A 113,618-nucleotide genomic window follows, 5' to 3' on the forward strand; every position below is an offset into this window, starting at 1 on the left:
GCTGCCTAGGCAATGTTCCTTCAGGGTTAACAGAAAAGGTACCTGTCACTCAAAACAACTCCCCTGTCTATAGACTGACTTCTGATGTCTTTTCATTCTCTCTAAAAAGAGGACTTTTAAGTGAAGATACTCTGTGCAATATAAGGAGTTGGTTTACATTTGCTTGAAGGTATAAATGAATGAGGTTGATTCAGTCATGCCAGTCTCATGAATACTCACTTTTGATCTAATGAGATAATTTGACCACATATCACAGCTCTCTTTGCCCAGGGTAAGTTTGCATAGTATATCTTTATACTCTGTACAGTGTGGAATAGTAGTAAACACTCTGGATCACTTATTTACTTTTCTAAATAACTTATTGAAGATACATTAGCAAATGCAGCTTCAGATTTTCCTACCACCCAAAACAACAGAATCTGTGTTTTGAGTAAAATTTAAATTGTAACCCAATGCCTTCAAACTTAAAAAAAAAAAAAATTTCCAATTGTAAAGAGTATAGTCTCTGATCTTTAATAAGCACTATTTCTTAGATATCAAGGACTTTGTGCTATTTTAGGAAGAGAAAATGTCATATGAGAAAGAATCTAAAATGGATTTACTTTTAGATTCTATGTCTATTGCTGCAAAAGACAGTTACAGTTGGCATCTAAAAACCACACAGCTTTCAAACAGATACCATCTGGAACTGTGAGTAGTCTCCTCCAGGCAAAAGAAATGAGGGGATAATTCAACAGAAACAGCAGAATGAGGACATGGGAAGTTATTAAAACAATAACATGTGCATGTCCATCAATTTGGCAACGATCTTAGTATCTTGTTACAACACAAATCTAGTGTATATTTTATGAGCAACACCTGTACTTTAAGTATTACAGGTTGCAAACATGAGTTTCTGTTTTTAAAATTGAAGTAAACGCACCCAGAAATTACAGAAATGAGACAAACATGATCATGCACTGCTGGTGGAAGAGTAAATTGGTCTAACCTTTCTAGAAAACAAATTGGAATCAAATATCAAATGCCTTTAAAACTTATTCATGACATTTTAACACTTCTAGCAATCTATCTAAGGAATTTGTCAGTGATCTTTTAAAAAGGGAATATGACGTTTTGCACAGTACTCTTAAGAGCAAAAATTAACTCTACAACAAGGGAATGGTTAAACAAATCATGCCATTTCCACATTATGTAATATTGTGGAGCCCATAACCATGTTTTGAAAACTTAGTATTATTTTTAAAGGTTTATGATTTAATGTTAATTTTTTGCAATTTCATGAGTAAAATTTTAAATATGTGACCATTAAAGTTTGTAAAAAAGAAAGTAACTCAAATGAAAATATTTCAGTTCTTTATATTTTCCACTGCCAGACAACAATAGCTGTAATATTCAATGAGGGATCAGTCTTAATCCTGCTCATTTAAGTCACGTAAAACAAATCTATTTCAACTTCTTCACCTTTCAAATATTCAAAACTAGGTAAAGAGAGCTGTCAGATGATCTGTCTACTCCTTCCCAATCCTGACAAAATGTCACAGCTTCTCCAAGTTAAACATTCCTGATACCATCAGCGATTTCCTACATGATATTTTCTATTTATTTACTTAATTCTATTTATATACAATGCCTTCTATCTGCTGGTTACTGTTCTGTGTGCTTTACAATGGTGAGTTAAAGTGGCCTTCAGGGTATTTTCTGATCTAGGTTATCTGGAGGTTTGTGTTCTAATTGTGTTCTAAATTCAGGAGCGGGGTAGGGGTGGGGGGAAGAAATAAGACCTTGGGACCATTCCAGGTGGAGAGTTAAACTGAGTCCTGCCCTCCCACCCCTGCACAAGGTTGTGATCTTTGAAGGGCTGTGCCTTCTGAAAAATGATAAATGAGGCAAAATCTATACAACCAGAAAATGGGTCTGACTTCACTTGAGCTATGAGTGAGGAAAGAAATCTCCCTTGAGAATTTGTATGGCATGGTTCAGGCGGTCTTAGGGTTTTATTTTAAATCTCCTGGGTGGTTAAGTGCCAAGCTGAGAAATATACTCACACTGGTCCTCGTTGGCAGAGCCCTGGGTGTCTGGCAGAACACACTCCCTAAGGGCATAAATTTAATCCAGATTTGTGGATTAAACCTTGGATTCTCAGAAGTTCAAAAGTCAAGCAGATAAAGTCAGGGTAACAAGACCTCACACCTCATAATTACAAAACTCTCAAAGTTAAAACAGTTTTTAAAAAAAATTTTTTTAAATTGGGGTATAGTTGCTTTTACAATTTTGTTTTAGTTTCTGCCGTACAATAAAGTGAATCAGCTATATGTATACATATATCCCCTTCCTCTTTGACCGCCCTCCCCCACCCATCCCACCCATCTAGGTCATCACAGAACACTGAGCTGAGTTCCCTGTGCTATACAGCAGGTTCCCACTAGCTGCCTATTTTACACATGGTAGTGTATTTATGTCAAACTTAATCTCCCAATTCATCCTACCTTCCCCTTCCCCCCTTGTGTCCACATGTCCATTCTCTACCTCTGCACCTTTATTCCTGCCCGACAAATAAGTTCATCTGTACCATTTTTCTAGATTCCATATATGTGTGTTAGCATACAGTATTTGTTTTTCTCTTTCTGACTTACTTCACTCTGTATGACAGACTCTAGGTCTATCCACATCTCTACAAATGACCCAATTTTGTTCCTTTTTATGGCTGAGTAATATTCCATTATATATATGTACCACATCTTCTTTATCCATTCATCTGTCGTTGGACATTTAGGTTGTTTTCATGTGCTGGCTATTGTAAATAGTGCTGCAATGAACATTGCGGTACATGTGACTTTTTGAATTATGGTTTTCTCAGGGTATATGCCCTGTAGTGGGATTGCTGGGTGATATGGTAGTTCTATTTTTAGTTTTTTAAGGAATCTCCATACTGTTCTCCACAGTAGCTATATCAATTTACATTCCCACCACCAGTGCAAGAGGGTTCCCTTTTCTCCACATCCTCTCCAGCATTTATTGTTTGTAGATTTTTTAATGATGGCCATTCTTACTGGTGTGAGGTGATATAAAAGTGTTTTAAATGCTTGAAGAAGTAGTAAGAAATGAAAACTGAGCAATTAACCAGGTATTATGCTTCTAACTATGGGCAGATGTGAAAAGTAAACAAATAGAAGTTATAGAAAAAAATTTAATATGTATGTATATAGTGTTCCAGAAGAAAGGAACAAATAGACAAAAAAGGGCAATATTTGAAGAGATAATAGTCAATAAATTTTTATAATTGATGAAAGACAAATCCACATAATTAGAATAAATAAAGAAAAATTCTTCCATAACTTATCACAGTAAAAATAAAGAACAGCAAAGACAAAGAGATGATCTTTAAAGCAGTCAGAGGAAAAAGATTGCCTACAAAGAAATAACAATTAGACTCAATGCAGACTTCTCAGTCTCAACAATGGAAAACAGAAGTGTTTCAAAATACTGATACAGATTAATTTCAGCCTGTAATTATATACACAGATGAATTATTATTCAAGAATGTGAAAAAATATAAACATTTCAGAACAACAACCAAAAATAGGTTCATTCTCCTCCAACAAAGGAAATTCCAAACTATATTTCAGAAAAAAGTAAAATGATTCCAGATAAGAGAAGGAATAATGATCAAGAAACTGATAAAAATAAAAAAGTGGTAAATCTTTCTTAAAGGACTGAATAAAATAATAATATTATCAATGTCTAACTCCAGGAACGAAAAAAGAAAATATTAAAAAATAGTGGACAATTACATAGTAAGATAGAGTTCATCAGAGCTATATATTATATTTATTATAATTTTCAAAGAAAAAACCAAGATAAATAGAATTTATAATTTACAAGTCAGTGGGAGAAAAAAAAAAAAAAAAACCACAACAGTAGAAGTTTTTTAAAAAACTCCAGTAACCCAAAAGAAATTCAGAAGAAGAGGAGAACCTAAAAATCATGATATACAGAAAGCTTAAAATAAAAATTTAATATGAAAACCAGTGAAGGACAGAATAAGAAAGAAAATCTGTCTTTTCCCAAGTCATAGATACAAAAACTGTTGTAGTAGTATCAGGAAACTGAATTAACAGTGTATTTAAAAATAATACATCATGATCAAATTGGATTGATCCCAGGCAAGAATGCAAGGATACTTTAGCATTTGAAAGCCTATTAATAGAGTTCATCACATTAATATATTGAAGGGAAAAAATTATCTGATCATCTCATTAAATGGAGAAAAAAACATTAATAATAAAATTCATAATTTCTATCACAACAATTCATAGGAAATTAGGAATAGAAGAAAACTTCTTTCCTGATAAACAGAACCTATCATAAACTTGCAGAAACTTACTATACCTGATGGTGAAATGTCAGGTCAATGCACATTAAAATTGAGACAACAATGCTCATATCATCAACATATTGAATGTCATAAAGAAAGCTGGACCAGTACAGTTAGAAAAGGAAAAGAAAAAAGAGAAACTAATCAAGTAGTCATTATTTTAAAATGTGTTTGTAAAAAAATGTATAGAAAAGTATCTGATTTAATAAGATTAAAAACAGCAGCTGGATATAAGAAGATATATATATATATATATCCAAAAAAAAGACAGCTAGAAAAGATAATTTTAAAGATAGCATTTGTAACAGCAACAAAACAAAAAAATAGCAAGGAGGAATAAACCTAATAATATACATGTATAACCTTAGTGGAGAAAATATGAACAATTTGCTGGAAGATATTAAAAAGATAAATCAAGTACCTGAAGGAAAGACTCCTATATAGCAAAGCTGTTTATAATCATATCTTAACCTGTAAATTTAATGTGAACTCCTTTCAAAATCCCACACAAGTTTGTTATGCAATTTGACAAACTGGTTTGAAAATGCAGATATATCAGCTAATGGCCATGAACAGGCCAGACAGTTTTGAAAAAGAAGAACAGGATAGAAGGATTTGCCTAGTTATATACCAATGCTTATTACAAAGCAATAATAATTGAGACAATACTGTGTTGGCTCAGAAGCAAACAAAAGATCAAAGGAACAAAACAGTAAGCCTAGAAATGGAACCACACACAAACAAACTTCATATATGACAAGTGGCATTGCTAATCAGTAGTGAAAATGTGGACAGTTCAATAAATGGTGTTAAATAATTGGTTATAACCATGGAAAATAAATTATATCTATAAGTCACACCATACACAAAACTCAATATCAAATTAAAGTCTTAAAGATGGTAAGCAGGGGCTTCCCTGGTGGCGCAGTGGTTGAGAATCTGCCTGCTAATGCAGGGAACGCGGGTTCGAGCCCTGGTCTGGGAAGTTCCCACATGCCACGGAGCAACTAGGCCCGTGAGCCACAACTACTGAGCCTGCGCGTCTGGAGCCTGTGCTCCGCAGCAAGAGAGGCCGCGACAGTGAGAGGCCCGCGCACCGCGATGAAGAGTGGCCCCCGCTCGCCGCAACTAGAGAAAGCCCTCGCACAGAAACGAAGACCCAACACAGCCAAAAATAAATAAATAAATTAATTAATTTAAAAAAAAAAAAAAAGATGGTAAGCAGAAGCATAAGACTTTTGAATGATAAGGGAGCACTGTATGACTTTGGGACAGACAAGAATCAATAAAGAAGTTTAACGCCCTTAAGGAGTTGAAAATTAACCCTAATACAGGAGGAAGACTTGCAGCATAAGAGGAGTCCGGCTCCCGGGTAAAACGCTTTGTGTGATGTTTCAGGCCTGACCAAAGGCCGCTTGGAGACAGCTGCCCTCCCCACCCCGGATCTGGCACACAGCCCTCCCTCTGCAGCTTCTGAAGGGGGTTGCAGTCAACGACTCAGGCTCCTCTGGCAGGCGGTGCTCTCCGCACAAGCCTTCATCCCCAAGCCTCTTTATCTGAGGCTTTGGGTGGGCTCTTCTTCAGGCACCTCTGCTGGGACCTCATTATCGGGGGGGGGGGGGGGGGAGCGGAAGCGTTGAACACACTTTCCGCCAGCCTGACTCAGTTACTCTGTACATTTCCACTCCTAGCCCTTCACCCTTGCTCTCTCCTCATCCCAAGTTTCGTAAAACTGCCAGAGCCTTTTGCTGGGAATATTTAAATATTCCCAATTATCTTAAATTTTGGTTGATGAAATATGGGCATGATATTTGGAGATAGTAAAAGTGGGACTATTCTAATCAGCTTTCATTTGCCTCAGTGTTATAGAAAATGAGACACTAAAATTTCAGCCTAAAGTGCCAAGTAATAGGTTGATACGGTGTTTCAAAGATTCAGCTACTCAGTTGTGAATGATGTTATTTTCAAATTTTGAATCCTTCATAATGTGTGAATGATTATGGCAAAAAAGTTATTCAATTACATGGAGTTTTGATTCCTTCACAGCAATATTAACAAAGTTCTATGAAAGAATGGATATTTTTAGAAAATATATTCTGTGGAAAAATATAAGAAGAATGAGAACAAAGTAAAAGAAAGAAAGCAAAGAAAATAAGTCTGATGAGAAAGTATAAAACAAGATAATCTAAATACAATGAAAACCTCAGGAATAACAATAAATGTCAATACATTAAGCCTTTCCCCAGCAAAAATTGTGCTATCAGTTTAAATTTATACACACCCTAACAGAAATAATATCATAGATGGATATGATTTTTAAAACAGATGTGATATTACAATTAGCAAGGAGAAAGGAATTCAAGGAAATTGCATTTAATGGAATTAAGCCAGTCATTTTATATTAATAAAATTCACAAGAAACTCTGTGTATGTATGTGTGTGTGCGCGCACGCGTGTGTGTTGAGAAATCTATATATACTAAAATATTGCATCAAAATATATGATATCAAAACTATCTTAGTTGAAGGGAAGAAAAATTCCCAAACATAATAGTAATAGACAATATAAATGTAGCTTTCAGTCCATGGTAAAGTAGGTAGAAATTATAATGAAGGTAATCTGATAATGTAATTAATAAAATATATTAATTTTTCTAAACTTGTGCCCTACAAACAAGACAACTTATTTCTTAAAAACCATGGAGAATTTACAAAAATTGAGTATTTATCAGGCCACAAAGGAAGCTCAAATTACAAAAAACATAAATGGCATAGGACACATTCTCTGAAAACAATGCATTGAAAACAATGCATTTAAACCAATGCAATACTAAAAGTATAAACAACAACAAAAATCAATCACTTAAAAATTTAAAACTCAGAGGATTCATCATATTTTCATCCAAGAAGAAATCAAACCTGTATTTTATTGAAACTGTAATTTTACTTAAAAATTATAGCAGCAATTTCCTTATAAACATACATACTTAAACCCCTAAATAAAAATTAAGCAAAGTGAACTGTCATATGCTAAAAGTAATAAACTCTAATCAAGAAGTACTAGAATGGTTTAATATTAGAAAATTTATTCATATACTTAATTCAATCAATAAAGCCAAAATTTTAAAATTATCTCATTAGAAGCTGAAACAAAATTCAGTAAAATTCAATATGTATTTCTCCTGAAAGAATAAAATAAAAAGATATTTTCTCCACATGTTAATTAATAATATGGTGTTCCCTCTTCGGGTATTAGCAAAGCGCTTTATTATAGACTAGGTCTCTTACTAAGAACAACTAGACAAGCTGGATAAAAATATAAAATGCTCAGATATGCACTACAATGATATTGCTGAGTGAGTTGGCTCTGGACTGTAGGGAAAATTCATTTGAGTATGCTTCTGAAAGCCACCTGGATGGATAATCAGCACAATGGCCACAAGGTTTCCTACTGAGACAGGGGGAAATGGAAGGCCTGTACTTCACTGAAATACAGCAGAGCACAACTCCCTCCATCTACTGTGCTCAAGAGAGGGGCAAGAAAAATGTTTACCCCATAATCCTAGGCCAGTTGAGGATACCAGAATAAACCCAAGCCTGCCACACAGATCAGAAATCAAGTCACAAGTCCCAGACAATGGAAATTAATATTTACTACTGTCAGGAGTATGTTTCCAAGAAACTGTCACAATATTTCAGATAGAAAGTTTCAAGTGTCCTCTAAAGTCTACACGGTATCCAAATTTTTCTTCCTTTTGCACCTTCAGGCTTTGCTACATAAACCTGTGTTATTAATGCATGTCACTCTGTTATTCTTTGCTTTACTAAATATGGGAAGATCAGAGAAGCAGGTCCTTAAGAGAAGCAAATATTAATGCTGTTGAGGGATGAAACGAACAGTTCTGCCTTTCCCTTTTCTAATGCTTAGGGGAGTGTGTACAAAAGAAAAAGGGAAAGAGAGAGAAAGTGAGGTCCATTGAATGCTCAAAAAACGATCTATAGAGCAAAAATGATTTATAGAGCAAAAATGTACTTTCCCCAAATTTTAGAAAATATTTCACCCCAGTAAAGAGCTTTCAGAGTATGCATTGATGATAGACTGAAATTTTCATACTATTCAACTGAAAATTATTTTGTCTTCCTAAACCATTTTTGTATACAGTTTTTCAGTTATTTAGGTTTTTCCTCACATCATTGTCTTTCATATCCAAACGCCGTAAATAAGCTGAAAATGACAACTGTAGATGGATTCAGAAGCTTTATATTTAGCATCCTCCCACAGACTCTCTGTCTAGTCTGTGGGTCCAAATGTTCCGTGTGCCCCCAGCCGCATCACATTATAGGCTGTCCTTGCCTCTGCTAGGGTTTCACGGGGCTCTCAGGCAAATGGGACTGGTTGCCTCTTTGTTTTCTCAGAGTAGATAGGCTTTATTCACTCCTTCCACATTTCTATCATCCTGACAAGTAGCAGCTCTTCAATTTCCTCTCTCTAAAGCAGAGTATCTTTCCCAGCTCCTTTACTTTGGCCAATGGGATGGGAGTAAATGTAAGGCAGGCAGGAACTTGAATGTGTTTGAGGAGGAAGGTTTACCCTCTTGCATTTCTGCTCTTTTGCTCTTATTATGGGGAGACCCTCCCTTGGTTAGCTGCTGCTTCTTTTGCCTGGACCCCAGAATAAGGACACAGGAAACAGAGCCGCACCATTTGACCAATGGATCCAGGAGTAAAATAAATGCTCTTTGCTTTATGCCACTGAGATTTTGTGTTTTGTTTTTTGCAATGGTGAGCTGACACATGGGGGATCGACCCATAACACCGCTTTTTGCAGCCTAATTTCAGAATCAATGAAAAGAGAGAGAGAAAGAAAGAGAAACTGAGAGAGAGAGAGAGAGAGAGAGGAAATCAGACAGATAGACCTACTTTGGAGGATGAGGCTTAGGTGTACTTGAACTCTGGCTTCATAATACCGACCACTGAATCACACAGTGTTCCTGAGCCAGCTAAAGCAGATTTGGCACACAGAAGCTTCCTTTTCCTTGAAACTCTGCCAGAAGGAGGAGAGCAGGATGGCTGTATTTGTAGGCAGATCCCAAAAGCAGAAGGATAGGAAGGGGTGAGATATGCATATCTAGCTCCCACTCTCAGGAAATGGCAAAGGGTTGGATACAAGGAGAGATGAAGAATAGGGTCAATAATTCAATCTACCACACTTTAAAGTCCTCAACAATGTAATCAAGAAAAATAGAGAAATGCAGGCAGTTTAGTAGGCATTGAGGTGTCTGTTATTATCCCCACTTTGACTATACAGCTTTATTTCCAGTTCTCTGTGTGGACAATACTGTTGCATACTTTTATATCTTTGCACATGTTTTTCCCTATCAGAAATGCCTTTCTCTCCACCATTCAGCCTAGTAAAATACTACTAATCTTTCAAGACTCAGTTCACATGATATCCCCAATTTTAAGTTTTCCATGATTTCCTACTTTGGTATAATTTGTCATTATATATCAATTTCCATTACTACACTTGTAGTTCCTTAAGGCCAAGGACTGTACAAGTAAATTATGTTGTTGCTTGGATCTAAAATAGTGCCCTTTTTAAAGAAAATAATGTTTCATCAGAATTTTTTGAAATAATTAAACATGAATTATATTCTGCTATTCATTTTGACCCTGGGTAACAAAGTTATAGTTTCAGTAGTCCTGAAACCACTGAATTTGAAACAGCCTTTTTTTTTTTAAACAATTCCATTGATCTTTTATTTGTAATTCTTTACTTTTTAAAATTTTTTATTGGAGTATAGTTGATTTACAATGTTGTGTTAGTTTCAGGTGTACAACAAAGTGATTCAGTTATACATATACATATAACCACTCTTTTTCAGATACTTTTCCCATATAAGCCATTACAGAGTATTGAGTAGCGTTCCCTGTGCTATACAGTAGGTCCTTATTAGTTACCTCTTTTATATATAGTAGTGTGTATGTGTCAGTTCCAATCTCCCAATTTATCCCTTCCCCCCCTTACCCTCTGGTAACCATAAGTTTGTTTTCTACATCTGTAACTCTATTTCTGTTTTGTAGATAAGTTCATTTGTAACCTTTTTTTAGATTTCATATATAAGCAATATCGTATGATATTTGTCTTTCTGTGTCTGACTTACTTTACTCAGTATGACAATCTCTAGGTCCATCTGTGTTGCTGCAAATGTCATTATTTCATTCTTTTGAGTAATATTCCATTGTATATATGTACCACATCCATTCCTCTGTTGATGGACTTTTAGGTTGCTTCCATCTCCTGGCTATTGTAAATAGTGCTTGAAACAGCCTTTTTATTTATGTGACAAACAGTTATTGAGCTCTCAAAATATCTAGATCTGATAGGAGAAACAGACATTAGGATACTATATGTACTTGAAGAGAGGGATGGACAAAATGTTGCACGAACTCAGAGGAGGAAACCTCCCACTGCCTAGTGGGTCGAGCAGAAATGTCACCGTTTAAAAATAAAATCTTGTCCCGCCTCCCTCTTTTCCACTCTACCCCATTACCACCACTCACCCACACACGTCCGACAACTTTCCTTGTCTCTTTCCGGCGCTAATCAGTGCCAAGTAACAGATATATGCTGTACTCAGATTCAGGAACATAGAGGTTAAACAGTTAAAGAAGTCCAAATCCTAGAGCCTAAAGGGCACTCTTCCTGGAAGACAGTATGTGGCCTGGCCTCCCCTCCCCTCTCAGGCCTCATAACACCTGGAAAGATACTCCAGTTCACAAGGCATTTTTACAGATGGTATTTCACTTCAACCTCACAAGCACTCTGTGAGGAAGTCTTAAAGGTTAAAAGGATCACAGAGATCCCAACATCTTTGATTGAGCTGTCATTTAGCTTAAAGAACCAACCAGTGAGAATTTATCCTGTAACTTATCCACTTGCCTTTGTCTGTAAGATACTCATACTTTTTATATATATATATAAATATATATATGCACGTATACATATACTAGCTAAAAAGAACCTGAATTGCAATCACCTACTGTGTTCTGGGTATTCAAAAGCTTTTTGATTACTTTGAAAGTTAAAGCAGAGCCAGCAGTTTTTACATTACTTCAACACTTTCTTTAAATCTGTTCATGTTTGTCCAGTTGAGTTACATTATGGTAAATATGTAGTGGACACTCTAAAAAATGGCAACTTAACTAATACGATATAATATGAAATTATTTATTTTTGATGGCCCTTTAATTGCCTCATCCCTCCTGTTCTAAATGGAACCACTGTAGCTATACGTGAGGGATTTTATATTGCGCTGTGCTATGGGTATGTGATTCTCTGGGCTATATGTAGCTCACCTATTTTAATTTTGTGTGGATACAGACATACCTTGGAAATATTGCAGGTTTGGTTCCAGACCACTGCGATAAAGTAAATGTAGCAATAAAGTGAGTCACATGAATTTTGGGTTTCTCAGCACATATAAAAGTTATGTTTACACTATACTGTAGTCTGTTAAGTGTGCAAAAGCATTATGTCTAAAAAAATGTACATAACAATTAAAAAATACTTGATTGCTAAAAATACTATCATCTGAGCCTTTAGTGAATTGTAATCTTTTTGCAACAGTAACATCAAAGATTCCTTATCACAGGTCACCATAACAAATATAATAATAAGTAAAAAGTTGGAAATATTGTGAGAATTACCAAAATGTGACACAGAAACCCCAAGTGTGCAAATGTTGCTTGAAAATGGTGCCTGTAGACTTGTTTAACACAGTCACAAACCTTCAATTGGTATAAAAACACAGTATTTTTGAAGTGCAACAAAAGTGAAGCACAATAAAATAAAATACACCTGTATTTTATTTTTTATTTTTTGAATTTTATTTTATTTTATTTTTAATACAGCAGGTTCCTATTAGTTATCTATTTTATACATATTAGTGTATATATGTCAATCCCAATCTCCCAGTTCATCCCACCACCACCCCTAGCTTTCCCCCTTGGTGTCCATACTTTTGATCTCTACTTCTGTGTCTCTTTCTGCCTTGCAAACCGGTTCATCTGTACCATTTTTCTAGATTCCACATATATGTGTTAATAAATGATATTTATTTTTCTCTTTCTGACTTATTTCACTCTGTATGACAGTCTCTAGGTCCATCCACGCCTCTACAAATGACCTATTTCATTCCTTTTTATGGCTAAGAAATATTCCATTGTATATATGTACCATATCTTCTTCATCCATTCATCTGTCAATGGGCATTTAGGTTGCTTCCACGACCTGGCTATTGTAAATAGTGCTGCAATGAATATTGAGGTGCATGTGTATTTTGAATTTTGGTTTTCTCTGGGTATGTGCTCAGTAGTGGGATTACTGGGTCAGATGGTAATTCTATTTTTAGTTTTTTAAGGAACCTCCACAGTGTTCTCCATAGTGGCTGTTTCAGTTTATATTGCACAAACAGTGCAAGAGCGTTCCCTTTTCTCCACACCCTCTCCAGCATTTGTTGTTTGTAGATTTTATGATGATGCCCATTCTAACTGGTGTGAGGTGATACTTCATTTTAGTTTTGATTTGCATTTCTTTAATAACTAGTGATGTTGAGCACCTTTTCATGTGCTTCTTGACCATCTGTACATCTTCGTTGGAGAAATGTCTATCTAGGTCTTCTGCCCATTTTTTGATTGGGTTGTTTGTTCTTTTAATAGTGAGCTGCATGAGCTCTTTATATATTTTGGAGATTAATCCTTTGTCTGTTGATTCGTTTGCAAATATTTTCTCCCATTCTGAGGGTTGTCTATTCTTCTTGTTTATAGTTTCCTTTGCTGTGCAAAAGCTTTTAAGTTTCATTAGGTCCCATTAGTTTATTTTTGTTTTTATTTCCATTACTCTAGGAGGTGGGTCAAAAAGAATCCTGCTGTGATTTATGTCAAAGAGTGTTTTTCCTATGTTTTCCTCTAAGAGCTTTATAGTGTCTGGTCTTACATTTAGGTCTTTAATCCATTTGGAGTTTATTTTTGTGTATGGTGTTAGGGAGTGTTCTAATTTCATTCTTTCACATGTAGCTGTCCAGTTTTCCCAGCACCACTTATTGAAGAGACTGTCTTTTCTCCATTGTAGAGCCTTGCCTCCTTTATCATAGATTAGTTGACCATAGGTGTGTGGGTTTATCTCTGGGCTTTCTATCCTGTTCCATTGATCTATATTACTGATTTTATGCCAGTACCATATTGTCTTGATTACTGTAGCTTGGTAGTATAGTCTGAAGTCAGGGAGTCTGATTCCTCCAGCTCCCTATTTTTCCCTCAAGATTGCTTTGGCTATTCAGGGTCTTTTGTGTTTCCATACAAATTTTAAGATTTTTTGTTCTAGTTCTGTAAAAAATGCCATTGGTAATTTGATAGGGATTGCATTGAATCTGTAGATTGCTGTGGATAGTACAATCATTTTCACAGTATTGATTCTTCCAATCCAAGAACATGGTATATCTCTCCATCTGTTTGTGTCATCTTTGATTTCTTTCATCAGCCTCTTATAGTTTTATGAGTACAGGCCTTTTACCACCTTAGGTAGGTTTATTCCTAGGTATTTTATTCTGTTTGTTGCAATGGTGAATGGGATTGTTTCCTTAATTTCTCTTTCTGATCTTTCGTTGTTAGTGTATAGGAATGCAAGAGATTTCTGTGCATTAATTTTGTATGCTGCGACTTTACCAAATTCATTGATTAGCTCTAGTAGTTTTCTGGTGGCATCTTTAGAATTATCTATGTGTAGTATGATGTCATCTGCAAACAGTGACAGTTTTACTTCTTCTTTTCCAATTTGTATTCCTTTTATTTCTTTTTTTTTCTCTGATTGCCATGGCTAGGACTTCCAAAACTATGTTGAATAATAGTGGCAAGAGTGGACATCCTTGTCTTGTTCCTGATCTTAGAGGAAATGCTTTCAGTTTTTCACCATTGAGAATGATGTTTGCTGTGGGTTTGTTGTATATGGTCTTTATTATGTTGAGGTAGGTTCCCTCTCTACCCACTTTCTGGAGAGATTTTTTATCATAAATGGGTGTTGAATTTTGTCAAAAGCTTTTTCTGCATCTATTGAGATGATCATATGGTTTTTATACTTCAATTTGTTAATATGGTGTATCACATTGATTGATTTGCATATATTGAAGAATCCTTGCATCCCTGGGATAAATCCCACTTGGTCATGGTGTATGATCCTTTTAAATTGCTGTTGGATTCTGTTTGCTAGTATTTTGTTGAGGATTTTTGCATCTATATTCATCAGTGATATTGGTCTGTAATTTTCTTTTTTTGTAGTATCTTTGTCTGGTTTTGGTATCAGGGTGGTGGTGGCCTTGTAGAATGAGTTTGGGAGTGATCCTTACCCTGCAATTTTTTGCAAGAGTTTGAGAAAGATAGGTGTTAGCACTTCTCTAAATGTTTGCTAGAATTCACCTGTGAAGCCACGTGGTCCTGGACTTTTGTTTGTTGGAAGATTTTTAATCACAGTTTCAATTTCATTACTTGTGATTGGTCTGTTCATATTTTCTCTTTCTTCCTGGTTCAGTCTTGGAAGGTTATACCTTTCTAAGAATTTGTCCATTTCTTCCAGGTTGTCCATTTTATTAGCATAGATTACTTGTAGTAGTCTCTTATGATGCTTTGTATTTCTGCTGTGTCAGTTACTTCTTTTTCATTTCTAATTCTGTTGATTTGAGTCTTCTCCCTTTTTTTCTTGATGAGTCTGGTTGATGGTTTGTCAATTTTGTTTACCTTCTCAAAGAACCAGCTTTTAGTTTTAAGGCTCTTTGCTATTGTTTCCTTCAATTCTTTTTCATTTATTTCTGATTTGATCTTTATGATTTCTTTCCTTCTGCTAACTTTGGGATTTTTTGTTCTTCTTTCTCTAGTTGCTTTAGGTGTACGGTTAAGTTGTTTGAGATGTCTGTTGTTTCTTGAGGTAGGATTGTATTGCTATAAACTTCCCTCTTGGAACTGCTTTTGCTGCATCCCATAGGGTTTGGGTGGTCGTGTTTTCATTGTCATTTGTTTCTAGGTATTTTTTGATTTCTTCTTTGATTTCTTTAGTGATCTCTTGGTTATTTAGTAGTGGACTGCATAGCATTCATGTGTTTGTATTTTTTACAGTTTGTTTTTCCTGTAATTGATATCTAGTCTCATAGCGTTGTGGTCAGAAAAGATACTTGATACTATTTCAATTTTCTCAAATTTACTGAGGCTTGATCTGTGACCCAAGATATGATCTCTCCTGGACAATGTTCCTCGAGCACTTAAGAAGAAAGTGTATTCTGTTGTTTTTGGATGGAATGTCCTATAAATATCAATTAAGTCCATCTTGTTTAATGTATCATTTAAAGCTTGTGTTTCCTTATTTATTTTCATTTTGGATGATCTATCCATTGGTGAAAGTGAGGTGTTAAAGTCCCCTACTATGATTGTGTTACTGTCAATTTCCCCTTTTATGGCTGTTAGCATTTGCCTTATGTATTGAGGTGCTCCTATGTTGAGTGCATAAATATTTACAATTGTTATATCTTTTTCTTGGATTGATCCCTTGACCATTATGTAGTGTCCTTCTTTGTCTCTTGTAATAGTCTTTATTTTAAAGTCATTTTGTCTGATATGAGAATTGCGACTCCAGCTTTCTTTTGATTTCCATTTGCATGGAATATCTTTTTCCATTCCCTCACTTTCAGTCTGTATGTGTTCCTAGGTCTGAAATGGATGTCTTGTAGACAGCATATATACAGGTCTTACTTTTGTGTCCATTCAGCGAGTCTATGTCTTTTGGTTGGAGCATTTAATCCATTTACATTTAAGGTAGTTATCGATATGTATGCTCCTGTTACCATTTTCTTAATTGTTTTGAGTTTGTTATTGTAGGTCTTTTCCTTCTCTTGTGTTTCCTGCCTAGAGAAGTTCCTTTAGCATTTGTTGTAAAGATGGTCTGGTGGTGCTGAATTCTCTTAGCTTTTGCTTGTCTGTAGAGGTTTTAATTTCTCCGTCCAATCTAAATGAGATCCTTGCTGGGTAGAGTAATCTTGGTGTAGTATTTTCCCTTTCATCACTTTAAATATGTCCTGCCACTCCCTTCTGGCTTGCAGTGTTTCTGCTGAAAGATCAGCTGTTAACCTTATGGGGTTTCCCTTGTATGTTATTTGTTGCTTTTCCCTTGCTGCTTTTAACATTTTTTCTTTGAATTTAATTTTTGATAGTTTAATTAATATGTGTCTTGGCATGTTTCTCCTTGGATTTATCCTGTATGGGACTCTCTGCGCTTCCTGGACTTGATTGACTATTTCCTTTGCCATGTTAGGGAAGCTTGCAACTATAATCTCTTGAAATATTTTCTCAGTCCCTTTCTTTTTCTCTTCGTCTTCTGGGACCCCTATAATTGGAATGTTGGTGTGTTTAATGTTGTCCCAGAGGTCTCTGAGACTGTCCTCAATTCTTTTCGTTCTTTTTTCTTTAGTCTGCTCTGCAGTAGTTATTTCCACTATTTTATCTTCCCAGTCACTTATCTGTTCTTCTGCCTCAGTTATTCTGCTATTGATTCCTTCTAGAGTATTTTTAATTTCATTTATTGTGTTGTTCATCATTGTTTGTTTGCTCGTTAGTTCTTCTAGGTCCTTGTTAAACGTTTCTTGTATTTTCTCCATTCTATTTCCAAGATTTTGCATCATCTTTACTATCATTACTCTGAATTCTTTTTCAGGTAGACTGCCTATGTCCTCTTCATTTGTTTGGTCTGGTGGGTTTTTACCTTACTACTTCATCTGCTGCATATTTCTCTGTCTTCTCATTTTGTTTAACTTACTGTGTTTGGGGTCTCCTTTTCGCAGGTTGCAGGTTCGTAGTTCCCGTTATTTTTGGTGTCTGCCCCCAGTAGGTGAGGTTGGTTCAGTGGCTTGTGTAGGTTTCCTTGTGGAGGGGACTGGTGCCTGTGTTCTGGTGGGTGGGGCTGTATCTTGCCCTTCTGGTGGGCAGGGCCACATCCACTGGTGTGTTTTGGAGTGTCTGTGAACTTAGTATGACTTTAGGCAGCCTCTCTGCTAATGGGTGGGGTTGTGTTCCTGTCTTGCTAGTTGTTTGGCATGTGGCATCCAGCACTGGAGCTTGCTGGTTGTTGGGTGGAGCTGGGTCTTAGTGTTGAGATGAAGTTCTCTGGGAGAGCTCTCGCCGACTGATATTACATGGGACTGGGAGGTTTCTGGTGGTCCAGTGTCCTGGACTTGGCCCTCCCACCTTGGAGTCTCAGGCCTGACACCCAGCCGGATCACCAAGACCTTGCCAGCCACACGGCTCAGAAGAAATGGAAGAGAGAGAGAAAAAAAACAAAGAAAACAAAAAAACAAACAGACAGAAACCTAGGATAAATGGTAAAAGCAAACCTATACAGACAAAATCACACAAAGAAGCATACACATACACTCTCACAAAAAGATAAAAAGGAAAAAAAATATATATATATATAAAAAAGGAAGAGAGCAACCAAACCAATAAACAAATCCACCAATGATAATAAGCACTAAATACTACACTAAGATAAACATAAAACCGGAAACAAATTAGACACAGAAAGCAAACCCCAAGTCTACAGTTGCTCCCAAAGTACACCACCTGAATTTTGGGAACATTCATTGTCTATTCAGGTGTTCTTCAGATGCAGGGTTTATCAAGTTGACGGTGGGGATTTAATCTGCTACTCCTGAGGCTGCTGGGAGAAATTTTCCTTTCTCTTCTTTGTTCGCACAGCTCCTGGGTTCAGCTTTGGTTTGGGCCCTGCCTCTGCATGTAGGCCGCCCTCAGGAGTCTGTTCCCTGCCCGGAGAGGAGGGGGTTAATTCAGCAACGATTAGGGCTCTCTTGCTCACTCAGGCCAGGGGGAGGGAGGGGATCGGTAGTCAGAATTGGAATGTGGGGAGAGCCTGAGGCGGCAGAGGCTGGTGTGACGTTGCAACAGCCTGAGGCATGTCATGTGTTTTCCCAGGGAACATGTCCCTGTATCACAGGACCCTGGCAGTGGCGTGTTGCACAGGCTCCCAGTGGGGTGTGGATAGTGACCTGCATTTGCACACAGAATTCTTGGTGGCAGCAGCAGCAGTGTTAGCAGTTCATGCCTGTCTCTGGGGTCTGAGCTGATAGCTGCAGCTCGCACCCGTCTCTGGAGCTCACTTAGGCAGTGCTCTGTCTTCTGTGGGCACACTGAGAAGGATTCCCTTCTCCTCACACATCCTGAAACAAAGGTCTCTTGCCTCTCCAGCAGGTCCAGACTTTTTCCTGGACTCCTTCCCAGCCAGCTGTGGCGCACTAGCCCCCTTCAGTCTGTCTTCATGCAGCCAACCCCTTTCCTCTCCCTGGGGACTGACCTCTGAAGCCTGAGCCTCAGCTCCCAGCCCCCACCTGCCCCAACCAGTGAGCAGACAAGCCTCTCAGGCTGGTGAGTGCTGGTTGGCACCCATCCTTTGTGTGGGAATCTCTCCACTTTGCCCTCTGCACTTCTGTTGCTGTGCTCTCCTTCATGGCTCCAAAGCTTCCCCCCCCAACCCAACCCCCATCTCCCCCAGTGAAGGGGCTTCCTAGTGTGTGGAAACCTTTCCTCCTTCACAGCTCCCTCCCAGAGGTGCAGGTTCCATCCCTATTCTTTTGTCTCTGTTTTTTCTTTTTTCTTTTGCCCTACCCAGGTACGTGGGGATTTTCTTGCCTTTTGGGAAGGCTGAGGTCTTCTGCCAGTGTTCAGTATGTGTGTAGGAGTTGTTCCACATGTAGATGTATTTTTGATGTATTTATCAGGAGGAAGGTGATCTCCACGTCTTACTCCTCCACCATCTTGAAGGTCTCTCCTCAGAAAAACGTTGTCTTCATTTCCTTTCATTCTTTTTTCTGTTCCGTGGCAGTGAATTCCACCATTCTGTCTTCCAGGTCACTTATGCATTCTTCTGCCTCAGTTATTCTGCTATTGATTCTTTCTAGTGTATTTTTCATTTCAGTTATTATATTGTTCATCTCTGTTTGCTTGTTCTTTAATTCTTCTAGGTCTTGTTTAAGCATTTCTTGCATCTTCTCGATCTTTGCCTCCATTCTTTTTCCTCGGCCCTGGATCATCTTCACTATCATTATTCTGAATTCTTTTTCTGGAAGGTTGCCTATCTCCACTTCATTTAGTTGTTTTTCTGGGGTTTTATCTTGTTCCTTCATCAGGTACATAGTCCTCTGCCTTTTCATTTTGTCTATCTTTCTGTGAATGTGGTTTTCATTCCACAGCCTGCAGGATTGTAGTTCTTCTTGCTTCTGCTGTCTGCCCTCTGGTACATGAGGCTATCTAAGAGGCTTGTGCAAGTTTCTTGATGGGAGGGACTGGTGGTGGGTAGAGCTGGGTGTTGCTCTGGTGGGCAGAGCTCAGTAAAACTTTAATCGGCTTGTTTGGTGATGGGTGGGGCTGGGTTCCCTCCCTGTTGGTTGTTTGGCCTGAGGCGACCCAGCACTGGAGCCTACAGGATCTTTGGTGGGGCTAATGGTGGACTCTGGGAGGGCTCATGCCAAGGAGCACTTCCCAGAACTTCTGCTGCCAGTGTCCTTGTCCCCACAGTGAGACGGAGCCACCCCCTGCCTCTGCAGGAGAGCCTCCAACACTAGCAGGTAGGTCTGGTTCAGTCTCCCCTGGGGTCACTGCTACTTCCCCTGGGTCCCAATGCGCACACTACTTTGTGTGTGTCCTCCAAGACTGGAGTCTCTGTTCCCCCCATTCCTGTCGAAGTCCTGCAATCAAATCCTGCTAGCCTTCAAAGTCTGATTCTCTGGGAATTCCCCCTCCCATTGCCAGACCCCCAGATTGGGAAGCCTGACGTGGGGCTCAGAACCTTCACTTCAGTGGGTGGACTTCTGTGGTATAATTGTTCTCCAGTCTGTGAGTCACCCACCCAGCAGTTATGGGATTTGATTTTATTGTGATTGCGCCCCTCCTACTGTCTCATTGCAGCTTCTCCTTTGTCTTTGGATGTGGGGTATCTTTTTTGGTGAGCTCCAGTGTCTTCCTCTCGATGAATGTTCAGCAGTTAGTTGTGATTCTGGTGCTCTCGCAAGAGGGAGTAAACGTACATACTTCTACTCTGCCATCTTGAACCACTCTCTCGATATGCCTGTATTTTAAATTTAGACAACAGTTGGAAATTCTCTTTACCTCTCCCTACGGTGAGCATAAGAACACCAAGAGTAGCATTTCAGACGTATCACTGACATAAGAGAATTTGAATTCCAGAGGGATATTTAACGTGCAATTTCTTTACACAAAGATCATTTTCAGCTCGTTGTTTTTGACATTGACCAAATGATTTTTGCTTACTTTGAGTACTGCTTCACTTTCTGCCACTTAATTTTTGCAGGAACTGGGTTACTTTCTCTAAATAATGGCAAGCAAAAGACTGACTGACAACTTCTTTCCTCCTCCCACCATGATCCCCTCCTGCTGTCCTCATAAAGAAGGAAAAGAAGGGAGGATAGAAGGTCCTCCAAAAATGTCAGGAGGATACACAGTGATCTCTGCTGAGATGAAAACAGATCTGAAAAATCCACAAGCACTGTCCAAATTGTGACTTCTGGAGAGACTACCCATGACTTTGCACTCTGACCAAGTAATACATCTTTTAAGATTTCTGAAATTTCAAAATAAATTCTCCTCTCTTTCCTACTAAATTTGGTAAAGAGTAATATCGTTTCAAACTCTTTGAATCACTGGTATGACTCATTCAAATCCAAATTATCTGACAGGTAAAAATGACAGGAAGAAACCAGTTCCATGTTAAAATAAAACCAGTGCAGTGCTCACTGGGTTTTCCTCTGGTTCTATAAAGTTACATCCTTAAGCTTTCTCTCTCTCAGCTTCTCAAGTGAGTTTCATAAAGTTTTTCCTTTGGTACATTCAAATAGTCCTCTCTTATTTTAATTATTTGGGCAGATGTTACTTGATTTTTGTGTGTGAGTTGACTTTTCTAGGTGCTTGAAAGACATGAGGAAGTGTCAGCAAGTATAGAACAAGAAGAACTTTGCTTTGTCTGTTATTTTACCTCATTTTTCCAAGGCAAGAATAAGAAATGAGGAGGTGACTGAGATGGTTTGAGGAGAGAAAACCTACTGCACATCTTATTCATCCATTCGTTCATTCAAAAATAATTATCAAGCACCTCTCCTATGGTAATCATGGCAATTCAGAGCTAAAGGCGATAGTAATGGTCTCTGTCCTCATGAAACTTAGAGCTTGGCTAAGAAGACATTTATTAAATATATATTCACAAGCACACTGAGCCTTATAATGAAGTATAAAGTATACTGGGTGTGTGTGAAGAGCTAATCATGAAAACAAAAACCACTGAGTATTTAAAACAGCAGAAATTTATTGCAAAGGAATGATGACCCAGGTGATGAAAAACTGAGAAGCCCGGGCTTCCCTGGTGGCTCAGTGGTTGAGAATCTGCCTGCTAATGCAGGGGACACGGGTTCGAGCCCTGGTCTGGGAAGATCCCACATGCCGCAGAGCAGCTAGGCCCGTGAGCCACAACTACTGAGCCTGCGCATCTGGAGCCTGTGCTCCACAACAAGACAGGCCACGATAGTGAGAGGTCCGCGCACCGCAATGAAGAGTGGCCCCCGCTTGCCGCAACTAGAGGAAGCCCTCACACAGAAACGAAGACCCAAAATAAATAAATAAATAAATAAATAAATAAATAATAATTAAAAGGTGCTAATAAAAATTCTCAGGCTCCCCTGGTGGCACAGAAAAAAAAAAAAACAAAAAAAACTGAGAAGCCCAACAGAGGACCCTGAGGACCCTGAGGCTATCTAGAGGCTGGCAACAATAGGAACCCATTATCTCCTCACTTCAGTCTGAAGGGACAAAAGGCAGAGGTGGCATTATGAGAGCACAGGGGCCAGGGTCACCTGGTGGGAACTGGAGCCATGTTAGGAAACACAACTGCCATCAATTATGACACCATGGGCCAGGAGATGTGGAAACACCGATGGCTTTCCTCTTCTTCCCACCCTTCAGTTTCTCTACAGTAGTCATCATTGGCAGTAAACAAACTGGCATGGGAGTTTATCTTTTTGCTAAATAGAGCAGACCAAGAAGGAGATTTGAGGACAAATTGACCCAGGACCTGCACAGAGAATATAGAGAATTAGAAATATCTAACGTAGTACTGGGGATATCAGCTCTGAACCCTCTACTCACTTCCTACCTCTACATCAGCCTGGCTACGTAGCCACACGGTCAGAAATGTTCACTGCCAGTCTTAAAATACTCTTCCTTCTTCTTACTCAGACACAGATCTGAGGGAAGGAGAAAAATGAGGCGGAGGAAGCTCTAAAAATGGTATAAGAGACCAAATGGAGGGGGAGTTTTATATATATGCAGCTCAGTATAGATACAAAGGAGAAACGTAGTCATTATCGAAGCACTATAAAGAAAAACCCCCGCAAGATTTGGGTTCAAATTATATCTTTTGCAATTACAAGCCATGAGCTCTTCGGCAGTTTATTTAACCAATTTGACCTCAGTTTCTTCATCTATAAAACAAAGTTAATAATATCAATACTTACCTTGAGTGGTGCTGCAAGGATTTCCATATATCAGACGTACGGGTGGCAAGCTGGTTGGGGGTGGGAGAATGAGAGCTAAACTCATGTTTGCACAGAAAATAGCAATTGCCCACTTTGGTACTGCCACCAATTAGTTAATGCCATGTTAATCGCTTGGATACATAGTAGGTGCTCAATAAAAAGTTACTTTTATTATGTTTATAAATCATTAAGTAAAACTTTGTGCGTAGTTCATTCATTTGGAATTCAGGTAGGTGTTGAAAGGAAAAGTATTTGTTTTGTCATCTCAGTGTTCGTGTTCATCTTTTTACAGCCATTTGGAATAACCGATGTAGAAACTTATGTAGAAAGAAACCCCTATTTCTTCTTTCAATGTCATCTCCTCCTCCTCCTCCTATACACCTGCAACCATGTCTATCTTGTTCGCTATTTGATCTTCAGTGCCTAGAACAAGGCCTCTTAGGACGAGAAAGGTCCTGAAATCATGTTGCTATGCAGGCTTCACTTTAGTAATTGATTGCTTAACTGGTAATTCTGAAATAATTAGGTTGTTGAAAGTGACCATTGAAATTTAAAGATCACTGCCCGACATGCCTTCATAGTTTGAAGACTGAACCTACTGTTTCCATATCGGAGCAAATGCTTTATGGGAGCCAACTATAAAATTCAAAAAGTTATTATTCCAATTAGTAAATCTTAAAATAATCGTTGAAATTAAAGAATTTATTCTTGGTTGAATTTCTTCTGTGTGAATCAGAAAGACTAATGTTGTGGGTAATACTAAATAAGACAGATTATGTCTCTGTGTCAAATGTCAAAATAATTTTGATATGTGATGCATCATTTTCTGAATCTTTTTGCAACATCTCCTGGTTATGAAACATCCCAACATCCCACATCATCTCCTTTCACACCTTTAATACTAGGCTGAGAATTTTCTTTTTCCTTTCATCTCCTGCTGTTATATATGTATATAAATGACTCATCAGAAAGTCTAGCCTCATAATTTCTCAAGCTCCATATTTCCAAAACCTTTTATCTCCACTTCATTTCAGTCAGTCTTACAGCTCTGAATTGCTCCACTTCGAAGATTAAATCTCAAGACTCCACTTCTATCTAATCCTTTCCTCCTGCTCTGTTTCCTCTCCTATTTGTTGCATTTACTCTTCAGGAAGACCTCTGGTGTCCTTTCCCCTTCTGTATCTTTTCAGTACATTAGAGCCCCTTTTGGCTTCTCTTACTTTTCTATTTGGCCTAATTCCATGCTTGCACATTTCAACTCTGCCCTTTTTTCCCAGCACTTTTGAGTCCCTAGACCCTAACCTTCCACTGACTTACAAAATCAGGTCATAAACCTTGATAACTGCTACACTCATCCCCTTCTTTTCCTTAGAACGCCTAATGTTCCTGTATGTCAAAGATGATGCTGAATCATATGAGTTCTTGCAATTTTTACCTCAATTCCAGGAATCTTTTGCTGTTCGTTTTTTTTTTTGGCCGTGTGGTGTGGCATGCAGGATCTTAGCATGTGGGATCTTAGTTGCCTGAATTCTTTGCTGGAGATCACAGCAGGCCCCAAGTGCCAGGAAAATGACTCGCTGGTGTGGGAATACATATACTCCAGCTCTCAACATTCCCTGGATGGGACAATTTTGCACACATGTTTTACACTGTCTTCTAGAGCTTCCCTGGGGATTAGGCTCCGTTTCCCCCACTGTGGTATCATGCTTAACTACACCTCCTTCACTTCTCTGTATCACCTCACCTGTGTTCCTGGCTACTTTCAATAAACTGCTTGCATGTGAATCCTTGGGTTAAGGTATGATTCTGGTGGAGGCAAAAAAAGACACTAGGAAATTCTAAAGTGCATACACTTTTGGGAATCAGTGCCTTAGCGAGAAGATCAAAGCCAGCTCTCATTAATTTATTTTATCTTTCCTGTTTTTCATCTCAAGACACATTGCCACACCACTCCCCTCATCAGAAAATATTCAGTAACGTCCCCAATTAACTTTTCCACTCTTGTTGACTTGGGAGAAAAGCTGTCTTTTCTCCTTGTCAAGCCATGTTACTTCTTATCTACTTTCAACACTAAAATCCACAGACTATTAAGAGATTGCCTTTATTTAAAAAAAAAAACAACAAAAAGAAACCTCTCCACCCTTGTACTTCTTGTCTATGATTTTATAGCTACCCTATCTTGCATCAAAACATCTAAAAGAGTAGTTGCTAGCCAGCCTTTGCCTTCACTTCATTACCATCCTTTGAGTTTTTAATCATTTGCACTGCTTCTTCCCACCTTAATTAAAGCTGGTCTCTCAAAGGTGACCAATTTCAGGAGTCCCACCTCTGGAATGGCAGCATGAGGAGTTCCACGGACCCAGTCCCCAACCAAATAAGCATAAATAGTAAAACTTATTTTTAAAAAAACATGATGTTTTAATGTATATGGAAATTGGCATAAGGACATACAACAAATAAACATTTATTCACGAAAATCTACTAAAACTCAGTAAGAACAGTGAGAATCTGGGCCATTTGAGTCACAACCTGTTCCCTCTGTCCCTTGCTCCACATCAGCATGAAATAAAGTTCATTCCAGACAAGTGCAACCAAGAACATAGGGTTCCCTCTCCTCTTAAGTGCTATGCAAGGGACAGGCTGCCAGTGTTTATCAAATACCCCAGCTACATTTTGCAGAGGTTAAATTCCAGGTGACTGCAATAGAGGTCAGAGCCTCTCTTCTTTCACCCAGCCTCAATTCATAGGCCAGAGGCTCTACCACAAGTGTGGTAGGCTGAGAAGACTGGGGCCTTGACTTCTCTCATGCTAGCTGATTTCGAGGTGGAGGTTTCATTATTGGAAAGGCAAGCCAAGAGGACCAGAGGCTACTGCCTACACTTAGCGCCTTCCTCCTGAGGGAAAGATACCATACATAGAAGTCAGAGATTTTTTTTCCTCAGGAGGACAGATAGGCCTTTAGAACAGAAATTTCTGAAGCTCTACCAGATGAACTAACTTTACATGAAACAGAGTGTGGGAAAGGTCGAACCTAAGGGTGCTCTTAGAAACAATGGAGCTGTTTGTTGGGAGTGAGAATGACAAGCTAAAAGGCTGGCCAGCAAGTTTGCTAGAGGGAAACAGGGAAAGAGATGCCTAAGAAAATCACTCCTGGCGTCAGAGCAATCTTCATACGCTGGCTTCAGACACTACCCCTAAAATGAGGCCCAAATTTAATTGCATCAAACTGTGGAGCAATTTATGCCCAAGGGCACTATAAAACAATACAGCAGATCAGCCAGCAATTGAAGGAGTCTAACATCTGGGTGTGATCAGGGAAAGAGGCAGTCAAAGAAAGCCCTGCTAAAACCCCTATCATCCCAGGAGCGTTTGCAGTACTCTCTCAGGAGCAACATCAGAGCCTTCAAACTAAGATAGCAGCACCAGTAGCTAAAGAAATAAACAAGTAAACAATGATAAGCACCAAATGGGTGGGGGAGAATCATATGCAGAGTTACTACAATATATTATCTAAAATGTAAAGTTAAAAAAAAGGAGACATGCAAGAAATTGGAAAGGGTGACACATACACAGTTTTATTTTTGTTTGTTTTTTTTTTAAAGCAGGCAATAGAAACTTTATTTGAGGGGGCCCAGATGTTGACCATAGCAGACTTCAAAGCAGCTATCACAAATATCTTCAAAGAATCAAAGGAAATCATGCTTAAAGAATTAAAGGAAGGTACAATGATAATGCCTCACCAAAGAGAGAATATCAAAAAGGAGAAAGAAATTACAAAAAAGAAACAAATAGAAATTCTAAAATTGAAAATACAATAACCAAGTAAAGAAAAATCACTACAGGGCTCAACCGTAGAATTGAACTGGCAGAAGAAAAAATTAGCAAATATAAAGAAAGGTTGATAGAGAGTATACAATCCAAAAAAACAGAGAGGACAAAAAGAATGAAGGAAAAATGAACAGAGCCTAAGAGAAACACATAACATCACTAAGCTCACCAACATACATGTAATAGGATTACCAGAGCAGAGAAAGGAGAGAGAAAGAAGCAAGCAAACAAACAAAACTGCAAAAACTTATTCAAAGAAATCATGAAAATTTCTCATATTTGATAAAAAACATTAATCTACTCATCCAAGAGGCTCAACAAATTACAAGTAGGAAAAACACAAAGAGAGCTACCCAGAAACATGACAGTTAAATGTTCAAAGACATTATTGTCTAAAGACATCGTTGTCTAAAGAGAAAAATTTGAAAGCAGCACAATGGAGCTGTAATAAAGACAATGTCAGATAAACAAAAACTGAAAAAAATTCATTGTAAGTGAACCCAACTAACAAGAAATACTACGAGAACCTCTTCAAGCTGAAAGCAAGTGACCTCAGACAGTAGTTGGAAACCATATGAAAAAAAGAAAAAAGATACTGATAAAATAATTATGTAATGATAAAACATTGAATGTGTATTGCTTCTCCTTCTCTTAGTTGATTTAAAAAGCAATTATGTAAAACAGCATGTATATAAGTAGGTCTATAACATATAGAAATGTAATATATTTGCCAATAATAGCACAGAGGAGATTGGTGGGAGCAAAGCTGTATTGGAATAAGGCTATGACACTAGATGGTAACTCAAATCTTAAAGAGAACCATAAATGATAAATAAATAAATAAATGTATATAAATATACATTTGCTCTTTTCTTCTCTCAGTTTTTTTTAGAAGATATACAACTATATAAATGAACACTTATAACAATGTACTGTGTGGTTTGTAACATTTAGAAATGCAGTATGTATAATAATAATGGAACCGAAAGGCAGAAAAAAGAACTATATAGGAGTAACATTTCTATATGTTACTGGAATTAAGTTAGTATAAATCTGAAGTAGACTCTGATAAGGTAAGATGTATATGGCAAACCCCAGAACTACCACTAAGAATATAACCCCCAAATAATGAAAAAACTGTAAAAGGAAAAAAAATGTAACAAGAGAAAACAATCATTAATGCAAAACTAAGAAGTGAAGGAAAAATAAAGGAAAGAAAGAAATGAGACAGAAAACAAAAGGTAAAATGGCAGGTGTAAATCAACTATATTAATAACAACATTAAATATGACTGAATTAAACAATCCAATAAAAAGGCAGAGATTGTGACGCTGGTTAAAAAAAGACAAGAACCAAGAATATGTTGCGAGAGTAGACAAATTTAGATTTATAGATACAAATAGGTTGAAGGTAATAAGATGGAAAAATATATATCATGTAAATAGTAACAATAAGAAAGCTGGAATGTGTATGCTGATGTAAAGCAAATTGGACTTTTAAAAAATGTTACAAGAGACAAAGAGGGACTTTAAAAATGATAACAGCGTCAACCTTAGGAAGATAAAACATTCATAACCACATGTTTACCTAAAGTTAGAGCCACAAAATACAGGAAAAATTTACAAAATTGAAGGGAGAAACAGACTTAGACAAACACAATTCAACAGTAATAGTTGAAGGTGTCATTATTCCACTTCCTTCCCCCCCCCCCCAGCTTCATGGAAGTATAATTGACAAATAAAATTGTATATACTTAATGTATACAATGTGATGCTTTAATATATGTATACATTGTGATATGATTACCACAATCAAGCTAATTAACATATCCATCACTTCACAGTTACCGTGTGTGTGTGTGTGTGTGTGTGTGTGTGTGGTGAGAACAGTTAAGATCTACTCTCTTAGCAAATTTCAAGTATACAAGACAGCATTACTAGCCATACTCATCATGCTATACACTAGATCTCCAGGATTTATTCATCCTATGTAATTTAAATTTTGTACCTTTTGACCAATATCTCCTCATTTTCCCCATCCCCCAGCCCCTTGTAACCACCTTTCTAGTCTCAGTTTCTATGACTTTGGCTTTTTTTCTATGACTTTGGCTTTTTTAGATTTCAAAAATAAGTGATATCATACAGTATCTTTCTCTAACTTATTTCACTTACTGTAATGCCCTCAAGATCCATTCATATTGTAGCAAAGGGCAGGACTTCCCTTCTTTCTTATGGCTTAATAATATTCCTTTATATATACATATATATATATATGGCCATCAGATATAGATATTGCTATAGATGGAATATATCAATTTATATTTTTAGAATATGCTCAAATATTAGCAGTTATCTCTGTGGATGGGACTAGGGAAGGTTTTTGTTGTTTTTTAAAATTTTCATATGTGCACAGTAACATTATATTCCTAAACAGAAAAAACTTATTTTTTTCTAATGCCAACAGAGAATTACACTCTTTTAAAAATAGATGGGAGGGAATATCTCTTACTATCTAGGAAGTGAGGAAGTGTCGGAAAGAGAGAGAGGGAGAGGGGGAAAGGCATGGAAGAGACAGAGGAGAGAAGAAAATCGCAAAGTAACAGAAGTTATAGTCACTTGATGCTTTTCATATTTGATAAAAATATCTACTTTTATCTCTCAATTGGGTTTTTCTTGGACATCCAAACTCTTTAGAAAGGGATGAATGGTGACCTATCCAGATATAAAGTTGGGTCATAATACTTTTTAAGGTCCCAAAAGTCTTTTAGAATTGTTATAAAAATGCAGAAAAAAAGTAATTAAGTGTGACATAGAAAATTTTATGTGCCTCAAGACTGAAAGCTATTTTGAGCCAATCTCGCAGAAGAGAAGTCTTGAAAAGTCTTGAAAAGTCTTGACTGTAGAATATGAGATGGAGTAAAAGGAAGAAACGCAGTTTAACAGTAAGTCAAGTGAAGGAGGGGAAGAATAACTGGATATATATTTTATGAAAACTCAAATGATTAAAGAAATGGCCATCCAATATTTTCAGATTGAGCCAGCAGTTAAAGGTAGACTAGGCACTGACATGCTAATATTACAGCACATTAACTTTTTAGTTTGTGGTTCGGCACAACGGTTATTGTAGTAAACGGCATTTTTACACTAAGTTGTATGTAAATGTACACTGAAATGCTATTCATACAGATGGGCAACCAGAACACTACTGGGAAACAAAAAAAATGTGAAAGACTAGGTCTTGGAATAGAAAACTTTTTCTACAGGATATGGGAAGCAAGTATCAGATATCCTGGTCTCAGCCCTCCCAGCTCCCACCTTCCTGTCCTCCCAGGACACTTAAATAAATAAATACTTTTTGTGGTTTAGCCCCAGAGTAGATTCCAATTTATCAAGGCTAATTACAAATGTACACGTGTGTGTGTGTGTAGGGGGTGTGAGGGAATTTCAACATGAAATTCAAGTAAATATCAATAGAATTCGTTATTTAGGCCCACTGCCTACCAGCACTGACACGTCATTGCAGATTCCCATTTACTCTAACTATATGCCCATAGCTGTGGGTGAAGAGGCACTTCTGTGGGTGAAGTGCAATTACAGAAAAGAAATACTGGTCTATCAGCGTATTAGTCACAGTACTGAAATGCGTAACTGTCATCTTCTGTGCTACCTTCCATGAATCTTTACTAGTTGCCAAACTTGTTCCCCTTCCTCCAAACTCCTGAGCACCTTTTCAGCTACCTTCCAAAGCACTTCGGATTGGCAAATAATTTTAAGCTTGTTGAGCGTTACAATGACGCTATTACACGCGGTGCATATGCTTTTTGGCAAAAACAAAAAACACAAAAATGCCTCTCTCCACTCAATAACACAGATGACATGTGTAAGAAGGCACAGCCTAGATAACTTCCTCTACCCTCCCCTTTCGAAATTCTCCTAAACTGGCTTCCTTCTCCTTCACTCTTTCCACGTCTACACAGGAGCCTAAAACAGCGCAGGATTTAGGGGCTTCCGGGCACCAGCCCCGGCCCTGCGTCGCGAAGCTCGGCGGATAGGAACCCGCTTTCAGGGCTCGCTCACGACACGAGGGCGGGAACCCGGGCAACAACGGGGTGCTACGCGGCGCCGGCGGCGGGGCTTCTGGGTCTGGGGTGCCCGCCCTGGCACAAGGTCGTGGAGAGAAACAGCCGACACGAAAGACAAGTAACGAACCGCGGAGGAGCGGAGTATAGCGGAAGCGGGGTCGAGGGCGGGGTCGAGGGCGGGGTCGGGGGGCGGGGAAACGGAAGAGGATCCGGGCGGAGCGGAAGGGGGGCGCGGCGGGGCGGAAGGGGAAGTTGGCGCCCGTGGGAGCTGCAGGACCTTGTGGCCGTAGGGGCTTCACTTTAAGTACCGTCTAGGAGAGGACCCTAGCTGTCGCTGCGTAACGGACTTTAGTGCTTCTCCACAGGGATTCCAGACGGCGACCCGCGGGGGTTCGGCGGTGCGGTCCGTGTGAAGCCACCCCGCAGGCCCGCTGCCCTCTGCTGGGCGTGGGGACGCAGCGCACAGCGACGCAGAGCCCTTTGCCAGGTGAGGGGAGGGTGATGGGAAAAGATGAGTCGAACTTTCCTGGGAGAGTGGAGAAACAGCTGACATAAACGTTTTCAAAAGAATAGGGAGGCATGATTTCAGTGCACTAATTTAAATGCTGAATACTTTCCAGGCCCTCTTCTCAGCAGTGTTAAAAAAAAACGACTAAAGAAAATAATTTAGGTGATACAGTTTAAGTTCACACTGACATGAAGTGGGCAGTCTCCTTTTGGAGACAGGCAAAGTAAGGTGGAAGGCATGAAGCTTTTAAGATAAAAACAAAACAGCCAGTTATTTTACCAGCAAAATGGGCTTATTTGGGAATAGCAGAGGAATTGCAATTCGAGACAAGCGAACTATAGGAAAAGTCATAGATAGGTTCAGCAAACAAAGGAGAGGCCCATTCTGTTACAGAGAAAAAGGAGGAAGTTGGGAGGGGTTGTTTTGAAGAAAGTTCCCTGGTAGAAAGTGAGAGTTTAGGTGGTGATGGTTCCTCCTAGGCTGAGTTGCTCGGTGAACAGGAAATCTTCCCTCCTAGTAGGTCTGTGAATGATGCTTTCCTGTTGGAGTATGCAGTTAACGGGAGTAGTTGATGCTTCCTGTGGTAGTGTGTGAGGGTTCCCCCTTCTGGACTCCCAACTGTTTTAAATGAGGTTTCCTCTATTCAGTTTGACATTTTCTGCTTTTCTCTGAAAGCATCGCTGATCAAAAGTCAGGTTTTCCATCTTCAGTGGCCTTTGTCCCTTGGTGCCAGGAAGGACTTTTCCTGGGTGTTGTGTCCCACCTTGAAGGGGAAGTGCACAGATTGGAAACCAACTGAGCTCATGTTCAAGTAACAAGGAGGAGTAGGAGGGAGAAATCTCAGGCACTTACCATATAAAGTCTGTATCTTCTTAAGGTCATAAGCGTTGGAGACCATTCTGATCATCTTGAAATGTTGAGCCAGCATTACCTGTTGGACACATAAGTTTTACAAAGGTGTGACAGGCAACAAAATACAGAAATTAAAATAGTTACGCAAACCGGAATTAAAAGTAACATAACTCCGAATTTTATGATGATCTAAACTAGGACCTTAGGCCTGAGGGTAGCCAACTGAACAAATCACGGAGGGTCAGGTGAGACTTGTTGGAATCAGTGCTCTTCCTCCTCAATTCTTCCATGCAGTTGAGTTTCTGCTGCTCTAATCATGTTTTCTTTGGCACTTACTTGGACCTGAGGGAAAAAAGGCCCTTCCTACAGAGGCAGACGTGGAGTCATGTATGCCTCCTGGAAGTTCCCACTCAAGGTGGCCATGAAGGTTTAGTAAAATGGATCAATGGGAGGCTTCTGTTTTGTATTGAAGAGAAAACAGAACAGTGAATACAGCAAGAGCACAAACTGAAAGAATTAACTGAGCATGTTGGGAAGACAGGGCAGGAATAAGTATGGCGCAATAGCTGACGAGCTCTTTGCAAAAACAGCAGACCTTCAAAGACATATTAAAATAGTATTGTTACCCCCAAAAGAGCTGTTTAGAACCAAATGTGTTATCCAGTAAGACAGCCTATAAGGTTGCAAATTCAAAGACCATGAATCTAGGTAAAAAATCCCAAAACAGTTAATAGTCCAGATGAAAGAAAGACTTCAGTGAATTCTGAACCTTCTAACTCTTAAAAAAAAAAAAAAAAAAGGTGAAAAGACTAATTTGTTATGGGGTCATGATGAGGTAGTTTCTGAAAGGCCATAATCAAAAGAAGAGGATTTGGGAAATACAAACAAGGGCATTGTCTTTCTGTGAGAGAGAGAGTAAAAAAAAAGCAACAATGAGGAAAAGGGTATACAGGCCTGGTCAGGTCATCTTTGGAAAGCTGTATGCCTCAGTTGTCAGCTGCTTCTCTTCCTAGTCATTTCAGTTTGGAGGTTTCCAGTGTTTGTATAGGACCACATGTCAGGTGCGGTCTTCTCTAGCTGTGAGATGTGTACTCAGGGTTCGAGTCCCTGAAGTTTGGCTGCCTTCTAGGTAGTGAGGAGGCCATGGTATAGTCCCTTCCAAGAGGATTCAAGGCAGTCTTTGTTCTTACTGATTTCAAATCAGAAAAGTGGAAGAAAATTGAAAACATTAGTCTGGAGAGGAGTAGCCAGACGTTATTGGAGACTAGAAGAATTTAGGATCCACTCCAGTGTGCAGGTATATGACAAAACCTTGAAGATAATTGATAGGACTAGAACTTAATAGCTACGTAAGTGCAAACATGATTTTTCTCTCTCTGATTGTCCTCACTTTTATCAAAGATAATCATAGTAAAACTAATTTGTTGGTATTAAACTTGGTTTGATTGTTTACCTAAATGCAGCAAGAATAATGATTGACCATATAAACTCTTTTTCAAAATTGTTTTGCTGGAATCTTGTAAGCAAGGTACCAGGCTGATTTATTTATTATTTTTGAGAAGTTCCTTAAAGCTGTCTGGTCATATCTGTCTATGTACATCTTTCTTGAATATGATAATCCAGCCAAAGCCTTGGTAATATAGCCAATATTTCCAGTTGTGTCTTGTTATGAGGAGAACAGATTCTCATTGAATTTATGCAAGTACACATATTGTCATGAAAAACATACTTAAGTTTTTGAATTCTGGAGGGATCAGGACGGGAGAAAAAAAATAAATGTTTTAACTTTTGTTACAAAGATACATTTTCTTAAAGGAGAGGAAGAAAAGGGTCCTTTAAATCTAGTTCTGTGTAATATCTTACAGTTATCTAACACCTGCGTTCTAGAGTATTTGTCAGGATCTTTTCTACGATTAAAGGTACTAGAAGTGATATTTGCAAAAGCACCAGAGTAAAACAACTGTCTATAAATGACAAAAGACTTAAAAATAGTAATGATTAAAGATCTGATGAAGGTTCATTATAATGTAGTTGACAGGTCAATTTGGTTATTTCTGTGACTACATCTTTACACTTGATCTTAGCCAAAAGGCCGAGAAGCGATTGTGACTACATCTTTAAAATCATGGCTGATAACATTATGCCAGGACACATCAGAATCATAGGACTTTTCATAGGAATCTCTAGAACATTTAATAACATTCACATATACAACATAACCTAAGAAAGTTTATCATCATTTATTTGACAAAGCTTCCCATATAATTTGACATATCAGATAAACCTGATTAACATCTCCCTTTTTATAAGAAGAGAGAACAAGTCCTTTGAGAAGTGCCAGGGGCCGTCTGGAGATTCCCAAAGTTATTTTCAGGTCAAAACGACTTAATTTAGAGTTTGATTTTTGGGAAGTGTTTCAAAAATATCAAAAGGTTTGGACATTTGACTAAATAAGATTACCCCGAAGATTACAAAACACAAAGTATCTATTTAATCAAAGTGACAAAAAGATTTCAAAAGACAAATAGAGAAGGTTACATAGCTGCAAAACAGAAACAAAAAACCAAACCAAACCCTTAGCTCTTCTTTATAAAAAAGACAGCTTTTTTATAAAAGCACAGGAAATAATTTTGATAAAATACAAAAAAGTAAGGAAAAACCTTTCACATTCTCTTATCAGGAGCAGACCAATAGCCCAAGCAAACTTTGTCCTTTTAGCAGCTGAAAGAAAATTAAGTTCCAGTTTTACGTAAGTACACTATTGATATTAAAGCTTACTTTAAAAACCCTTATAGCAAGTATATTTAATCTTATCCTACTTTATTGCATATAAAATTTCTTTCAAAAGATTCTTGTTTCACAAACCCTTCTACAGTTTTCTTTTTACATTCAGATTTTGTCTTATCCTTTCCTTTTTATTCTGGCAACTATTTTACTTTAGGACAAAACTACTTCCTTTGCATACAGCGATGTTTTCCTTATCATTTCTAGTAGCTTTAATCATATTTATTAATCAGAATACATAACCCTTAGAATCTTTGATTTCTAGTGGAAACTAAGAAATAAGCAATTTTAGACTAGTAAATTTATAAATGTATTTTCTAGTTTCCAAAGGCATATGCCATTTTAACTAGTACAGTCTTTCAGTGTGACACAAGACATGGTTACTAAAAGACAAAAATTTATCTTTGGTTTCTCTAAAATAGAAAGCCAAAAGTCAATAGATCTGTGTTCAGTAATTAATGTTTTAGTGATTTATCATGTTTGGAGAATGATCCAGGCATTCAATAAAGATTTGAGTATGCTATTTTTTTCTTAAGGACACATATCATAAAACATAATTGTTGCACCTAGAAACTCTTACCCCATTTTCATCTATCTGAATTATTTGTTCCCAACATTTCTGTTTAAATTACTCACAAAAACTTCATGAGACATTAGACAAAGTCAGCCATCAACTCAAGCAAATTTTTATTCTAACACACTTGCAACAGAGATAACATGAACTTATTTGACTAGTAAACCCAAGTAGAATAAAAGTATTATATTTTATACTGATAACTCTAAAGACATGCCTGTTTCAATTAGACTAACAAATTTAAACTAGCTTTAATGCCAGATATTTTCCCAGATCACATGAACCACAAAAGCATCTGTTTGAGTTTCTCTTATATTTCTGATAATTTAATTTATATAAGTACTTAATTTTTTTAGGCCAGTTAAATAGAACTGTTTTTATAAATTAATTTTGGCAATACCATCTGGAGGTATAAAAAGAACACATATCTATGACATACATACATGGATGCACATAACATACAGACAGACACAGAGATCTTATAGCCTGGTACAAAGCTCAAAGAGAATATTTGGATCCAAATTGTATTTCTGGCAGATGGACTAAGTTAACCTGTTTAGTTGCATACTGTAAGGATCCTCTTAGAGCTGTCTTTTCGGAGTCCTCTTGTCTTTTTAGAAATTTCTGCATACCTATTAAAGAATGCATTCCATTGTCCTTGAGATCAGATGTCCTAAATATTGAACCTGGGTTTGAGCAAACTGCAATTTTTCTTTGGAGACATTACATCCCCTTAAGGCCAAACATTTTAACAGGTGGATGCTGTCTTTCTGTGAAGAAATTTGAGAAGGAGGGGGGCAGAGAAACAGATTATCTACATAGTATAACAAAGTAGAGAATAGAAGAGTTTATCGAAAAATTTGATCGCAGTAGGAGTGGATGTCAGTAGCTTGTAGGGGTTAGGAACAATAGGGTACTGAGAGATAACAGTGTTATTTATTGTTCAGAGGTTCTGGACAAAGCTCCATCCCTGGCCTTGGGTTTTCTCACAGGTAAAATAGGGGTATTACAAGGAATGAGTTTATTGCTTTGAATGCTTATTTATCTACTGTGAAACTCTAGAATTATTATTTCCTTTTTGGAGAGAAAGAAATCCCAGCATGATACTTTTCTAAAAAGTCTTGGCCTAATAAATGAATAGGGGGCAGAGGAAGTTAAGGAGGGAAGAGTGGGTATCTCTCAAAAAAGGCCTAAAAAAAGGCCTGTTGCAGAGACTCCCACTATCTGAACCGTGTTAGTACCCGTCTTGGAGAAGGGAAGGAGGAAGCTGGCACTGGAGGCAGGGCCTGAGACAAAGAAAATTGGAGGAGGGGAAAGAGAGACCTCAAAAGACACGTCTTTCTTTCTTCGTTTGAAATGTGCATGAAGTAGGACTGCAATTTTTAAATATAATACTGTCCAGAGTCCCTGAAAGGGGAGGGGGGGAACTCTAACATGTAAATTACTGGGATCCCATTTCTCAGGTTTTTTTCCTAGAGCAAAAGAAAAATTCCTAAACAGTCTGCAGGTCAAATACCAGCACAGTTCCAATAGGAACAGCCCGATTCCAAAGGAGTTGGGCCAAATGCTAAGTGAGTGAGTGCTCACAGGAAGGATAAAGCCTTTATACAGAAAGTTATCTAATGGAGGTTGTCTAAGTTTTGGTTTGCTGATGTGGCACCCTTGGCAAGAACAGCTCCATTTTGGGCCTAGAAATTGATTTCAACAGTAGGTAATGTTCCCTAGGAACTCTGTAATTGTCCTTCTCACTACCTGTATTAAATTATCTTGCTTAAGTAAAATTTGCATCCTTTGTTTCATGCAGCCAACTTTTCAACAACAAAAATGACTAACTCATTTTTGGTAAATGTTCTTTCATTCTAGAATTCTTTTGAGACTCATTAATCCTTTTAATGCTACACACACATATAATTGCGAAATCTGCTGGGGGAGGGAGGAGCATGGTAATAAAACAGAGGATCTTTTCTTGATATTTTATTGGTCTGATCTGAAAGATGAGCAGATCTCAGTTAGCTGGGGCCCAGGCAGTGATCAGCATTCCAAGAAGAGAGACCAGCTTGCAAGGAAGAATGGAACCGAATCAGGGTGAATGGTGGGAATAATAAACAGGGTAGGTAGAGTTGGTTTGTGGACAGATTCTTAAGCCTTGTATGGCATTATGGATTCTCAAGCATTGTGTGCCAAATTATTACTGGTGAATATTATTTGTCAAGTACTGTACTAGGCACTGCAAATGCCCTCTTGCAGCTAAATCTAGTGGGAAGATTTGGTGAAAGAAGTAATTACAGGAAAGCGTGATGAGGGTTAATAAAGGATATAAATATTGTGAGAACAGATAGTAAGAGTATTTTGTATAGTTTAGAGTATTAAAGGAGATGACTTGGAGTTACTCTGAGGAAGAAAAAGTATAATGGGTGGGGGAAGCACATATTCAGAGGCTTGGAATGAAGAGAACACCTGAAGGATTTGAAAAACTGAAAGAGGTTCATTTCGGCTGAGAGGAAGAAAGGTATGTGTGGCACGTAGTGACACTTGAAAGGTAGGTTAATAAATGACAGCTTAAAACCAAACTAAAATACGAAAAACAGGTCATATACTGACAGTCTAAAGTAGAATAGTTCTGATTTTTTGTTGTTTACTCCCTGCGTTAAGCTAATTTTTTTTTTTTTAACATCTTTATTGAAGTATAATTGCCTTACAATGGTGTGTTAGCTTCTGCTTTATAACAAAGTGAATCAGTTATACATATACAATATGTTCCCATATCTCTTCCCTCTTGCATCTCCCTCCCTCCCACCCTCCCCATCCCACCCCTCTAGGTGGTCACAAAGCACCGAGCTGATCTCCCTGTGCTATGCGGCTGCTTCCCACTAGCTATCTAGTTAAATTTGGTAGTGTATATATGTCCATGACACTCTCTCACCCTGTCACATCTCACCCCTCCCCCTCCCCATATCCTCAAGTCCATTCTCTAGTAGGTCTGTGTCTTTATTCCCGTCTTGCCACTAGGTTCTTCATGGCCTTTTTTTTTTTTTTTTCCCTTAGATTCCGTATATATGTGTTAGCATACTGTATTTGTTTTTCTCTTTCTGACTTACTTCACTCTGTATGACAGACTCTAACTCCATCCACCTCATTACAAATACCTCCATTTCATTTCTTTTTATGGCTGAGTAATATTCCATTGTATATATGTGCCACATCTTCTTTATCCATTCATCTGTCGATGGACATTTAGGTTGCTTCCATGTCCTGGCTATTGTAAATAGAGCTGCAATGAACATTTTGGTACATGACTCTTTTTGAACTATGGTTTTCTCAGGGTATATGCCCAGTAGTGGGATTGCTGGGTCATATGGTAGTTCTATTTGTAGTTTTTTAAGGAACCTCCATACTGTTCTCCATAGTGGCTGTATCAATTTACATTCCCACCAACAGTGCAAGAGTGTTCCCTTTCCTCCACACCCTCTCCAGCATTTATTGTTTCTAGATTTTTTGATGATGGCCATTCTGACCGGTGTGAGATGATATCTCATTGTAGTTCTGATTTGCATTTCTCTAATGATTAATGAAGTTGAGCATTCTTTCATGTGTCTGTTGGCAATCTGTATATCTTCTTTGGAGAAATGTCTATTTAGGTCTTCTGCCCATTTTTGGATTGGGTTGTTCGTTTTTTTGTTATTGAGCTGCATGAACTGCTTGTAAATCTTGGAGATTAATCCTTTGTCAGTTGCTTCATTTGCAAATATTTTCTCCCATTCTGATGGTTGTCTTTTGGTCTTGTTTATGGTTTCCTTTGCTGTGCAAAAGCTTTTAAGTTTCATTAGGTCCCATTTGTTTATTTGTTTTCTTATTTCCATTTCTCTGGGAGCTGGGTCAAAAAGAATCTTGCTGTGATGTATGTCATAGAGTGTTCTGCCTATGCTTTCCTCTAAGAGTTTGATAGTGTCTGGCCTTACACTTAGGTCTTTAATCCATTTGGAGTTTATTTTTGTGCATGGTGTCAGGGAGTGTTCTAATTTCATACTTTTACATGTAGCTGTCCAATTTTCCCAGCACCACTTATTGAAGAGGCTGTCTTTTCTCCACTGTATATGCTTGCCTCCTTTATCAAAGATAAGGTGACCATATGTGCGTGGGTTTATCTCTGGGCTTTCTATCCTGTTCTATTGATCTATATTTCTGTTTTTGTGCCAGTACCAAACTGTCTTGATTACTGTAGCTTTGTAATATAGTCTGAAGTCAGGGAGCCTGATTCCTCCAGCTCCATTTTTCGTTCTCAAGATTGCTTTGGCTATTCGGGATCTTTTGTGTTTCCATACAAATTGTGCAATTTTTTGTTCTCGTTCTGTGAAAAATGCCAGTGGTAGTTTGATAGGGATTGCATTGAATCTGTAGATTGCTTTGGGTAGTAGAGTCATTTTCACAATGTTGATTCTTCCAATCCAGGAACATGGTATATCTCTCCATCTATTTGTATCATCTTTAATTTCTTTCATCAGTGTCTTATAATTTTCTGCATACAGGTCTTTTGTCTCCTTAGGTAGGTTTATTCCTAGATATTTTATTCTTTTTGTTGCAATGGTAAACGGGAGTGTTTTCTTAATTTCACTTTCAGATTTTTCGTCATTAGTGTATAGAAATGCAAGAGATTTCTGTGCATTAATTTTGTATCCTGCTACTTTACCAAATTCGTTGATTAGCTCTAGGAGTTTTCTGGTAGCATCTTTAGGATTCTCTATGTATAGTATCATGTCATCTGCAAATAGTGACAGCTTTACTTCTTCTTTTCCGATTTGGATTCCTTTTATTTCTTTGTCTTCTCTGATTGCTGTGGCTAACACTTCCAAAACTATGTTGAATAATAGTGGTGAGAGTGGGCAACCTTGTCTTGTTCCTGATCTTAGTGGAAATGGTTTCAGTTTTTCACCATTGAGGACAATGTTGGCTGTGGGTTTGTGATATATGGCCTTTATTATGTTGAGGAAACTTCCCTCTATGCCTACTTTCTGCAGGGCTTTTATCATAAATGGGTGTTGAATTTTGTCGAAAGCTTTCTCTGCCTCTATTGAGATGATCATATGGTTTTTCTCCTTCAATTTGTTAATATGATGTATCACATTGATTGATTTGCGTATATTGAAGAATCCTTGCATTCCTGGGATAAACCCCACTTGATCATGGTGTATGATCCTTTTAATGTGCTGTTGGATTCTGTTTGCTAGTATTTTGTTGAGGATTTTTGCATCTATGTTCATCAGTGATATTGGCCTGTAGTTTTCTTTCTTTGTGACATCTTTGTCTGGTTTTGGTATCAGGGTGATGGTGGCCTCGTAGAATGAGTTTGGGAGTGTTCCTCCCTCTGCAATATTTTGGAAGAGTTTGAGAAGGATAGGTGTTAGCCCTTTTCTAAATGTTTGATAGAATTCACCTGTGAAGCCATCTGGTCCTGGGCTTTTGTTTGTTTTAAGATTTTTAATCACAGTTTCAATTTCAGTGCTTGTGATTGGTCTGTTCATATTTTCTATTTCTTCCTGGTTCAGTCTCGGCAGTTTGTGCATTTCTAAGAATCTGTCCATTTCTTCCGGGTTGTCCATTTTATTGGCATAGAGTTGCTTGTAGTAATCTCTCATGATCTTTTGTATTTCTGCAGTGTCAGTGGTTACTTCTCTGTTTTTTATTAAGTATGCGTTTGTGTTTATTGTCTAGATTTAGCAGTTTCAGCACTTGGTAAAACGTTATGGCTTCTAAGAGAACAGCTAGCTTAGATCCTGTGCAGGGAGGGGAGCTATTTGATCACCTTTGAAGAACTTTAAAACAAAAATGGAGAAAGTGAAACCTTTGATCTCAGATGTACACAAGGATCTCTTCTCTTTCCCTTTTCCCATGGTATGGTTGTGAGCTTGTTCAGATGGGCTGAATCTGCTTGTGGTAGGACAGCAAAGCATCCTGCAGGATGAGTTTTAAACATACTTTTTGTCCTGAAGAAAATTTATAAAATCAAAAATGCCTCCGAACCTTTTCATTGCCTCTGATCCTGGAACAAATCCAAAATGCCAATTGCTTAACTACATGCTTACAAAAGACCAGAACCTCAGCCCTTGTTTGTTCACTTATACTTTCAGATAATATGGTGTTTAATAGTGGTTTACACTTTGTCATCTTCTAAGTACTGAACTATTGTCTAATTTAATCTCTGAGTTTAGAATTGGGATGAAAGTATCCATAATAGGCTATTTCAAATGTCAAGAATTGGATCCCTAAACTTGAGGTCAGCAAATCTAATAGGCTTAAGCAGTGCCCTTGAGTTTCTCTGGTACTAGTGTGTGGCACAGACAAGGGGATATGAGGGGAGGAGAGAAAAGAAGGGAGAGTTAGTGGAAGGGGGACAAGAGTGAGGGGGGAAAAGAAAAAAAAATGGAATCAATAGAGAAAAAGGATAATGAGGTTTTTATTATAAGGTTTCCATGGAAAAATCAGCATATCAAAGTTGTCCAGTGAGGCAAAAATATTAGTAACATGAATATTTAAATTTGTAATGATTTAAGTATGAGGAGATACAGATCTGATGATGTCTATACGAATTGCCCTTGTTTTGGTTATTGGAGGTGGGGAAGTGTATGAAGACAGAACAGACAGACTCCTTACAATGAGAGAAGATAATGTTGTTTATTGATTCTATTATCCCTTCATAATAATTAAAAATGCTAATGATTTTATAAGCCTTACCCCTTCTTATTTTCTAGTTTAACTCCTTATTCTTTTCCCTAAACAGAATACTATGGAAAACATAAGCAAATTTATTTATTTTTTTAAATAGCCATTTAAGTTCTCATCAAGTTTCTTTGGCACAATTCTTTTATACAGAAGTCGTGGTCAATGTGGAAAAGACTTCTGCCCCAACTGAATTTTCCATTGAGTGGTCTCTTCTATATATGACTTATCCCCAGGGGCAAAACATGCATAGAGCATATTCTAGGCAAAAGCAAGCTTGGTCATATTGTGTTTGGCTCTGACTCTCTATGTAGACCTCTCAGTTTTGTGAACTGATCTGGCAGGTGACCTTGAGAGCTTAGTTTTCTTAGACTAGAAGCAGGCCTAAGGAACCCTGAGCCCTACTGCCTTTAACCTTCTTCAAATGCCTTCCGAAGATAAAGGCAGCCCCTGCTTCCATGTACCACACAAGCTGAAAAAGAAAGAGAGGAGAGAGAGAGAGAGAACCCAGTAGAGAGGAAAAGGAGGAAAGGAGGGAGATCAGAACAAAGAAATCCAAAGTGGCAGCAGTGCCAATGGAAACAGTTTCACTCTGTTGCCTTCTGCGGAAAGCTATAGTACTTTGAATGTCGTTGGCTCAAAACCGATAGTATCTTCCTTTGAAGGAGGAGTGGGGAAGGTAGGGCAAAATAGGTCAAGTCATGGGTTCCCCATTTAAATTTGCCACGAACAGTTACTAGGTCTTTTTAAAAATTAATTAATTAATTAATTAATTATTTATTTTGGTTGCGCTGGGTCTTAGTTGTGGCATGGTCTTAACCTCAGTACTCACTGGGTAAATTGCCTCTTGTTCCTAGAAAGTTAGAGAATGTAACAGGCTAGTCCTAACCCTTGTGACGGAAATCTGGTTATACAGTTAAAGTATGAAGAATACTACCAACCAGACCCTTGTAAAATATGTATTACCAACTACAGACATTATAAATAGGTAGAGCGATGTCTTGTTATCTATTACTTACCATCATTTCTTAAAAAGTGTTAGTATTTTCATTAATGATCCAATAGAGGTTGTATTGTATGCAAACCCAATTTGTAAACATGAAAAGAAAAAAAAAATCAGACCCAAAGCTCTTGTCTTTTTTGTGAAAAGGAGCAGGGGCTCCTAAGCTAGGACTGACGGCGGAGTGGTGGTCCTGGATCAAACTGACCAGGGGCCGGTGAAAAGGAGATCTCCTCCTCTGGCTGACTGTAATACCCTTGAGCACTTGGAGCTACATATCCTGGACTTGCATTTCCTAGAATCCCAACAATGAAATAAACTTTTTCTATCTGGCAAATAGAGATCTTTTATTTAGTTTGAAAAATGATGGTTAGGTACAGTAATCCCTGTATGGTAATAACCACATTAGGTATCATTTAGTACCGCTAATATTAAATGTAAAGCTCTGTATGCTAAAGCCATGAATAAGATGTGGTCCCTACCCATAAGAGTTTTTGAATTTACTGGAGGCAGGAGCTTCATCTCTAATTCTTTCTTACCTGGTTTCTTGTTGTACATCAATTTTTAAGAAATATCATTACCTTTAATAAGGACACTTGCTTAGTTGTCAGACCTGCCAGAACCTTCAGACACCTATGTGACCACCAATGGCAAAATTTGTGTTCTTTATTAAATATCTTCTATGCAAAAAACAGAGTACTTAGAAAACTAGTTTTGAAATTGGCAGTTTAGAAGGTTGGGAGAGATTACTGACAAAGGTAGAGACCATCCCCCCCAAATTTGGAATGATATCCTTCAGTTAAAAAAATGTTTAGTGAGAAATGTAGCATACATGCATATAGTGAAAAGAGCATAAGAAGAGTTTAAAGAACAGCAACAACAAAAATAAATACCTGTGTATCCATTACTTAGGTTAAGAACTACAGTACATTCATTCTGAAACCTAACTTTTTCAAAAGTATGTTAGGTTAGCTTTCTTCATTCCTCATGTCTACATTTATTTTCATTCTGGCTAACTGTAATACAACCTGATTTCAAAGTAAGTAAATGAAAGCAATCTTTTATAGAAGTAATACATGAATAGTAGTGTCACACAGTTTCATAACCTCATAAATGTTTTGATTTCATCAGATAGCCTTTATGTAAAGTATGTTCTTGTCTATTCAAAAGACTTGTGATTCTAGGCAGCTATTTAGTTACCTAAAATAGTGTCTCAAGTTTTAAAGGTTTTTATAAATTAATAATTTGTTTTTAAAAATTACATGTATTTATTTGGAGAAAAAGCAGAGTGAGAACTTCGAGAGCTTTCCTGTTGTTTCAGAATTTGACAGTAAGCAGGTCAGTCTCTAGAGGAAAGCTTCACATAAAGGTAAGCTTTCATTACTTGTAAAATGGAAATGTGGGCCCTATTTTCTGTTTGTTTGTTTGTTTTCTAGATTTGTTTTGGGAGGGTGGTGGGACTATATAATTTTCATTCTAATAGATTAGTGCTAACGTAATCAGGTGACGAAGTGATACTCTGGAAATACGTAAGATGAGAGTATTTTGAAAGTAGTGCCCTCTGCCAATATTTTGGCCACAAGACACTGCAAAAAAAGAGCTGATCTGAGTTTACTTCTTTCTTTGGTTACTCCCCAGCAGAACTAGGATGTTGCTTGATTTTTGTTCTACTTCTGCTTAGAATGTTAAAACTTGGAAAGAATGAAGGGAAATAAAGTATAATCCTATGCACTGATTTAATGTCTTTGGATCCATTTCTGCCTATAGAAAATTCTTAGACTTCATGATAAAAGTTTATTGGTGAAGAGAAAAAAATCCTTTTATGAAGTTAAGGCTATAGTTTAAATTTGATGCAGGTTTCTAATAGAGCTTAATAAAAGGTGGAATTTTGTTCTATTTTCAACTAGAGAGTTGAATATTATTGCTGAGTGTGTATGTATTTTCTTTCTTTGATAAAACTAAAAATACTTTTTTTTCTCTCTGAAATAGCTAGTTAGCAAAGGGGAGATCACTAAATAGGAATTCAATAAATACCAATTGAATTGTTACCAATTATATCTTACCAAATGCTCTTATCATATGCATGTATGTTTATATACTGGGATCCCAGTCCTTTGAACTTCTTGGCTATAAAAACCTATATACACATGGTGTAATTTACTTAATGGCTTTTATGCAAAGAAACTATTCAACCATTTTTTATTCTTAGAATGAAGCTATTATCTACTTTAAATAATCCAAGAAAGAATACTGTCCTGTTTTAAAAGATTTATCTTAATTGCTAATCTAGTTATTATGTATGTTTCTTGCCATTTGTCTTTTAAAAAGCAAGGAAGGCTTCCAGACTCATTTTGAATGATATATTTTGACGTATTTCCTTATTTTTCCCACAGACTTTGATCACTGAACTTGAATCTAGGGATAGTGAAAGGGGAGATGACAAAGAAAGAACAGTGGTTGGGGATGAGAGGGCTTTTTTGCACATTGCTGGAGTTGTGAGCATACATATAAATATACATATATATCTTGTCATGAGAATATAAGTTTTGCTAATTTAATTTATTTCTAGCCCCATTGCTTGTCATTTCTCAATAACTCCTGAAGTTTTTAGTGTAGATTTCCTCTGCTAGCTAAGAGAATCTTGAGAGAACTTGATACTTATATTTAGTTGATAATTTAGGAAGCCTCCAAAATCCTTGTGTTTTTTCATAACTATTTCATACTTTTTAATTAGTAAAAACATTGTATTTCCCTTTTCATTTCCCATAGACCTAAATTTTCCCACCTTTATCACTTTATTTCCCCTTCAGGTTCATTTTTTAGGTTCATGCTCAAGTCCTGAGAAGGACTAATTTTAAACCTTTTCAATTTCTTTGAAAATGTACATGAAGATTTGTACTTCTAGGGGCAGACAGTAGAAAGATAGCTCTGATTTTAAGGTGTAGTATACAACTAATTGGTGACCACTGTATTCATCCAGGTACATAGGTTTGAACTATGTTAGTCATAGAAGAAGTAAAGGATGGGAAAAATAAAAAAGGTTGCATATGAGAAATGAAGGTGGGGAAGGAGATTGGGTTTTCTGCTGTGGCTTTCTGGGTTGAGGATACTATGGATAGTTAAGGGAAGGAATAAAGTAGTTACAGGTTTTAAAAGTGTGAGTTCAGGTTTAAACAGTGATTTTGAGAAACCTGTGGTACATCTAGAGGTGAGGAGTAAGGAAGTAGATTTTTGTTTGATTTAGGAGTACTTGGGCATAAGGTCTCAACTAGAGATGGAAATGTAGAATTTGTTATCTTATGAGTTTTAATAAAAACTGTAGGCAAATGAATAAAAGAATTCCAACAAATTAGTACTAAAAAGGCAAAAAAATGAGCAAGAAAACTTGAAGAGGCACTTTACAAAAGATGATATGCAAATAAGCCTATGAAAATGGAGCTTGACTTCACTAGACATCATAGAAATGCAAAGTGATACCACAATGATATACCACTCTCTAGAATGCCTAAAATGGAAAGAAAGGGAAAAAAAAAGACATTGACAAGTGATAACAAGGTTGTGGAACAGCTGGAATGTTCACTAGCTGTGGATGTGAAAACTCTTAGGCAGTATCTTTTAAAGTGAAATAAATGAACAGATGTGATCATTATGACCAGTGGTGTACCCGGAAAATGGCTGTGTGTGTGGGTGGGGGGAGAGATTGATATGTAGAGTTTGCTAATACTCTCACCATGGTTAATTTCAAGCTACCCATGGTTTAAAAAGAAACTTGCAAAATTCTTCAGTGTTTAACAAGCAGTTTTAGCCAGCTGCTGCCTGACCCACTAATTCCATTTCTAGATACAGCCAGCAGAAATGCATACTTGTTGACCCAAAAGACAGATACTAAAATGTTCACAGCAGCTCTACTTGTAATGCCAAAAACCAGAAACAACCCAAATGTCTATTTACATTAGAATAGATGAATTGTGGTATATTCATATAATAAAATACAACAGTGAAAAGAATGGACTATTTAGAATCTAATTACACATAATAATAGTAATGGGTGTCACAAACGTAGTTGAAACCAGACACAAAAGAATATTTACTATATTTTTCAATTTATATAAAGTTCAGTAGCAGGCAAGCTAATCTTGGGTATTAGAAATCAAGATAGTTGTTATTTTTATTTGGAGTCATGTTCTGTTTCTTGATCTGAGTGCTATTTACTTGAATGTATTTACCTTGTGAAAATTCATTGAACTGTAACTTACGATTTGTATAATTTTCTGAATGTATTTTTTATGTGAACAAAAGTACTTACATAGGGCAAAAAAGCATTTGGGCAGATAGGAGATTACCCAGAGATGAGATATATAAAGTGAGAAGAGTGACAGAACTTTGGGGAACACAGAAACCACACACATACATTCCTATTTCTTTGCCCACTTTCCTCAGGACCCCTTCCAGCTTTTTCTATAAAGCATTACATAAGGTAAGGATAATGCTAAGAATAAATTTTCTGTTAGAGACTGGAACTGCTCTGTAGCATTTCTGCATAGAGATTGTTTCCAAGGGGACTTCTGGACTGAATTTATTCTTAGATTTAGAGTTCGAGGAAGAAGAACTGCTGTCATGAGGAAGACTCCCTGACGGCAGGAGATGGTGCTAACTACAGAGCAGCAACATTTTTCTAAATCCTCCTAGTGTGTTGGATCTCAGTAAATGCCCTATAGCTAGTCATCATCTCCTGATGATATACTGAAATAATGTAACTTGTATCCTTTGGTTTGAGAAGCGGGGGGAAGGGAAGCAATCCTATACACTTCTCAGAGAGTGTTTTGAGAAGTAGGCAAGTCCTCCCAATAAAGAGAAAGGTCTCTCACTAAAGCCTATTAATGTATGATATTCTAAAAGTGTCTGTTTATCCGGACGACTGCATACTTATCTCTCTTTTCCAGAAATGGCAAGACGTGTTTTGACGACATCACCTATCCCTATGAAGACAAAATTGCTACATCAAATAGGATTGTCACTTTATAATACCTCTCATGGCTTCCATGAGGAAGAAGTGAGAAGAAAACTTGAGCAGTTTCCCGGTGGATCCGTTGACCTTCAGAAGGAAGACAGTGGCATTGGCATTCTTACTCTGAACAATCCAAGTAAAATGAATGCCTTCTCAGGTATAGAGAGCTTTCTTTTGTTAGTTAAAACATGACACTAAATCTAACCTGCTATCCCATGCTTTTATCCTTAAATCTGTTGAACTTTCAAGAATTCTTGAAAGTCATGGTACTCTTTGTAGAACATGAGAAAACAAAACTATCACCTGAACCAGGAACATATTTTACTAACTGTGAATATTTTAATCTTTTTAAAAATCCGTGAATATGGATGTTGGTAAAAAGGAAACCATCAAATTAATCTTGATTATTTTTTCCATTGAAATTTTAACTGCTTAATAACCTCATTTGTTTGTGTTCAGCTAATGTCACTGGGAGACAAAGGGAAGGATGTTTCAAAGATTTTAAAACCTAAAGAGAAAAGCCTAAAATGAAAAAAAAATTATTTAGCTTAAATTTTTTTTTCTATGAACTAAAATAAGACTGTCATTTTAACCATGTAGTTCCAATAATCACTGAAAACACTGCACTTGCCTACTTGTTGCCCCTTTTCTAACTCTGAGATACAGGTAAATACGTTCTATTTACTAGGCAGCACTCTTGGCATATAAGAATTTTATATTTAAGAGACCTCAAGGTCCAGGACCTGTGATAATTTGTAATTTTTTGCCAAAGCTCAAATTTGAATTATTCTACCATGATGTTATACAAGAGCTCTTGAGTTACCTTACTGACTACCCAGCACTCGTGTTTCCAGGTGATTTTGGCAATCTCTATTTGTTAGTTATATACTTCTTATAGGGGGAGCGAATTATATTTTATAGTAGCATTTGAAATATTGGGTTCAAAACTATCCCAATAAAGTTTCTTGTGTGTATATATAATCATACTTATAGACATACTTCAGTAGTTTGTAAATTATCAGTGGTGGGTCTTTAAACACAAGATGACTTTTCTTTACATTCAGCAGAATTCAGAGATGTCTCTATTAATGTTAACCAATAGAAGTATGATGCAGGACACAAGTGTCAGCTACATATGTAATTTAAAATTTTCTAGTAGCCATATTTTTAAAAAGGAAAAAGAAAGGTAAGATTAATTTCAATAACATTTTATTTAACCCAGTGTACTCAAAATATTTCAACAAATGACTGATACAAAAATTATTAATGAGGTATTTTCCTCTTTTTTTTTTTTATACCAATTCTCTGAAATCTGGTATGTATTTTACATAACTGTTAGCAAATCAGGTCCGGTTGCTTGCCACTCAAAAATCAATACTCAAGAGACAAATGTTGGTAGAAAAAGGAAAGTAGCTTTTAATCAGAATGCTAGCAATCTGGGGAGATGTTGAACTCAGTGTCCCCCAAAAACCAGCTCTGAAGATTCTGCTCAGCCATGAAAGTTTTAAAGGGAAAAGGGGAAGTAATCTCAGTCGTTGAGATAAGGGGTCAGAATCGTCGCCATCCCCCACTGTGTGCAGGCTTGTTGACTTTTTGTGATTTTTCTTCAGATGCTATCTTGTTCACACAGATTTGTTCTCGAGATTTCTGAAGGGGAAGCTAGGGAAGAGATCTGGTCATCTCTTAATTACTTATTCTTCATTTCTACTTCTTTGATCTACGGAAAGAGCCAACAGGTTAGGCAACGTATTGTGTGATCAAAAGATCTGAAAGTTGTGCTAGGGCCAGAGATGAGTAGAGGATGGGGGTGCCTGGCTTAAGGTTAGTGACAAGACAAAAGGGGCCTCCTGTAGAGAGCTCTTTCCTGCAAAGAGGCCTTTCCTGCTGAAAGCTGTTTACACTACTGCACATCTCAGTTTAGACTAGCCATGTTTCAAGTGCTCAATGACTACGTGTGTGTGGTGGCTACTTTACTGGACAGTGCAGCTGCATACCTTCAACTGGTTCCGAGAATGAAAGCCAATTTTTATATTAGCCTAGGAAAAATAAAATTAGAAAGATAAGACTGCTCTAGGGATTTAGACTAGATAAATACTTGTTTTAACTTACTACTGAATAGCTACAATTTATAATTTATATTAGTCAAATTTTTATTCAAACGGAAACAAATATTAATTTGATGCCTAATATTTAAAACTAATACAAGCAGAACTGCTTTGATTTGGATGATGGTGGTTGGGTTGGGTTGGGTTGTGAGATGATGAATGAGCCCAACACCACACAACTCTCAAGGCCCTTGTTTGAAAATGAGCCAACCAGATACTCTTTAAGGTCTGTTTCAACTCTTATGTTTATTTTACAAAGTCAAAAAGATTATTTTAACTACTGGTACAGATTTCTCATACTTAGGGCCAGCATTATTTTTTCTACCTAACCACATATTTATGTGACTTCTTAATTAAGGGAGAGAGAGAAAGAGGTCACTATCAAATTGTAAACTTTTAAAGCAGAGACTGTCATGCTTGCCTCTTTTGTATATACTCCTTAGTACCAACATGATAGGCATTTGATAGGCATTCAGTAAATATTTGTAAAATTTGTGACCTAGGAGTCTTGTTTGACACCTTACAGTTTCTAAATTATTTCTATTTGTCCAATATTGTATGTGTTTTTGATTCCCCCTCCCCTCTGGCAGGTGTTATGATGCTACAACTTCTGGAAAAAGTGATTGAGTTGGAAAATTGGACAGAGGGGAAAGGTCTCATTGTCCGCGGAGCAAAAAATACTTTCTCCTCAGGATCTGATCTGAATGCTGTGAAAGAACTCGGAACTCCAGAGGCAAGTATTGTATGAATTATGCAATAGGTTCTACATGTTTGTCAGACATCTGGGCTAAGTATTTATATTCTACTTATATGGTTATTATCATGACAGCTTTTCTTTAATAGCTTTCCAAGGATCAGAGTTTTTGTTTTGCTTCTTAAATTAAAGATTAGCTTGTAATAATGTGAAGTAATGGGGAATAAAATGAAGGACAGGAAGACTAGCAATAAAAAGTTCATTATTAAAGCCAGCAAGGATTTTAATTTTTTAAGTGGAAGTCCCTTAGCATCTCATGGTAAGGAGTTTTCCATGAGGTACCTAGCATAGCTTTGGCACATGGTAGACTTCAACAAATGCTAACAGTTAAAAAACTTGCTTTTGAATTATGATTACAGAAAAGGAATCCGAATCATCTCTCGTTATCTGTCCTCCAAGCAACCTGTTTTTCTTGAATTCAGCCGTCCACTAACATCCCCTAGGCAGAAAAAAAAAAAAGAGTGAGAGAGAGGGAGAGGGGAGAGAAAAAAAGGTATCTGTTGCCATTTAATTAAAGATGTGAGCTGTATGTAGGTAATAATGTTTTAATGTTATTGCACAACTCTCATACCACTCTATGTAGTATAATGATCTCTATTTGCATAATATATGAGGAAGGATCTCTCTTTTGGAAACTTTGATAGATTTGTATTTGAATGCTGGTTTTTTCTGGCTAAGTGATTGGGTAAATCACTTATTCTTTCTAAGTCTTATTTTCCTAATCTATAAATAAGAATTGTATATTTCCCAGAGCTATTGTGAGGATTCAAGATAATATATACAAAGTGCCTACTAGCATGGTGTCTGAAAAAGGTAGCTATTATTTTTATTTCAAAGATCCTCATCCCTGATGATCCACAATTTGTAGCAGCGCTGGCCTTAAATCTGTAATGCCTCTGAATGGTTAGAGTGAGACTGCAGACATGCATCTCGGGGCGGGGGGCCTCCGAGGAGCTCTGGTTCTTTATGTCTCAGATCAGAAAGAATTCAGCAAGAGGCAGAGTGATAGATAAGAAATGATTTATTAGAATAGGATGCTTATAGGTTTACAAGCAGGCAGGCAGGAGGGTGCTGCCCTGAGAACTTAGTGGGCTACAGTTTTATAATCAAAGGAAAAGTGGGGAGGGGGAGAAGACCACCATCTTCCTCATTCTTGAGTAGACATCACACTTCCAACATTGGTTCCTCCTCCATGTCGGGTGGGGGATTTTTCTTGTCCCTACATGGTCAAACTGGGGCTGTCATGGTGTAATGGAAATGAGCAAAAAGGTGGTAACATATACTAAAATATGGTAAATCATCTCAGCTTTCAGTATAATGTCACCTTTTCCTTATATTTTTATTTTCAGTGTGTGCAGAGAAGCATGTCCTAGAAATCATTAACTTACTGACCTCACTGGGCAGGATGTGGGTCTCATTCCACCATTATTTTATTGTTTTGGGGCATGTCTCATGCCTCTGTTGCATGATTTTGCTGCTAAGCAAGCCTGCTTGGTTTTGTGGTGAAGCAAACCTGCTTTCTTGAGTGATCATTAACTTACAGGGTCTCCCATACTTTGTCTTTACTTACAATCCCCTAGTGGGATTAACTATTTAATCACCTACTTTGTCCCTTTAATCTGTCCCTGTCAAGAGCACTAAGCTGGGGATCTGAATATATGGATTCTTGCCCCAGCTTTACTGATAATTAACTATGTGACCTGTAAGTCATTTGATTATAATTTTTCATTTCTAGAATAATTGTATTGCTAAACACTTTACTTTGTTCACAAAAGATACTATAAAGATATTGTAGAATGAGATAATAGATTACTGTGGGTCTGGTGTGTTGTCAGCGTTGGGCTGCACCCTGCAGGCCTGCAAGGCCTGTATTTGCCCAGCTTCAAGACCTAAGAAAGAGCCCGGAGTCAGTGACAGAGACATCAGTGGTTCAGTGGATAGGGGGAGCGTCTGAAGCAAGGTCCTGGAGCAACACCCCACCATCTGCAGCAGAGGGCGGGTGGGACAGGGCAGGACAGTCTTCACTCCAAGGGCAAGGGGAGATTGGAGATTGCCAGTTTTAAGGGGAATTAACCTCAGGTTGGCTCATTGGTTACCAGGGAAACTAGCAGAAGGGCACGCCCCTCACCACCCCTTTGTTAAGAACAGTCACTAGCTGGGGCCTGGGGCAGGTATGTAGGAAGGTCAGTCATGTGAGTAGGGTGTAGGTAAAGCGGGCACTGGTGGAGCAGGGAATGTAGAGAGCCAGAGAACAGCCATCTTGAGTGGCTTGATCTTACCGTCAGATAGGAAAACACCCCTAAAAATGTGGAAGGTTATTTTGCTTTCTTCTAGTTAGAAGGTTGTTTCTGTCTAACTAGATCATGTGGCCAGGATTTTTTTCCCTATAAATGTAAAAACTAAAAGTGGAGACATGCTAATTGTTTCACATATATATAGTCAGCCTGATGTAAATCATGTGGGAAAATATGTATCATTTTTATTCAGACTTCAGGTAAGGGATCACTAAATAAAGTTTATTCTTTCCAGTAAGGACATTCTCCAAGTAATCTGTCCTGAATGCCTGCAGTAGAGTAAGATTGACTTTTGATCAACAGCTGAGAACTCGGGTGGTGTGACCCCAATGCTTAAATAACACTGCCGGTGTTCATCCCTTGTAGTTATGCACATCTGCCAGTCTCATTAGAAAAAAAAATCTAGAATTGTGTTTCTGCTTTACAGTGTGTATGCTTCAAGCCCAGATTGGTATTTAAAATACCTTATTTTATTTAAAGCATTTTTTTGTGTAGATGGATCCTTTATTGTATTTTTATGAAACCTTCTTAGTCATAGTTATAGGAAATATATAGCATAGAAATAAACAATTTGAGTAAATTCTCTTTATGGATAATATTAAGAAAGACAGTAATGTTTATAAAGTGTGGTGTATTTGTCACATGATGATTTTTAAAATTAATAAGAACTGGAAACAGTTTACATAAAATTCCTGTTAACTATTTCCATTTCTCATATAGAACATATTCCTATATGCCTGAGAAGTAACTATAAATATGTGTAAAACTGAAATTTTCAATGGCCTTGGGACTTTTGAGGCTCATACATGTTTATGAATTGCAGCTGCACATATAAACGCATCTGTCCCTCACAGCTGAGAGATTCTGAGATGCTTAACATGACTTTAAGTATAAACAGCCTTCTCTCAACAAAGCTCTTCTTTATCTAATATACTTACTCTTTGTTGTTGCAAATGCGTCATTGCATCTGCTTATTTGGTGATTATTTGGTGAATTTGCTCTTCTGAGGATGATGAGATAAGTAGAATAGATGATTTTAGTAATTGGGTTACTTTCCCTTCTCATTATAAGATACATGAAAGTGATTATTAAATAGCTTTTTTAAAAAAGATAATTATGCTGATGTTTTTGCCACTGTATGTTTTCAGTTTTGAAAAATATTTTATTAATAAAAATTACCAAATATAAACAAAAGTAGACGTGTCGACTGAAAAAAAGTGCATGACCTAAAAGTTGAGAGTTATGTTTTTTTCGGCGGACATTCTTAGGACTTCAAGCCTGGAGACAGCATCTCAGATAACCCTGAGAAACTGCTCCGAGGAGGTGAGGGGGAACAGTATATATAGGAGTATTTGCAACAAAGGGCAGGTAGTCGGAATGTCAAAAGATTATTGTTAATTAAAGAAAACCAGATATCTCAAGTTAAGGAATTTACTGCTTTTCTATGTATAGGGAGGTGCAAGAGTCTGGGCTCACTGAAGTCATTCCTTTGATGTGCACTTCAGCTATCTGGGGCCAGTGTCCTGTGTTTTCTCATCCTGAGTTTCCTTAATCTGCACTGTTGGGGTGGCTGCAGTCTGATGACTGCTAGATGGGGGGCATTCCTTGTTTCCATCCCGAGTTCCCTCAGGGCTCACCATCGGCGGTGGCTGCTGTGACTGATGGCTGTGACATCCTTTGTTTACTGATATGCCAGGCAATATTTTTTTTCTCAGACTAATACGTTGAAACCCTCATGTACTCATAATAGTATCAACAGTCATCAACATTATATTTGCTTATCTATCACTCCAGTTTTTTTTTTCTTTATGTACCTGGTCTCCTAAGAGGTTGGTTTCATATTTGTACCCTTTGTTTAATGAGCAGGAAAAGAGCTCTAATTGTTCCTGTTAGGCAGTTAATCCTTGGTTGAGAAGGTCCAGGCAGGGAGATGAATTAGCATAACACAAGCATTAGCCCTGAAAAGTTATGGGACAGAAAAAAAGAATAAAATAGGAAAAAATCTAGTGTAAGTATTAACCCACTTATAAGATTTGAATTGATGCTACCAATGTTCTGCAGACTAGAAGAAGTCTTTTTTCAGAGGGCAGAAGTAATCAAAATCCAATTAGAAGCTTCAAGATTTGGGGTAATAAAAACCTGCTTACTCTGCAGTGAATGGGTTTAATGCCTCAAGGAAAAGTCTGGCATTTTAGAAACCTTTATACTCTTATTAATCTAGCTCGAAGATAATATCCTCCTTTGTCCGCTGACCTCCCTTGTTACTTTTCTACCAATCTGTTGCCCCCTATTTCTCTGTTGCCTAAATTTCCACAGCAACCTCAAAGTTCTTGTCTAACTTCTTTGCTTTCGCTATGACTATTGTACAGTTCCATTGTAGCCTTATTAATTTGTAGACAAACTATTATAATTTTCTTGAAACCCTTCCATGTATTTTGAGGAAATTAATAAATTCATACAACAAGCACTTAGGGAAAAAAAAAGAGGCTCATTTATGGTTATGTTACTGTAAGGGGGAACCCTTCCAGGGCCCAAGAGTGGACTCTTGTCTAACACTTGGAATTGAATTGTCCAAGGAGACACCTGTACTGACAAAGCAAAAGATTTTACTAGGAAGGGGTGCCTGGGCGGAGAACAGCCGGGTATAAGGAACTCAGGAGAACTGCTCTGCCACGTGGCTTGCAGTCTCAGGTTTTATGGTAATGGAGTTAGCTTTCCAGGTTGTCTCTGGCTAATCATCTTGCTTGTGCCCATATTTGGTCCAATTCCTGGCAGCGCATACATCTCTCAGTCAAGATGGTTTCCAGCGTGAGGATTTCTGGGAGGTTGGCAGGACATATTATGGGCTGGCGTCTCCCTCATTTTGGCCCCTCTTCCGGCTGGTGGTAGCTCGTCAGTTCTGTGTTCCTTATCGGGACCTCCTGTTGTGAGATAATTCATTCAAGCAGTTATTATTCTGCCTGGCCAGGGCAGATGATTTCTGTCAGTGGTTCCCTAACAGTTCTAGGATAAGATATGTTTACAGGCTGGGCATTTTTCCACTCAGGATACATGTGGCTTAGAGTAAATATGATGTTGATAGTTCCCTTTGGAACTTAGGCTGGGTGTCGTGCGTCTCATCTTTGTTATTCTAGGAGGAGTGGAGGAGGAGGGTTGGGTCTCAGGGTATCATCCAGATAGGATGGAAGTATCCCCTTCTGCAGCAGCTCTCAAAACCTTTATTAAGTTTAAGTTCCGAGCTCCCAACTTTCATTCATCAGAGTAGGTCTAGATTTTCATTGGTTCCTTTCTTTGAGTTTATTCTATCACAAGTCAGGGTTTCTCTGTCACTGGCTTATTTTCATCCTGTAGCCTAGGAAGAGGCCTGAACATTTAGTCATTGTTGGCTCACTAGCTTTGGGGAATAAATTTAATAAATTAAATATTTCTTCTCGCTAGGTCATGTTGGCTAGTGCAGTGTCATCTCTACTTTATGATACATTTAAAGCCAAAGCATACCTTATTATCTGATTGCTGTTACTGATATTAGTTATAACGATGATAGATAACATTCTTGTTCTAGTACTGTATGTCAGGCACTGTTCTAAGCTCTTCCGTGTTATAACTTATTTATTACTAATTCCCCTAATGAGATATAGGTACTATTACTAGCACCATTTTACAGGTGAGGAGACTGAGGCACAGAGAGGTTAAGTATCTTGCCAAAATTCAAACTAGCTATTAAGTGGTAGAGCCCAGATTCAAACCTAGGCAGTTTAGCTCTTGAGTCTGTGTTGTTATCCATTATTCCATATTGCTTTTAAACATTTTTAGTGTGACTTTTATCTTTTGAATGAGAAGTATGATAGTACATAGGTTAATACCCACTTCACTTTCATTTCTACCAATTCTAAATAATTCCATCAGTATTTTAAGTACTCTAAAATCTAGTAATAGAAAATAAGCCTATTAAAATTACTCTGTTGAGATAATTTAACAGGCTTTATAGGACAAATTTTTAATAGAATATAGACTATTCTAGTTTTAAACCTTCTAGCTCTTTGTGCTTGTGTTAATTTTCTCATCACTTTATTGTATAGACTGACCTTCCTGATAAAGGCTTTCAGTTAGGAAATTTGTATCGTACTGGGTTTTACCATTCATTGACTGCCTTTGTTTTATGAATCAACATAGTTCTCCATCTCAAATTCGTCTGAGTCAGTTAACTTCAGCAAGCACATACTATATGCAGAACATTGTACTATGAGCTTCTGAGGATAAAGAAGGCATTTTGTTAGTCTCAAAGACTTTATTATCTAGGCCTAGCAAATGCCATCTCCCCTTCTCCTCTATAAAGCCTTCTCAACTACCCCAACGCAGTTGAAATGAATTGTTTCTTAATTGCCACTGTTCTCAGCTTGTTCAAGCATTTCTTAAAATACTTAATATACTATACCTTGATGCATGTTGCATTTCTTTATTTCTCACAAGATCTTTGAGGACTGGGAACTGGGACCACATTCTACTGATTATGTTCCCTATCCTTCCTTTGTATAGATGATGTGACTGATAATAAATGCAAACACAGTGTATACAATCTGTAAATTCTGTAGTGTAGTTAGAAAAATAAAAATACTGCAGAAACACAAAGGAGAAAACTATTACTGTGGGATTTAGAAACTCTTGATGGAAAAATATTTGATCTGGGCATTCCTTGAAATAGGTAGAGAAAAGGACAGGCTGTTCCAAATAATGGGAATGATGTGAGCAAAGACACAGGAACAACAGTAACTGTAAGGTGTTAAAAGAATGACAAATAGTTTGTTGTTGCAGAAGTTAAGATGCTTGCATGAGGGGTGCAGTAGTCAATAAAGTTGGTAAAATAGTTTGGGATCAATCCTTCCCAAGGAATTTAGACTTCATTTTATTGATGATATGAAATTATCATCCTATAGGGAGGTTTTTCAGGCAGGATGCAAGATATATCACAGAGGAAAAAGAAATTAAATATAGAGAGACCAGTTAGGAAGCAAGGCTGTTGTCATAATCTAAGCATGAGTAACACAAGTCTGAACTAGTGTTGCGGCAGAGAAAATAGAAAAAGAAGGGATTTGCATTGGAAATATTTCAAAGGAAGGATTGAGGGGACATGCTTGTTAACTCACCGAGCATGGGAGAACTATGAAATGGAAGAGTTAAAGATAATACCAAAATTCTGAGCCTTTTGGACCAGAAAGCCTTTCCTGTTAACTCAGAACTCACTCTTTGATCTTTTACAGAGTATCTAGGTACATTTTCATCTTTCCAACCATTCTTTAAGTCAAATAGAACAGGTTTTTAAAATTTTCATTCCTTCCTTATGGATGAGAAAACTGAAGTTCATAGTTATGACTTGCTCAAGTTAATGTTGTTATTATGTGGCAACACTAGGATTAAAACCCAGCTTTTTCACAGCCCATTGGTTTTGCCATGCTGAATTTGAAGTATTAGCAGAATGTGAAATTTCTAGCAGGTTTTGGGACTCTACATGAAAACAGTAGTTGAAACAATGGGAATGGTTGAGACTTCCAAGTGAGAAATTGTAGATAAAGGAGAGAAAGAGAATCATGGATTGGATTTTTGGTAATAGCATTTAGCTGAATAAAAAGAGATAAAGAAGAAAACTGGAAAATAACAGTCAAAGAAATAGGAAGAGGATCAGGAGTGGAAGATGTTGCTAGAAACTGAGAATATCAAAGTGAAGAAACTGGTCAAAGCAAGATGCTATATATATTATGGAGACACAGAGGAAGATGAGGATAAGGAAAAGCCATTTAATTTAACAAATAGGAGATCGTTAGAAACCTTTGAGGAGAGTCTTTTGAGAGAAGGCTGAAGACCACATTATACTAGGTTGAAGAAAGTATATGAGGGAAAAAAGAAGAGGCAATGAGTTTACACTATTAGGAAACTTGTTTTTTATGTTTACGTTCTTAGGGGATCAGAGTTTGGGATAATAGGTGGGTTTGTCTTATGCCTCTTCCCTCCAAATTACCCTGAGCAGAACTCTCCTCTTTTCTGGGGTATATGACTTAGGTGTGAGAGTTACTCTGTCTCTCACACCTAAGTCTTTACTGATAGCTCATGCAAAGCTGAGCTCAAGGAACCCCAGAAGATCAACACAATTAAATACTGCATCATTTGCATTTCAGACAGCTTCGAAGAGTTTTAAATGAAAACCTCATTTTAAAAAGTTTGGTATATTTTTGGCTTTATTACTTTCTAAATCCTGAAAGTGTTTTTTAATAATTTCTTATATAATACATTTGCATTGTATCTTTGTGTTTATTCTTATTTAAAGGATGGAATGGCCGTATGCATGTTCATGCAAAACACCTTAACAAGATTTATGAGGTAATGTATCTTTGTTTTTAAAATATAATTTCTAAAAAACCAAAAATAGCTCTTCATTCTATGCTTTGCAGTAGTTAAAAAATAGTCACTGATTTTCTAATCATATTTATTCTAATGATGAACTATGTGTGCCATCAAGGATTGTCATATAATTAAATGTTACTGAAGGACATACAAGTATGTCTCTTAAAAAATATAAGAGACGAGAGATAAAGAGAACTAAAGACATAGCACTTTTCCCTAAAGAGCTAATATTTAGGTATAATCTGGCTATATTTAGGTATAGACACGGGAAAGTTAAATACTGATACTAGAGCAGAATAGACACTGGTCAAGACATGACACATAAAGATTACCTAATATTCAAAATTAGTAGAATGTATAGTGAAGTGGTCTGTATCTGCAAGGAGATAGAAAAAGAGTTACCAGTTGGAGAAGGCTTTTACAGATTTCTGAGGAAGATGGATTCACTTTGCACCTAGATGAGGAAGAAAAAGGAGAAAATTTGGGGCCTGTCATTTTGCTTTTGGGGTTACAAACTATGAAATGATTGGGCTGATTAGCTTTCTACTTCTATATTCTGAATGTAAACAATTTAAATATAATTAAAACTAAGGAAATTCATATTTATTTAGCATACTTGTTAATTGGACGTCACTGTATTTTTGGTACTCTTTGTATGTGAGTCTAGAAAGAAAAGTGGAATCAACATTACTATTTAAAATACCTTCTTCATTGTCTTAGCTCCTATTCACCTACTTCTCCCTATTACATTTGACTTTTTCTTAAATAAATCTTAAAACTTTTGTTTTTTTTAAAAAAAATAATCCTTTTTAGGGACTTCCCTGGTCCCTAAAATGCAGAGGACATGGGTTCGATCCCTGGTCAGGGAACTAAGATCCCATATGCTGCGGGGTAACTAAGCCCATGCGCCACAACTACTGAGCTCGCGCACCTCAACTAGAGAGCCTGCGTGCCACAAACTACAGAGCCCACGTGCTCTGGAGCCCGTGTGCCACAACTAGAGAGAGAAAAAAACCCACATGCCACAACTAGAGAGAAGCCCGTGCCCCGCCAGGAAGAGCCCGCACGCTGCAACGAAAGATCCTGCATGCCTCGGCGAAGATCCTGCGTGCCGCAACTAAGACCTGATGCAGCCAAAAAAAAAAAAAAATCCTTTTATTTGGAAGCAGTGTGTGTTAAGAAATTTGCAATTACTTTAGACCTGCACCTTTTCATTTTGGTTAGACCTACAAAAAAATTCTATACTTTCAGAACATTTTAAATTCACCTTTTAAATACACACTTTGCAAAGTGGGTCTTTGCAAACACAAAAGGTTAAGACTTATTTTTACTTCAGAACCATTCTTTTATATAGGATCAGTCTCTGGATCATTTCAGTGAGTAATGAAAACATCTTTGATAGGAACCTTCAATAACAGTTCTGGAACTCAGTCTTCTCTGTACCACAATTCTTCCTTTTGGATACAGCCTTAATTTTCCCATCCGTAATTTGATATCAATAAAAATGAACTAAGACAATATCACATTGAACTATTACCGATTGCCAGCTGCTGAAAAGTTCCAGGAGCTGTATACAGGCCCACCTCAGGGATATTGCAGGTTAGGTTCCAGACCACTGCAATAAAGCGATATTGAAATAAAGCAAGTCACAAGAATATTTTGGTTTCCCAGTGCATATAAAAGTTATGTTTACACTCTACCATAGTCTATTAAGTATGCGATAGCATTATGTCTAAAAAAAATGTACATACCTTAATTTAAAAATACTTTATTGCTAAAAAATGCTAACCATCATCTGAGCCTTCAGTGAATCGTAATCTTTTTGCTGGTGGACAGTCTTGTCTCAGTGTTGATGGCGGCTGACTGATCAGGGTGGTGGCTGCTGAGGGCTGGGATGGCTGCGGCGGTTTCTTAAAATAAGACACCAGTGAGGTTTCCTGCATCAGTTGACTCTTCCTTTCATGAATGATTTCTCTGTAACATACAGTGCTGTTTGATAGCATTTTACCCACAGAGGAACTTCTTTCAAAACTGGAGTCAGTCCTCTCAAACCCTGCCGCTGCTTTATCAAATAAGTTTATTTAATATTTTAAATCCTTTGTTGTCATTTCAACAGTCTTTACAACATCTTCACCAGGGTAGATTCCATCTCAAGAAACCACCTTCTTTGCTCATCCATGAGAAGTAACTCCTTATCTGTTAAAGTTTATCATGAGATTGCAGCAACTCAGTCACATTTTCGGGCTTCAGTTCTAGTTCTCTTGCTGTTTCCACCACATCTGCAGTTACTTCCTCCACAGATGTCTTAAATCCCTCAAAGTCTTCCAAGAGATTTGGTAACAACTTCTTCAAACTCACGTTAGTGTTGATATTTTGACCTCTTCCCATAAATCGCAAATGTTCTTAATGGCATCTAGAATGGTGAATCCTTTCCAGAAGGTTTTCAAGTGGCTTTGCCCAGATCCATCAGAGGAATCACTATCTATGGCAGCTATAGCCTTATGAAATGTATTTCTTAAATAATGAGACTTGAAAGTCAAAATTACTACTTGATCCACAGGCTGCAGAATGGATGTTGTGTTAGCAGGCATGAAAACAGCATTAATTTCATTGTACACTTTCATCAGAGCTCCTGGGTGACCAGGTGCATTGTCAGTGGGCAGTGATAGTTTGTTTTTTTGGTTTTTATAAATTTATTTATTTTATTTATTTATTTTTGGCTGCATTGGGACTTCGTTGTTGTGTGCGGGCTTTCTCTAGTTGCAGTGAGCAGGGGCTACTCTTTGTTGTGGTGCGCTGTCTTCTCATTGCAGTGGCTTCTCTTGTTGCGGAGCACGGGCTCTAGGTGCGCGGGCTTCAGTAGTTGTGGCACGCGGGCTCAGTAGTTGTGGCTTGCGGGCTCTAGAGCGCAGGCTCAGTAGTTGTGGCGCACGGGCTTAGTTGCTCTGCGGCATGTGGGATCTTCCCGAATCAGGGCTTGAACCCATGTCCCCTGCATTGGCAGGTGGGTTCTTAACCACTGCACCACCAGGGAAGCCCTGGGCAGTAATAGTTTGAAAGAAATCTTTTTTTTCTGAGCAGTAAATCAGCAGTGGGCTTAAAATATTCAGTAAAACATGTTGTAAACAGATGTGCTGTCACCCAGGCTTTGTTGTTCCATTTATAGAGCACAGAGTAGATTGAGCATAATTCTTAAAAGCCCTAAGATTTTCAGAATGGTAAATAAGCATTAGCTTCAACTAGTAGTAACCAGCTGCATTAGCCCCTGATGAGAGAGTCAGCCTGTCCTTTGAAACTTTGAAGCCAGGCATTGACTTCTCTCTAGCCATAAATGTCCTAGATGGCATCTTCTTCTAATATAAGGTTGTTTTGTCTACATTGAAAATCTGTTGTTTGGTGTAGCCACCTTCATGAATTATCTTAGTTAGATCTTCTGGATAACTTGCTGCAGCTTCTGTATCAGCACTTGCTGTTTTATCTGGCACATTTATGTTACGGAAATGGCTTCTTTCCTGAATTCTCATGAACCAACCTCTGCTAGCATCACACTTTTCTTCTGTATCTGCCTCACGTCTCTCAGTCTTCATAGAATTGAACAGAGTGAGGACCTTGCTCTGGATTAGGCTTTGGCTTAAGGAAATGTGGCTGATTTGGTCTTCTATCTAGACCAATAAAACTTTCTTCCTATCAGCAGTAAGGTTGTTTTGCTTTCTTATCATTCATATATTCACTGGAGTAGCCCTTTTAATTTCCTTCAAGAACTTCTCCTTTGTATTCACAACTTGGCTAACTGTTAGCCAAAGCCTAATCCAGCGCAATAAAGCAAAGCACAATGAAATGAGGTGTGCCTGCATTATACAAAAACATCCATTTATTTGGAAGAAAGTTGATATGTCTATAGTTTAAAAATATATAATGATTTGGGGAGGTATTTTGATAAGCTTACATAGCATTTAGTATGAATTATTATATCTTCATTATTATACTGTTTTGCTCATGATACATTGGCTAATAGTTCTATACTTTGAGGTGTGATTATTTTTATAAACATAGTTCAGTAATTTTGTTTCTGTTGCATCTTAAGTTTTAAAAGTGTTTGTACATTAATATCAAAATTAAAAATATTCACATCCATTTTTCCTTTTTCCTTCAATATACAGACTTCCTTTAATAAGTGTTGCACTAGTTCAAGGTCGGGCACTGGGTGGAGGAGCGGAAGTTACTACAGCCTGTGATTTCAGGTAGGGTAAAAACTGTGTTACTCCTTGCACAGGCATAATTAACATATGCTCAAATTCATTGTTTGCCTGAATATCAATATTTTATTTATTCTTAAACAGGATAATCAGTTAGTGAATATTTTCTTTTTGCCAATCATTAAAGTAGATAATTTTAGTCAGTCTAGTATAACTCCATAATTACTTCATTACTATGCATTTCAAAAGGTTAACAAAAGGATCTGAATAAATCAAATCCATATTAGCAAAGTCCCTGGGGAAGGAAACCAAGAAAATATATGAAACTTTAAGATTCCCAAGAATTATACAAGAAAAGTAAAGAACTAAAAAAACCCAGAGAAATAAAGAAAAGAGAAGGGAGAAAGAGACTGCTTAAGTCTTCCTCTTACGAATAACAAGAGGTTTTCTGAGAACTATTTCCTGTCTTTACTGTGATTTGTAGTAACTTTGTGGAGCTTTGGGGCTGATTAGGGAATTTAATTAGAGAAAGTTACTTGGGACCAATTAACCATTCAGTCCCTAGAATTCGTTTTAGTATTGGCTAGCTGTGCTTCATAGGAATGACACAATTTTGATAAGGCCTTCTATAGTTTGGTTTTGTGTGTATAAAACATAAATGTTCAGTTTAATGACTTGCTACAAAATAGGAACCTATGTAACCATATTATAGGTCAAGAATTGAAACATTACCGGCATTCCTGAACCCCCATACATGCACCTTCTAAGTCATAGACCCTTCATTTCCATCTATAGGAAACTATTACCCTGTATTTTATGATAATTACTTTCTTACTTTCCTGTATAGTTTTTTAAGTTAACTATTCTATAACCAATATATTCTATTTTTTTTTCTGTTTGAACTTCATATAAATGGCATCATATACTAATGGAAATACTATGAGGAAAGATTCAGTAAGCTAATTCATGCAAAGTAGTAACATTTTATTGATATATTAATTTTTCTTTTTTAAATTTATGACAGGTTTCAATTTATAAGTTGAAATATATCACTTTGTATTCACATAAATCGGGATTTTAAAATAGTTTTGGTGTATAAGACAATTTACAAAGATCCCAGTCTCTTTGAACACTAGTACTTACTAACTGGGGAGGATTCTTGTGTACACAACGAAAAATGGCCATTTCACATGACAGTGACCTCTGCTGTCATCAGTGCAGATTGCATTAGGAAGCTACATTTCATTCTTTGAGGAGGAAGCAGTTATTGGCTTCATGGACAATATGAGACTAAATACAAATGCTCTGCGTGTGAAAGGATTAAATGCTTTCTCACTTTACCCTGAAACACAGGTACTTGTGGAATATATAATTTAAATATATAATTATATAATATATATAAGATATAAAGTATATATTTAAGTATAATTTAATATATTTAAAGAATCCTAAGGTATATGTGAGTATACATTATTACACTTAAAAATTCTCTACATAAAAAAAAAAAAACATTCTCTGCATAAAAGTAAGTGCAAGTTAAAACTTTATAGATGTACTCTGGAGAAAGTGTGCCCTCTAACACAGAGTCTGGTGTTCATCTTTTAAGCATTTATTAGACTTTTGCATCATCCTTTATATTCATTCCTGACCTGTGTTTGGGTGCAGTTAGGGTTTAGGCCAAAAGGCAAAATCACAGAAAAAAATAGAAATTATTTAGTCCTTTAATACTGCTAATTTACCTTGCTATGTTATTCTCTAAATGAAGTGTCATGTGTTCCTAGAGCCTCATAAAATATTTAGTTGTTTTGATTACGAGTTGTCTGAGGGTACTGCCCTCATCAGATATATTCAGTAACATAACCAGATACAGTCACTTTTCCAATGAAGACATACTCATTTGTGGACCAACTACTTGGCATATACAGACCCTCATATTAAATTGCATTCAGTAGAGTCATTCATTAAACATAGTTTAGCACCATGGCTAGCTAGGCACTGCCATTTAAGAAACTTGTATGTCTTGGGGTTTTGTTTAGTTTTTCTAGTAATACAGTTTTATTACACTTTATAAAATTTCTGATTCACAACTGATAAGAAATTTAAAAAAAATAGAAACTGATCCTTCACAAGAGAAGTGTGAAAAGCACTGTCCTAGACTATTCAGCCCTTTTAAATCTTTATACTAAATGCAAGAGTTCTTAGAGAGGGTTGTATACTGAAGTACATTACTAGCCACAGTTACAAGGTAGTGATAAATCAGTACAAATTACTCTAGGTGATTTTCCCCCCAACTTGATCAGTACCCTGTCAGTTATCTTCTATGACAAATTATGTTCTAAAAATACTTGCTTGTTATAAAAAAACCACCAAAAGCTCTCATAGCATTCTGCTAAAAAGATAAGTTCCTTCCTTAGGTTGGCTCTTTTTAGCTTAACTTTCTTACCTTGGAGAATTGCCTGGAATTCACTCAACTGACATTTTCATTCCTGTTGCTCTTCTATTACCAATGGAAACTATTTCAGAAGATGAGAAATAATCTTAATATGAATATTCCAAAGAATTGAGCTCATGCACCATTCTAGCATTACCCTGCTCCCTGCCCCAAAACCCTTTAAGCACCAGCTGATAATACATGTAATGAATTAATATGTCAGAAACAGGTCTACATGGCATATATAGACCCTCATACTAAATTGCCTTCAATTGAGTCATAATTTTCATTTAAACTTTCTTAGAGAAAATGGCTTTTTAAAAACATTTTCTAAAGCAAAACATTAACTTATGAATTAAAAATTGGCATTCTACAGTGCTCACAATCTCGTCACTCTAACATCTTTCCCTTTAGTGACAAAATTGATGAGGAAATAAAAAGCTAGAACTGTATTAAAATCATTTGCTTCAAATTTTTAAATGTCTTGATTAATTAAAATATCTAGAATGAAATATAAATTAAGAAAATATTTATTTGAGTATTAGTTTTCTATTGCAGCCATAACAAATGACCACAAATTTAGTGGCTGATAACAACATCAGTTTATCTCACACATGTATAGGTTGGAAGTCTGGCTGGGCTCAGCTGGGTTCTCTAAACCTGTTCACACAAGGCCCAAATCAATATGTTGGCTGGACTGGGCTCTGAGGGCTCTGAGGGAGCATCTACTTCCAGGTTCATCCTGGTTACAGCGGGCAGAATTCAGCCCCATGCACTTGTAAGACTGAGGTCCCTGTTTTTCTGTCAGCCTGTGAGCCAGGGGCCAGGCTTAGCTCTTAGAGGATGCCTGCATTCCTTCTCATGTTTTCCATGTGGCCCCGCTTCAGCAGTGGTGGGTTAAGTTCCTTTCATACTTTGAATCTTTCTCACTTTCCCCTCTGCTGCATCTCTCTGATTCCAGCTGGAGAAAGTTTTCTGCTTTTAAGAGCTCATGTGGTTAGATTAGGCCCACTCAGGTAATCCAGGATAATGCCCCTATTTTGATGTATGTAACCTTAATTACATTTGCACAGTCCCTTTTACTATGTTTACTACGCACAGCTTCCAGGGATTAGGGCCCAGACATCTTTGTGGGACCATTCTACCTACATCATCATATAGGCTTGGCATAGAGAATATAGTTGCCAGATTTTTTGCTTGTATATTCCTATTTGATCACCAATTAAAATTGGTAACTTTGTTACTCTAAGCTACCTTTGTAAACTCTTTTAAAACTCTTATTTAGGTACTTTTTAGAAAACATTAATAATAGTTCCTATATACACCAAATTTATAAATGTTCATTGATATAAACATTATTTTAAGTGTAACTATAGTATGGTTTCTTAGATTGGTTTCAAGCTCAAGTTTCCAGAATGCGTTTTAGGAGGTACTTAGAACACTCATTCCTTGAGTCTGCTGTCTTATTCCATATCATTCAAAAAAAGGGGGTCGGGGTGGGACAAAGGGGAAAGAAAAGAAAATCTCTCAGAACTACCCTAGAAAATACAAAATGACAAACTCAGACTGCTTGGCTTTTCAGCATCAACTTTTGGCGGTCAAAAGCATGTAAACAGTTTAATTTCATGTCTAATATTTAGTTTTTGCTACTTAATTTGGTATAAGAGAGAAACTGGAATTGCATTTTTTGTTTGGAAATACAGTCAGCCCTCTGTATCTGCGGGTTCCAAATTCAAGGATTCAACCAATGATTGAAAATATTCTGGAAAAAAAATTCCAGAAAGTTTCAAAAAGCAAAGCTTGAATTTGCCATGTGCTTGCAGCTGTTGACATAGCATTTACATTGTATTAGGTATAATAATAATTAGGTAAATAATTATTTACCTAATAATAATTATTAGGTAAAATAATAATCTAGAGATGATTTAAAGTATATGGGAGGATGTGCGTAGGTTACATAAAAGTACTACACTCTTTTATATGAAGAAATTGAGCATCTGAGGATTTGATATATGTGGGGGGTCCCAGAACCAATCGTGGAATGGATAGAGAATTTTCCTATACCATATTATCACTTAAATTCACCGATTTTTAACACTTTGCTGTTTTGTTTTTCACCTCGTGTGTGTGTGTGTGTGTGTGTGTGTGTGTGTATACGTATGTTTTATATATATATATATAATAATTTTTTTTCGGAGAAATTTGAGTAGGTTGCAAACGTCTTGCCCTTTTACTCCTTTAAACACACACACACTCACATAAATATATATTCTTTTTTTAAGAACTAGAGTATTTCCTTATTTAACCACAGCACAGTTGTCAAATGCAGGAAATTTAACATCAATGCCATACTTTTATCTAACATGCTATCCATATTCCAGTTGTGTCGATTCAGCAGTAATATCCAGTATAGCACTCCTGGACTTTTCCTCCACTGCGAGATCATGTACCGCACTTAATTGCCAGAGTTCTTCACATTCAGAACTGAGATAATTGTTTTTTAAGCCAATAAGTTTGTGTTATAACATCAATAGTAAATAATACAGGTGGTGATATTTTAAAAATGTTTATTGTGCTTTCTGATTGTAAAAGGATATGTGTGCATTCCGGTGAGTATGAATCACCTGGGGATTTTATTAATACGCAGTTCTGATTTCATCTCAGGGGTGAAGCCTGAGGTGATGCTGATGTTGCTGGTCCACAGACCACACACTGATTAACAAGGTTCTAGATTATTTTGAAAATACTTATTTCAAACATATTTTACATATTGTAAAATATACTTTACTGTACATTAAAAAAAATTTTTTAAATGTACAGTTAGAGACTAAAAGTTGTTGCCATTCAAAGATAATTAGCATTAGCACTGTGGTGTGCTTTCTTCACATCTTTTTAAAACAGACATATAACTTTCTATTTTTTAAAAATTAGGATCATATGACATATAGTTTATATTTAATGTACTTGGAAAACATGAATTTAATAAATTTAAAATGTTCCATCAGTTTGGATTACTAAAATATCTTTCTTTGTTTCTAATTTTTCTCTATTATGATTAATGCTGTGATAACTGCCTTATAATATAAATAAGGCTTTGTCCTTTTGGATTATTTCCTTAGAATAAAACCTAGTACTTATTAATAGTTCAAGTACTTAGTCAAGGGATGTGAAAATGTTTAAGGTGTTTGATATATGGTGCCAAGTTATCCTCCAGGAAAGTTTCTGCCAATTTATACAACCACCAGCAGTATACGAGTGTCTGAGAGCATCCTTTCTCTCACTTAAAAAAAAGTGAGTATCACTTTTTTAAAAGATCTTTTCTAATTTTGATAATCAAAAATTAAATTTTATTTTAATTTGCATTTTTAAAGGTTTCAGTGAGGCATAAATTTTCACATGTTCATTGATGTGTGTGTGTGTGTGTGTGTGTGTGTGTGTGAATTGTCTGCATTTTCTTTTTGCTCTTCTTTGGAGTATCCAAGATTTAGCTGTTTATACACTGGATGAAAAACACATTTTTATTCCTCCATCTCCCTAGAGAAATAAAATTCTCAATTATGCAATTTAGAGCCTGCCTATCTAATTTGTGTTCAATCTCTAACATTGCTTTCATGAATATAAATAACCCTCAGCCAAAGGTATTAGCATTTCCAGCTGCTACCCATTAGTTCAAAGTATATTACAAAGGGAGCTATAAACAGCTTTGTCCCAAGGGAGCTACTGTAGGTAGGGTAGCTCTTTTCTTAAAATACTAACTTAATAAGTAAAACACAAAATACACATAATATACACACTTGCACAAATGTGCGCGTGCACACACACACCAACCAGCACATCCCAGAGTCATTAGAAAACAAATTCCATTTGTGCTGCGGCAGTGCCTGTTCTCTAAATATGAGATGTCCACCTTAGGAAGCAGTCACGCTGCCCACGCATGTTGCTTTGTTTTGTAGTTATCACCGTATTATGCGGAAAGACTTATTTTAGAGCCTGTGATATCAAGAAAATGCACCTCTGAGCATGCTAGGATTACTGACTATTAAAATCAGAATTTATATTCCCAAAACATTTTACTGTCTGTTTCTGTCTCACTGTAGCACCACCACACACACACACACACACACACACACACACACACACACACAAATATTCACTCATTCAACCACATACTCTCTTACTCAAGCAGTCTCTTTGCATATAATACTCGGAGCCTCATGAGAACAATCAGCTGAGAGCAGGAAATCAGAACAGTGAGCTATGGGGAGAATCTTTGGGGTCTTTCCTTCTGTTTTCCTTAATTTGTCTTATGTTGTGATGGCAGGTAGAAAACAGGAGGAAGGAGGTGCCAGGAAAGTACATGCACAAACAAATAAGTGTCTGTGTTCAAGGCATGATTTTAAAGTATTGTTTGTAGTCAGATATGTTGTTGCTATTAATTTTATGTGCCATATTTCCCCGTATCACCAGTTTGCTTTGTTGTATTTGGTTTGTTCTTAATACCATGTAAAAGGACCAGCAATTTCTGGCCCTAAAGTTTATTTAAATCAATGATTTCAGACTTTAAATTTATGATATCATGTGATTTAATTTTGTAACAGGACTGCTTTCTTTAAAATTTTTAAATATTTCAGCTTTTACTTATATTGCACGGTATTCCTTAAGTTAGTCTTAGAGAGATATATGTCTATTTTTCTTTTTTTAAATCAACTTGGAATCTTCTGCTTCAGCTATATCTATAACAGAACACAGTTTTATTTCTACCTTTATTTGGAAATGAAAAATTGTATATATTTTGTATTCTCCATTAACAGATACTGAGGAAAGGTAGTATATCATTATTAGCTGGGCTTCCAGTGCGAGTATAGCTCTTTTACAGTCAATACTTTAGGGACTGAGTGAGTTTAGTCCAGGAAACAACTTTATAATGTCTTCCTAGCAGAAACACTGCTGTATTTGTAGTGACTTATTTATTAATGTAACCAACTTGATAATAATAAAAGCTAGTACAATTTTTATATTCCAAATAAAAGTATAAATAATACTGTGTTCTATAGATGTGGCTCAGAAAATTTCACACTGATTTTTTTTTAAACATATATAAACACAATTCCTCTAAGATTCTGTTTAAAAGAATTGTGGTGTATATATGTTCTAAGTAACTTTCATATATTAACCATTTAATACTCATGGTAATTCTATGGCATAAGTACTATTGTTATATCTATTTTATAAACAAGCATACTGAGGCCCAGGGATGTTAAGTAATCTCCTCTTCCTCATCCTCTTTATACCATGTGTCTTTTTTCTTTGCTGTATTTTTCAAGGTGTAAAATGCAGCCGGTCTAGTGGCCAAGCCAGGCAGTCTGGTTTACATCTATGCACTTCACATCAAGGCTGTACTCTATCCTAATGCAGTTATTTATGTGTTTCTCACTCTTTGCCACAGAGATCAGTAAAAGTACCTTTCTTTAATAATAAACATTTTTTAAAAACTTTTTTATAGCTTTTACTAAAAAGCTTCCTGTTTTAGTAAAATTTGGTAATTGTTTTAAAATTGTTTTTCTTGAATACATTTGTTCAAAGTCCTGCAACTTATAGCTAACTCATCAGAAAGTAGTAGCACAATGAACAGTCCTTTCAGGTATCAACATTGACTTTGCAACACCTGTCAGAGGTGATACTCTTCCTCAAGTTATGGGTAGTTTTTCCTATAACACTGATGCATCCATACTGTAACACCAGGTATATCCACATTTGATTAATTTCCTCATCTCCCCTCTCCCAAGGTGTCACAGGAAATTTTCAGCTTTGCCAATAATAATGACACTAATAAACAGATGATACTTACAATTCTTTTACTTTTCAAAATAAGAGAGTTTAATATGGTTTTATAAATGAGTCGGCTATAAGGCTTCAGAATCTTAAGATTCAGGTCTTCCAGTTTTCTACGTAGATTAATAGATTATCCCTTGCAATAAATTACATTACAGGTGGTACCAGGTAACTGCATCTAAACTCTAGCAGTAATTGGTGTATAATCCCATAAGGCCTATCAGGAAGCAGTTTCTGTTTTTGGATGTATCTTGTTGATATGACGTTTTCTTCATAAATTCTGGTTATCACCATTGAAGATTTTATATTTAAACTAACTTTTAGGTTAATAAAGAGTATTGTGAAAGGTTGTCATCTCAATGTTCCATATTTCTCTCATTGTTAGACTAAACTACTTTGTGTTCTTTTGTCACTAATACATTTTTTGGTCATATTTTCTAATGTATTGATAATACGTACATCAGTACACAAGTACACCCTAGGCATGACATATAAAGAATGGATGTCAGAGTTTGATCACAATAGGTATTTTTATAAAGATCACCTCAGGATTTGTTAGAGTTATAAAATATGATTCAAAAAATCATACCTCACCTTGTAAAATAAGGCAAAAGGGAAAAGCCACACATGGTATAAAGATGGTAATAAACATTCTTCTTTAGAAGCAAATAATTCCAAATATAAATATGCTTACATATATAACTTTTGTTGTCATAAGTTCATCTACGTTATCCCAACATCTAGAACTTTAACCAACTTTTATGTTCAGCTGATTTTAAATGAATTTTTCCCTGAAATAATCCTTTTCTGTATTGTAGGCATAGATCTGAGCCATCAGTGTCAATTCCAGTATATAATTAGGAACCGTGACACATTTATTCTGTGAAAAGCCTTATAAGACTTTCAATATTAACAATATTCCTATTTCCAAGTCTATTAGACATTACTGTAATTTCTATTCTACTTTCTTAATTTTTGACCTTGATTTCTGTTTACTGTAAGACAGTACTCCTCTCACAACTTGGGGCTAAATTCAGATTAAGACACTTGTTCTTTCTTCCCTCACATTTAAAAATTATTTATTGAAAACTACTATTTTCATGGCTATTTGCTTCTAATAGCAGTTGTCCATAATTGAGGCAGATTTTCTCTTATAGGAATTCACAGCTGTGAAGAGAAAGTTCTCTTTCCCAGTGGGTTAGTAAATAGGCTTTTGTGAGAATTCTCTACTGGAATATTTCTCTTGATTAAAGGGTCAGAGACTGAAAGTCTATTGTTGTTCTTGGTGCTAAAAGAACCAAACCACCTGCAGCTAAGCATTGAACTCTTTGGAGAAAACCAGAACTATCTTAAAGTCTTCGTTTTTGTAATGAGTAGTTTGAAAGCAATAATTTTTCTTAAAAAATTAAAATTCAGACATGACCTTTGGTCCAAATTAGAGATTTTAACATAGTGAATGCATTGAAGCATGCAGTCCAAATAAAACTCATAGCTGCATTCTCTAAACAGTATAGCTTTATGCAGCCTATTAATACTATACACATATTTAACTGGCAAATGTGATTGCTGTGCCCACTAATCTCTTTGTGTTTATTCCCTTTTATTGTTCCACTTGATTATTAATCCCCCTATTCATAAAAGTCCCAAGATTTGGGGGAAATGAATCCCTGCTATAGGAAATCACTCAAGTCCAACCCAAGCCACTATAAACTTTAATGGCATCCCTGCTTCCACTCTCATCTAGTTAACTGTTTTATGTACTGTGAGGTTAAGAGCACACATAATGAAGCTAACTTACTTGGATTTAAAATTCTGGTCCTGCTATAGCTGCATGGCCTTGGGTGCGCTATTTATTCAATCGCTGTTGCCTCTGTTTCCCTCTGTAAAATGAGCATATTACTGTACCTCACATGGTTGTTCTGAGGATTAGTTAACATAAAGTTCCTTAAATAGTTGGTGTGCTATTAAATGCTAAATAGGCTACTCTTACAAAACATCAGATACTACTCCTTTGGTCAGCCTCCTCCTAAAGAGCTTCACACTTTAAAAATAAAACCTGACCACCTGTCTGAGTGCCTATAAGCTTACCTGTCTGATTTCATCCTCCATTACTCTCTGTTGGCTCTATTCAAGCTACATTAGCCTGTTCCCCAGAGATACTAAGCAGTTCTACTTCAAGGCCTTTGCACTTGCAATTCCCTCTTCCTGGAATTCCCTCCCAGAATTTTGCATCGCTCACTCACTTGGGTAGCTGCTCAAATATTCAGAGGGCTTCTCCATCTCAAATAGCACACACCCAACACACATAGCCTCATTCTCTAGTTCCTTGCCTCATTTTCTTTATAGCATTTATCACCACTGACATTATATTGTTCAGTGTCTTTCCTAACAGGAATGTAAACTCAGCATAGGGATTTTATTTTGGTCATTCCTGTAGTCCCGCATCTAGCATTGGTAGTGCTTAGGAAATATTTGTTGGAAGAGCGGATCAATCAATTCTGAGTTAAAAAAAAAACATTTTTTCTTCCCCTGAGGACTATTGAGTTTAACTTACTATGCATTTTTTTTCATGGTATGCACCTAACATTCCTTACTCCCATATTTTCACTTTAATCCAGGTTTTCTCAGTAGGCCACCACTCACTTGAGAAAGATACACTTCGGGCTCTTAGAAGTAAACATAAAGATTAGATTCTTATATGCAAAGTAAAAGATAAGCGAGCACAAGAATGTTGACCTTGTTTTCAAAGGGAAGTGCTAAATACTGTGCAATAAATTGAATTCTATACTTAGCCAGATTTTTTGAACATTGTTTTTAATACAACACATCTACCTGTAAAGATCTATGGAGATTTCAGATCAGATTATGAATAGGTAGTACTTTGTGACTAAAGCATATATAGTTTCAATTAAGTTTTTTCTTTTCTCTTCTGCAGATTAATGACTACCGAGAGTGAGATCAGATTTGTCCACAAGGAGATGGGTATAATACCAAGCTGGGGAGGTACTGCCCGGCTAGTTGAAATAATTGGCAGTAGACAAGCCCTCAAAGTGTTAAGTGGGGCCCTTAAGCTGGATTCAAAAAAAGCTTTACAAATAGGAGTGGTTGAGGAGGTCTTGCAGTCTTCAGATGAAACCGAATGTCTCAGAGAGGCACAAGAGTGGCTACAGCAGTTTATCAAAGGGCCACCAGAAGTAATTAGAGCTTTGAAAAAATCTGTTTCTTCAGGCAAAGAGCTTTGTTTAGAGGAGGCATTACAGACTGAAAGAGATCTTTTAGGAACAGTTTGGGGTGGACCCGCAAATTTAGAGGCTATTGCTAGGAAAGGAAAGTTTAATAAATAGTTTTTAAAAATATGTACTGCAAGTAAAACTCCAATGATTAATATGTATAAAAGTCAAATGATATTAAATATGAATGTCAAAACTACTTTGAAGGCTACTATTAGTATTTGGGTTTTTAACAACTGTTTGAATACCTGAGCTCATCGGCCTAGTTTTCAGTCTATTTGGGTACTTACCAAGTAATTTTGAACATCTGACTAAAATATGCAACACTTTCAGCTTAAAAATTATTAGCAATTCCCAAATTCCCATATTAGTTCTTAGGCTATAACCAAAGACCAGTTTTTAAAAGAAAAAACTACACAAAATCTATTTCTGGTGTTATTTTTCATAAAGTCTTTGTCTTACCTTACCTGGAAATAATTTACAAAAATAGCTTAATGAAACTTAGCAAAAGTGGAGAGGGGTCAGGGGACAGGAAAATATGCAAAGGTTATGATTAGTCCTTTTCTTCTGCTCCAAGCAGCTGGAGTAAAGAAGTCATGGGGTAACAGCCCTTCTTTTAAATAAAGATGCTCCTCACCTCAACCCTCTACAAATTTGGACCTTATTTATTTGATCTTTTAAATAATTATTAGATTTCTATTTTAAATTATCTATGAAACAATGATAGTCACCATATAGAAAGTCTACTAACTACAAAATTGGCCAGTTCATTTGTGTGCTCCAGAATTTCCAAACCAGTAGTTAAGAAGTACTATAGTTTACATAGTAATCAAATTTAACTTTGATCAAAACTGCCAAGGACTGCAGAGACTCAGGAAGCACCCTGTAACATACATTTGCATTTTACATCAGATTTCTATTTTTTTCTGAAAAGTAGCTAGCATTTCTTCTTTTATAACTAGCTATCTTTTAAAAGTAAAGTTAATAACAATGTGCAACTCAGACTTTTATGATCATCTCAGTAATACAGACTTTAAAAAACATAAGTCAAAGAATTAAGTCCTAATTCTAACCTATCAATCACAACAAGAGGTAAAAAGATGGACCTAGAGTCTGTCATACAGAGTGAAGTAAGTCAGAAAGAGAAAAACAAATACCGTATGCTAACGCATACATATGCAATCTCAAAAAATGGTACTGATGAACCTAGTGGCAGGGCAGGTATAAAGACGCAGATGTAGAGAATGGACTTGAGGATGCAGTGAGGGAAGGGGAAGCTGGGACAAACTGAGAGAGTAGCACTGACATATATACACTACCAAATGTAAAATAGATAGCTAGTGGGAAGCTGCTGCATAGCACAGGGAGATCAGCTCAATGCTTTATGACCACCTAGAGGGGTGGGATAGGGAGGGTGGGAGGGAGGCTTAAGAGGGAGGGGATATGGGGATATATGTATACATATAGCTGATTCACTTTGTTGTACAGCAGAAACTAACACAACATTGAAAGCAATTATACTCCAATAAATATGTAAAAAAATAAAAAATAAATAAAAGTAGTGACAGTTTATATTTGCTATTGTAACATTCAGTTCACCTTTGAAAAATCATATTAAAGACAACTTGCGTATGCTTCGTGATCCTACTGTTTTACTCAGGAAAATATAGAAGAGAAACTCAGCGTTACTTTTCTTCAGAATCAAATTCTGGATTACCAAGTTAACCCAATGCTTCCTACCTTGCTATATAGATTGTACCACATTTTGTGTTGAATCACTTTGTGTCTACTAATGCTGTTTAAAAATAAGCCTACCATTTAATTTAGATTAGGGTTAGCCATTAATGAATACTGGCAAAGAAAATCTAATATATATACACGGTCTCTACTATCAGTTATTTAAGGCCTTTAAGTCTCACAGGCTTTAGGTTTATTTCCATACATATTTATTCCATGAACATTCATTCCCTGTAGACTCTGTTTAAATATTCTCTATGAAGAAATCAGACTTTTCTGAGCAGGTGGACTATGTAAGCTGAATACACCACCGATTCAAATCACCCCCTTTTTAGTGACCTTTTGGCCACAGATGTCAAAATGTTTCCATCCCCTTCCAGACTCAAGAGACAGATTATTTTTGATAAACTCTAGTATTTATTAAATTATAAAGTCTGTAATCAAAAAGAAAAATGTGGATCAAGACACCTCAAACTACAAGGACTAGACAGCAAAGCCTATGGGAACGCCATGAAGTGTGTTAGACAAGATTCTGAAACATAAGTTATAAGCTGTTTTCTTTACATTTCCATTTCAGTAACTTTACTATTAAATAGTTGTTATTCATCTATTTTAAAACCCCAAATTCACATCTATGCTCACGTTAATTAAGCTTCTTGTTCATACTGATCCCAGACATCTCATAGGTGCCAAATTTTAGTAATGGTTTTTATGTCATTCCATGCAGAAAAATATGACAATGCAAGAATCAGATGAGGATCGTTAATGCACAAATAATACACGCTGGCCAAAAGAACTGAAGATATTTTAAAAAACTATAAACAGACCTCAAGAAAACTGGGTTATTACTAAACAGCTCTCAACTATTAACACCCAAGTTCCTTATATTAAATAAATTTCTCAACAGAGACATGATAGACATTTTAATTACAGGTCTATCCTTACCATACCCCTTCCCACCCCAACTCCCAAAATGCACTACTAGGGATGAGTATAATGTTATGTGGGCAGAAATGTACAGGTAACCATTTTTACCTTGAGCATGGATCTGAAAACTTTATTACTTAAACTTCAGTTACTGTGCACTGTCCATCAGGCCTTCTGGATCTGACACTGACACCCACTGTTGCACCCCCTGCCACGGATCGATCAGTTCCTGATAGATCAGGTCGATCAGATACTGTCTGGTTGGGATTAGGAACCGAAAGTCTCTGTTGGGTCAAGGAGTGTTGCGCAACAAGCGCAGATCCATCCTCACTATCACTACTGGCATCTGATTCGGTTTCTTCAATGGAAGTGTCTGGTGCTGGTACCCTGCCTGAAGATGGTGACTCATGATCTTCTTCTCCTTCCCCCCTATGACTCCTTTCAGCTATGCTGTCTCCACCGAGTTGTAAATGTGCAAAAGAGTCTTCCAGAGAAGTGCTTGCATCAGGGGATGGTGTTGCAGGGCTTGTTAACTGCCCATCTACTGACGTCAGGGGCCTTACAGTAGATGACACCAGAGGCTGAACAGAAGCTCCACTCTGTGCTGGTACACTGTCCGCTCCATCAGCAGAGCTCTCTCTTGCTAGGTTTACGGTATTAGCATCACAGTCCAGCCTAAGTCCGGCTACTCCCTTCTTTGGTATATCTATTATATCCCGCTTAATCTTCCTGCGACGTCCATGTTCATTTCTCCTATATTGAACCATATTTTCAAGATCGGCAACATACAGAAACCCGGCAATTAACATTTCGGTGCTCTTTTTACCTTTGGAAAAAGCATCTTCCAGCTCTCTACTAGTACGCTCATCATACTGCCACCACCCATTTCTTCCTTCATAATACCATGCATATTCACCATTTCCTCTACTTGCTGCCTTGAGTTCTTCTGGTGACAATAAGGTTGGCTTATCAAGGAAATCCTCGGGAATTTCTTGTCGACAGAGGGCACATCGCTTTCCAAGCCATGACGCTCCCTTCACACACAGATAGCAGAAAACATGCTTGCAAGGCAGACTGACTGGGTGAACACATGTTTGCAGACAAATGGCACATTCAGGGACAGTTAGAGAAGGTGCAGTATTAGAACAGGACTCATTTGCTTTCCTGTTCGTAGGAAGCATGTTTATTGAGTGATCAATTTCACCACAGCCAGCCATCCTGAGAAAATGAGAGAAAATACATATGATATTAAAATCTTGTTTTAACTCTTCCAATATCTTAATTCAACAATTCAGAAAACATTAAGTACCTGTTACATGCAAGCCACATCCTAGACAATGGGGATACAAAAATGAAAGTAGAGAAAAAACTCTAACTTGTACAGAAAAATCTTTTTGATTTGTATTAATTTTTACTTGGGGGGGGGGCAATGAGGCACACAAATGTTAAGCCAAGAATAAAAACATACAACCAAAGTATAGATTTCAAATAAATACACCATTTCTATTCATTCACAGAACTTGCAAGATAGAACTAAATGCAAAGCTTTTAAAATGTATCAAGACAACCCATCTAGACTTTTACAATCAGTCTGGAAAGTAGAGAAACAGAAAATCGCTAAAAGTAATTCAGGTTACAGTTGCAGAAAGTAACAAATTTTGTAGCCTTTTAGGATACTACTAGGTGCAGTTTTGCAAATATTGCCATGTATTAATGTACTTTTGGTACTTGACAAGGAGACCATATGAAATCAATACCAGAGTTTAAATTCTAGAAATTCCCTTTCTCTGCTGTATAATCTAAAAACACTGGTTCAACCAGTCATTTCATTCCCCCTCTGTGAAACACTCTCTTCTTATGGCCTTTTCTGTTGTTGCTGCCTCTTTCTAAACCATATATATGCTCTTCTTGCTATACTCTTTCAAGATGATCTCATCTATATTCATGGCTTCAACTGTTACCAACTCATAAGTTGACAGTCACCAGCCCAGGTCTCTCCTTTTAGCCCTATACCTATACTTTTAATTGCCTATTTTAGATCTCTTCTTGGATGTCTTGAAGGCACAAAAACTGAATTTATGATCTGCTTCCTCCTTATTTACTCACTCCCTAAATGCCCCTCTGGAGACACCTCTATTCATCTGCTTTTCAAGCCAGAAATCCATCATTGAAGCTGTCCTTCTCCTAACCCCTCCCCAACCAAAACATCAGCAAGTTTGATATTTTACCTCCTAAATATCCCCTAAATCCATCTACTATCCATCTCTACCCTTCCCTAGTCACCAAGCAAACACTACTTATTAAATTACTGCATATGCCTTTTAATGGGTCCAGCCTTACCCCTTTTTAAAAAGTTGATTTTAGGTTAAAGACCAGGATCTATATGCCCTGCATGGTCTGGATGCCAGCTCCCACGCCAGCCTCATCTCACATCAAACTTCCCCTTGATCAGGCTTCCAGCCACAGTGGCTACTCCCTCCAATAATAGGTTTTCTCTATATGGAACATTTCTTCACTTCTTGCCTCTCATGCCCCGCCATGGACAAACTACTACGCATCTTATATCTCTCTTGAGAAAGCCTCCATGAATTCATAAAAGTTAGACGGGAAGCAACCCCACCAAAAAAAAAAAAAAAAAAAAAAAAGCTCAACAAATGTTACAATCATGTAAGACCATGGGGGAAAATAACATGAATACCGAAGTTGCCCTGAAGAGGAAGGAGAGAGGAAAAAAACCCCAAAGATTTGTCAAACTATCTACAAACAATAAATGCTGGAAAGGGTGTGGAGAAAAGGGAACCCTCCTACACTGTTGGTGGGAATGTAAATTGGTGCAGCCACTATGGAGAACAGTATGGAGGTTCCTTAAAAAAACTAGAAATAGAACTACCACACGACCCAGCAATCCCACTCCTAGGCATATACCCAGAGAAAACCATAATTCAAAAAGATACATGCACCCTAATGTTCACTGCAGCACTATTTACAATAGCCAGGACATGGAAGCAACCTAAATGTCCATCAACAGAGGAATGGATAAAGAAGATATGGTACATACATACAATAGAATATTACTCAGCCATAAAAAAGAACAAAATAATGCCATCTGTGGCAAAATGGATGGACCTAGAGATAGTCATACTAAGTGAAGTCAGACAGAGAAAGACAAATATCATATGATACCACTTATATGTGGAATCCAAAAAAAAAGGGGTACAAATGAACTTATTTACAAAACAGAAGTAGAGTCACAGATGTAGAAAACAAACTTATGGTTACCAGGGGATAAGGTACCATAAGTTTGAGGGATAAACTGGGAGATTGGGACTGACATATACATACTACTATATATAAAATAGGTAACTAGTAAGAATCTGCTGTATAGCACAGGGAACTCTACTCAATGCTCTGTAATGGCCTATATGAGAAAAAAATCTAAAAAAAAAAATAGTGGATATATGTGTATGTACAACTGATTTACTTTGCTATGCACCTGAAACTAACACAACACTGTAAATCAACTATACTTCAATAAAAATTTTAAAAATTAAATTAAAAAATAAAGATTTGTCAAATGATGTATAGAGCTTAAACACTGGCATAAAATTTGGAACTTCCACCTTACTGATTCAGATAAACATTTATTATACTACTACCATGGTCCATATACAATTCTGAGTATTGATGGATCTAAAGATGACTAAGACACATACCTACTCTGTTAAATAAGGAAACGTACCTGCAAACAAGCAGATATTCACAACGTGACCTGATTGCTACAATAACTGAAATGTGTTAGGATACTTATTAAAAGTAACAGTGATAAGAGAGATGAGAGGATAAACATAGGTTAGAAAATTTGGGGTACAGGAGGCTGGGGAGTAGAGGAGATTCAAGGCAGAGACATGTGCAAAGCACTGAGTTATAAGCAATGGAGCAGCAGGAAATAAAGCTGAAAAGGTAACCAGATGCCCAACCTGAAAACCTTACTGTGCCCTGCTAAAGAAACATCTGATTTGGTTTAATCCCATAGTAACAGGAAACCACAGATATTTTAAAGGGGGAGAAAATGGTAAGAGGGAGTATATGAGTGATAAGTGAAAGACTGAGAAATGGAGGTGAAGACCTCACAGAAACTAGCAGCCCTTAATTAACTGCTGCTTAAAGTGAGTGGCAATCTCTCTCTACTAGTTGGTTCTACCATTTTAAATACGGAATATTTAGTATTTAATCACCATAAGGATATCTGCTTTTTTCCCCAAGATCAAGCTCTCAAAAATGGGTTCAATGGTTACAAAAAGTATATAGTCAGTAAAAATGTTCACACTTATCTCTTAGGCTTTCATCACAGTACATCTAATCAAACAAAAATCCATTCTCTTACTGCTTTTTCTGTGTCCTTGGTTCCTCAACAGGCAAGGTTCAAAATGATAGTAAGTTTTTGAAAAGACCGCACTTATCTAGAAAAGGAAGCAACACACAGTCTCAAGGGAAAGAACTGATCTCCATGAAATGCTTAATTTCCAATCTTTTTTTTTTTCAACCTTTAATTTCATTTCCAATCAACTCCTTTACCAGAAACTCTAAGTTACAGAACCTAGTAAAATACAACTTTTTCCTAACCTATGGTAAATTCTAAGTCAACCAAATATGACCTCTTAATATGTGTTAGGCACTACAGGAGCTTCAGAGTATTTTGAGATACACTCGTGCGCCTTCAAAGATTGTGTAATTTAACAATCTGAGTTATAAGTGAAAGCACATGCTTCTCAACCGGTCAATTAATATCCCCCACCTATTTCCCCTAAAATGAACTGGCTGTACACAGAATATTTTGCTAGGCTCCCAAAAACTCATATGTATTTCTTGAATACAAAATCTAAGTACTTTCCAAAATGGCAAGAGACAGAATACCACATATTTCATTTGTCATTTAGCAAAAGATTCAGAGTACTTTTGTCTGCCCCAGGTAATCTTACACGGTGGTAACAGTTTATATACACTACTTTCAATTTGGCCAAATACCATACTCAGTGCCCAAAGTACCTTTAAGAGATTTAAAAGAAAAAATATCTCACACACCATGCTTCTGGGACTTCAGTTTTCTCATCAGTAAAACAGGAAAAATTCATGTTTTGACTCAAAATTCCCTTTTCTAAGATATCTAATACATGCCCATCACACAGTACATAATAAATACTTGCTAACTGAACTTAGCTTCTCACTTTTCTGTTTATTGGCAAAAGCTATATATAGGCCGTGCTCAGGAAAAGAACAACTGAAAACAGTTGTAAGGCACTGGCTACCTAGTTTTAATTCATCAGGTCCTATCGCTACATTTAAATCTCAGGATAACTTAACATTTTCGTAACAAAAAGAACTAAAATCAGCTGTAGAAAGGGTGAACGATTAGTACATATATTCTTTCATCCCTTTCAATTTAAGTTAAAGAAATCAGTTGTCAATGAAATTCTTGAAAATCTTTTTTTAAATCTCCAAATTTATTTGAAGCCCAAGTAAGAAAAAGAAAATAAGGAAGCCCTCCATCCACAAGTAATAATTTAACTGAGTAAGCGAGATGTTTGATTCTATTTGGAAGACAAAATGTTGAAATGGGCTAATGCTCATCAGTACTCTGAAAAAACAATGGCAACATCTCATATACAATAAGTCCATATCCTAAACTATCTAGGTACCTTCTGGGCAAAGGACAGGCCAATAAGTTTAAAATTTTAAAAAGAAAATGTCTAGTAAAATGTAAATAAAATATCCAACAGTGCAACTTGGATGAACGCCATACTTTTAAAAGATACATAATCCCAAACCCTGCTGTATTTAAGTAAAATTAACCCCAAAAGTCAATCTTCCATTAGATGCAGTTATCTACAAAAAAGAAAGTTTTCAACCTAAAAGCATTACTCTCCATCCTGTTTAATATGATCAATATTTTATATGACTCTTACTCTTGCATGCACAAATAAACGTAAACATATAATTAACAAACTAAAAAAAGCAATTACAACCATCTCAGGGGAAGACATGAACTGTGAAAGCAACAAGCTTAGAAAGGCAAAACAATTCTTTTGGGGCAGGTATTTTGGTTCCCTCATTAGAATGAAGTAAAATTGGATAAACTTCATCAGAAAACAGACACAAGATAGTTAAAGTTTCATTCACCTAAAGCACTTTCAACTATCAATTTGCCATAGCAAACATCAAATTCTGATTCTGTTTAACCCACCAAATACACTCCTAGTCTATCACCAACTAAGAAACGGAGAGAACTTATAAATACTTTTTACATAACTCTGGATGAGGCACATACAGTGGACAAGATACCATTAAGATATTTAACAAGATAAAGACAAAGCAACCCAAACCACTAGCCTGCCTATCTATAGACACACTTCAAGGTAATTTTCATTACCATTTTAATCTACTCTACAAAACAGACTTTTTTTCTTTGCATAGTTTCAATGATCTTCAAATGGGTTGGAGACTGAATATGTTCAGAGGATCATACTGATGTGTAAGAAATGCTTTTTTTCCTTTCCTTTTTGTAGAGCAAGGATTTGATAAAGAGAATGCTAATCAAAGAGAGGTATTCCCTAATAAATGTCTCAGGAAACTTCAGAGATCATTTTGGAAAAGGGAATTTATTTCCTGGTTACTAAATTAAGAATAATATGTAGAAATTTGGAATGACGTTAGTCCAACTCTGCTGAAGAACATAGTAAATGTTTCACTTTTTCCAAGACTTTTTTACTAACTGAACTCTTAATGTGATATTATGACTTTTAAGCATAAATCCCATTCTTCTTCTAAACTATGTAAAGTACTTCTGGAAGACAAATAAACGTCTATTAATGCTAGTAAGCCTTCTCTTCAACAAGACCAAATATAGAGGGATATGGGCAGATTTAGTGGAAATTTCCAAGTATTCAGATTTTGTTTAATCTTCCTAAAGACATTTCATTAGTCAAAAGAAAGGTAAAATTACTATAAATGAAAAAGACCTTTAGCTTACATAGTATTGAAGAAATTTCTGCCAGCAATAAAAACTACAAATATTAAAAATCAGATTTTTAAGTCTGGGCTCAGAATCCAATTAAAAACATAAAAAAGGGAATAAAGAATAAGGTACTGCAACATCTTTTGTGCAGACCTACCAAAAAAGAATGGCATCTTCCTTCCCAAAACTTTGACTATTTTTTAAAAGAAAAAAATTCCTCAAATCTTTAGTTCTGCTGGAATATAAAGAGTTTGAGGTTTAATACAAGTTAAAAATATAACATTAAAATTTTAATTTTAACAATGACCATTCCTAAGTCCTTAAGGCAAAATTCTTAACTTTTCCTATTGTACAGTGTGTTGTAATTGGTGGGTGTTTAATTTCTGTTGGATGTCTGTTGATGCATATCTTATTACATTAAAATATAACAACTATTTACTGATTGCATAATATGTGGCAGATACTTTGCGAAGCACTTTATATCTAATCCTCTTATCACCCTACGAAATGGGTCCACTATTTTCCTTATTTTACAGATGAGGAAACTGAGGTACAGAAAGTTCAGGTGAAGAAATACCCAAAGCCACAGTTCATTAAGTGACGGAGCCAGCCTCAAATCTAGGTTTCATAATCCAGGTGATCTGACTTCATAGTCTTTACCCTTAACTGTTACAGAATGCCTCTAAAATAATCATGACTATCCAAATGTAAGAACCGCCATCAATAATTTTAGGAAAGATAAGACTTAAGGAAGTTACTGATAAAGGAATGACATTTTTATCACCTGCTGCAAGAGCTGTCACGTATTTCTCCTTAAGCCTTTTCAGTTTTGAACAGAGAAAGTGTCTGAGCATCTACCATGCCCATGGCGCTAGCAGAGAAATGGATGATAAAACCTGACATCAAAGTTAAGTTGAAGAACACTACATTACCTAATGGTTTCTGATAAGTGTAGGATACCATTTCTTCCTTTGTACTCCCCAGTAACTAGCAGGGAGGGGGACAGATACATTTTGAATGGATGAAATGTACTATGCAAGAAGTATTGCAAAGATCTTGTACATTACGCTATCTTAGTAAGCTTAAACACTTATATTAAATACAAATGGTTCTTAAACATTGTTAGGTTCACAGTCTTATTAAGGAAATCTTACATATAACGTCAAGGAGTTCAAGGATCTCTATGAAGCTGGTCCATATATGAACCCCTAAGGAGGCAACAGGAATTCACTGAAAGGTTTTATGTTAGGAAGTGACAGTCAGTTTAGTAGTTTATCAAGACCATTTGGACAGGAGTTTGGAGGAAGACTTGGTAGCATGGGGCTAAAAGGAAACTAAAATCTATAGTAATCCAGGTATAAGATAATTGGCGGGGGGCGGGAGGGAACAGATGTAAGGCTCCAACAATAGAATATAAGAAATACTAAGCAAACAGAAATGAAAGCATTTAGTTACTGATGGATGATGGCATCATTCATCAAGATTCAGAACTTGAGGCGAGTTCTGACATAATGACTTTGAGATATTTATAAAGTCTTCAGATGAAGACAGGTAGGTGACAGTTGAGTTTACTAGATAGGTGCTCTGAAGAAATCTAAGCAGAAAGAAGTCTCATGAGTCACCAACACATACATGGTTCTTGGGACATAAAAACGTACGAATGCCCAAATTAAACCTGTAGAGAGAGCACACAAAAGGGCCAACCAGAGAACCTTGGATTACTCCAACATTTATAAGTGAGGCAAAGGATGGGAGGAATGGTCAGAGAGGAATGGGGAAAAAAGCAAGACTGCCACCTCAAAAGCCACAAGGGGAGACATTTGCAAAAAAGAAGGGTCAAGCAAGGAGAGAACTTATAAAAGTTACTCTTCAACTTATGAAAATTTCCATATTTGTAGTGAAATATATGCTGCAAAAATTGTGAGCACCATATACTGATTAGCTATTTTGATTCCCAGAATCCATCAAGCCTGCTATCAATTACTTTTTACTCAGCTAAGACATCTTTCTTTCCCTATTCCCACAAAGACTATTACAAAACTTCTCCAACCTCTTAGTAACAAGATATTCTGGACTCCCTTATTAAGAAATAAGGTATGAATGACTCCTCAAAATTTATTTTTACCTTCACTCTACCTTATCATCATTCCTCTTGGCTCAGGATGGGGTACTGCTAGTTTTCAAAGCTAAACCATCTCAATTCCTCCAAGACTTCGATTAATAGTCTCCATCCCTAAATTTCAAAATCAACTAACATGCTAAGTCTAATGACCTCTTTCAGTCTAATCTATTTGATCCCATTGCACTAAATGATATTATTAACCATCGACTCTTTTTCTAAAAATTTATATTATTCATTTCCATGATGGTACTCTCTCCCAATTCTCCTTTCTGTATCATTTTTTTCTACCTTCTTTAGCTTCCCTTAAATATCAGTATTCCTCACAGGGGCTCTTGGGTGACCAAATTTTCATACTACATTCTATGCCTAGACAATCTACTGAATATTCCAAACTTATATAGATGTATTAGTTTGGAATACTCAGTAGATATATAGTATATATATATAAACCCCCATGAGTCCCCAAATCTAATATCCAGAACTGTTCTGGATACCTAAAATCTGTATTTCCAATTCTGTATTCAAAAAGTCTACCTCAATATTCTCCAGCCACCTGAAATCAAACATTAATAAAACCAAAATTATCTGCTCCCCTAAACGTACACCCTCTTCCTTTGGTCTCTATCTTGGATAAAACTTGGGAGTCATCCTCAGTGCCCCCCTATTCCTTGGCCACTTTGCTTTTCTGCAACAGAAACTTCTTTAGAATGTGTTCCCTTCATTCCTAAAGCTGTGACCTTAATTCTGGCCTCTTGGACACACTCTTGTACAAAATACTGACCTCCCAAGTGGCCTTCCTGACCTCAGTCCTTTCTTCTTCATCTTTCCTCAGTTCAATTATGTCTAATTAGTCTCCCCGCCACTCAATCTTCAATAGTTTTCTACTGCCTACATAATCTCATAGAAATTCCTAAGCACTGGCTTTCAATTATACTGACATAGCCTTCAGAGTAAAACAGACTTAGTTAAAATCTATCATTTATTCTTACTGTTGACCTCCAACAGTGTTTCCCAAACTTCTCGGAAGATGAGAATTAGCTGGTGTGCTCTCTCCTGGAAATCTGGACACATCTGGGTTAGAGTCTAAAACTCAGTTTTCAAGAAGTGCCCTAGTAGATTATTCTCAGAGAAATTTGGTAAACACTGACCCAGGGAAAATGACTTCATCTCTGTTTCTTCATCAGTAAATAAGGCTACTACTATCTTCTGACTGAATTCAATAATCCAAGTAAAATACCCAGTAAGCACCTGGCAATAAGTAGGCACTAAATAAACACTCATTCCCTGTGAAGTCTCTATTTCCCACTCCATCTTCACACATAGGACTGCTCCCTGACTCCCCTAAGATACCTTGATATTTAGGCAGCTGTGCCCTTCCCCATTCCCTTGGCTTAAAAAATAATTCCTAGTTTTCTCAGATTGTTAAAATTCTATTCATTCTTTAAGACCAAACCAAAAGTTCCCTGTTCACTCTGAACCCTTCAGATGGAATAAATCCTCTCAGTTCTGAAAGCATTTTATTGTTGCCTCAATATAGTATTTCTTCTACTGTGTAATTATTAATTACATATGTGTCTTACTTACTAGACCACAGTCTAGTTCCTTGATGGCCATGATAGTCTGATGGTCAGACTATCTGACCTACAGGATTAAAAAATATACATATGTATATAGATAGATAATACATGAACAGGGTTAAATAAAAAATATATTTGTCCCAATTTTCAAGAAAAATGCTTACTGGTTTCAATTGTCTTTTATCAAATTCTCAACACTGACTAAGAATGATATGGTCATACTTTTAATGGGAATATATAATCAAAGCACCATATTGAAAAGTTGATAACAATAGTTACATGTCAAACTGGGAGAACATGTGAAATAGTATCTACAAGGGTCACACTCTGGTCAAGTATATTAAACACTGTTATCACCAAAACTGTAAAAGTAAAGTGTTCACTGCATTTTTCATGAGTGACTCAAGTTGGATATTTTTCACATCAACTTGGAAGACGGAAATATGATGTTCATTGTGTGAAAAAGTTTCATCAATAACAGAACGAAGTTCAATATGGGCAAGATCAAGGTAGTATTAACATTTTAAAGCATATTTCACAAAGAGAAACTGATAGGAAAACAGAACTGGTAAAACTGGGGATTACAGTGACTCCAATAGGAATTAAAATGCATGTACTAACTTGTTAAAGAAACCAATTAATTAAAAAACCAATTTAATTTAGTGAAACATGTTTTTAATAACTAGTGTTCTACAACCCATAAGTCTTTCTTATTTATAAAGGCTGATATTATCTCCTTAGCTTAGTTATTTAAGTAAATTACTATGTAAAGAAAAAGTAGAACCTAGAAGAACTGGAGATCTTTCCAGTTTTTTTTTAGCCTTCTATGAGCAAATTTCTCTGTCTTCAGTTCCACTTTTTAATAGAGATTTTTCCCTATGAAGAGATTTTTTTTTGGAAATCTACATTAATAATAATTTAATGTGAATAAAATTGTCAACTCAAAGATCTAAAAGTCTATATAAAATGCTCATTTTGTATAATTAAAACTAACTATGACAGATACTTGATTTATTACATTTTATACCAGTCCACTTAATTTACTGCAGCTTTGGAACAAACATGATGCCATACTTACATTTCTATTACAGATCCCACAGATGCCTGTCACAAAAATAAAACATCATCTTCACGAGCAATCAGCCAGTTTGCAGTATTTTCTCCCCCATTGCTGGATCATCCTGTGCTGCAAAAGAAAAATTTCAACATCAACTTCTCTACAGACTAAGATCAACAAAATTAAAAATTAATTTCAGTCAATTATGTATGAGTCTTCATTTAACAAAATTCACTGGCAAATTTTATCTCAAAAGTGGAAAAATTTCAAGACAAGGATGCCTGCTTTCACCACTGCTATTCAACACTTTACTGGAAGTTCTAGCCAGAGCAATTAGACCAGAAAAAGATATGAAAAGCATACAAATTGGTAAGGAATAAGTAAAACCATTAACTATTTGCAGAGACAGTAAAATTTCCTCTATTCTCTATATAGAAAATTCTGGAGAATCCCCAAGAAAGCTACTAAAGCTAATAAACAAATTCAGCAAAGTTGCAGTTTGTTATAAGTTCAATGCACAAAAAAGTCAGTTCTGTTTCTGTATCTAGCAGTCAACAATTCAAACAGGAAATCAAGAAAGCAATTCCATTTATAATAGCATCTAAAAGAATGAAATACCTAGAAATCAACTTAACCAAGGAGGTGAAAGACTTGTACATTGAAAACTACAAAGCACTGCTGAAAGAAATTAAAGAAGAGTTAAATAATGGAAAGACAGCTGGTGTTCATGGATTGGAAGACTATGAAGATGACAGAACTATCCAAAGTGATCTACAGATTAAACATAATTCTTATCAAAATTCCAAGAGCCTTTTTTCCAGAAATGAAGAAACAAATCCTCAAATTCATATGGAATTGTGAGGGGCCCCAAACAGCCAAAATAATTTTGAAAAAGAACAAAGTTGGTGAGTTCAAGCTTCTCAATTTCCAAACTTACTACAAAGCTATAGTAATCAAGACAGGGTGGTACTGGCATAAGGATAGACAAAGATACCAACAGAAGAGAGAGTCCAGAAATAAACCCATCTATGGCCAACTGATATATTTTACCACAAGAAAAAAAATTTAAGTGAAACAAGTTCTATATGGACAAAGTAGCCCACATGGAATGTATTCCATAGCCACTGCCTTCCTACAAGAAGGTAATGTATGGGAAGGCAAGGTCCTCATCACATTAACTAGGACCTCCTGGTATTTATATGTATGTCCAAGTTTAAGCCAACCTTCTCTCAAGATGCCTGCTGTCCAGGAAGTCCAGAGTCACCAACTAAAGCATCATCTCAGCCATTAATCCTCTTTCTTCTCATTTAGTTATTTCCTCCTTCCACTTCATCATGCCCACTGTAGGAGGCTCATTTTACCACACAGAAATTAGAATCAAGCATACATGATGACTAAAGAGATGACGGGCTTCACAGTAACCACAAGACAGGAGAGACAAATACTCTTTCAGTTCCATGTGCCGCTCACAGTGTAGGAATCCATCTCCCTAAAAAACTTGTAATTTTAGTATTCAAAGATTTTTAAGACGATATATGGCCTTTAAATACAAGCCAGCCTATCTCACCAAATGTTTAACAGACCAAACAGTGTGCAATCTGTTTCAAAACTGGAGAACTTTCAAAAGTAACTGACTAGAAAGGGTTTCCAAACAACTTGACTTTTTGTTTTACTCTGACTTTAGAACTTAGTCTTTACATGGTAAGACTCCACTGTCCTGACTTTCCCCCACAGCACTTTCACTTTACCCTCCAAGAGCCTACAACTTCAATGGCACCAAAGAATACTCCATCATTCACTTCCCTCCTGTAGCCTACTCAAAATAGAAACTGTCCAGCTTCACACACAAGACGGTAGGAAACACTCTACTATTCTAACATCATTGCTCTTAAAAACAAACAAAAAACCCCCACTTAATCTTTGAAGTCTCTAACCATTGGCTATAATCCCCTATAGCTATTCTCTCTTAACCCTTAAGGTACTGACTTAATCTGCTCACTACTGGTCATCCTATTCATCTTTTATTTATTTATTTATTTTTAATTTATGGTTATGTTGGGTCTTCGTTTCTGTGCGAGGGCTTTCACTAGTTGTGGCAAGTGGGGGCCACTCTTCATCGCTGTGCGCGGGCCTCTCACCATCGCGGGCTCTCTTGTTGCGGAGCACAGGCTCCAGACGCGCAGGCTCAGTAATTGTGGCTCACGGGTCCAGTTGCTCCGCGGCATGTGGGATCCTCCCAGACCAGGGCTCGAACCCGTGTTCCCTGCATTAGCAGGCAGATTCTCAACCACTGCGCCACCAGGGAAGCCCCATCCTATTCATCTTATCTCCTGACATCTCACCATGAACCTATTTAAATATCCTTGAGAATAAACCATTCAACACCTAACTCAGAGGTTCTTGAACTTGCCCCCCAGAGGTGGCTTGTTAGAAATACACATTCTCAGGCTCTAACCCGAGGTACTGCAGGCCAGTAGAGATGGGTTTCAGCCCAGGAATCTCACCTCAAGTGATGCTGATGCAGGTGGTCCATCGAATACAATTTGAGAAACACTGTCCTTGTTTTTCCAATTCCTAAAATCCTAAATTCAATGAACTTCATCACCCCCCTCCCCCCAACAAAATATGATGGCCACATTTGGAACTAGATGCCTCCTAAAACTACTGCCTCTCTAAAATCTTAATGTAAAAAAAAAAAAAAAAAAAAAAAAATCTTAATGTCACTCTCAGATCACAAGCTCCGGTCCTTTCAGCTCACTTATTCATTCCCACACCCACTCTTTAATTTCAAGGGGCCCTCCAGTCTCTTGACCACCTCCTTTCCTTTCTCCTATACCTGATCTCATTTCCTTTCCTGCCCAATCTGGAGCCCAACCATTTTAACTTCTTAAGAGAATGCTTGGTTCTCTCATATCTCTGTCTCTCATCTACACATACTCTACACACCCCCATCTCTGCATATATCTTACAATGTGACATCTCAGCTTCCATGCCTTAACCAATGAGTGCTGACAGAGAAAAACAAAATTCTTTTTCTCATTCCCCTCTCAACACATCACACCAAATTCTGTCAACTTTCATCCCTAACACCTTTGGAATCTATCTTCCATTCTCTTACCATTGCTAGTCCCCTAGTTTAGACTTTTATCCTCTCTCTCCCGGACTACTGTTCCGCCTGATTATCTTGCTTCAGTATCACCCCTTAAATTTATTCACCAAGTCTCTGAGTGTGACACTCTTAAAAAGAAAAATGAAGCCTTCCATACGCGAAGCCCTATATGGGCTCTCCAGCCTATACAACAAAGGTAAAGCTCCTTAGGACAATATTCAAAAGCCTTAAAGACCTGAAACCTAAATAACTCTCTAGTCTTATTTATCTCTCACAAATTAATACTCTACTTACACCTAATTACTCAGTTCTCCAAACTTCCCTCTGTAGTTCTGTATTTCCTCCTGCCTGGTATAGTCTCCCTCTTTTAAGGCTAAAAATAATGCTACTACCTTTCTCTGACTACCTCCAAAAAACTGTTCCCTCCCCTCTATTTTGTAATTCTTCTGTTACTGAATTTATCATATGCACTGCAATCATCTGTTCGCTTCTGACTCTTCTAGTAAACCACGAGCCCCCTGAAGACAAGGACTATTATATCTCTAAGCAGCCAGTAAAATGCCAATCAGTTGTTGACGACTTGAACTCGTATTTCTTGGATGAATGAAAAACTAAATTTATTTACTAACATAACACAACATTTGCATTCTAATTGTGAATAGGCACCCAGCCACAAAAGACATAAAGATATCTAAGCTCTAATCCTTTCTTTAAACAACTTAAAATCTAACAGAGGGAGTTACTACATTTACAAATATAAAATTCATGCCATCTTTATATCTTCTGACAAGTACATCATTTATCCAGCTTTATTCCCTGGCAATGAATTCTCCAGAATGCAGATAAAAATCTAGGAATAAAACCAATTTTAGTAAATCTTGCAAGCTACGGGGACTTTTCCAATTCCTGTATCCCATGGCTAAATTTCAAAGCTGACTCTAAATGGATAATGGTTGAGGGAAGGAAAATAAACTAAAACCCATGTAGTAATCTAGATCCTAGCTATGACAACTGTGGTCCTCAACTAGCAACATCAGCATTACCTGGGAGTTCCTTACAAACAAAATATCTGAAGCCCCACTCCCTACCAAGAGAATCAGATCTCCAGGTATTTCATATGCATATTGAAGTTCAGGAAGCACTAGTAGACCCATTATATCATTGAATCCTCAAAATGACTCTGTGAGAAATTTTATAAATGAGGCATCCCAAGCCCACAAGGATTTAACTCCAAATCATAAAACTATCAATGCTGGGAGATGAGATTCAAGCTCAAGTGTATCTTAAAAAAAATATTTTCCTCAATGTGCTGTATCTCAAAGAAAAGGTCTAGAATACCATTATCTAATAGAAAGATGATGCAAGCCACATATGTAATTTCACATTTTCTATTAGCCACATTAACAATAATAAGAAAACAGGTAGATTTAAAGAATATATTTTATTTAACCCAATATATTCTAAACATTACCATTTCCACAGGTATTTAATATAAATAAATAATTAATGTGATATTTTACACTCGTGTGTGTGTGTGTACACTCTTTGAAATCTAGTGTGTATTTTACTTATAGCACAACTCAATTCAGACTACCCACATAGTTTGCTCAATAGCTCCATGTGGCTAGTGGCTACCAGACTGGCAATGCAGGTTTAGAATGTCTTGCATACCAACAGGTGTTATCCAACACAAAACTGGCAATTTACTACAAGAGTTGCTGAATAAAGAAAATGAACTCCATGTTACTTTACTCACACCTTTGCTGGCACAGATAAAAAAGAAAATTGCATATTTTGCTGTGATCAAAACTGACTGGTTTAGCTAGTCCCATTTCTACCAAATAGATCCATCAACTCTAGCCTCTGAGAATTACAATGCCAATTGGGCACAACATAGGGTATGGCATGTATCAGTAATATTCAGAACAGTCATGTAAAGTAGCCCTCAGAAAACTTCTACGTTTGAAACCAAATATTTTTTCTTTAATGGAGGGAGGGGGAGGCTTTTACTTTCAACCAAAGATAAAAGAATAGTATAATTCTAACTACAGGCCAGAATTAATTTGGCAAACATACATAATTCCTTCTGCAACGAATGATTTATAAATTATGACCAAAGTCAACACAATTTATGAATTATTACAGTAAAATTTACCACAATATTTTGACATGCAAATACCAATTAGCTAATGGGTTAAGGTTCCTTCTTAAGGTGCAAACTTATACAGAAATGAACTATTAGGAAGGTAACATAGGAAGAGAAAACATATGAAACTAAATGAGATATTTCTGCCCCTTAACAATTCTAAAGAAAAAAAGTGGCAGACTGAATTTAAAAATATATAAAAGAGATTAGAGAGTATCAGTTAATTTAAATCATTTACCCATTCAACCAATTAAGTATAAATGAAAATGAATATTGTATTATTTATAATTTGTGACCACTCAACAAATTCATGCTCCTATTATTTGCACCTACTGTTATTTTCTCTGAAAATAGTTAGGCTTAATTACAACTCCACTTTTCAAGTCAGTCATGGAGTCAAAAAAAAAGTTTTTTTTTAAATTATAGATTCAAATAAATGATTACCTTTTTTAAAAGAACTCATCAAAGAAAAAGATAAGCATGTAACAGTTAAAATATCAAATTACAAAGATCTGAAGATTTCCTGTATTTTTCCAATTATACTAACAGCTAATGTTTAATAAAATAGTTCTCTTTATTTATTCAAAATACACAAAACAGGAAATGTCTATATAAAAGATACCAGTGACAGAAAAGAAAAATACTACAAATCTTACAACTTTTGGTACACAAAGTCAAAAAAGAAAAAAGAAAAAAAAGCAAGGACCAGTAAAAGAAGGAACACAGAGAGAGAGATCGGGTGTAATTTAGCAGGTACATTTTAATATTTCTTAAGAAAGAGTCCCAAATTGAGAGATGTAACTAAATGCCCTAATGTTTCCATTTTTAGCTTTCCTTCTCATCTCCTGCTAAAACTCAGCTTACAGAAAGCACAGGTCATACTGGGAAACAAAAGTCTTTGGTCAAAACTCATTTCAACTAAATGCTGTTCAATATTTTACAGTACTCTATGTTAAAGAATTATTTCCACCACTGCATTTAACACTTCCCATAAAAAACATTACTGTATGACAATCTCCGGGCTTCACAATCTTCATACCCAAGAATTAAATCTTTATATTTTCCACCCAAAAATGTGGGCTTTGCATTTTAACAAAACATTAAATGTGAATGTGAACAAATACTGTCTTTTAATCACATAAAACAGAAGTTGCATAGCCTGCAGCCATTCTGTAAATAAGAAAAGCTCTGCTGCTAATTATCTGTGTGACCTTGGTCAAGTCACAACTCCCATGTCTTAGTTATTTCACCCTAATCTACACTTCCATAATTCTAAATACTTTAATTAATACGATTTAACAACGGGTTTTGTTTTAACTAACTCAAAGGGTAATAAGCCATGAACACTCAACAGTCCATAAACAGCACAGGTGACTGTAGCAGAATGTAAATAAGATGGATTCCATACCCACAAAGACAGTTTCTAATCCAGCTGGTCGCACAAAATCAGGTTCCTTGGGCACAATCAAAAACCAGGCAAGAGAATGGAAAAGGTTCACCTTCTGTTACTAACACTGGGGGAAAAAAGCATTCAAATACCCAACTGACAGTGTGTCAGGTGTTTTATGCTAGTAAATTGCTAATACATGAGAGAATATTCTCTATGCAAATCAATATTGTGAAAAGAAAAAATTTAATACTATCTTTTTCTCCTACTAAGTCAAGAAATCATTTTTAGATCCTTTCAAAAAAAAAAAAAAAATCTGCCCCATCCTTGCACAACTCAAAAACAAAATACTTTACCAGTTGATACATGTCTCCTAAAAAAAAAAAAAAATTCTTTTTTTCTTCCTCTTGTCTAATGATCAGCTATTTGGAAAAACAGTTTTCCTGATGATTATAATTCTACCAAGTTTTTAACAACGAGTGAATAACAAAATCCTACAAATGTTTACCATTATTTTCATTTGCCCACAATTTACACTGGCCCACTTGAAACATAAATTCTAAATCAAAGATTCGGCTTAACAAAATGCTCCAATTTAAGATGTACAAGCTAAAACAAACACATCCAAAATCTATTTCTAGAGTGGTTTTTCACTTTTCCGGTTTGCTCTTTAAAATTGGATTACTTGATGTATTTTCCTGATTTTTAGAGCACTCCCAGACATTCAACACAAACAGTATTTGCTGGTCACAAAAACAGCAAAGCCAACATCATAAATCCTGTTATTTGTGCAGGTCATTTTCCTCCTGTGTCCTACATGCCACGTCTTTTAAAAGTCTAAATATAGATTCACTTATTAAAAAAACAAAAACAATTTTAAGTCTTCCAGTTTCCATAAGTATATACTGCTTTTAACGCCAATTTCATACTTTCAAATTCTATTTTAAAAGTACACACATTGGAAGGGTACCTGAAATGTCAATCATCCAAAGACAACCCGTTTTTCTATCATTTCTTGGCTTTCTTCTCTCAATTCCAGTTTTAATATTACTTAATAAACAAAATATTACTTAAACAAAATGTACGTACTTTAGAAACATGCTCACTAAAATGGCACTTAGGGAAAAGAAAAACATATTAAAAGCGATATCAAGGGGAAAAGATCTAGTTGCCAGAAGTGTGTGTAAACTCAAAACAATTTTTCAGCCTTTCTCTAGATGCCCACGGAAAATAAAGCAGCGGCAACAATATAAGGCCCGTACTCTTTCAGTCGGGATGGGGGGTAGGGAGAGAATTCCGCACCCAGCAACCAAAAGAACAAAGCAACAGCCTCCGCTGTTAAGATGCACCGAGGTTTTTGGAGGCTCAACGGGTACTGAGAGATCTCTTAATGATTCTGATGCTTTAATAACAGCGCTGGGCTTAACCAGGGCAAGGCGAGGGACTGCTCGTCATATTAGGCAATACCCAGAAACTGAACAGGAGGAGGAAGGAAAGAGGGAAGAGAAAGAAGCCAAAGACACTCCGGGAAAAGACAAAATGCAGGAACTCTACGCCCTGACCCAAGGCCCGGGTAGAGGCCTCCGCACGGGAAATTGGGAGTAGGATACCCCTCAAACCATTGCCGCCCCTAAATCTTGAAGCCAAAAGTCCCCGTGTAGAGGCCTGACACCACCGACGAGGGGAGAGGAGAGGAGAGAGACCTGGCTGCCACCAAAGGCAGCGACGAGGACCCCGGCGGAAGAGGCTGCGCAGTAATGGCCGCTGCTCCGCCTCTCGCACCCGGACCGTGACCAGCTCCGGGCTGTCGCCCAGGGCAGGGGCTGCGGTGGCCCCAGGCAACGCAGAGCCCGTCACCGTCTTCTTGCCTGTGACAGCAGCCAAGCTGGGAGCGACGGAAAAGGCTGAGCTGTCCCACCCCGGCTCGGCGCAACAGCCGCGGTCGCCCCGGGCCCAAGGGCGTCCACCTACGTACCGGCCCCTGACCCCGCCGCCGCCGCCCCTCTCAGGCCCGGAGCGCAGGGCCGACCCAGAGCGCGTCGCCGTTGGAGGTGACACTGCGGGCCATCACTCCTCTCCCCGAGTTAGGATCCCGGAACGGCTGACTTTCACCCTGCCCCTCGAGTGGGCTTCGCCCCGACTCCCACCTCTGTGGCCACAGCCGCGGTCGCCTCGCAGTCTTTTCTCTTCGGCCTCGGAGCCCGCAGCAGCCGGGGACGCGCGCGCGGCCGTCACGTGACCGCCGGTAGCGTCGCGGGGGGCGGGGCCGCGCGATGCGGAAGCAGCGCCGCGCACCCGTGAGCTCGCGCCAGCCCAGCTCCGCCCTAGTTCCCCACGCCGCGTTCCTGACGCACGCCGCAGGGTGCCTACCTTCTCCTATCTTTGGGGAGCTGCAGTTTCGCCGCTTCTAACTGCTTTATATTTTGCTTTACTTGTAATTAGGTGCCGAAGAATTCTGAAAGAATGCAAGTCCACCAGAGAGAGATTTGGGGCCGAGGAAGTAAGACACGTGTAGGACCAGCAGGTGGTGCTGCTCAGAAACCCAGCTTCGAGATCCAGGAGAAGCCCTTTGGGCGCCTAGCTGGATTTGGGGGTGAAGAGTCCTTGGCAAAACTACTTGTTCTCTTTCAAAAAAAAAAAAAGAAGGAAGTTCCAATTTATTCATCTTTTGAACCACTGAGCAATTTAATAGGAAAAAGAATCTTACTTTCCTTTGGGCTCATTTTTCTTAGACTAGGACACAGGAAGCTGGAGGAAGAGATTAATCAGCATAAAAATCTAAAACTAAAGAAATGGGGCTTCCCTGGTGGCGCAGTAGTTGAGAATCTGCCTGCCAATGCAGGGGACACGGGTTCGAGCCCTGGTCTGGGAAGATCCCACATGCCACGGAGCAACAAGGCCCGTGAGCCACAATTACTGAGCCTGCGCGTCTGGAGCCTGTGCTCCGCAACAAGAGAGGCCGCGATAGTGAGAGGCCCGCGCACCGCGATGAAGAGTGGCCCCCGCTTGCCACAACTAGAGAAAGCCCTCGCACAGAAACGAAGACCCACCCAACACAGCCATAAATAAATAAATTAAAACTAAAGAACTGGATTTATTTTATTGCACGTGTTTGGTTTCAAACATCAGAATCCTGGCAGTACCCTCCATTTCATTTTAGCATATACATCGTCTTTTTTTGGAACTGATTGTATTTTCTTAATTTGTAGTAAAATGAAAAAGGTGGAAGAGCATGCTTTTTTATTTTTAAAAGAATATATGTTTCAACATTCCTTGCCAGCGTCTTCTTAACTTGCAATGCTGTTGCATTTTGAACTCTCATTAACTGTTTATGGTTAATTTTCAAGGTTGGAAATTTTTCAGTGTTTATATATATGTGCATTTTCTTTTATTCTGTCTGTCTACCTGTTTATCTGCTGATCTGTCTATCCATCTGCGTACAAGAAAGGAATTAATCAACAGGAATCCCACTAAAACGCCGTTACAGGCTTCAAACTCTCTCTCAGCCACAGCTATAGTCTTAGTCATTTCAGTGAATAGCTCTTGTTCACATCATCTTTCCTTGCTCACACCTATCTGTAATTTCTCTCTTTCTCTTATGCCCCATATCCACTTTGCAAATAATCTGCTGGCTCTTCGTTCGAAACACGTTTTGAATTGGACTACTGACCGCCTCTACTACAACCTACATTATCTCTTAGCCCAGGGACTGGTTTTCTTGCTTCTGTCCTTGCTTTCCTTTGAGTCTGTTCTCCACCCAGAGGCCACAGTAAACTTAGTAAAAAGGAAGTCAGTCATACCACATCTTTGTTGGAAGTCTCCCCTAGCTTCCCAAAACAAAGTAAAAACCAAAGTCCTTAACAGTGGTGCTAAGACTCTCCCCTCATTACCTCCCTGACCTCACAAACTGCTTGCTTAGCTTTGTGTTCCAAGAAGACTCTACAAAGTCTCTCAACCTCGGTCTCTGCAGTTGCTCTTTCCTCTGCTTGGAAAACTCTTCACCATAGTGGCTTTCTCCCTCTGTCTGGGCTCAAATGCCATCTTTTCAGTCAGGCCTCTACTTGCCAAACTATTTTAAATCGTGACATTCCCCCATTCCCAATATTTCTTATTCCTCTCACCTTTTTCTCTCTAATACTTAGCACAATGTAAAGGATGACTTAGTTTACCTATTTATCTCTATTGTGTGTCTCTGCACACTAGAACATAAGTCTCTCGGGGTCAAGAATTTGTGTTCTATTTTGTATTCCAACTGCCAAGAATAGTACCTAACACATTTAGAGAGGCTCTCTGGAAATATATGTTGAATGATTGAATGAATATGTGCACACACATTTATATACTAAATAATATATAAATGAATAAAAACTTCTTATTTGTCAGCAATTGTATGTAGAGAGGAAAATTGAGTGTATGGAATGTTATGCACCCCACCTTCACCACACCAGACAGATAGTATGAGTTTCTGTCTGTGAGTAATACAGGAGGGCACCTCTCAACATGGACAGAATTGTTTGAAACGTAATTGGTTTCCAGTAATTGTCAAGATGCCCAAACTTTCAAATGTTTTACATAAAGAAATAAATCAGAGCCCAACAGATTCAAGGTATCTCTGTAATAATGTTATTATCATTTTCATTCTATTTTGCTTCATTGAATCAAGGAGTTGCAAAAGACTGCTAGGAATTGCTCATTATTCATAACTGACTGTCTATTTCCCACAAGCATATAAAATGTGTTCATGAATACCACACATCTCAGGTACCCCCTCCTCCCTATACTATCCCCCCAACATATAAAAATGTTTGATGTTGTTAGTTTAATGATCAAAATATTCTGTTTAGTTAACATCTGAAGACATCCATGAAAACATGCATGAGAAAATTGTATGTGTTGCAGTGGAAAATGTTTTGAAAACAATTGATGTAGCTAGTCTAGGGCAGTGGTTTTCAGAGTGTTTTCTAGTGTTTCCTGGGGGTCCTTGAGATCCTTTCAGAGGATCCTAGAGGTAAAAATAATTTGGATAATAATATATACAAAGACTCTAGCTGCCTTGTTTCTCCCCCACCCCTTTTCACTTTAGTACAGTGGAGATTTCTGGAGGCCACATGATATGTGATGTAACAACAGATTGAATGTAGAAGCAGATTCTAGAATTTGGCTATATTAATTAGACCAGGCATTAAATAAATTTGCAAAACATAAAATAATACTGCTCTTCTCACTAAGTTAACTTTGGTTTTAAAAATAGTTATTTATCAGGAAATATTTATGGGGTTATTAACGTTAACATCAATGGGGTTATTTTTAATGAATTAATTTTAATTGATGAATTAATTTTAATGAATTTAATGAATTAATAAATATTTTAAACAGTTCTCAGTTTTAGTTTGGTAAATATTGATAAATTAACATATATAAACAATACTTCTTTTGAGCCTTCTATAGGTTTTAAGAGTATAAAGGGGTCCCAAGACCAAGAACTTTGAGAACACTAGTTCTAGGGTAATGTAAAATAGTCTGGGACTATTTTGTGCACCAACCCTAAGCTAGATTTCTTCCCACATGCCAGCAGTCATCTGATAACTGTGGACACAACTTTCTCATGTGTCTGGAAACAGAACAAACCAGATTCAGGAATGCACCAGTCATTACAGCTAGCAGATGAATAGAAATAAAGCCAAGAGGAAGTTTTAGAAAGCAAACTTTTCCATTTCAGTTGAAGATTTTGCTCCAAGAGCTGATATATAGCTTGGTCTCTGTCCTACCATTTGACATGTTCTTCAGTAATCAAAAATATGTACTTTTCTACTAGAATTCCTTTGTAAATAGTAGTAGACTAGACAGTTTTTCTGGTGCTCTTCCTTTACCTAATGTGATAATCAGTTCTCTCTCTTTGGCTCACTCTTAGTGCTTCTACAGCAGCCGTGGAAGTTACAACTGAGTTATGACAGTTGTATGCCTGGGAAATAGCCCAGGACAAAACAGTCACTGAGTCAGATTTTATAGTTTGTAAAGACAAGCACGCCTTTCCTAACCCTGATTGTATCTGTACATGATGTATGTATTGATTTTTAGATGTCTTATATTGACAATATTAGCTATTATATTATTTCCAAAGTCCATGCTTATTTCGTTGGACATGACCTCATTGAGCATCGTATTGAATAAATGCTTTATTTTATTTATTGGCAGAATCATTTATTATTTTAAAGCTAGATTATTATTTTAATAAAACTGACACTTAAACAGTGCTCCCTATTACATTAAGGAAATAGCTTACAGTCATACAGGCAGCAAATATGTTTTGCAATACCACATTTGCCTCCAAATGGTTAGGTTAGGAAATCAATGTTAAATGGTTTTATAATCGTGCATAATTGAATTTTTATTTATTTATTTATGGAATTATATGCCTATCAATGATCAGTTTAATACAACTATAACCTAGAAACTTGAAATACTTTTCACAGTGGTGTATCAGGGTCCTGTTTGGAAAACAGACACCACCCTAAGTATTTCAAACAAAGGGAATTTAATGCAGTGAACTGCATTAAAAGTATTATGAAACTGGAGGACCAAAAGAGGGAAGATGAGGATACCCTGAAATCAGTAACTGCAGAAACTCACTAACTCTCCTAAGGTTGGAGGAGCAAAGGCTTTATTGATGTTCCCAGGAGCCTAGTCTTATACCCCCATAGGCTGCCATAGAGCACTTCTGTATGAATTGCTGCAGTAGGAAGCCAGGACCCATATGCTCGCTGAGCCTACAGGAATCCAGGAACTCACGGTGACCAGCAGTCGCCAACCCCACCACTGCCAGAGCCAGGAACAAGAAAAGAATCACATTCTCCCTCCCCCTCCTATTTTCATATCAGTACCTTCCATCGAAAGAACCACGCAGGAAACCAGTGGTCAGTGGATTCTGGAAAATAACTTTCCCAGCTCCTTTAAATATAAAGCAGAATACACAAGTGCCAATGTGAGGTTGGGCATCAACAGGCAAGGAATTTGCTGCAACTCTGACTAGAACTGAGTTTCTCCTTTTGTTCTTCCCATTGTCCCTGATATCCATAGGGGTCCCTGAGATTCTAGGAAATATTACTTCATCCTTGTAAGTGGAGGATGTGAAATTCTGGGACTTTTACAGAGAGTTTTGGAATACAGACCCTCTCCTCCTTTGGATGGCATCAAGTGCAGGTGTCACACCTTTAACTGCCTCATCCATATTGTTACCCTGAGGAAAACTGGCTGAAGATGAAACTGATAGATGGAGGACAGCAAGACTTAGAGAATGGCAGAGGCCTCATTGAAGCACATTGAAAAGCTGTCTTTTCTCTGAACTTCTCAATTATGTGAGCTCATATATAGCCCCTATATTGTTTGCCAGCTTGAGTTAGCTTTTCGTGTAGTATTTGCAACAAGAAACAACCTGACACATGATTCAGTTCCTAGTGCTGGCAACAAACAATCCCATAGTCTAGCTACAAACTTTCATATTTCTGGCTCTCACACTTTCACAATCCTTCTGAACTGTTAGAAACATAAGGCAAGTGTGAAAAAAACTTTTTTGCACAACTGATACATCTTTCAACCTTCCACAGAGTACACAGAAAAAAAAAAGATAATGACAAGGAGAAACTGCATGATCGTTTACGGCTGAATCAATGGATATACAATAAACTTTATATCTATAAGAGAAGATATACCTTATATTCAAATGTCCATGTAATAATTACCAAACAGAGAAAGAGAAAAAAAACAACTCATATACTTAGACTGCAAAGAATATTTCAATAAATTTCTCAAAAGTTTATTGGACCATATTTTTCTGATAAACAATGTAGTTAAATTCGGTATTAACAACAAAGTATTAAATGGGAAAAAATTCATTTCAAAGTTCCAAGTAAAGTCTCTAAATCTTGGACCAACAATAAAATCAGTATTATAATTCGAGACAATCTTAAAACAAGGATAACAAGAACACAATGTATTAGCATTTTTTGAACATGGGCAAAACTAACCTCAGAGAAAATTTCATAAACTTAAAATGTTTTATTACTAAAAATAAAGAACAAATCCAAGAATTTTTAAAAGGACACAAGAATAGAGAAATAAAATCCTAGATATAAAAATCAAAGTAGAATCAATAATCCAAAAGTTTTGTTTGATTTAAAAATAAATGCACAATATAATAGATAAATTTGGACAAATTTTATTAAGAAAAGATGTAAAATATAAATAAGCATTATTATTAAGAATAAGAAAGAAAAACAGTCATATATAATGGAAGAAGTTAACATCACTTGAAAACACTATACTAATAAATTTGAAAATTCCAGTGACATGAATAACTTGGAACATACTAAATTTTTGTACACACAGAAATTTTTCCTACACTTTGGACTAACTGTGCCTTCTACATAAAATCTTGCTATGGTCTGAATAACTGTGTCTCCCCAAAACTCATGTTGAAATCCTAAATTCATAAAGGTGATGATGTTAGTGGGTGGGGCCTTTGGGAGGAGATTAGGTCGTGAGGGTGGAGCCCTCATGAATGGGATTAGCGTTCTATAAAAGAGACCCTGCAGAGCTCCCTAGCCCTTCCACCTGTGAGGCTGAAAGGAGAGGTCTGCAACCTGGTAGAGAGCTCTCACCCAATCATGCTGGCACCCTGATCTTGGACTTACAACCTCCAGAACTGTGAGTAGTAAGTTTCAGTTGTTTATAAGCTAACCGGTCAGTGGTATTTTGGTATAGCAGCCCAGATGGACTAAGACAAACTTCTTCCCCTGGATCTTTGGTGGTTCTTTCTTGTCAATGATGTCTTCGCCTTAAATGTCACTTCATCAGAGAAGTTTTTTTCTGATTACTCATAATTCTCCAACCGTCCCTCAGCCTGTCATTCTCTATCATATCACATTCTTAATTTCACCAAAGCATTTTTTGTTACATGATATTTGAAAAATTTATTTCTTGGTTTATTATCTGTTTTTGCTTCTGAGAATGTAAATTCCTTGAGAATAGAGGCCTTGTATGTCTTTACTGCCCAAAGCTCATAAAACAGAGGCACATAGCTGGTATCAATAAAAGGCTTAAATAAATAAAATAATTTTTTAGGAAAGTAAAAAGTGATAAGAATCACAAAACATATATCCAATAATCATGGAATTACTTCAAAAAATAGCTCCAAGCCATGACAGTTTTAATGTTGAGCTCTTTAAACTTTCAATAAATGGAAACTCTCCATGTTATATAAAATGTTTGCTAGCCCAGAAAATGATGCCCACTTATTCAGTTATACATTTAGAAAACCTAAAAGAATAACTTGTAAAATTCTTAGAACTAGAAAAAACCTAAGTCAAATATTTAGATATAAAATAGATTATAAAAATTAATATTTTATTAAAATAGTAAAATAAGTATTATTTTATTAATATTATTTAAAATTTCAAATTAGTAAGAATTTACTTTGAATTTAAAATTTCAAATCAAAATCTGAAAGGATATTGTTGGAGATTGACAAGTTAGTCTTAAATTTACCCAAATGTGCAGGAAATAATTGACAGCTGCTAGTAAACAAGTGTACAGTGTTTGATGAAGGAAGAATAAGATCTTAACAAGAAAGGCTGTGTGTTTTCAACAAACAGTTTTGGGGAAAAATTGCATACTTGGAGGAAAAAATATCTACTCTCCACCTCTTATACTGTAAAGCAAAGATTGCAAGCTGGCCACCCTTGTACCATAATTGGGCCACAAATGTATACTGTCTGTTGCATTGTATTTTAAAAATCAGAAAATTTTACATCAAAATATAAAAGTTAAACAGCTTGGGAAGAAAAAGTAAGTCAGAAGATAGAGCAGTGCTGGACCCACATTCCCAGATGGCAGCAATTGGCAGGAACAGAGGAGTGGTGGCCCTCCTGGTGCTCAGCAATTTGGCACAGTTCTTCCTGCCTCCCATTTTATGCCAGCTTGCCTCACGCATTTAGACGAGTGGCTCCAGTCCTGTAGCCATTTGAGATTAAAAACTCTGGATGGATCAAGAGTGAGATATAAAAGATAAAGCCATGAAATAAATTAGAAGAAAACACAGGTGGATATTTAACTGGTTCTTGTGAGTTGGCCTAACTCGGGTTATTTTTGTTAAAGAATGGTAGCCTCCAAGGGTTAGAGGTAAGTGAAGGTTAACTATTTCCTCACAACCTCTCTATCAGATTATAGAGAAAGCAATTCTCAGACCAAATTCTTCCCCACAAGCAGCCATTTATCCAATTTTTATTAGAAAGTAGGCAAAACATCTCAGGGATCAAGTCTTGGTGTCATCCCTAAGCAAACAGGATATAGGGCTCCCTAAATTCTTACATACATTTAAGAAAGGGTAGGAAGTGTCTCTGAAATTTTTTATCCAACATACATATCTCAAATGCCATTAGTTTCACCAATAAGAACTCATCTCCCCAACAAAAATCCTTTTCTACCATTTGTATATTGATTAGCAAAAGTTCTGGTGGTGATTAGAGACAAGCTAGCTGAAGCATTGGGGTTCTTTGGAGTGTGGCCTTTCTGACTGAGTGCTAGCTGATCACCATTTGGATGGGAAATTCTAATTAGGGCAAATAGCTACACGTAACAAGTAGCTTAAGCCAAGTAGCACATACATTGTAGCACACTGTCTATGCTCAAGTTCTTTAAAGTGAACCATAGATACCACAACACTGGCATTTTGCAGAAAAGCACTTGCCAAGCATAAAAGAAATGGAAGAAATTACAGTGGAAAAGGAAGGTATTTGATACCATAAAAATGACAAGTTTCTGTACATCAAAAATACCATAAATTAAGAGTGGAATGAAAACTGTTGGAAATATTAGAGCAGTTATTTCCTAAGTGAAATATGTATTGTGTTTATTATACATACATAAATGTACACATTTATATGTATTACATATATATGTGTGTGTGTTTCTAGCTTCCTCTTTGTCCTTTTGTATGAATCTCATTATGCCAGATATGGTTGCATGGATTTTCACTAAATGCTTGCTTTGGACTAAAGCTGTTTCTTTCACTCCAGCATTCTCATCTGGCTTCTATGCTATGTTGCCCCTGCTGATTCTCTTGAGTGTTACTCTGCTGGCCACAGACCATCTATTGGTCACCCCCGAGGAAACCCCATCCTGATCTTAAGCAAAGAAGAAACTCCTGCAGTCCAAATAGCTGGGTTTTATTGTTTTGTTGTTGGGGAGGGCAGGTATTTTGGGGGGGGTTGTTTTGTTTTTTGTTTTTTTACCATGCACCAATTACGCACCACTCACTCAGAGGTACCTTGCATGAAACGGAAGGACTCCACAACCACTGTCACGGATACAGGAAGCTCCAGAAAGTAGCTTATCATTCTTCATTGTTGCTATTGCACCTCGCACAGCACACAGAGATTCCCAGAAGCCACCACAGGCAGGAGTAGTTCTAAGATAACATCTTGGCATCAGCATGATGCCTGCAGCTCCAGAGAGTGAAGAAAGACCCTTCCTCTTCCAGACAGAGGCCTATCTCATTTCCTCCTCTAGCATTAACCACTTCCTAGAATGACTGATCTTGAGAAAATCCTTTCTCTTACTAAAAAAATCATGGTCTTGCACCAAGATTCAACTTGTAATCATAGTGCTGTTCTACATTGGTACATTTCTCAAAACCTGTGTTATTCAGTCATGCACTGGACATCTGTTGTTTAAGGCTGCCAAAACTCCACTTCCCCTTCTTTTGAAATGGTACGCTGAACTTACATTGGGAAAACTACTCCTTCACTATTGGATGCAACCACGGAACTATCAATCAAGATGTCCCTATTTCCCCTGGCCAAGGGATGGACATGTGACCCAAGCTATACCAATCAGATCCTTTCCTCTCCTTGGAATTTGAAGCTCATGTGGAATGTGGGAAAAGGTAGAAAAAGCAGTTGGAGTGGATCAACTCCATCTGGCTGTGACTGTCCATTCCTTTTCATTTTCCCCATAGAAACCTTGGCTTTTGACTTTTCCAAGACTGACTCTGAGGTTGTGTAAAGATGTCCCATGTTCTTCAATCCTCCAATATATTCCTCTGTGCTTGTTAGGCTGGGTTGATTTTTGTTTCTTGCACCTAAAAGTCTAAGTGATACAAGTTCTACTCATGATAACATTTTTATGTAAGTGTGCTTTTTCTCTAAATTTCCTGTTACTCAGTTGCATCTATCTACCAGGATAGAATCCTACACTGATCTTACCAACACCATTCACTGATCTGGTCTACTTTCTCTTGAGATGCTGGATCTATCCCAGGATGAGGCTAAGATCAGATCATGCCTAGAATGTGGTTATTGAGGTGAAATAGCTGTCATGTCTCATTTCCAAATGATAATAGTTTTTTTGCTTTTTCATTGCCTCAAATCAAATGCACTCTTTGAGTCCCTGAAGGAAAGAGAAGAAAATGAATGAAAGTAATAACCAGTGATGTGGAGGGTCTCCTTTCCCCTGTCTTTGCCACCTGGCAGGAAGGAATAGGCCAATGCAGGTATAATCAGGGCTGAGGTTTATGAGTTCTGGGTGAAAAATTGAGTTTATCTTTGGGAAAGACACTCCCTTATTTTGTGTCAGGCTTCTTAAAAATGTCTCTTTAAGTATTTCTTTAATCTCTTTAACCATAGGTCTAAAGCAGAAACCTGCCTGTGAGACAATAGAAAAAAATTATATATATATATATGTGTGTGTGTGTATATATATATATATATATATACACACATGTATATATCTGCACCGGGTTCCTGGCACAAATCTAAAATTCTTAGAACTTCCTAAGTGATAAAAGAACTAGGAGTGTCCTTTTGTCTAATATTTGGTGTTTGATCCTATTCCTGACACAGAGTTCCTAAATCCCTTGGAATTTCCTGGGTGATAGCAGTGTCTTTTATTCTAACGCAGTGACTCTTGGTGGGCTCCTCAATGTGGGCTGGTCACTGGAAAGACCAAGACATGATTAGAAGTTTAGAATTTTCAGCCCCACCTTCTATCTTCCAGGAAGGGGAGAGGGGCTGGAATTGAGTTGATGATAATCGTGTCTACATGATGAAACCTCCATAAAAATCCCAAAGGTACCAGGTTCAAGGAGCTTCTGGGATGCTAAACAAAGTGGAGGTGCTGGGAGAGTGGTGTGCCCGGAGAGGGCTTGGAAACCCCACAATCCTTCCCACATAACTTTCCTTATGCATCTCTTCCATCTGGCTGTTCATCTGTATTCTTTGTCATATTCTTTTATAATAAATTGGTAAACAGTAAGTAAACTGTTTTCCTGAATTCTGTGAACAGCTGTAGAAAATTAATTGAACCTGAGGATGGGGTTATGGGAACTCCAATTTACAGCTGATCAGTCAGAAGTACAGGTAACAACCTGTACCCTAGACTTGCTATTGGCCTCTGAGGATGGGGGCAGCCTTGTGAGACTGAGCCCTTAACCTGTGGCGTAAGATGCTATCTCCTAGCCGATAGTGTCAGAATTGAGTTAAATTGTAGGACACCCAGCTGGTGTCACAGAATTGCTTGGTGTGTGGAAACCCCCCCATAGCTGATGTCAGAAGTATTGTGAGTCTGATAGTAATGTGAGAGTAAAGGAGAAACACAGGGGTAATATAGGTTTTCTTTATATTACCCATTATTCTTGGAAAAGCCATTTTCATATTTATATATCGCATGTTTTACTCTTCCATATGATTTTTAGGATTATTTCTAAATTCCATAAAAAACCTGTTGGGGTTGTTTGTATTATACTGGATCAATAGCATAGGGTTACCCAATAAAATCCAAGATGCCAAGCTAAATTTGAACTTCAGATAATCAACAAATATATATATTTGTATAATTATTATATATATACAATAATTGTTTTGGTGCGAGTGCATCCCATACAATATTTGGGATAATATTATATACAATAATATAATAATAATACAATAATAATACAATAATATCCCATACTTATACAAAACAGTTTTTTAAATTATTTATTTGAAATTGAAGTTTAATTATTTTCTATTTTAATTTGATAACTCTGGCAACCTAATTTGGGAAGAAATGATATCTTTAAATACTGTCATCCTTTTCACAAACACTCTATCCTCTCCATCTATTTAGTGTTTATATCACTAAATCATTAGGGTTGTATATCTGGCTTATTGTGTTAGATTTATTCCTAAGTGACTTAAAATTTTTTAAGTTATTGTAAATGAGAAAATTTGTTATTGCAGAGGAATCCTATTGATTTTTGTATAGTGATCTCATATTTAGCACCCTTGTTGAACTTTATTAATTAATTTGTCTATAAAGTATCCTGAATTTTTGTATTTACAATAACATCACTTAAAAAGAATGAGCTTTATTTCTTGCTTTCTAATCCATATCCTTTTATTTCTTTTATTATTTTACTGCATAGATAGGATCTCCAATACAAAGCTGAGTAGAAGTGGTAATAGCAGGTGTTTTTATCTTGTTCCTAATTTTTAAAAATCTACAATTTTATCAAACTATTATGTTTATTGAAGACTTTTAATAGATAATTCTTATCAGGTTAAAATTTTTCTATTTCTACTTTGCTAAGAGTTAATTATTATTATCATGAATGGATATTTAAACTTATCAAAAATACATTCTGTACCTATAGAGATCATCATACAGTACTTTTCTCCTTTAATTCGTCAGTGTGGCAAACAGAGTAACAGATTTCCTCATATTCTCAACTTAGTCAAGGCACACACAGAAACAAACACACACAAACATTGGTGGATTCCATTTGTTAGTAGTTTGTTTAGAGCGTTTTTATCCCATGTGACATTAGCTTATAATTTTTCTTTCTTGTAGTGTTTATATCTGATTTTGGAGTGAAGGCTTTCTTGGCTTTATAAAATGAAATCACTAGAGAGGAATTTCTGTTTTTACTGTCCTCTAAAATAGTTTGTATAATTTTAGGTTGATCTTTTCCTTGAAACAAAATTCTCAAACTTCAGCCTGCATCGTGTACAGATCCATCGGCTCACACCCAGGGTGGCTAATTTAGTGGGTATGAAGTGGAACTTGAGAATGTGCAGTTCTAACAAGTTCTCAGGTGATGCTGATGCCTACGTTCTGAGGGCTCGACTTTAAAAACCACTGCTTTAAGTATTTGGTAAAATTTACTTATAAAATCTCATGGGCCAAGTTGTTTGTTTCATTTTATTTTCTTAAGTAATGGGTGAATTTGAAACTATCAATATTAATTCACTATCTTAATGACCTAATTCTAGTCTACTTTCCTTTTGGGTAGATTTGGTAAGTTATAGTTCTCTAAGAAATTGTCCACATTTTCACTTATGTTGACAGAATTATTCAGGATATTCTCTCACAATGTTTTAAATCTTTAGTACATTGTGCTCTGTTTTTCAATTCTAATATTATTTGTTTGTGACTTCTCTCCAGTGGTGTGCTGGAGCTGGATTGTACCAGCTTCCCAGAGCCAACTCTGTGTATCTCTTCCCAACATGTGCACAGTGACATCATGTCGGTAGATTAAAATCAGAAATAGTGGGAATATTTCAACTATGGAAATCAGAAATCTTACAAATTAGCGCCTACCTCCACCCCAGAGAAAGCTGATTTACCAGCATAACTCCTTCCCTCTCTCTTTCTTTCTTTCTCTCTCCACTCCCTTCTCTCCCTTTTTCCCTCCTGTCCTCTCTCTCTTCCATCAAACTTGTTATATATTTTTCTATTTTATTAGTTTTATCAAAAAATAATTTTTTGAATTATTTGATTCTCTGGTTTGTATCTTTGTTTCTTATATTAATAGATATTTGATCTTAGTTTTATTATTCTCCTTATCTATTTCTAGGACTTATCCTGTTATTATTTTTCTGTTCTTGGAAGGATGACGGGCTCATTAATTCTTAGTTTTTCTTGTTTTGTAATATATACATTTTAAGCCTATACATTTTCCTCTGAAAACTGTTTTGATTGCACAAGTTTTGCTCTATGGGAGTCTAGTTGTAATTCATGACTTAATACTTAATAATAAATACTGTCTGTTATTATTTCTTCTTTGACTCATGACTTATCTAGAATTGTGCTCGCTTAAATGTCCAGATATCTGTTACTATGATTTTGATTTGTTTGTTAATTTTTTAGGGTATACATTATTGGTTTTTCATTTTGTAGCAGAGTAGTTATGGAATGTGGTATATGTTATTCATTTTGGGGGCATTTGTTGAGAATACTTTGTTGTCTGAAGCCTAATCAACCTTTGAAAATGTCTTATTAGAGCTTAAAAAGAATGTGCATTCCCTAATTGTTGTCTAAATTATTAATGTTGTTGCTCACTTCTTTAAAAAATGTTTTAACATTAACTCTCAGTAACTATGCATTAGCTGTCAGTTTCTGGGAGAAGGGTGTTAAAATTTTCCACTGTGCAACACTTTGTCACACTTCAATCTTCCTCTTTGCCTTTGAATCCCAGCCCCTATGATATATCTCGTTGAATACTCCATGGGCCAAGACCTAGCTTCAACTTCTCTCTCTACTATTGCTTTAGTTCTATGTTTATGGCTCCTGGAGTCTTCTTGTCTTCCTTTCAAGCTGAGAGTTGTGTTAAGCTATTTAAAAAATATTTCATTCGGAATTTTCTTTATGGTAAGAGGGAAGCCATTAATGCCAGCTCAGTTCGCTGTGTTTGTGCATGCTCTTCTGCTTTCCAATTCTGCCTTGAATTTCTTTTAACTAAGATAAAAATTCCAACTTTTATCTTTATTAATTCCTTTCCTCTGTATCTTCTTTTCATTTACTATATTCTTTTTTCTAATCTCTTGGATTGGACCCTTATTTTCCTGTCATTATTTTGTACTAATTTTGTGAAAGCACTCAAGAGTTTTGATTTCTC

At 36.9% G+C, this 113,618-nt stretch overlaps 2 protein-coding genes and 1 long non-coding RNA gene across 9 annotated transcripts; 1 reads left to right on the plus strand and 2 right to left on the minus strand.

The window, feature by feature from the left end:
- The first annotated feature begins 31,163 nt into the window (after positions 1-31,163).
- ECHDC1 (ethylmalonyl-CoA decarboxylase 1) lies at positions 31,164-75,813 on the plus strand. 4 transcript variants are annotated; one of them, XM_059941259.1, is made up of 8 exons: positions 31,164-31,423; positions 34,977-35,045; positions 44,690-44,737; positions 48,312-48,533; positions 51,072-51,214; positions 59,849-59,901; positions 64,086-64,166; positions 75,320-75,813. In XM_059941259.1, exons 4-8 carry the CDS (start codon positions 48,314-48,316, stop codon positions 75,726-75,728), a joined length of 906 nt encoding a protein of 301 aa, XP_059797242.1. In that variant the 5' UTR covers positions 31,164-31,423; positions 34,977-35,045; positions 44,690-44,737; positions 48,312-48,313; the 3' UTR covers positions 75,729-75,813. The 4 variants fall into 4 exon arrangements, with proteins under 4 accessions (XP_059797242.1, XP_059797241.1, XP_059797243.1 ...); XM_059941258.1 differs by lacking the exon at positions 44,690-44,737; XM_059941260.1 differs by lacking the exon at positions 34,977-35,045.
- LOC132375927 (uncharacterized) lies at positions 55,998-60,439 on the minus strand. Its single transcript, XR_009506161.1, has 2 exons — positions 60,328-60,439; positions 55,998-56,450 (listed from the first exon to the last, which is right to left on the minus strand). It is a non-coding gene; the product is annotated as an uncharacterized LOC132375927 (long non-coding RNA).
- Positions 75,814-77,745: 1,932 nt separating the features above from the next.
- On the minus strand, positions 77,746-98,941 carry RNF146 (ring finger protein 146). 4 transcript variants are annotated; one of them, XM_059941256.1, is made up of 4 exons: positions 98,836-98,941; positions 90,068-90,175; positions 82,663-82,738; positions 77,746-79,496 (listed from the first exon to the last, which is right to left on the minus strand). In XM_059941256.1, exon 4 carries the CDS (start codon positions 79,493-79,495, stop codon positions 78,416-78,418), a length of 1,080 nt encoding a protein of 359 aa, XP_059797239.1. In that variant the 5' UTR covers position 79,496; positions 82,663-82,738; positions 90,068-90,175; positions 98,836-98,941; the 3' UTR covers positions 77,746-78,415. The 4 variants fall into 4 exon arrangements, with proteins under 4 accessions (XP_059797239.1, XP_059797235.1, XP_059797237.1 ...); XM_059941252.1 differs by lacking the exon at positions 82,663-82,738; XM_059941254.1 differs by lacking the exon at positions 82,663-82,738 and having other exon boundaries at positions 90,068-90,170; positions 98,836-98,938.
- Between the last annotated feature and the right edge of the window lie 14,677 nt (positions 98,942-113,618).

The sequence above is a fragment of the Balaenoptera ricei genome, chromosome 12, assembly GCF_028023285.1.
Source record: "Balaenoptera ricei isolate mBalRic1 chromosome 12, mBalRic1.hap2, whole genome shotgun sequence".
Taxonomy (NCBI): domain Eukaryota; kingdom Metazoa; phylum Chordata; class Mammalia; order Artiodactyla; family Balaenopteridae; genus Balaenoptera; species Balaenoptera ricei.

Bases quoted from the DNA above. Each gene is read 5' to 3' on its own strand.
- ECHDC1 (XM_059941259.1), top strand. From the start codon at position 48,314: ATGGCAAGACGTGTTTTGACGACATCACCTATCCCTATGAAGACAAAA. The intron at 51,215-59,848 runs GCAAGTATTGTA...TCTTATTTAAAG, and splicing joins AAGAACTCGGAACTCCAGAG to GATGGAATGGCCGTATGCAT. The intron at 64,167-75,319 runs GTAGGGTAAAAA...TCTCTTCTGCAG, and splicing joins ACTACAGCCTGTGATTTCAG to ATTAATGACTACCGAGAGTG.